The sequence below is a fragment of the Strigops habroptila genome, chromosome 15 (assembly GCF_004027225.2).
Source record: "Strigops habroptila isolate Jane chromosome 15, bStrHab1.2.pri, whole genome shotgun sequence".
NCBI lineage: Eukaryota > Metazoa > Chordata > Aves > Psittaciformes > Psittacidae > Strigops > Strigops habroptila.
In genome coordinates, this window is record NC_044291.2 from 5,163,883 (window position 1) to 5,271,367 (window position 107,485).

At 48.1% G+C, this 107,485-nt stretch overlaps 3 protein-coding genes across 5 annotated transcripts; 2 read left to right on the plus strand and 1 right to left on the minus strand.

The window, feature by feature from the left end:
• Positions 1 to 1,566: 1,566 nt before the first annotated feature.
• On the plus strand, positions 1,567 to 16,828 carry FIBCD1 (fibrinogen C domain containing 1). 2 transcript variants are annotated; one of them, XM_030506998.1, is made up of 7 exons: positions 1,567 to 1,784; positions 6,599 to 7,075; positions 7,930 to 8,089; positions 8,860 to 8,996; positions 13,439 to 13,535; positions 13,821 to 14,000; positions 14,252 to 16,828. In XM_030506998.1, exons 1-7 carry the CDS (start codon positions 1,713 to 1,715, stop codon positions 14,509 to 14,511), a joined length of 1,383 nt encoding a protein of 460 aa, XP_030362858.1. In that variant the 5' UTR covers positions 1,567 to 1,712; the 3' UTR covers positions 14,512 to 16,828. The 2 variants fall into 2 exon arrangements, with proteins under 2 accessions (XP_030362858.1, XP_030362859.1); XM_030506999.1 differs by lacking the exon at positions 1,567 to 1,784 and adding an exon at positions 3,153 to 3,207.
• A 2,140-nt stretch (positions 16,829 to 18,968) lies between these two features.
• On the plus strand, positions 18,969 to 19,349 carry QRFP (pyroglutamylated RFamide peptide). The gene has a single exon (XM_030507208.1). The coding sequence runs from the start codon at positions 18,969 to 18,971 to the stop codon at positions 19,347 to 19,349; it is 381 nt and encodes a 126-aa protein (XP_030363068.1).
• Positions 19,350 to 24,663: 5,314 nt separating this feature from the next.
• On the minus strand, positions 24,664 to 102,617 carry ABL1 (ABL proto-oncogene 1, non-receptor tyrosine kinase). Of its 2 annotated transcripts, none has more exons than XM_030507006.2 (11): positions 101,329 to 102,617; positions 46,890 to 47,063; positions 45,905 to 46,200; positions 40,793 to 41,065; positions 36,874 to 36,958; positions 36,332 to 36,509; positions 33,972 to 34,156; positions 31,710 to 31,862; positions 30,979 to 31,068; positions 30,495 to 30,659; positions 24,664 to 28,181 (listed from the first exon to the last, which is right to left on the minus strand). In XM_030507006.2, exons 1-11 carry the CDS (start codon positions 101,462 to 101,464, stop codon positions 26,482 to 26,484), a joined length of 3,435 nt encoding a protein of 1,144 aa, XP_030362866.1. In that variant the 5' UTR covers positions 101,465 to 102,617; the 3' UTR covers positions 24,664 to 26,481. The 2 variants fall into 2 exon arrangements, with proteins under 2 accessions (XP_030362866.1, XP_030362867.1); XM_030507007.1 differs by lacking the exon at positions 101,329 to 102,617 and adding an exon at positions 56,435 to 57,072.
• Between the last annotated feature and the right edge of the window lie 4,868 nt (positions 102,618 to 107,485).

Here is a 107,485-nt window from a genome sequence, read left to right on the forward strand (position 1 = left end):
GGGCTGACAAGCCACTGAATCACTCCTCCCCGCACTGCCAGGCCGCGCGGAGCCAAGATACATTTCTTTTTAATGATAAGTTTTTATTGTTTGGAGTTCAGCTAAAACAGCCTCCTGGGTGCCCGCGGCCTCCTGCTTCCAGAGCAGCCGAGTGCTGCGGGGATGGAGCCCGGCTGGCGCGGGCATGCCGAGCATCCCACCAGTGCAATGAGCTGGACGGTCTCAGCTGTAAAGGGAAGTCCTTGAAAAGCATCCGCAGGGAAGGAGCTGGGCTGCCAGCCATGAGCATTGCCCGGTAAATCCTCATAACATCACTGCAGCCAAAGGCAGGATTTGGACCTGGCTGGAAGACAACACACCCCAGAGAGCCTTATGGCACCGATTGCCAGCCTTGCACTCACCCAGCTCTTCCCAAAATGGGCTGTATGCTCCCGGGAGATGCTGCTCGGATCCCTGGCCTCCAGCACACACAACCTGCCACCTCTGTGTTACCTGCCACAGCAGGGAGAAGCCCCCACCTCAGTGAAGCCACATGGGAGCTGCTGGAGGGGTCCCAGTTGGTGTTGAGCTCCAGGGAATGAGACCCAGGGAGGTTCAGAGCATCCCCAAGCTCCATTATGCTGCCTGCCCAGAGAGCAGCCCCACACTGCAGGAGGGGGAGTGTGCAGGGGGGCTGCAGGAGGATTCCGAGGGGCTTCAAGAGAGAGCCCAGCCTCCCCCCATCCGGATTAGCCCAGGGCTGAGCCCGCACTGCTCTCAGGATGCTCCTCTGAACCACTTAGCAGCGCTCCTGCCCGCAGGTCAGACAAACGGCAAATAAAAGATTTAAGAGAGGAGCTGCAAAGGTACGGTAAAGAAAACCACATCCCGGAGAGGTGGTGGTAAATCAGGACGGGGGGGGGACACTGGCGTGTGGGAGCTGGTGGCACGCAGGGCCAGCACTGCTGTTTGGGGCTGGGAACACTGGGCTTTGGACAAGGGATGCTCCAGTGGGCATTGGTGTGACTCTGTGTGCTGGGGGGCCCGGCCGCTGCCTCCCCCCAGTCAGCACCAGCTTTCCACCATGCACTGGGTTTTGCTAAGAGACCCGAGCACTTTGGCTATCCTTGGACACACAGGTTTGGGGGGGGTGATGCCAACGCCCCCCGTCTCTCTGCCCATCCCTGCTCTGCTGGTGGGACTGAGCCCCATCACCATGGGGTGCTAAGCTGAGGACCAGAGCTTTAGAAAGGGGGTGAGCGGGTCCCCGGAACACCACACACTCCCCCCCGGCACTCCATAACACCCAGGACCCGCTGGCCCCAACCGCTGCCTTACCTGCTGCCGCTGCTCCAGCTGTGCGCCACATCTGGGCAGCTGCGGAGCCCCGAGGCAGGGCGAGGGGCTCGGATCCGGAATGACTCCGGAGCGATCGGGGAGGGGGGGGAACCGGGGGCAGCCCCCGGGGCATCTCCGGGCGGTGTCCCCGGAGCGGGGCCGGGGGAGCCCCGGGGGGAGCGGGGCGGGCGGGGAGGGAAGATCCACCCCCGTGTTCGTGCCCGTGTCCTCCCTCCCTCCTCTTCCTCCCTCCTCCTCCTCCTCCTCCGCCGCCGCCGCCGCCGCCGCCCGTCCTCCCGCCGCGGCCAGCCGGGCCGGGGGCTGCGCTGCCGGCGACGAGGGTCTGAAGGGGTCCGGGGGGGTTCTAAGCACTTGTGCTGGAAGTTGGCAACGCGATGGGGAACGAGCGCTGGAAAACCATGGGAGGAGCCTCGCAACTTGAGGATGGGCAGCAGGAGAAATCGCAGGTAACAGGGCGGGGGGCGGTGGGGGCAGCCCGGGGGTCCCACCGCATTTTATTCCCCCCCTTCCTCCGGTTCTCCCCAGCGAGCTCCTCTCCCGGTGCAGCCCGGTGCGGTACCCGCCGTGCGGAGCCCCCCGCGCTGCCTCCCCTCACCCCCATCCCCAATTACTGAGTTCATTTATCCGCACCCAGTGTCCCCCCCACTTCCAGCCCCTCAGCCGGGCAGCGGGTGACACTCCGGGGCAGTCACACACGCCTGTGATGAACCGCTGCACGCTTTAAACTGCTTAAATAACCCTGTAAAAGGGATTTGGCATCTCGGCTGCTTGCTGCAGCCAGAGGCATCCCTCTTGCTTCGGGGTATCTCAGCTGCTTGGGGCCTCGCCTTAACCTCCAGGACACCCCCCCCCCCCCCCCGGTTTTTGGGGGTGGCCGGTGTTGCGGTGGGGCGCAGTGAAGCGGTGGCAGAGCCTGCGGTGACACACACGTGCTGGAGCCTGTTCGCACAACCGGCCGCACGTGTCCGGTGCCTCCAGCCCAGCGTGCAGGTAGCGGCCATCTGCCCGGCCTCCAGCCGCCGAGGGGCAGCGAGCAGGTAGGGAAGCGGAGGCATAAAGCTGCGTGGTGGGAAAGAAAGGAGTGTGGAGTATGGGCAATAGTGCCTGGGAAGAGCTGGGGAAAGCAATAGAGCCTGTGGGGCAAGAGAAGGAGCCAAAGAGGGCAGTAGCTGCCCTTGCTCTGCACCCCGATGATGGGTGAGGATGGGGGGAACGGCCATAAGACACGCTCTTCCCCCAGCTCTGCCACTTCCCCGTCCTCCTTCCACCCGCAGCCATGCAGGGAAGGGACTTCTGCCTGACTTCTCCCTTCTGCACACCCTCCTATGAGCCCTCTTCTCCCCTGACAGCCCATCCATGGCAAAGGGCTCCCTTGCTTCACTGGAGAGGGGCTGCCCACCCTGAGAGGCACCAGAGGCACCAGATCCCAGAGAGGAACCTCGCTCTCCTCTCCCCTTCCTGGAACTCAGCCCCTCCGCACAGGGCTCCAAGCAGTGCCGTCTGGCTGGAGCTGCTATCTGCCCAGCGCTGTGTCCGCCCATGGCCCCAAGGATGAGCTGGGCAGGATAGATCCAGCCCCACCACCCATATGAGGCTGGACGACACAGCCCAGAGCAATGTTTTAGACAGAGGGTTGCAAAGGAGGGACAGAGTTTGCTGCACAGCCAGTCTCCCAGCTCCTGTAAGCTCCAGTGGAAACCCATCCCAACCCATCCCATTCCATCCCACCTGCGTGCTCACCCACGGAGCCAGCTTGGTGCGATCACCAGCCCTCTCCTCTTCTCTCCTCTTCTTCCTCTCCCCGAGCTGCAAGGCACGGCGTGCTGTAGGAGCGGTGGCAGGCAGGCTTTGGATGTCGGAGGAGAGCAGGTAACGGGAGCGGGATTCAGTTCGTCTGCTTCTGTGCCTGCAGGGAGACAGGGAAGTGCGGCGTTAGGCGCTGGGAGGATGCGGGGAGCAGCGGGCTGCAGGGGTGGATGAAGTACAGCGGGGTACAGGGGGTACAGCCCCCGGGTGAGCAGGCAGCGGGCTGCAGCCCTGTGCAAAGCTGAGCAGCAGCAGAGCTGGGCAGGCAGGAGGATGGAGAGGGACAGGGGCAGCGGAGCTGCGAGTGGCTGGGATGTGCAATGAGCTGCTGAAGCAGCCCTGGAGTGAGCAATGGGCTGGGGGTCCAGGGGCTGGCTCTTGCTGCCCTGGGGCTGCTTTGGAGCTGGGTGCACCCCAGCAGTGATGTGGGGGTACCTGGACTAAAGTTTGCTGCAGCAGCTGAGCCCAGGCAATGCAAACCTCAGTGTTCACCCACCCCAGAAGCACGGCTGAGGTCCTGGTTTATAATGTGGCTCGGGGGGAACAGCGCCAGGGCATGGCTCAGTGGCAGAGCACCCAGGGGTGCCTGTGATCACTGCCTACCACCCCACAGCACAGAGCTTGCCCAGTGAGCCGGCAAAGAGCAGCGCCTTTGGCAGGAGCAAAGGGCATCTCCTCCCCGAGGAGCATCTCCCACGGCAGAGCTCAGCCTCTCCTGCCACCTCTCTCCATCCAAGCTCCCCAGGGACCAGCCCATCTCCGGCTCTGCTCCGGCTGTCCTGGGAACATGCCATCTCCTTTCCTTCCCTCCCCACAGGCTGTGTGTGCTGGAGCTGCTGTCTCCCACACCCAGCATGGCCACTCACCTAAGGGACACTTGGAAGGGGGCATGATGAGCACCAGGGACCCACAGCCCCAGGATGCAGGGCAGGCACAGACTGCTCATGCAACATGACTGAGGCACCAAGGACCTGGTCCCATGGGTGGCCAAGCATTGAGCTACCATGTAAACCAGTGCAGGTCATGACTCAGCTTCACATCGGGGACACAGCAGTGCCTTGGTTCCTGCCCGGGGCTCCTTCCCAAGCTCCATCCCCAGCTCCAGAGCAGGTTTGTGAGTGAAGCTCTGCTCTTCCTGAGCACCTCCCAGTCTCACAGCTTCTGCTCTCCTTAGGAAGAGGTGACATGGACACATCGGGACCTCCAGCCCAATGGATGTCCCCAGGGGGACATCAATAACCAAGGGCAGGGGGATGCTCTGCAGCTGCCTGAAAGTCTTGCCAAGAAGATCCAGGAGCCCAAGGCCATGGCACGGGCAGCAGAAACCCCTGGAGTCACCAGGGCTGTGTCCATGGTGGGGCAGGAGCGTGTGGCAGAGGTGTCTGCAGAGCCCCAGGATTGGGGAGACCCACACCCCAGTTTGGAGCGTTGCTGGTGCCGCTGGTGGAGCATTTCCCTCCTCTCCCCACTGCAGGTTGCCAGGTAACGCAACCTGCCAGCAGGATGCTGTGGGACTCGTAAAGCTGCCGTCGCGTGGGATCTGGCGGTGGCAAGCAGAGAGGGTCACTTGCCAAGGGGATTGGTCCCCGCTTCCTTCCCCAGTTCCCGGTGCTGATGGGAGGGCAGCGATGCTGGGGCTTGAAGGCTGGAAAACAGCTGGATGCAGCTGCAGGATTTCGATGTATTAAAGCCCGTTTGGGATTTGTGTGGCTGCAGGAAATGAGCATCGGCCGTGCACAGCTCTGCTCCTGAAACCCTTGATGCTCAGATGGGTCCCTCGGTCATCGCAGCCCATCTGCGTGTCTCAGCAGGCACGTTTTGAGCTGAGAACATCAGTGTGGTGGGAAGTAGCAGAGTGAGGGATAGGAGGGTGCAGAGCTGTGGAGCTGAAGGTGCTGTGATAGCCAGGACAGCCACAGGGACATCTCACCCTCCATATTCCAAACCACTCAACGTTGGCCTCTGGTCAGCAGCCATCCCTCCTGCCACTTCTGTGCTTGCAGGGGCCAGACTGAGCCAGGTCCCTGCTGTCCATGTGAGATTGTCAGCAATGGGCATCTCCCACCTCTGTCTGGCACCATCCTGCTGCTCCTGGATGCTCCTCATGCCCCCAAGCCAGGGCTCTGAGTCTACAATCACAGGGCAAACTCCTTCACGTGCTGCTTGCCAAAAGCTCCCCTCATTGCCTTTGACATCTTTTAATGCACACCAAGGGGCTGAGCCTGGGGCTGCCTCATTACAATGTCCCTGCAGGGTGGCTTTGCATTCATTCCAGCGCCGTTTGCATCTTCAGCCTTACTCCATGGGCTAGAGGAGACACCCGGAGCATCCCCTGGGGCTGTGGGACATCCACGGACCCCAGGCCCTTGGCCAGACAGCCCCGCTGCAGCTGGGAGTCACCTTCATGCAAATGGTTGCGGGAGCGTGAATGAATTGAAGGGTGCTTGAAGGAAGGTGTCACTCCAGATAGATGTGCACAGGAGGGGACAGGGCCTGGGAAATCTTTGCAGATGCAGCAATTTTCCCTTCGTTTCTGGGGAAAGTAGTCTTTGTCTCTCCGAATCTGCAGTGTTCTGGAAGCCCTGCAATTCCTTGTGACAGCCGTGGCTGCGGTCCGGGGAAAATCACAGCCTCTGTCCTGCAAGTGTAATGAGAAGAGGAGCTGGCACGGGGGGACAGGGGCTGATGGGGTTAGGAGGCAGCTCGCTCCCTCTCGTTGATGGCAACACTGCACACTCTGCAAGGAGAAAAAGCTCTCGCTGTGCACGGAGCAGCTCCCATGGGCTGAGCCAACGGGTCCCTGCAGCAGCAGAGCTGCCGGACGGGCTTGGGGGGATCAGAGACCTTTCCTGTAGCAACTCCCCATCACCAGAGGCTCTGGAACAGGTCCGAGGGCTTTGTGAGCAGCTCTGCTCCCCTCCAGCAGGCAGTGAGGGCACAAGAGGGATGGGGATGTGCAGCCTTTTGCAGAGCAGGTCCCCACAATGCTCTGAGTGACATGTTCCCATCATCTACCCGCAGCCTCCCCTTGATTCAGCTCCTGCCTTCCCCCTCCTCATTGCTAACCCTGCGGTCCCTGCTCTGGGTGATACAGGGGGTATTTTCCCTTTTTCTCCTCATGTTTGTGCCCAGGGCAGCAGGGAGCCCTGTGCTGCACCTCCTGAGGAGCCAGGGCTGCTCCAGCAGAGCATCACCTCCTTAAATAAAACAAGCCAGTGGCCGCTCTTGTTATTATTTCATTCCTCTGGCTCCAGGCGGGTTTAGTTGCTTTGTTCACTGAGCACCGTGGTCTCCGTGCCCCCGGGGTCCCCACATCCCCTCCTCTACCATCACCTCATGTCCAACGTCACCTCCCTCACTGCCATATCCCCCAAAGCTTGTGAGGGTTTGAACCCACCTCTGGGATGAAGGAGAGCGGGATGGGTGCCGATGGTGTCCATGTCTCTGTCCGCAGAGGATGAGCTGCGGGTACATCCTGTGCACCGTCCTGCTCTCGGTGGCCGTCCTCCTGGCCGTGACGGTCACGGGGGCCATCCTCTTCATGAACCACTACCACACACCAGTCACCGAGTCACCCCCGGTCATCAGCACCAATCCTGAGGAAGCCAACGCGCTGGTCACCATCGAGAAAGCCGACAGCTCCCGCATCAACATCTTCATCGACCCCAACTGCCCTGACGGAGCGAGCACCTTCGGGCGCCTGGAGGGGCTGCAGACCTCCCTGCTGCGCGCCGTCACCGACCACGATGCCGAGGCCAAGGCCACCAAGAGCCAGCAGAAGGCTCTGCTGGTCACGGTGGCGGATGAGGTGGCCAAGCTGCTGACACACGCCGTGCAGCTGCGTGCTGACTGCGACGGCCTCAAGAAGGGGCACAGCGCCATGGGGCAGGAGCTCAGTGCCCTGCAGGGAGAGCAGGGCAGGCTCATCCAGGTGAGCTGGGGCTGGGGGTGACCCCCCTGTCCCAATGTCCCTGGGGATGTGGCTGCTTGCAGCCCTTGCCCATGGCTGGAACTAGATGATCTTAAGGTCCTTTCCAACCCGAACCAGTCTGTGATGTGTACCCAGGGGAGATGAGCTGAGGTTTAAGGTGGGTGCTTGGGAATTGCCCGGCTCTGAGTAGAGCTGGGCACAGCACAGGACCATCCCAAGGTTGGCACATGCAGCAATCAGCCCCTCTTATTGAGAATCCCTAACATTTCCCAGTCTATGAGCTGTGTTGAAACACTTACCTGGGTATGCCAGGGGCACAGCTGGATGCTCGGCTCCATGCCCATTCCTCCTGGTGCTCATCTCCCTGCATCCGGAGCTGCTCAATCCCGCTGCTTCACTTCTCTCTCCATCCTGCTGCGCTGCCACAGCCATCCCATGTCACTTGCCCAGCCCAGGTCACCTCAGGGGATGGGAGAGAGCTGGCGGCTGTCTCAGGACACAGCTATTCCTGCCATCTCCGTGATCCCATCCCTTGCCCAGAGATGCTCTTTATCCCACGGGGTGGCGGCACCAACGCATCCAAGTTTGGGTGGCAAATGGGAGCTCTCTGAACCCTGACCTCCAGCCAAAAAGCACCAGATATGCCATATGGGACCTGCTGTGGCTTTTATGTCCCCACTGGGTCCCCACCAGCCCATACCCAGGCAAAGAGCATTGCTGCCCTCAGGCTTTTGGGGAACCACGGATGCGGGCAGAGCATCCTCACTGCGGGTGGTGAAGGGGCTGGGATGTGGAAGGGGTTTAACCACATTTAACCACAATTCCTTGTCTCCCCATGTGTCCCATGCCCACAGCTGCTCTCGGAGAGCCAGACCAACATGGCTCGGCTGGTGAGCTCTGTCAGTGACGTCCTCGACACATTGCAGAAGGAACGTGGTGGAGCCCGGCCCCGGCTCAAGGCCGACCTGCAGCGAGCACCGGCCAGGGGAGCGCGGCCCCGGGGCTGCTCCAATGGTGAGATGGGTCCTCATCGGTCCCTCTTGCAGGTCTCTGCCTACGAAAGAGGGAGGGAGAAAACTGTGTGAGGTGGGGGAAACCAGCCCAGAGAAGGGATTGAATAGAGCAGAGGGGTTGCCAAGGTGAGGGGGGAGATGGAGCAGAAGGGAGATGCAAAGTTGTGTCCTAGAAGGGGTGTTTCTCACTATGCAGCTCGCAGTTGTCCATAAACCAGCCTGCCAAGCCAGTACAAAACCCACTTCACACCCTTGCAGATCCCCTTTTTCTCCACACAGACTCAGCTGTAAAAAAGCAGAGTAAAAGGGGTAAAAGCAGAGCAAGAAGCGACCATCCACCTTCATTTGGATGCAGAGGGCAGCGCTGCACGGGACTCAGAATAAACAGCCACATTTCTGATAATTTGGTTAAGATGAAGCTGAGTAAGACTGTCTGGGGCTGTGAGCACGTGCCCACACTCTGCCTGCAGCTACCTCCAGGCATCAGCTCCCTCATCCCCATCTGGGTTGCTGCCTGCCTTTGCCATCACACAGGGGCACGGGGTTGGTCCTTGCCGCCTGGAGGGGGGTCCTTGTGGTAGCTGCATCCCCCTGAGCACTGCTTGCCTTGACCATCAGAGGAGAAAGAAGGGAAAGAGCAAGGCAGCACCAAGCAGCCAACTAGAGCTGGCAGCAAGGTTGAGAGCCTGAAAGAAATGGCAAGACATCAAATTAGGTCACTAATTAACCAGCTTTCCTCTCGTCCCACCCCATCCCAATGCCACGCTGCAGGCTCCCGGCCCCGAGACTGCTTTGACATCTATGTGAGCGGACAGCAAGAGGATGGGATTTACTCCATCTTCCCCACGCACTATCCCTCCGGCTTCCAGGTCTACTGTGACATGACGACCGATGGGGGTGGCTGGACGGTGAGCTGCTGCCATGCCGGGGATGCCAGTGTGATGCCACTGCTGGCCATGGGATGCTGGGGGTGGGAGATATCACTTTTGGCACTTGAATGTGTCATTGGGATTGGGAGATAAATGTTAATGGGGTCTGGCTGTGCATGGGGTGCCAGGTCCCATGGGGAAGTGAGCAAATGGGTTTGTCCATGCTACCTGTGCCAGCAGCATTGGCAGCACTGCCCAGTGCTTCCAGCGGGAGCACAGTGGCTTTGCCCCAGGTCTGGGGAGCTTGGCTGGAGCTGGAGGGTGGTTTAAGGCAGGGAGCTGGATGCCATGGCTGGAGTTTACCCCTGGCGAGGCTGATGCCGTGGGGCATGTGGCTGTGCTTTGTCCTTGTGTCCTTGTGGTCCCGGTAAGCTGGGACCAGGATAGACCCCAAACCTGGCAGGTTTTGCCTCATCTAAAGCAGAGGTGCCTACGGTGCTTCCCACACCGTGCTCATTCGCTCACTCATTGTCCTGTCCAATTTGCTTTGCTGCAATGTCCCCATAACCACAGTAACAGGAGCAGGGGGTCCCGGGGAGGTGGCAGGAGCTCGGTGGGCAGGCAGCCTCTCCCCCGAGGCCAGGCTGGGTGAGCCCAGCAGCCAGCTCCCCTCCATCTGGGTGCTCTAGGAAACAAATCCCCACGATCTGATTCCCATAATGAGCTTTGAGCAGGGCCAGGACAGAGCTTACCCCCCCTGCCCTCGAGGGGCTGATGAGCCTCCAACCTCAGTGCCCAGAGCCCACCCCTGCAGGAGCAGCCTGTCGTGCACAGCTTGGTACCAGCGGGGAACTGAGGTACAGTGGAGACCCCAGCTCCCAAGGGGCTCATAGAAGGAAAAGGGGGACCCCCCCGGCTCCTCAGTGTTAGAAGGGTCCCTGTCAACCCCAAGCGCTGTCTGCACAGCCTCCGGCAGCTCCAGCCGAGCTCAAGCACTGCCTGAAGAGCAGCCCAAGGTGATTAGCGAGACACTTAGAGGCTTATTTAAAGCTGCTGCAAGCAGGAGGGCTCCGGCTGGGCTGGGAAGGGGGCGAAGGGAATGATTTTACACCCAGCAGCACCGTGGGTCTGTCAGCGGGGCGGGCACAGCGCTGCCAAGGAGCCAAACCAGGGGCCGAATCCCGGCATTCCGGAGATGGGCACATCCAGAGCAGCGCTGAGGACGCTCACCCCAAGCTCCCATTCCCATTCTCAGGGTTACTCTGCAGCACAGGGTCCCAAACGTACCTCCCGTCCCTTGGGGTGCAGGGGGTGTCTCAGCCATCTCCCATGGGGCTAGGGGTGCAGGCTGGTCCTTGGGGCTCACCAGGGCTCTAGGTAAGCCATGGCAGTGCAGAGCCTGGGAATTTTCCCTCCTCCTCCTCCTCTGGAGCGATTACTCCTGACATTTGGGCTTATTTGCATGTGGGTGGGTGGATGGAAGCGATGGCAGCAGCTGAATCAATTTTGACTCGGGAGCTTGCGAGCTGCTGAGCTCAGCTTCAGCCTGCATGGACAGCTTAAAGACCTCTTGGAGCAGGGCAGGAGCTGCCCTCATGGCCTGTTGGGAGAAACCTGCCCGGGGTTGCTGCTCAGCACTATCCTGTCCCCACGGCCTGATCTCCAGTGTCACCCCATCCCCTTGCCAGAGGTCCTTGGTTGTTCCCCATCCCCTTTGGCAGGAAGGTTGAGCAGGGCACAGCGCTCTCTGGACCATCGCTTCTGCTCCTCACCATGGCCACATCCAGCCTGGGACAGCCACAGTCCAGCTGGGGTGTGGGTCTGGTTCAGTGACAACAGGAGCATCCGCATCCTGTGCTCAGCACTGACTTTAATTGCAGCTGAGCCGAGTACGGCAGCAGCACAAGGATACAGCCATGTAATTGCTCTTCCTGACCCCGACTTCCCACTTTAACACTCACCTCTGGCTTGTTATTAAAGTAATAACGGGGTGATGGAGGGCAAGGGGAGGCTCAGCATCCTGGGAGGCCTGAAAAAGTCACCTCTTCACATGCTGTTGTCCTTGGAAGTCTTTGCAAACATTCCATGCTCCTCTTGCTGTTCCTGAGCCTCCATCACGGCCCTGCTGGGGCTGGGATCAGCATCTCAGCTTCATAAGTAATGATGCTGTGATGGCGACAGCCACCTCAGCATCATTGTCCACAGTGGAAAAGCTGAAGGATGCGTAAGAAAAGGCTGTGCCAGCAGGATGAGGGCCGTGGTAATGTTAAGTGACAGCTTCCAGCTCCATGGGCACCTACCATGCTGAGGATACTGGTGGGGATGGCTGCACCCATCCTGCTCATCACCCGCTGGAGGGTCCTGGAGCGGGCTGGGGATTTGAGCAGGCACTGATGCATTTACACTCAGGCTGGGCTGAGCCGAAGGCAGTGGGTGAGACAAGCCTGGAGTGATGTGTGGTGTTTCTAAAAGATAGGATTTATGCGTTGCCAAGAACAGGGACGAGACACTTCTGCCGGTGGGGACAGTGCTGCCGGTCACTGTGTTCACAGGCTGTGACATGAGGTTGGCACTTCCCAGGGTCTGGCTCCTGCGATGCTCCAAGGTTGTCTTCTCCATGGCTGAGTCCAAAGATGGTCTCTCCACCAGAATGGGGGCTGCAGGGAACCCCACAGGGCCGGGGCTGTGGGGTCCATGCCATGGCTGCTGCAAACCAGGAGCTCAAGCACTGCAGTGACAGAAAAGTGATGGTCGAGCATCTCCCCAGGCTGTGGCTGTGATTTGAGCCTGATGGGGTTTGGTGGGCACTGGCATCAGGAGGCTGCAGGGAGCAGGAGCAGAGCCTTCCCTCACCACCACCACCACGGCAGGCGCTTCCAATTTCCTCTGTTTTTAAGCCATTTTCTGGGTTGGCACCTTTGCAGCAGCCTGTCCCTGCCCTGTGAGCTCAGAGCAACCGGGGGAGGCAGAGAGCAGCGGAGATAAATATTTTAGCTTTGCCTTTAAAGAAGGGAAGGAAATCCTTTTTGCTTAAGAGGAGGGTGATGTATATTTGATGAGGAGGAACAGAGCAGCAAGGCAGGGTTGGGAGCCTGCGGTCACCGGTGCTCGCAGCATCCCGGTGTGGGGAGGCAGCTCCCACATCCCCAGTGGATGCGGGAGTAAAGGATGAGCAGGGGCTGTGCGCAAGAGATCATGAGGATGGAGCAGGAGACTCAGGGGGACACACAGGACCCCCAGCAACCTCCCAAGCTGGTTTCAAGCCCCTTGGGGCTGAGCTTAGTGGGCAGCGAGGCACCAAAGGGCTGCTCCAATGCCCCAGGGTGATTCCTGAGCGTGTCCCGCATGCTTCCCTGGGCACTGCTCAGGCAATTGGCCTATTTACAACCGCGGGTCAAAGCCGATTAGGAGGGAGCGTTGGTGCCGCTTCTGCCGCCTTCCCTTCATGGCAGCACCGGCGCCAAGGAAAATCAGCTTCGGGGCCCCGTCCAGCACCATCCCCCTTCCCAGCAAGCCTGAAGAAAGCCCCTTTAAATAGGCTTAACCACAGCTTCCCAAGTGCTCAACGCAGGGATAAAAATTAAGGCTCTAATTCTAGAAGGTAAGTACAGCAGGATCAGAGCCGTGCCGAGGAGCGTGCTGGAGCGGGCACCGGGCATCTGCGGCCCCCAAAATGCCCATCTGGTGAAGGGCAAACCAGCATAAAGCTCACAAGCTGAGTCTCCTCTGCATTCTGGGATGAAACCCTGCATGTGCAATAGGTAGGAGCAGCCAGGAGCATCCCTGTGGCACAGCAAAGCGTGGCACTTCCTGGCCAGCATAAGGACTCGGTGGCATTGCCTGAGCCTGGGATGCTGGAATTGGGGTGAATGGGCTCAGCAGCACATCCCAGCCTTAAAACCAAGATGCTCTGGCCCCTTGGCTGCCAGCGCATGGGATGGCTGTTCCCAAATCACTGCCACGGCCACGGGAGCACTCGGTGGCAACCAGGCAGGCTGGCTCAGCCAAGTTTAATGCAATTAATCCAGGGCTGGAGGCTTAATTAAGTTCGAATGGTTGGACACAGAACAGCATTTTCTGGATCAACATCAATAAATCAAACCCAAAACTATGGATAAAAGGGGATGAAACACACAAGGCATGACACGCCGATGAGCAGATGGGAGAGGGAAAAGGAAGGAGGAAAGATGCGCTGAGCCACAGGGATCTGCCCAGGGGCACCAGCCACCTTCCTGTGGGAGCACACTGTGGCTTTCCCAAGCTCTACTCCCATTTCCCGGCAGAGGATCCAGTGAAGGGCTTTGAATCAACTCACCCATCCCTGGGAGCTGGCACATAACGATCCAGCATCCCCTTGGGGACCTGCTCACCAGCATCCCTGAGTAACCACTGAGCTGAAAGGGTTTAATTTGCACCATGAGGAGCTCGGGGTGCACAGGCTCGGAGCAGCCCCACGACTGATGCCCTGCGTGTTTCCTCAGGTGTTCCAGCGGCGGGAGGACGGCTCCGTGAACTTCTTCCGTGGCTGGGAAGCCTACCGGGATGGCTTTGGGAAGCTGACGGGGGAGCACTGGTTAGGTGCGTGGGGCTGGTGGTGCTGCTGGAAAGCCTGGGGTCCTCTCTGCAAGGGAATGGACACTGAGTCCATCCTGGGAGTGATGCCTGGGCAGCAGGGAGGGGACCGGGTGGCTACACAGGGGCAGGGAAGTGATGGGGCTGTTGCCTCCAAGCTCGGCACATGCCCTTGGCAGCAATAACAGTGAGGGCTGGAGGGTGGGAATCGCTCCGTGTCCCACCCCACACCCTGTGTATGGGCTCCATCCCTAATGGGATCCCCACACTCACCCTGTCCCTCTGCCACAGGGCTGAAGCGCATCCACCTGCTGACGGTGCAGGGCACCTACGAGCTCCGCATCGACCTGGAGGACTTCGACAACGGCACCGCCTTCGCCCACTACGGCAGCTTCGGTGTGGGGCTCTTCTCTGTTGACCCCGAGGAGGACGGGTACCCTGTCTCCATCGCCGACTACTCGGGGACAGCAGGTAGGGACCCCATAGCCACTGCTCCCCGTGCTGGGGTGTCAGCATCCTCCTCCAGTGCTGCATCCCTGCAGTCACAGGGAGCTGGAGGCAGGAGAGGGGCTGCAGCTGGGTGTTTGCGGGGTGGGTGACCCCAAGTGCCTTGTACAGCACCAAAAGGAGCCCCATTGGGGTGCCCAGGGATGCTCCACAGGGCAAGGAGGCGAGGTGAGGGGTTGGAAGGGCCCATTACGGCTCCTTTTTCCTCTGGGCAGGTGACTCCTTCCTGAAGCACAATGGGATGAAGTTCACCACCAAGGACCTGGACAACGACCACTCGGAGAACAACTGCGCAGCTTTCTACCACGGCGCCTGGTGGTACCGCAACTGCCACACCTCCAACCTCAACGGGCAGTACCTCAAGGGCCACCACAGCTCCTACGCCGACGGCATCGAGTGGTCCTCCTGGACCGGCTGGCAGTACTCCCTCAAGTTCACGGAGATGAAGATCCGGCCTGTCCGGGAGGAGAATTAGCTGGATGGCATGAAACCCCCCGCCCCGTGCCCTTCCTCACCACCCCACAGCCCCATTCCCCCATCTCCCATCCTCCCCATACCCCCTAAGGGCTGACCCATCTTCAAGAGGCACCTGGGAGCACCAATGAGGGTGTCTTTAGCCCCCAGGCACTCATGGACATCACTGGACCTTCACTTCCTAATGCCATGGCTCCCCTGCAGCCAAAATGGGTGTCCTGGACAGAGTGTGACCCACGGCCAGTGCTCATGGCAGAGAGGGCTGTGGGATGCAGGGATCTGGGGAGTGGTACCCAGCGAGGTCCAGCAAGGAAGAGAAGGAGGGAGGGAACAGGGATGCAGCAGCCTGGGCAGATGGGATATCTCCGTTCACCTCTGCTTTGGGCACAGACACCCGGCAGTGGCCTCACTGAGCTGAACAGATACTGGAGGACACTCACCATGAGGAGCCCTGAGCCTCACAGAACCCACAGGACAAGGCTGCTGCTCCATGGTCCCAGCTCACCCCTTGGTGCTACTGGGATGGGAAGGGCTCGGCTGTGCTGCAGCCTGTGCAGGCACCAGACTGTGCCAGTGATTCCTTCTCTGGTCTGTAATACACTCGCCTCTCCCCCTGCAAGAGGATGCAACCACAAAGGGACAACCACAAACTCCTCAGTCCCCATTTCCCCTGGCGTGGTGCTGCAAGGACCCAGAACTGAGCATCATGGAGCTGTTTTAGCAGGGCTTGAAATGGGGAGCACAGCGAGGAGGAGGAGGAGAGGAAGGCTCCCAGCACGGCTCTGCTGCATTTTGCAGCTCTTCCCTCCCAACCAGACCCACTTGGGTTCACGTTGAACTTTCACCATCCAAAAGCTGTGACCTTTCCCAAAACCTTTGGCTTGGGACAGCACATCCCAAGCTCTGCTCGCTCCGAGCCTGGGGATCCGCATTGCTTTCCAGCCAGGATGAGCCGTGCTCTGGCTCAGCACCTGCAGATATTCAAAGCCTTTCATTTCTTCAAATCCCTTTAAGGTTTTGCGAAAAGAAGCCCCAAGTGGGGCTTAGCATCTGCAGGGCCCTGATAACCAGGCACAGGCGGAGGATGCTTCTCACCAGCCAACCCAAGGAGGAGCTGCTACAAGGTGTGGGGCTCAATTCTCCCTCCGGCTCCCTGCAAAGACTCAAATGGGGGATTTTGTCCAAAAAATAACCCCAAACAACCCAGCCTGAGTGGACTCTATGGGAACAGAGCGGGGAGAGGGACAGCCTACATGATTTTCTGCCTGTGCTACAGCAGTAACGGGGAGCAGAACCCCAAGAGACACCACCAGACAGACAGACTGCCTGAGGGTGGGAGGAAAGCTCCCACCATCCCTGTTTCCAGGGCGGCTTAAGGCATGGGGAGATCAAAGACTCATCTTCCCTGCGTGCTTCTCCTTTTAAGCCTTCCCCACCTCGGATCCTGTGCTGGACAAGCCCCTTTCCCCCACTGGGCGAGCCCCTTCTGTCTGTCCTGGCAGGAAAATGGGGACAAATGATGCATTTGGGATCACTGCAGCTTCCCCCTTTGCCAAAGATGCTCCTCTGAGCTTGTGGACAAGGACAAGCTCCGAGCACAGGCACCAGCTCTACCCGCTCCATCCCCGTCTGGAGCAGCCATCCAGGCTGGATGCTCAAACCGTAGGATCTGGGGATGCTCAGCAGTGGCATTTCCCAGCCAGCACAAGAGCAGTTTCCAAGGATCTCCCTGTGCCTCGATGGACCCCTTTGGAGTGGGCTGTGCACAGGCAGGGAGCAGAACGCCCATCTTTACTTTCTGTCCATTAATCTCCATGGATTAGCTGTAGCTGGGTTTTCTAGTGCTCGCCTTCAAGCCAAGGCAGCACACGGAGCCGTGTGTCCGGGTGGGAAGGCTCATCCCTTCCCTGGACCCCTCCACCAGTGGTTTTCAGTGCTGGGGAGGGGATGCTGTATGTGCAGCTCGTCGGTAGCACACCCTTGTGTACCTGCCCCTGTCACCCAGGACTCCCTAATGACTTTGTCTTGACTTGCACGAGAAGTATTTCATCCATGCCAAGATGTGGGATTTCCCAGGATTATTCCCGAGTGCTGCAGCCCTGGATTAGGCTAAACCATCCGTGGTGACACCTCCCTGGGGAGGGATGGCCGGGGGGGGGGGGTGGTGGGATCTGGGATCTGGCCACGTACCTTCTGATGGAGCCCTGGGCCAGGTCGTGGTGTGTAGCAGTGCTGTGAAGTCTAGGTCGTGTGTGAGTGGTGTCCAACGCTGTACATGTGGACTTTCTAAACTCCTTAATAAAAGGAACTCGTCGTTAGTTGGTGTGTTGGCAGCTGTGCCCATGGAGGAGCCTGTTCTGGTGATGGCAAAGGGAGCAGCACCGGGTTCCTGCAGCTCCCACCATGCTGTGGGTGACACTGGGTTCACGAATGGCATCACAGCGACCATCCCTTTGTGGGCTTGGCCTGCCAAAACCCCTCTGTGTGCTGCTGGGAAGCAATGGGGAGACCCTGCAGGGCAGGGATGGGGCAGCAGAGGCATCCTGGGGGCTGCTGGAGGGTACCAGCATTGGGGACCACACTTCAGCACCGGTGGCTGCACGCACTGGCCAAGGAGGGTGGGAGCACTGGGGCTTGTCCATATTGGGGCCAGACCCTGAGCAGGTTTGGGGGTTCAGGGTTCTCTGCTGATACCTGTGCACCCACCACACATGCCTGGGACCCCCAACACAGTATGCACCAGCCAAGGGGATGGAGGATGCTGGTACCCCCAGACAAAACCCTCCCTCCCACCAGCATCCCCATCAGTTACCGGTGCCTCCACTCCAGCCCCAGCACAGCACACGCGGCCTCTCCTCCAAATGAGACAGCAAATGAAGGAGGTGCCTTAATTGGTGGCGTTGCTGCGCTCCCATTGTGGTGGCTCGGCCAGCCCAGTCCCCCCTGTCCCCCTCCCCAGCGGGGCCACGCACCAAGGGGTGACATGGCCATTAGCACCGATGGGTATTTAATGGCCAGTGATATGGGCTGGGCAGCTCAGTGTGGGCACGGAGCTGGGCTGGTGCCAGCAGTGCTGGGGCATTGCTCGAGGAGCAGAGGTGAGTGTCTGTCTGTCTGTCTGTGCTTTGCACCCTTACCTCGATGGGCAGCGCAGGAGGCAAAGGCTGGTAGGAGGCAGCGAGGGGCGATGGTCTGGACACCCACTGGTACCCCTGATGGGATGGGACTCGGCAGCACTGATTGCTGGTACCGGCAAGGTGCTCCCAGCTCTGGTTGCACCCAGCGATTTGGGTCCATGATGGGCAAGCGGGTGTGAAAAGGGAGAGCACAGAAGGGCAGATAAATAGATCATGGGAATGTTTTTAACAGTACAGCAATTAAAATTAATGATTATTTGACTTTACTGGATCACCTTAATCATGTACTTCACGACTGGTGAAGTACACCAATCTGTGATATGGACGAATACCTAGTCATCCATAGACTAAACAAGGGATTCTAATGGGGAGCAGGCAGATGCCGCTTGGATCATTATGCTCCAGCTTGGAATTAGCTTTCAAACTTATGGCCTATACTTTTAAATTATGGACTTTCAAAGGCTAATTTAGAGGAAGACAATATAATTGTCACATGCAGGAGGTGTGAACAAGGCAGGGAGCCCCCCACAGGAAAACCCAGGGGCAGAGGGGTTGCTGGGGAGGAGGAACAGGGGCTTGGGCTCAGCTGGGTCCAGCGCAGAAGCGAGGATCACCCGTAGCATCCCCTTCAGCAAGCATAGGGCAGACACCCCATCACCTGCAGTGACTTTTAAGGCAACATCTCCAGCATAAAGTACTACTAATAATAATTAAACCCCCCATTTCCCCTCGCTGAGCCCTCCGGGAGGAGGAAGGGGTGGCAGAGCAGCCCTGCCTGTGCTCAAGGTCACCCCAGCGCAGCATCGCTCCATCCCGCGCTGCTCAGCACCTCCGAGCCCCATAAAGCAGAGGGATGTCGAGCACCTTCCTCCGCTCTCGCATTAGGTAGGCACTGCAGGTAGGACCTGCACACAGGGAGGATGAGGCCGGCTCAGGTGAATGCACTTAAGTCCTCCCTGCAGTGCTCTAAGAGGAACGAGCAGCTCCGAAGCCCATCAGCCTGCCTGGTAATAGCCGGGCTCAGCCATCCCCATCCTGGCTGTGAACCAGGGGAGTCGCTGGAAAGCTTTTAACTAGCGAGCACGGAGCTGCTAAGATGAATGGGAGCAGGTCTGAATGAGGCAGGGGGGAGGCAAAGGGGGCTCAGACCTTAACCTCAGCATCCCTGCTGCAACTGGATGCTGATGTAGAGGAGCAGCGGGTGCTGTGGGGATTTTCTTGCTGGGTTGTGGGATGGGCACACGTGCTAGCCAAGGCTTTAGCCACTGCCTGAGGATGCTCCAGTTACTGATGTGTCTTACCCTCCCTATCCATCCTCCAGATGAGAGCCCCCTACTCACTGTCCTGCCTCTTCCTCCTGAGCCTGGGGACCTGCTTCCCCCCCAGCCAGCCGCAGGAGCCGGGACACCCGGGGGAATGGACCCTGCTCGGTCCCAGCTGGCGAGCGGCTGCCGAGGACGCGGGGGCCGGCTGGAGGGCAGGAGCGAAGCGGCGGCGGAGCGAGGAGCTGGGCGCGCTGCTGAGCATCGCCCGGGAGCTGCGGAGCTATGGAGAGGAAGGGGCCGGGCAGCGGGCGGGCCGGCAGCGCGGCTCCGAGCTCCGGGCAGGGGAGAAGCGCAGCGGCACGCTGGGGAACCTGGCCGAGGAGCTCAACGGCTACAACAGGAGGAAAGGCGGCTTCACCTTCCGCTTCGGGAGATGAGCGCCTGGACTCGACCTCCCGTCTCCTGCGGGTCACCCCGTCCCGCCCTTCCCTTCCATCTCATCTAGGTTTGCTTGGACAAAACGGCGTTGCGGGGGGGGTTTGTTGCTTGGGGAAGGGGAACACGGTGTTTGCTCCGCTGGCAGCCCTGCTCCAGCTTTCATGTCCCCATCCCCAGCCAGTGCAATGGAAGAAGAGGAGAGCGCCTTAAGAAGAAGTCCCTGTCACATGTGGCCTTGCTGGGGCACAGGGATGGCACACCAGGACAGCAGAGCCGGCATGGCCGGGCTGGCTGAAGGGTTACGGCGGTCCTGGTGGTGCCAGTGCCCTGGGGTCTGTGTCTGCGGTGCAGGGCAGGGAGGAGCAGGATCCTCAGAGCTCTCCATGGAGTCACAGCGTTGCTGCTCTCCTGTCTCTTAAGGAAAAGTCCCTCCGGCAGCAAATTCTGCTTAGTGTCAAGATGCCACTTACAAGAGCTCCTGCCTGCGAACGAGCGGGCTGAGAAAATCCTGTCCTTAGAAACCCCTGGAGTGAGCACAGAAACCTGCCCTGGCACCACCAGTCCTGCTTCAGCCCCACTGCCTGGCCCTGAGATCCATCCCCATGTGCTGTCAGAGTGACCAAGGTGAGGTGGTGATGACCGACCTTCAGTGTCCTTGTCACATCACCCCAGCATTTGCCCTTCCTGGCCTCATCACCACCTATTCCCAACTATAACCCCTACAGTAACTTGGATGCAGAGGAGCTGAAACAAGGACCCCTGCACCTACCCCGGGCCACAAACGGGTGCTCGGTGTCTTCCTGCTCTCCAGTCCCCTCCGCTGCCAATGGTGCAGCCTGGGGAACTGCAAGTCCCAAAATCCAGCAGAGGACAAGCCTCATCTTCAGCCTTCTCCTTCTCTGGGCAGATTTAGCTCTGCCAATGCCTACGATGACATTTGCTTTTGTGCCTGCCACTGCAGGCAGAGATATTAGTAATCAGAGGTCTAACTACCTGGCTTGCAGGCACTAGCAGCAAGTTAGACACCGAACGACTGCTAATACTTCATTGCAGGCACAGAAATGAAGCAGGGGCGATGATTTGCAAGAGCTAAATTGCACCCTCAAAATCAAAGACTGTGGCAGGACTTGGTTGGGGGGGGCTGGGGAAATCAGGCTCCAAGACGTGCATTATAAAACCCATCAGCAGACAGACCACTTAATACAGTGCTGCCGGGCTGGGGTGAGCTGCTCTCGCAGCGGGAGCGGTGTGGGACTGAAGGGGGAATGGATGCGAGTTGGAACCAGCAAGAAAACACCAGGTCTAGGGAGGAGTGATGGAGGCACAGGGGCTGGTGAAGGGAACTACATGTGGGTCACAGCCCCACAGCTGCAGAAAAGGAGGGACTCCAGGGATAGAGGTGATCCAGAGATTGGCCTTTGCATGAGGATGGTGCTGGCGTTTCCCTTCCCCTGCATCTCTGCTGCATCTCACACCGCAGGGACCACAGCAGTGACCAACAAACCCGGTGGCGCTTGGGGGTGGGCTGAGCCCACCCTGGGCACCCCAACCCCACCTCTGATCCCTCTCAACTCCCACCAAAGGCTGCGGGTCCAGGGGACGCAGGCGCAGCGGAGACAGGAGCTTTATCGACGTTTCTATGGCAACATCTCTTTTTTTTTCCCCCCATTTCTTTTGAGCATTCAAACCATCAATAAACATGCACTGATCAATTTTACCCTGTGCTGGAGTCGGGGAGGGGAGGGATGGGAGGGAGGGATGGAGGGCAAAGAGTTCTGGAGCAACGCTGGGTTAGTGAAGGCCGGTAAATCCCTGGCTTTGCCGTGATGGATCGCTGCAGGGAAAAGTGGCACCATGTGCTGTGGGAAGGGAAAGGAAACCTGCTGGGTGATGGTGGGGCTGGGGGGGATGCCTGAGCTCCTGCTCTTTAGTCCAGGAGAGGAACAGGGTCAGAGCAGCGTGATAAAACCACATGTATAACGAGGCCTTGATTGAAGTGCAATAACCCTCTGTATAACTTATTTACAAGTAAAAGCCAGAGCTCCCCACAGCGCTTACCTGGCTCAGCCCAGGCACCGCAGGGCTCCTTGATGGGCACCTCCATGCCACAGGGATGATGCCATCACCCTTCTCATCCATAGGGAGGAAAGGGGTGCCCAAAGCACCCCTTGGGATGGCCGATGGGAACAGGCAGCACTCCAGGCTCTTCACTATTGCTCCTTGGTGATTGAAGCTTGGGGGAGGAGGAGGGAAAAGTGAATGGAAAATAACTGCCTGGAGCCTGTCTGGGATGAAGGAGAGGGGAACGCACCAGGACTGACCCCTGGGAGGCTGGAAAGCTCATCCCCACATGCTGGACATGGAGAGCTCCCATGGGAACATACACCCCTTCCCAATTCCTGCCCTCCCGGGTCCCTTTGTGGGGCAGCTCCCAAGCGGACACCCAGACCCCCCAATACCTTTGAGAGCTCAGAACTCACCTGTACGTTGAAGGAGCTGGATTCATTGTGGCACAGTCACACAGGCAGCAGTGTGGACAAGGCAGGACAATGCCACTGTCCGTGCAAACAGCCCACGAAGGGACAGCACCAGGCAGGCATTGGATGCTTCTACACATGGCCAGTGGGTCCAGCCAGCAAGGGCCGATGCAGATGCTTGGTGCCATCACCACCACTGCTGGGATCCTCTATAAAGCATCCCGTTATTCTTCCCTGACCAGAGTGCAACCCTAGTCCTTGCCCTGGCCCCATCTCCATTCATCTGCCCCATTCCCACAGGCTGCTCCCCATCTGTCCCCATCCCGAGCAGTCCTGCAGCACTACACATGCACATACAACAGGAGCAGCAAGTCTCAGAAACGCGAGTGGATCCCCTGTAGAGAAAGAGCCTGATTTAATCCTGTCCATGGGACTCATGAAGATGCTAATGCATCATAACTGGGTCATTCAGCACTGCAGCTTTGGGAACAGGGGTAGGACCTGTATGAGCAGACTGGATGTTAGGACAAACACAGCCTTCGACAGGGGGGTGATTGGTGGGGAAGCAGTACAGCGTAGCCTGGTTCACAGGTAAGCTTTCTGCTGAGCTGGATCTAGCGCTGATAAAACACCGAGCATCACTCCAAGGGCACAGGTTTGAGCCTTGCCTAAACAGGCAAATGACTTGCAGGGCAGGCCCTAACCCACAGCTTTAGGGCACCAACAGCACTACCAAGGCATCAGGACTGACCAGAAAAGAAGGTTGATCCAGGAGCACCATTCCCAGCAACACGCTCAGGCTTGGACCAGGAGCCATGTGCTTTGAGATGCCCGCGTGATGCCAGGAACCATCTCTCCAGGGGTGACACAGCCTTTAGGTCTATTTTCCTCTCTTTTCAATCGTAAAAGGATTAATGTCAAAGAAGGAAGAGGCTGCCAGTTGAGCCCCAATCATCTCTGGGGCAGGCAGCACGCTGGTCCAGCAGCATCCCCACGAGACAATGCTGCCACAGCAGCCCATCCTTAATAACTTTCTTCTTCTTTTGAGAGAAAGAGGGAGCATAAAACACTGACCACACTTTACATCTTGTGACAAGCAACTTCTCAACAAAAGGCAGGATGACATTAAAGGAAAACTTAAAAGAGTGAACATTGTAATTTCAAAGACACGAAAAACCCAAAACAAAAACACGACGACAGCTATTTCTCCTCTAGAGCACTCTCACTTTTAAGCTCAATAGCCTTGAAAATTGGAGCAATCAAACTGTTAAATGCATTGATCTGTTAAATCAACTCCTACTGTACTCAGCTAAATTTAGCCTTTAATCCCACTCCCAACACTGCAGATCCGGGGCTTTCCTCGACCACATCAACCGGCCTCTGCCTTCCCATGGCACCATGGACTGGTCCCTGAGCTGCCGAGATGGAGCTCACCAGGAGCAATTGTATTTAGGGGCAGGTTAAGCTTCTCCATCTTCCCTCAGCCCGCAACTATTCAAGCCTTTATGCTACGGATGCATACAAAGAGCAGCCTGGACATTGTTCTTTATCAGGGTCACTGTCACAAAGCCACCAGGAACCCCTTGTAGCTCTGCATGGACATCACCAGCCACCACCACCTTGCTGAGAGGTAGCCTGAGCCTTGCCAAGTGCAGGCCATTTGCTGCATTTATAATTGCCAACAGCATCCTCCGCTCCTCTTTCCATCTTCTTCAGGCTCATTTAGAAGTGGCCCAATGCAATTGCTGTCACAAGCAAGACCAGGTTTCCAATGAGCCTTGTTTCCATCGACGAGTGAGCAGTTCCCTGCGCCAGGACTGACTTACTGAGGGGATTAGAAATCAAACAAGCTGGGTTATAACCCTAAAACATCATGAGTAACTGCAGCACCTCGGGCACGCCACTCACCATCTGCCCTTGATTCCTTCTCACCCTTTTTTAATCTTTAGCATCTTTGTTAGTTCAGGCAGTACCTCATTTTAGAGGCTGCTCAGTACCTGGATATGTCTGTCCCTCCCTCAAGATTTGCTGGAAAGGCTGAAGGTGATCCGAAAACAGAAAATAAGGATGGACAACCAGAAATAAGGGAGGGAGCAGCCAGAACTGTCTGAGGAAAGAAACCCACAGGTCATTTTCTAGCAGAGGAGGAGGAAAATACAACAGCAGCTGAATTATGGAATACAAACAATTATTAGGAAGATAAACATCCCCATCCCTGGCAGCGTTCAAGGCCAAGCTGGACGGGGCTTGGAGCAACCTGCTCTAGTGGAAGGTGTCCCTGCCCGTGGCAGGGGGTTGGAACTAGATGAGCTTTAAGGTTCCTTCCAGCACAAACCAGTCTGTGATAATAATTTATGATGAAAAGTTTAAACTCAAATCTGATTTAAATCTCACTGAAGACAACAGCAAAGGCTTTGATACAAAAGACATGATGACACAGTCTTTATTCTGTGCATCTTTTCTTTCTCCTGATTTTTCAGAGCCAGACCAAAACGGACATGGAGAGATGCTGCTGCCTGGCTCTGAGCACCTACACAGGGAACCCGGTTTTGGACATGGAGTGTAAGGGGAGGAACCTGGGTTTGAAGAGCCTTCCAACAGACAAACACGGGTTTTCCTCAACATTGATTTATTTTTAAATATACTACGCAAGAGAGACTGGAATAAAAAATAAATCAGACAAAATGAAAGAGAGAGAGAAGAGGAAGAATTGAAAGTCGTGTACAGAAACAATCTGTACTGGACCAAATTCAAGGGGAAACAGCCCCCTTAGGTATCACAGAGACGAAGGACAGAGCTATTTACACACTGTAAAAAAGACAAGTCTACAAAAGTGTGTAATAACGAGATACAAATGTATAATATAGTGGCACAATATGTTATCAAAGTAAAAACAGTACCTCCAGGAAAGAGACAGTCCAAGGGTTGGGTTGGGGGTTTTTTTTCCTTACATTTCTCAAGGCAGCCTGTGGCAGAAGTGTGTATTTTCTTTTGAACATTCGTCATGTGTTAAGTCATGGCTGTTTGTGAGGGCGAGAAGTGGCGTGAACACACACGAGTGAACTACTAGAAATCATATACAAAAACAGTTCCAAAGAGAACAGCATAAAATACAATTGAAGGCAATTAGTGTTTAAGATACACAAGAGGGGTCACAAGAGTTACAGGGGAACAGGACATGGAAAACGCTTTTTTTCCCTCATGTTTGGAACGGTTAAGAGGAGTTAAATTGCACTGTTAATAGCCCTAAACCTTGTTCTTTCACTATTGTCCCAAGTCACAGTTAGTTCCCAGTCGTGTTGCATTAGTTGGGAAGGTCACAGGACCTCGGAAAGGAAGCCCAGGAGTCCTGCTGTCAGCGTTTTGTGGCAGTTTCCTTGGGAGATGCACCCAAGAGAAGCATCTGCAGTCTTCACAGATCCTTGTTTGATGCTGGATGGAGCCACGCCGGCATGAGGGTAGTGATGGTTTTAACCCCAAAGTACTGGCATCTTCATTGGCACAGGCAGGGAGGCACCACGGCCCCTCAAAGGACAGGTCTCTATGGGAGGGCAGCAGCCAGGTCCCACCTCCCCTTCGTAGAACAAAGAGCTGGAAATTCAACTAGAGAAGCAGCAGTTCTCCCCCACCTGCGATGTGCGAGCTCAGCTGAAACCAGTGCTGGAGGCACAGTGGTGTCTCTGAACTCATCCTGAGCCACCTCCCCTGCTGCAACCCTCCTGTCCTTCAGGGAGTGACGCCTTGCTCAGCACCATCCTTCTGCTCCCCGACCTCTGCAACCCTCCACCCCACACACCAGCCCGATTAATGCTGGTTAGCACAAGAGCGCGACAGCACATCCTTCTTCAGCCCTTCAGTGGTCCTTTTTCACCACCAAGGGAGATCCACAATCAGGCTCCTGTGCCACTACATTAGCGGGTGCTGTCTGCAGCATTTTGAACCCAAGCAATTCATCTGAGCTCAACAGCATTAAGAAATTACTGAAAACACAGAAATGAGGGGCAGCAGGTGGAATCGCAGGGAGAATCTGGGCAAACATCACTTGTAGCATTCTGTCATTAAAAACCCCCTTACATTAACAATCTCCCCCCCTTCCCTCCCAAGCACCAAATCTGCTGCATTAATGCCAGGTAAATGTCAGACTCTGGCCAGGCACACGTGCTGCAACTCTCTCAAGAAACACAGTGGGTATATTGCTATTCAAACACTCATCCTTGTGTACAGTGGGGCAGAGGGAGGGGATGAAAATGCAGTAGGAAGTCCCTCCTGAGGAGGATGGCATCTCAGTGTCCACCAGTCTGGCTTCAGTCTTAATGGTCTGTCCAGAACAATAAAATATTACTAAAAAGGCATGGTGTGACATCAGCATTTAGACTTGTAGTCCACAAGGCAAGAACTCCACAGATAAGACGATTACAAGTATATGAAACACAGGGAATCTGAGTTAAGAGGGTGGAAAGTGCCTCTTGAACACAGCCCTGCCCTTTGGAGCTGGGGCATCCATTCACAGTCTGTGTCTTTTGCACAGCCCTAACCTGAACGCCCCGGTCCTTTGTCAGTCCACATGTTGCTCTCTCCACAGTTGGCTTTGGCCCATTGTGATTTTATGTTATTATTATTATTATTCTTATTTTGGTTTTTAACCTGGTTTCTGCTACCTTTGAACAATGTCGCTGATTTCTTTCACTGAACTGAGAAGTTTGCTAAAGTCCTGGGTGGCTGCAGGCCCACTGCCAGCCGTGGCTGGGCAGATCTGAAGCTCCCGTAGGTTGTTCTCCAGCTTATTGATGGCCTCTCGAAAGGCAAATTTGTTCCTCATCTGCTGAATGGAGTCCACGTAGCTCACGCAGAAGGTGTAGAGGTTCTTGCCAGCCTCCAGGACAGCGCTGTGGCTTGCCATTTGCTCAGAGTTCTTGCTGATGGCGATCCGCAGGGCCTCAGTGCTTTCCAACACCACCCCTTTAGTGATGGTGCCACTGGCAATCCTCTCTGGGGGCTGCCGGGTCTTCCGCAGCGAGACCCTGGTGGATATGAGAGGGATGAAGGCTGTAGATGATGGCTGGTCCCCACCTGGGGCAGAGGGTACTGCTGAGGAAGAGGCAGCTGCGGTTGCTGTGCTCATCAGCAGCTTTGTAGAGGACTGTGGCTTTGGTACAGAAGGGATCCCCAGCTTTTTCACACCTTCCCCTGACTGGTTTGGCTTGACAGCATCACTGTTTGCAGCCTCTCCAACCTGAGTCAGCTGTTTGGATTTCGGCCCAGACACCACATCTGCTGCTGCTTCATGGCTGGGACTGTGAGAAACCTTCCCAGGCTTGCTGATGGAGGATGAAGAGAGCGGAAGCGGAGGGGCTGGTTTCAGCTTCGACAACTTCCCTTTGTCCTTCCCTGCTGACTCCGAGGTCTGCTTGAGCCTCCTCAGTCGTGGCTCCTCAGAGGAAGCCTTGCTGGCACCCCCGAACCCAGCAGGGTTGGGTTTGGCAGCAGAACCTTGGTCCATCGTCACAGTGGTACCTAAGGCACTGGATTTGACTCCATCGTCCTTGTGGAGCACGCTGGAGGAAGGAGGGGCAGCAGGCTGCCTACGGCCAAGTTTTGGCGTCAGGGTGGGAGGGCTGGAGCCAGGGCTCGACTCTGCATCTTTGAACACATCATCAGTGGTCTCTTCATTTTTCTTAAGCAGCCGTGGAGGAGGGGTCACTGTTCCCCTGATAGCAATGTCAGTCTTGGTCTCGTTTGCCCGCTTCCGAGGCAGCGCTGGCTTCTCACTTTTGTGTCCCCCAAAAGTGGAGGAATCAAACTGGCGGCCTGTGGACTGCAAATCCCGAGGCAGAGTCACAGATTTCCACTCTGTGTCCTTTGCTCCATGGGGCACACAGGAGGCCGAGCAGGACCTTAGGAAACGCTTGCTGGAGTTGGAACTACTCTCCTCTTCACCGGCCACCCCTCGGCTGCTGCTCATCGTGCTGGACTTCTTCCGTAAATGGGGAGATAGAAATCCAGAGTTCCCAGTGACAACCCCGTTGGTGACACCGGCCCCATTGCTTGGGCTCTGGAACTTGGAGGGGTCAGCTGGGTCTGCGGAGGGTGCAATGAAAGCTCCATTGCCAGGATCCCTGCATTCCTCCTCCCCACCCGCCCTGCGGTCCGAGTGGCCATCCATCTCTCTGAAGGAACTGCTCCGTTTCGGGGGGGTAGGGGCAGTCTTCTTCTTCTTCTTGATAAGGGCACTGAAGAGATTGTGCTTCTTGTCTTTTGGAAGCAGCCTCTCATCTTCATTCAAACTGCTCTCCAGGGCCACCCTCTCCTTCCGTGGGAGCAAGGGAGAAATAGCAGGTTCATGATCCAGAGGATCTGCAAGGGAAAGAAAAGAGTCTACTGAGTGTTGATTTAAGAGCCAGAACAATCAGTTTTCTTCCAGGATCAAACCACTGCAGCACCTCCAAAAGGTGCAGGCTCTGTAAAGAGAGACAACTTCAGACCATGAGTAAAGCAAGCACAGCCACACTCTAGCCTGGACTGAACATGGTCCCTAATCCTGCATACATTCACTTCTAAGGTGGCTTCTACAGGATTTGGCTGCCGAACTACTTTCCCTGTAGGCTTCTGATTTAAACAGCGACAGACAAACACGAAATGTTTATGTTCAGATTCCCACCCTCATATCTGGAGACTTGTCTAAACATCACACTGTGAAGAAGACAAATATTAAGAGACTTTCAGTCCCTGAGCTGTTGCTGTCTTTTGAACAGCTGACCATGTGAATTAATAAGACATCTCTGTAACCCACCTCCATCCCCAGCCTCCTTGGGCATTTAAATTCTAATACTCCTCACCTCCTTTCCTAATGCCATCCTTCCTGGGGAATGGAAATAACTTTTCCACACGCAGAAATCACGACACCCTTTGACAGCTGAACACTGCAGGTCGTACCACCATGTTTGTGCAATAATGGAGGGAAGTGGTAAATAGCAGCCTCCTCCAGCAGCACTGCTCCAGAAGGAAATGATGGGTGACCCTTTCTCCACTTACAAGAGGTATTTAAAAATGAATAATGGTTTATAATAAATTTATATGGAGTCCTGGAGGTCTCTGTATTTGACTGACAGGGGGTCTCATTCCCAGGCCAGGCACTCAGATGGCATTCTAATTCAGAGGAGGAATGCCTTCAGGGCACATAGACATTACAGCTCGACTAGGCAGCAAGAAGGGAGATGAAGCAGAGTCATAGGGGAAAAGGAGGATGCTTCTTAGTCACATATTGGTGATTATCATGCTCTGGGTAGGATTTTGGCTGAGGAAGGGATTCTGGTTGAGGAGAGAGAATGGAAGAAACACAGTTCTGTTGTACAGTACACACTACAAAGTTGTGTACTTTGAGAAGACAGCATGCTTCTACAGGACCTTACTGTGGAGATCCACAGAGAACAAGTAGCTTGCATAAAGGATCAGCTTCCAGGAGCTGGCCTTGCAATGGAAACACTGACAATTGAAGGGGGAGCTGCAATAGAACTTTAACGTGAAATATTTTCTTTCACAATAAAGAGTGAAATGATTCCCAGCATAATGTTAAAATCATATTATTCCTGCTGCACTTGAATCTCTCAAAGCCCTCAAGTATTTAAATGAAGTTATTTTACTTCAAAGCTTGTAATAGCAGGCAATTATGTTTCCTATATATGGTAAATAACCTTCTTAAGTCACTGATACTTCCTTTTTCCAACATTTTACATCCCCTCGTTTCTCCTCTCTTTGCCTAGATGTACATCTGCTACTGAAACATGTACTACTAGGCAAAACTGACATTACACAAAAAAGGTCAGTCACATAAATGGTCAGAGAAGGCAGCCTCAACAGGAGATGGAAAAAACACTGTATTTTGTTTTAGCTTATTATTTTCCAAATGAACTAGATACAAGTCTCCTGTATACATGCAGCATCTTATCACTGCTTTTATTACCTCAGAATGGAAGGTAAGTGCTTGAAGAAACTGACTGAAAGAGAGTTTAATTTCATAGAAGATTCTGTAAATACCTCTCTGTCCCTTGCTGAAATTATATTTGGTACCTGCCAAGAGTAATACTCCTCAGTGCTGCAAGCACAAATCTGGTAGGATGGAACAGTGAAGAAAAACCTCCCTTATGGGGCTTGCTAAACCCGAGCAATCGTCCTGCTCTAAATAACGCATTGTGGTAGTGTAAAGTGGCTTGAACACAGCAGATTACCCAACACTCAGATGCAGTGGGAGTCCCCACTGATAGCTCCTACCAGGGAATTGGAAGAGGATATGATCAGAGAGCTCTGTGCTCAGGCTCTGGTCTATAGGGAGCTGCAGGCAACAGCCATTAAGTTGAAAGAATTCCTAGGGCTTCTCTAAGCAACAGCAGGTATAGCGCTGATCCTGCTGCCAGTTAAGGACTCACACTCTCAGCTGCTGTGTGTATCTGGTCCCAAGATTAGCAACCTACCTCTGCAAAAGATAATAAAAGGAGTTCTGAACCCAGGGAAGCAAGCTCAGCAGCCTGTCAGCCAGAAGCACAATACTGTTACAGAGAGATGGCGCCTGTTATTAGACACAGCTCTGCCTAGGTGAAGACTTGGAGCGGGACACACGTTTTGTTTCCCTCTGTATTTCCTGAAGGAATAATGACTTTAATTAAAACCTACCACACTCCCCCTGGCCTCGAGCATGTGCAGTCTCCAAGCCCTCGTTGGCATCTTTGCTTTCAGCAGCTCTCCTCGATGTTCGTGTTTTGGTTGGTAACTCTGGGGCTTGCAGGAAATTGCTCACTACACTCCTCATGCCCTTCTTTCCCAGTTCCTTCTCCACCTCTGCAATACACAGAAGAAAAACAATCACTACAATCCAGAGAAGATAAAAAGCCCTATTGCGCTGCTCAGAGTTAATAGCACAAAAGACAAGCAAACACCACAAAGCAGAGGTTCCTTGAGGTTGTTCAGCCACTTTGCCCTTTAAAATCAACCCTGTGCCCAGAAACAAAGCCCTTATATAAAGGCACCTCTGCTTTCTACACTGCTTACGCCAGGCAGTATATAACCTAGCACTGAGTTTCACTGCAAAACAGCCTAGGAACAATGTGGCCCTTTTCCCATCCTTGGAACTGGTGATCCAAGAGAGACCCAGACCTACCATCCGATATGCTGGATTCCTGAAACATGGTTTCAAAGGCCTGATGGATCTCAGCAAAGGAAGGTCTATCGGAAGGGCTCCACTGCCAGCCTGAAAAAAGAACACCACCGCTCAGAACTTCCCACCAGCATTAGACATTCAGTGCACTGCACCACGAGGAGCTAGCTTTGCACTTCCCTTTTTATAAAATGAGTGAGAGAAAATACTGACATGGAAATCTGGTTTATATGGGTGTCTGCAACCACTTCAGCTCAGTGATGGTTGCAGACACCCGGCACCCTTTTTATCAGGTTTGCATGTCAGTATGGAACAGTAGGTGCTGAGCACTGCTGGAAGAAAATAAATGTATCGCACTAAGCCACGTACCAAAAGGCCACAGTGGAAGAATAACAGTCAGTCCTGCAAGAAGCCTAATAAAGCTCCTGCTTCATCCTTACAGCACAAGCTCTTCTTTAAGTTGTCAGGGAAAGCGAGACAAACAAAACAGTGAGATGAACAACAAATGTCTCCCCCAGGCCTGCGTGTTCCCAGTAGAGAAGAATGGTTGGTTTCATTGCGTGTTCATCTTCTGGGGAAAGAAGCTTTAACCAAACACTTCTACACAGCGTTGCACCTTCACTGCAACTGGCAGAGGGTTTCGCATGCCTTGATCTATGTGGCCAGATCCTGGCACTTTTACTGCGCTTCTGCAGAGCTAAAAAGCAGCATTTGCAGGGCTGAGGAACACTTACATGCTCTCATGAGCTCATAGACTTTCTCAGGACAGCCTTCGGGGCGCTCCATGCGGTAGTCTTTCTCCAACAGCTCATAGACTTGAGACAGGTCAATGCCAGGGTAAGGGGACATACCATAGGTTGCAATTTCCCACAGCAGAACGCCAAAGGCTGCATTGGAGAAAGAAAGAACAGAAGAGAAAGGGGGGGGGAAAAAAAAAATCAATAAGCTTTGTTTTCATCTCAAATGTGAGAGAATGTTTAGTGGGAGTAGTTACTAAACAGTGCTGCACACTTAAACCAGCTCTGGGTGGCTCAGATCCCATGCTCAGCAGCAGCTTAAACGTTAAAGAAGCGTAACAAGCCTCTTCGTCAGCTCAGACAAGTCTCCTGCGATATGACAGGGTAGAATTAGACTAATTTTCAATGTATCAGTTATCTCAAACCTGAATGCCTTGAGATCCTTCAAGTCCTATTAAAGGCACAATTAAGAGACTTCACAGTGGATTAGCTGAAAGGGTTTCACTGCTGCACTGCAGTCTCTCCCTCAGTTTGACAGCTCCTCTCATCTGCAACCTCTCCCTAAAGGACTGGCACACTTTAATAGCTCGATGGTTTTTGGGGTGCCTTTGTTTAGCTGGAGCATGATCTAGAGGGGAAACCTTGGAAACAGCATGAGAAGGAAGTTCCAGCAGTTGCTACCAACAAGACAGGGTGAGGGTGAGACATTTTGGTCACAGGGAAAGCTGAACAGGAAAAGGGAGAGCACAAAAAGGGTCTTGAAACAGGCATTCAAGTCCCCAAAGTCGATGAGGATGCAGGTCAGCACCAGGGCCAGGCAGCTAACCCAGGAGTCGAGCACACAGAATAAACTCAACAGCAGCTCAACAACCTGCATGTAATTAGTTCAGTCACCCTATTCTGTTCTTAACCTGAAGAGAAAGCGATTACAATTCTGCATAAGTAAGGAAATCGCATCGCATTACATGGTAACACCACCAAGGGCAATTTACATTAGACATTTCTGTGCACGATTTTCTTTGATTGCTGTCTGGAGGCAGTGAGGTGAAAGCATCTAAACCCTGGCGTGCCCAGCAGCAGCCACAGCCTCCGGGGACAGCTGGCTTGCTCTAATCAGATCCCAAAGTCCTCTGCCCCAGCTCTCACCATGCAAAGTTACGTTAACCCTAATTAAAGACATCCAATACTCCTTTTGGATCTTCCCTCCCCACATACTCTACTATTTAAATGCAACACGGATCCTGCAGCCACCACAGTGATACAGCAGCATCCTTGAGACTGTGGCAGATACCACCAGCAGCCAACACCATCACATGCAAGTGCAAAGCAGAAGAAACACCCTGGTCAACAACTGCATACTCCTTGGGAGGCTGTTTTGGGTTTCCTCTCCTGCCTATCAAACATTTTGCATCAGTTTCTTCAAAATAAAGCCTTTCTCTGCACAGTTTTCCCCAACCTCCAGAAAACTTCATGGCTGCTTCACCACTATCTGTGGTTTTATATATAGAAGATGCTCAGATAACATTTTCCAAGCGCCTTTGGGACCACGTCCCACAAACTTCTATCTCATGTCACTGGGCACTTTTGAGAATTTGACCAACAGCTATGGCAGAGATATAAAACCCAAAGAAAGGCTGATAAAAAGTACAATGAATTTTTCTGAGGTCAGATTTGATAGAATATTGCTCCATTTAGTTAAGCCGACTCTTATCACCAGCACCTTGGGGCTCTTCAATAACCATTTGTCATCAAATTTTCCCTCTGATGCTCCTCATCTCATTCCAAAGATTATTCTTTTAAAACGCAGAAAGACGAGCTTGGAGCTATCACCAGACAGATACACACATAGTTGTGGAGGTTTTTTTAATACAGAATGAACCAGATTCTCACTTTCCTCCTTGAAATAGTTAGAAAGTTCCTGGCTGTACAACAGCATAATGTTTCAAAGTGCCAGAACTCTATCAAGGCAGTAGTTTTGGTGCCCCCAGCCCCGTTTCATACATTTCTATGAGCACTACAGTATCCTTTCTTTTGGTATTTGCCAATGGTTCAAACATAAAAAGCCAGGTTGGCATCCTCAGAGCTCCACTCAAGGACTGACTTAGCAGAGATTAGTTCCTGCACCCTGACAGGCTCATGGAACAACATGGCTCAAAGCAGGGAACATGCTCCCTCCTGAAATGTTCCACAATGCCCTCAGTTCACAGCCCTGGACAAGATTACTATAATCTGCATTAATTCACACATGCAAAATCTTACCCCAGACGTCAGATTTAATGGAGAACTTGTTGTAGGCCAGGCTTTCTGGGGCAGTCCACTTGATGGGGAATTTTGCTCCGGCGTGGGCAGTGTACGTGTCTCCTGTCATTAGCCTGCTCAGGCCAAAATCTGCCACCTTCACCAAGTGGTTCTCCCCTACAAGGCAGTTTCTGGCAGCAAGATCCCTAAAAATAAGAACCAAACCAAGCAATGAGAAGTCTTTACCATCTCACTTCCAGCAATCGCAAGGAAACCTGCCGTTCCCAAAGAAACCTGGGCCTGGGTGCTTATTTTGATATACAGAAATTATGTAGTATATACACATACATGTAAGAGGGAAAGTTATTTTCCATTCCAGCTCTGTAATCTGTCATCCAAACTTTTTCTTTTTCCTTTTTAATTTTTTTTTTTTTATTTGAAGTGAAAGCTTCAAGAAGCCCCCTCACTTTCAATAAAAGCTGCCACCCTCAGGATAAAAATAATTTAAAGAAATGTCAGTGCTCAAGTTATCAATAGCTGAGGATGAGCACTGAATAAACCAAGTCTCACTGCCTCACTTCTTGCCCACCTCTCCAGCACTTCGGTCACCCCTGCCAACACCAGCCACTCTCCAGAACTCCTCTTCCAGGCCTTGCTCAAGCACCAGGTTTAGCTCCCAGCAATGCTCTTCTTCCTCCAAAGAATACCACATTTTACAGCACAACCTTTTCATAACTTGTTTTGGCCTTTTCAAACCTGTTGTAGCCCCTTCTATCAGTACTTACACCTTTAAAGAACTGAGCAAGAAGCAAATTGAGCTTTTCCTCCACATTTTTCCACCTGCCTCTACCTTGGCAGGTGAGGGATGTGCACGGTGCATTTGCTGCTTCCCTGGCTCGTAAACACTGTTAGAACCCTCGGAAATGCTTCACAAGTATAAAAACGTAAAGCACAAATACATTTCTCCTAATAGTAGGTTTTGTTAAGTATTCCAAATTATGTCACATTGAACTAAAAATTGATTCTACCAGCACGCTCGAGTGAGATCTTTAGATATGAGCCAGACACTGCTGTTTCTTTTGCTTGTTCTGCTCAATTGGAATAAATAAATAAATAATAGTACGTCTTACTACATACCCATTAATTTTTCACAGTGTTTTTGAATATACCTTCTTATCAATGCTGATTACTACAATGTGTGTCTAAATAAAAGCTCCTCTTCATAATCAAATTCCTCCTCCTTCCTGATTCATTAAATGAGGTCACAGCCCAGCATTTGAATCCATGGATGTGAATTGTGACAACACTCCTAAAATAATTGGGTAGGTGGGTATGGGGGTGGCTGATAAGGAAAATCGCTACTATTTATTTTAGATAGATGGGTCATCAGAAATAAGAGGAAATGAAATGAAAAGGAGAGCAGACAAATGGGATTCACACAAAGCGGTTTATAAAGTTTACTTCCTACAGGCTGAAGGGGTGAAATACTTTCAAATCAAAGGCTGGAAATTTTAATTGGCAGAATCACCGTTCGCCTTATTGACTGACAGAAGCATTTAAAGAGGCCTTTCAGGCAGCAAAGGCAATGCATGACTTGGAGGAGCACCTAGAACTTTACACACGATCTTCATATTTGTCTCTATGAAAAAACATGTGCTAATTTCATATTCCAGTTAATTGGGCAGGAAAGGTCACGCTGTGGCACAGGCAGCATCTTGTCTAAAGCTCAGCGCCTCTCAAACCTTCGCGCAGGATGTGTCATTATATTGCTAGGAGGCCATTTCTACAGATGAAGAATGCAAAGCTCCAGCCATAATTGCAGCACACTTAAAGGTCAGAGTCTCCGAGACTTTTACGACTGCAGAGATGCTTATTAAAGCGAATGTGCGATGTGGACAATAGAGGGAAACAATCCCTACAGAGGATGGAAAAAAAGTGAAAGAAATAAGAAAGAACATGGGATGAGAAGGCACTAAGAGGGTGGCTTTGCTGTGAGCACCTGCCACATCCAGCAACACTGACTGCAGCAGTTGTTAATGGTTGTTAGAATCAAGGAAGAGCAGTAGTTTATCTGGTCCACTAAGAGCCCGTTAACTTTGGGAAGCATTTACACTTAAGGCCCTTGCCCAAAATAAGAAAGTAGTGGTATGTCTTGCACCTGCATCTACTTCAAAGGTAAGAGAAAAACACTGAGAGAAAAACAATTAGAAGACCTTCCTATAGATAGGTTAATGTACTGTATCAGAACACAATGCATTTGTGTGTTAAATACAGGACACCAACTGTACCTAAAATCAATGCCGTGGTAATCTGAAAGGCAGGAAAATAAACCACGGGGCATTTTGTGCTTGAGATTCAGGGGTGCTCCCTGCCCTTCCTACCTGTGAATGAAGTTTTTCTTCTCCAGGTACTCCATGGCTGAGGAGATCTGAGTTGCCATGTACAGCAGCACCACAGCATTCACCTCCTGCCGGTTACACTCACGCAGATAATCCAACAGGTTCCCGTACGTCATGAACTCGGTGATGATGTAGAAAGGAGGTTCCCGTGTGCACACCCCTAAGGGACCAACATAAGGTTTACAATGAATGTTTGAGAGTATCAGTGAATCTTCAGGTTTTGTCCTCTAGGGCAATTCATACCTCCAGAAGGCGAAAATATGGGGCTCACAGAAAGAATGAGTTCTGCTTGGAACTGGTTAATAGAGAGGTTTAATTTCCTGCTTCAAGCTCTGGCAAGTTAAACATTAGGGAGACGAGGTCATTAAGAACCATGCATTAGTGGTACAAATTGTGAATTTTGCCAGACAATAAGTGTCTGTATTTAAAGCCTTGGTACAGTAAGCAGCTTATCTGCTCCTTAACATCCATATCACTGCACAAGGGTTTAGTTCAAATCCCTCTGCTTGGTATTTATCACTTACCTAATAACTGCACCAAGTTTGGATGCTTGATCTCCTTCATTACTGCAGCTTCTTTCAAGAACTCTTCCACCTCCATGGTATCCTCCTGCAGAACAACAGTAAAGCTTTGGCAAGGACAGCACGCACAAAGGAGGAACAGATTTTTGTATGAGGACACAAAAAGAACTACAAACTGACAACATAAGCCATAGTTCTTTCAAGGTAGTATTTTCCCTGTAGCTACATCACAATGCCAGGGAGTTAGGAACATTGGGGGGTTTTTTGCTGGATTTAGAAAAATATATATATTTTTATCATTCTTATTCTAATGGAGCTTTTTGGGGCAAGAAAATCCATATCCCTTTTGTGAAGGGCCTCTCACAGGACCACTCAGTAGTTGAAAAGGAAAAATGTGCTTGTTCTTAACAGGAAAGATAAAAAAAAAAAGACAAGAAACAGAAAAGAGAAGAAATAAGAATGAACATAAAAGTAAGGACATGGCACAATCAAATACTCCAGAAGCTGGGTCTCCAGATTCACTGGGTAGGAGCGAGAAATCCTCCCTTCCAGACAGGGAGGCCAATGACTCCGTAATTGAAAGCCCAAGGTTTCCCAGATTTCATTCCTGGCATTTAGAGCCTGACCCATGACGTAACTGTTCTGGGCAGACGTGTCACTACCTATTTGTTGAACGCCATAAAGTTACTTGGCACAACACAAAACCGAGGAAGATACAATCTTGCTCAAAAGATATATTTTCTGACTCAAATATGCCCCAAATGGCCGGAAGGTCATTTCAAAGAGGTGCAAAAATACAGATCTGTTCCTAAAGCAACATTTCTTTCTATATCCGTATTTTTTTTCACTGATGGATTAATGTTGACAGGCTACATGGACAAAGTGTTTTAAGGAAGGATTGGAAAGGATTTACTGCTGCTGGTGAGAATGATAACAGTGGGCTGCTGCTGTAAGATCCGGCCAGCTCTCTGCTTTGCAGTTAGCAACGGGAACATTTTTCCAACAGTTTCATTCAATCATTTACTATTCATTGCCAATTAGCTTGATTGGCAGCTGTGATTTGCTGAACACACTCTGTCAAAACTAATAGCCCAAAGGTCCTTGTGAGCAGAACCTTAAACTGTTCTCTTTGGCAAAGGAAACTGGGTTAATAATCCAGGTTGCAAAATTACCCTAAATACGCGTTTATCTTGTGCATGCTTTACAGGCTCTGAAAGGCTGCTCCTCTGCATAGCTGGTCCACTGTTTTAAATCTCCTACCTCACAGTGACCAAATTGATAGGAAGGACACCTACAGAGAACTACTGTAACAACAATCTCTCCGAAAACCTGATCTCATGCAAAGGACCAAGCTTCACCAGCCTCCATCTTCCACTGCACAAAACCATGGAAGAAATAAAAGAGTTCTGGCTACACAGTGTTTTCCTAGGAGAGCACAGGAGCCTGCCATGGCATTAAGGGACATCAGGGCTGCAAGTTGCCTCATTTAAAACACAAGCTTCTCTGCTGGGAAAAAGAGAAAAAGGGTGGGGAGAGGGGAAGGAAGAGGCACTCCTAATGGATACAGACTTGAGATGTGCAGTAAGAAACGTGCTGAGGTGACCAGCTCACAACAGTTCAGCCATTAAACAACCCTCATGCTTTGCCCACTGTCCCAGCAGGCTGCACTGGTCCAATGCCATGCAGGTCACAAAGCTCCACTGCTGCCCCTTGCCATCAACATCAAGTGTAAAAACCACAGATGCAGAGTGCGTCGTGTCATAACAATAGACCCTTAACAAATACTGCTGTGTCCTGTGCAACTCACTGAGCTTCCAATCATGTATTTTACTGGGAAACATCTAGGCACCAAAACATTGTCTAGCACTTCCCAGTCAAATACAAGTGAGGAACAGCGTGTGCTGCTTTGGTTGCTTTCTTGTGTGATCTAGAGTTCCGCGCCAACTATCAGCTACGTTTAGACACTTGATAGAAAACTGAACAACAAATGGGTGTTCATAAGCATTGCTATTAAAAAAGATGCTGGAAGGATTCTTCTTTTCCTCTTTTAGTTTTCCATCTCCTTTATCTTATAGAGGTATCTAGAACAGATGGGGAAGGAACAAGAAGAGTCATATAAAGTTTTGAAAGATATTATCTCCGAGGAAAACAGAGTGAGTCACTCGAATGCTTGTGCAGAAGCTGCACAGAGCTTGTTTTCCCCAGTAGAATTGGGATATAAATGTGATTTTAAAATGTTTCCCAAAACTTTGAAGAGAGCTACAATCCCACCTGTCAAGCAGCAGATTAATGGATTCAAGGAAGGTAGATTACAAATTTGCTTTTAAGGATGATTTTAGTATGCATAATTGCAGATTGAAGTGTTTTCGCAACTCTCTTCTTGGTTATTCTTACATTCCCCAGTGGAACGTGCTGCTCCATACTACATTATGAAGCACTTTTAAGTAATGTTGCATTAAATATTTATTTGATGTATTTGAAACAGTCATGGTCTGTATTAAGGTTTTTCCTTATGCACAACAACCTTTATGGGATAACATGCAATTTGCCTTTGTTGATGGGTTTTAGAGAGAAGAGAATGAAAGCAATGACTGATTTGAAGTGAGAAGTCTGAAGACATTGGGTATCCTCACACTGCAACCAGAAGCAGGAAAGGGGATGTTACAGCAAAAGATGTTCCAGGAAAGAACTGCTCTCTCCTTTCCACTGGCATTTTGTTCAACCTGGTCACATCCCAGCTCCTGCATTGCAATGCTCTCGAGTAAGCCCTGCAGTCCCCAGCGCTGGGTACAAGCAGGGATAACACTAGGTGTCACTCGCTCCCTGTGCAAGCAGGCACTTGGATTCTTCCTCCAGGCAGCAACAGGAATCTTGAGAGTACAAAAAAGGCCAAAATGAAAATACTTTCTGCAACCATAGCAACCCAGAAATACTGTGGTAGCCGCTGCTCAGAGAGTAAGGAAGAAATATTTTCCCCAAATCAAGGAAATGTTCTTCCCCTGACACTAAAGCATCCACACAGTTCCCTCCACTTCAAATTTTCCATTGCAAAAAAACAAGAAAGAAACAAACAAAAACCCCTGTTCTGTTTGTTTCTGCAAGACCAAACCACATCCCCATCGGAGGAGAGAGAACACGGTGTCAAGTTAATATAAACTCTTATTAAGCAATCAAATGCAATGTGTGTGGATGGTGCCAGAAGATCTCAAGACATTTCTATAAACATAAATGAATTAAGCAATGACCTCATGAACTCCCAAAGCATTATTTGCATTTCAAGAGGCAAGGAAACCAAGGCACACAAATCAGGGAGCAGAGCCAGAAACAGAGCTGATAATCCAGTTCTTCATTAAGGCTACTTATACATTTTAATATATTTTAGCTTGGATACACTTTTTCCTCCACTTCTATCTTTTGATAAGAAGCAGCTGTGAAGTTGAAGTATTGCTTAACTCTTCCAGGTACACGGGGAGCTTGTCTGTTGGGAAAGATGCCACATAAGAGAGAAAACCAAAACATCTAAAGCCTCCCTGAAGCACAGCCTTTGGATTTCACGTTGACTGACTCACAATCCACAATTTTCCTTAAGACATCAGCTTGTGTTATTGTGTTCACCCATGAACAGCTCACCTTTGCCACACCCTGAATGCAAGACATTAGGACTCTATTTATTTTGCTATGGTTTCATCCATCCTAAAGTCAAAATTATGCTGTTAACATCCTCCTTTGTTTAGATATGAGTGTTTCAGGTATCACATAAAACCATAATAGGATCAAGCTCTTCCAAAAATACTCTATGCCAAGCCTACAGCACACAAAGGAGGGGCAGTCACTGACCCAAACCAACCAGGGCAGCAGCCAGCCTGAACACTCTTCCTGCTGAATAGAGATGAACTGGAATGCTCTGAGATTTGAGTCCTACCTTTAAAGTCTTCACAGCCACTGTGAGGTTGTACTTCTTCCAGACTCCTTCATACACCTCTCCATACTGCCCTCCACCAAGCTTGTGTTTCATGGTGATGTCAGTTCGCTCTATCTCCCATTTGTCGTAGTTTGGAGACACACCATAAATAGTGGGCTTGTTGCGTTTGGGTGCTGGGTAGTGCAACGTGGTGATGAGCCCATCTGCGACAGTTGAATGATGATGGACCAGCTCTGCTAAGGTGTTGAAGCGGCTCTCTGAAGAGACATACAGCTAGGAACCAAAGAGAAAGAGAAAGCTCACATACATAATGCACGTTGGAGAATTCATATGTAGAAACTACATTACAAAACTGTGAAGGCAAAGTGTTGCATTGCTGCTACTCGAGCTGCAGCAGTATGAGCTCCACAAGCTCTGTAACTAGCTCTCAGAGCTGTGAACAATCAATGCTTACATGGGAAGCGCATGGATTCAGGAGAAAATACATGCACTTCGCTGAAACAATATGGGAGGAATGGCTGCAAATAGCATTAGACTGGCATGCTGTTGCTTGAAATGTCTTTTTTCAAAAGGCTGGTCAGTAAAGAGTGTGGGACACTTCCTGGAGAACAGGGAGTCATCAACCTCAATGCCTTGATTCCATTATTACCATTTGGGTTATGACATTTTCACCTGCCTAAATTCTTCTCGGAGCGTCACTAGCAAGCTGGTGGCTTCCCTGCTTTTGGCCCAAGCTTCTGCATAGCATTTTGCATGAAGTTAGACAAGTGGTCTGTCCCATTCTTGTGATGGCCACTGCTCAGTAACACAGAAGTAAAATCATCACCACTGAATGAAAATCTGCTGTAAGGCATGATAACCCGTATATATTACCATTTCAACATTTACATTAAGATCTATTTTAAGCCTAAAAGCTTTTCCTGGTCAAAGAGGTGAAATCACCTTAAAAACGGATGTTCTGAGAACAGAAAAGTGATAACACGAGAGGCTTTTACAGCTGCGTGGCTTGGATCACCAAGCATTATCCAGTACAACCACAATTTAAAACAAGCCATACCTGTTTGGGAACAACTTGTAGTACTGCAGTGGTACGAGCAGTTCACATGTTACACTGAGGACTAAAATACGTAAGTATAGAGGTAGAAAATTATGCTAAACTCCAGGATCACTTGGAAATATTAGAGAAGTATGGAGAAGGAAGCTGCCCATGCTTTTATGATGGCTTGTACCTGATGATCTCAAAATCTCATTGGAATTAGAGATATCTGTATTTTGTGTGACAGATTATATTATTTGTTACAGATGGAGAAAGAAGTTAAATAAACAGCTAAAGGTTTTACAGCAATCCTGTAGCAGGATGGGGAACGAAACAGGGTTACCCCATCCAGCCCACAAGACAACACTCCATGCCTTAAACACACATGAAGTTTTCCATTTACCTTAAAAAAAACCACATCCACCCACTAAATGTGCTCATTCTGTAGGCAGACTCTAACCTCTCACTGATTACATCTCAACACTGACTCCTGAAGGCCTGACTTCCCATCGGCACTCCTGGAAATCAGAGTTATGCAGTGTTTAAATCTTCATCTGGAATTTGAAGCACGTATCACAAGAAGATGAAGGAAGAAGCAGCTATGAAGGGCATGCTGCGATGCAGCCCAGCAAGTTCACTGCAACCTCCCTTCTCCGCTGACCCCATTACCAAGCCTTAACTCAAGCTGCTTGCAGGATAATTTCCCCCAAGAAAACCATCTGGTGCTGCTAACTGCACTCATACAGAGGTTATAGACTCAGTGTTTCTGCAGTGCCTGAGGTTATGTAGGGATTCACACAGTTTGCTTCCTGGAGATCTAAAACACAAGAAGTTTCACCTCAACATGAGGAAGGACTTCTTTACGTTGAGGGTGGCAGAGCACCGGAACAGGCTGCCTGGGGAGGTTGTGGGCTCTCCCTCTCTGGAGACATCCCAAACCCACCTGGACACGTTCCTGTGTAACCTGCTCTGGGTGGCCCTGCCTTAACATTGGGTTGGATTAAATGACTCCAAAGGTCCCTTCCAACCCCAATGATTCTGTGTGATTCTGTGATTATTTGGGTGATTTTTATATATCATCAGTCAACCAGTAACACCACTCCTGTTCCAAGGGACTCTGCTTGTACAAGTGGGCTGCCCATTGCAGCTTCTGCCACCAGACCACATCTCTCTTTCCTGGCTGGTGTATTTTATAAGGGTGGTTAAACTGGCCCATGCAAACCTCCAGTGCATCTTTACCATGATGGGATTCCCCTTCCCCAGTCAGCAGACAAAACTGAACAGCCACACCAAAAACATCCATGAAGGTCCATGACAAAGGAGCAAGTTCAGTGGCTGGAAGCTTCACGAGACTCAAGCAGGACATGTGTCCATCATCCCGAATGCTGAGGATAGCAGGATTGGAAGAACTGGCTGGACAACGCTGTTTATTCAGTTGGGTTACTCAATAGGAGCCTTTGCCTCAAGTATTATCAAGTCAGGGAAACCAAGCTCCCTGTACCATGGAAGTGGTTTACCAGATGACTAGCTGCACTGTGCCAGCCAAATCAAGAAAGGTCATTTTTAATGCCTTCCTTAAAAAACAACCAACAAAACCAACCAACACGTTAAAAGGTGATCCAGAAGAATACAATCCATTAACCTGGGAAATAAAGTTAAAATTCCCTGAGGAATTCTTTTTTTCAAAGTTGTTGAACCCCAATGCATTCAGTATGAACAATGCTAAATCTAAGATGTACACACTTCCAACTCTTCCTAATCCCTTCCATTTTCCTCCAGGAAAAAGCCTGGGTACCGCTGTGTGATGCATGGCACATCTCCATGCTGAGCAGCAGCTGCTCCACATATCCCTCTAACACCTCCTTCTCCCCTTAGTGTGATCTCTCAGCCACAGGATATGATCCCACCAAAGCCATTCATCCTTACTGCAGCACTTGCAGACACTAAATTCCCTGGACAGGCTGACTAATGATACAGCAGGCTGAGAAGGCCTCAGGTGCTTGGAGAGTTGAAGGTAAGAGCTTTCCTCCATCAGAGCCATGCTCTGCCGTGAAGTGGGTAATAGAGTGTGACACGAGCAGCTCAGAGCAAGGAACCTGCTCCAGCGGTCTCCATTTTGCAGATGGAAAAGCAGGGATATTAGCTGTTTCTCCTCCTAGATCCTCTGCTTCGACAGCCAGGGACATGGCAGCAGAAGCAGCAGAGCAGGCAGCACATCTGCCTCTAAGCTGTCGCAATTCACTGCCTGGCTCATTAACACAGATTGAAACCAATGTGGTTTAACACACCAGGCTGCAAACTGTAGCACCTTACACACAGATGTGGCAAACTGCCCCTTCTGCAGGGCCCTTGGGATGGCGACTGGGAGGACTGGGGCTACCTCTTTCCTTGCCCCTCAGGAAGAGCCAAAGCCCAGGAGCCACAGCTCTCAGTCACTGTCACTTCTTGAGTCTCTATTTCCAACCCCCGCGAGCTGCAGATCTGCTTTAGTGAATTGTACCGACCTGCACCTTTGCTCGAAAACACCAATTCAAGCAACATTGTGGAAAATGAAGAGTTAACCTGGCTAAGACAGACCTGAAGGGATTATTGTACCTCTGCAGAACTGTTTTTTTGGGGATGAAAACAGCTCTGCTGGGATGAAAGCCTTCATATGCCAAACCTTTTTACAGCTAAAACAGAGAACACGTGCTACCACCTCACAGACACATGCTTATTTACACCAGCTGAAGGAGGCCCAGGTTCAAAATGTTCACATGTGAACATTGCTCATCTGCCAGCATCCGTGTGAATAGAAGGGATATCAACTACAGAGACAGGAGGAGGAATAATACCCCAGATTGCCATGTAGCCCTTCAAGTATGCTGCACGTCAGCATTTCCCAGTGCAATTTTGACCACAAAGTGTGTCTACATGGGAAGGAAAAGGAAGAATCAAAGCACCGTAACTTGGAAATACTTTGCCTTAAATAACACGGCCAGAATTGTCTCACTCACAATCTGTTTGCCAAGGCAGATGAAAAGCATTTCACTACTGAATAATATCTGCTCATTTAATTAAAGGTGTTAGAGTGATGAGTCTGATAAATAGGAAACACTCTATACTGGTTCCCTACGTTTTCATATGAAAGATTCTGCTGTCGACATTGCTGTAAGAAGAATAAAGTTCTTGCAGGACAAAGGTAAATTGGCCATGGTGGGCCTCTGCTATACTTGATTCTTGATTCTTAAATATCCTTTTTTTTTTTTGGAAGTACTTTAATGGCACAGAATCTGTCATCTACGAGATGCTGGCAAGAAGAGCCTCAGCAGCCTTGCTCCAGACTCACACTTCAACTTCTGCACAGGATCTAAAGAGACACTGCTTAAAATAGATTTGTTTAAAAAAAGAAAAAGATTTTCCAATATCCGATGCCAGTAGAAATGTTTCTGTGAAATTCAAACAAAAATCTGTGGAAAACTACACTTTCATGCTAACAAGTCTCTGCAGCATCCACAAAGCGCGGCATTGCAACACTGCTACAGCACACAACTAGCTGGGGGGAAAAATGAAGAAACTAGAAACAGGGCCCATATAGAAGTGAAAGTGCCTACCCGTCTCCAATGATCACACTGAAATACTGTAGAGAAATCAAAACAGTAGTTAAAAACACTGCAGAATAGCTCAGAAAGCATTCTGTCTCTAATATTTACAGGATTATTAGCAACAGGCGCTGACTTTTCTGATTTGGCAGTCAAAGAGATTATCTTTCGAATGTGTGGGATACGAATTCATCCTTAGGGTCTCTCATTAATGTTACCTATTACATTCGGCTCTGATGTAACTCTAGCATCTCCTATCCTAAAGTGAATCACTACTGAGCTGTATCATACCTCACCAGATGTTTGCTAAAGGAGCACAACTGTTTTGTCACAGCCGTGTTGAAATCTCCCAGTCTATTGTAACTACAGATGCTGAACACTGAGATCAGGGTTCAGAAGTGATCGATTCAACTGCTACTACTTGACCTTGTGCAGTCAGTGGACAAATTACACAGGGAGGGTTTTCTTTCATGGTTTGGATAGCCTGCAGCCTACCTTTCCATCAGATGCAGTGTTTATTCTGTAGTGGTACACCCTTCCTTCGTATCGCAGTGAAATAGATCTCTGTCCTGGACTGCTCTCACTCTCTCGCACAAGAAAGCTGCCGTTGATACCACTGCTCAGCAGGTACTCCGCAGCGTTACGTGACACTGGTCCATGATACCAGGAATGCTTCTCCAAACTATTCACTGGGGTGATGTAATTGCTGGGTACCCAGCCTTGTCCGTTCTTCGTTTGGGCCTCGCACCACTCCCCATTATGATTGTAGCCCAGGACACGGAGCTTTTCACCTTGGTGCAAGAAGAAAATATATTTAGACATGGCAAAGCTGGAAGCTGAGCGCAAAGATTGGTTCTTTGTGGCTAACAGATCATTAAATAGTCTCCTATAAGAAGAGGTATCTGACTGAGCAGGGAGCATGTGTGTTCTTTTAAGCCTGAGCAGACCCCTCAAAGCCAAATAAAGTCATGCTTCAGGAGCTTGTTAAGCTCTCGAGCAGTTCTGCACCAGCTCTGACACTGCTTGAGCTTAAAAACTTAATCCAGCAAATTTTATTTGAGCTGAATTGGCTTGATGGGGCTGGGAGAGAACAGGAGTGGATAAACAGTGAAAAAAATCATTTCAATTAGCAAGGTAAGCAGATGTGACTTGGAGTACCCATGAGGAACAGAAGGACTAAGACGACGCTGTATCTGGACAGTCATTTTTCATATAGGGACTGAACTATGAAAACTATAGAGGCCAGCGTCTAAAATCAGCTTAGTTTAATATCTCAATCAGCTTCTTGCCTGATGCAAAAACTTCAGACAGTTTTAACCTTTCAAAAGGTTATGACTTTGTAAAATATTTGTATTTGTTTAAGAAGAATTCCCACAGTAAAACAAAAATTCCTGAGGCTTTAGTGTATAACTCATTTATTCCACAGTGACTTCTACGCCTTCTCACACCCTCCCAGTACCATTCTGCCCAGCTACCTTACCTTTAGTTATGCTGAGAGTGTTGTCCCCACTTGCCACAAAATCATACAGTGCAACAAAGAGATGGGGATCATTTTCACTAGGGCAGGACAGAAGGTTTTCCTTGGAGTTCCAGCGAGCTGCTTCGCTCAGACCCTGGGGCTCAAAGTCTGACACTACCGGTCTCTGAAGGGCTTCTGGAGGAGGAAGAGAGAAAGAGAGGAAAAAGCAGGTTCATTTTTTGCTGATAAAAGCCATCTGGTGAACCCACGCACTCTGATTTCCTAATTTGCATTATTTCTTGACACGTGTGCTCCTCATGCATCACAGGACAGATAGTTCTTCAGTGCAGATCTCCTGCCACATAGGCAGGACACTCTTGCTCCCAAGGCCTGTCACAAGCTCCCGCTCTTATGACAGAGAGGGAAAGCCCCTCTCCCTGGTCCCTCCAGTAAATGCTGTTCACGTAGGCTGTTTGCTGCTTGTAAATCCTCTGGCTCATGCCTAACTGCTGGCATGTTTCAATCTGAAAACAAACCCAAGACCTTTAAAAGGTAAATCCCTTAATTACGCTATAAATGAAATGGCCATAATGTGCAGCAGAGAGAGCCAGGCAGGGTGAGATACATGAGACATGGTATTTAAGAACGAAATGCTTCCATCTTCACAGTATTTCTAATCATTTCTCCTTTTATTCGAGCAGAAGGCTGTGCCTTTTTTGTTGCCCTCCCTCCTGCCTGCTGCACTTCAAACCGGAGAGCAGCAGTGAGCAGACTCACACAATGAGCTTTCTACATGTTTTAGGAACCCTGAGATGCTTCCAGGAAAAGAGATTCCTAAAAACTGAGCTTCACAGGTGAGTAAAAACTGACTGCTGAAGGGGTTTGTACACTGCAGCACATTAGGCATGTAATATTCAGTAGGCATCAGGCAAGTCCAGGTACATCAGGGAACTCTTCCCTCTGGGCCATGATTCAAGTTTTTGGGGCAGTGATGCTCCAGGCAGTTGTGCCCCTCACTCCAGTGTGCGACTCTGCCCATGGCAGCCCCATGGAGAGCTGTGAAGCACAAACCCAGGACAACAAGTTGTGAAAACCTTGGATTTTTGAGGGGTTATTTCCCATCTGGATGAGTTTGTTGAGTGAGGTCAAAGCACCTCACACAAAACCACTGCATCAGTGCGGCTTTCATAGAATCCCAGACTGGTTTGGGCTGGAAGGGACCTTAAAGCTCATCCAGTTCCAACCCCCTGCCATGGGCAGGGACACCTTCCACTAGAGCAGGTTGCTCCAAGCCCTGTCCAACCTGGCCTAGCTATGGGGACAGGAAACAGCCCTGCTGCACCCAGCCCCTTGCGCCACAAAATTGCTCCTCATTACTCAGCATCAGCCCCTGCCTGCTCCCTTCACCTACTGCTGAATCCCTCTTTGGGATTTGGAGGGAGAAATCCAAGGCCAAGTGTTTTCTACATTATCAGGTCACCCGGGAGCACAGTTTGTTCTTTATACTTGTAATACTGCCTAGCAAGGGGCTGCTATGTAGATGAAATCACAACAAAATATGTTTTTAACACTCATGCTTGTTTGGTCTGGAAATCCAGTATAAGCTGCACCAGTAAACCAGTGGAGAACTGACTGGATTGACACCATAAAATCATGTGTGCATTGGGACACGTCCAAAATACATTTCCCAATGGGAAAGTATTAATAAAACCAACCAACCGCCACCCAATACAAGCCCACAAACAAGAACAAATCCCATTATTTTCTAAGCTTTGGTGGTGGAAGTGCCAACCAGAAAATGACAACCTGGCATCCTCTCGATGCATTGGTCAGATCACCACTGGTGAAGGTTCTCTGCCCTAAGCTCTGAATGATTATTTATGAACACAAGTACTACTGTATTCTGTGGAAAAGGTAATATATCTGTGGGCAGAGCACAAAACAGCAGTATACACACTCCTGGTCTTGTTTTCCTACCCAAACTCTATCTGCAGGGACATATATTTTTACAGTGAATCAGAAAAGTCAAATAATTCTGCTTTCTAAATGATTCCGCAGTCAGAAAAGGTGATGGTGTGCTGGGTAGTTTTTTAAAGCACCTTGACATCCTTGCTTCCCTCTCCTGTTTCCTGCAGGAGAATGTGTTTTAATAGCCTGGGTTTGCTACAAGAGGGACAATAAGAAACAGAAAATCCACTTTCAGAAATTAAGCTATAATCATTTTACCATGAGAACGCTTTGATCCTGTCAAGCCCATTAAGCTCCCTTATCAAACACAGGGCGCTGCAGTGACTGAAGATACTCCAAGGAGTTACACCATCAGTAAACACCTGGAACAGACAGACAGCAGAGAGCCGCAAGGAGCAGATACACAACCTCAGCGAGGAGCCACGCTGTGATGCTCTCCCCCCAAACCAGCACATGTTGCACAGTGAGATGGACCATAACCTCCCTCCGTGAGGAAGGAAAATGCCTCCACCACAGGGGACTGATTCGACAGGAAGGCAGGAAATCCAAGCCAGGCTCCCCTCCAACTCCAGTGCGATCACAGCCCAGCAAAGGAAGGCTCACGCATGGACACGGATGGGGATGCGGGAGGAAAGCCAAGCGCTCCACAAGAATCCCTCCCTTCTGCTCAAGCCAGGGCGATGCTGCGCCTGACTCATTACACACGGATGCCAAGGTATGCGCTGGGATTCAGAGCATGAGATAACACAGTGTCAACCATCAAAAACACCCACAAGCTGCAGTGCAAGGCTGGTTCTGCTCGATGACATTCCTACTAACACTGACTCAGTGATAACTGTCTGCAAACCCAAGGATCGGCAAGAGCAACACGCAAGGGCTGTTAAATAAATGGATAAGAATTTGCTAAGCTGGAAAACCACACAAGTCCCTCAGTGAATACATAAGATGCTACACACAGATGGCCTCATATCCTCTGTATCCTTCCAGCCAACTCCACAGCTCTGCCACTGGTACCCCAAAGGAGGTGCATGCTGTGCAAGGGAGCACGATGGGGAGATGCAAGACCCAGCTCTTGGGTTGGGGCTGGTGTTTCCAGAAGGCAGGAACCCCAAGTTACGAACTGAGGTGGGGAAGGCGGTGACTGAATGAAGCTTGAAGGGCAGCCAGAAAGACAGGATGAGGCCCAGAGTCAACACGGAGAAGAGTGTAAAGGAAAGAGGGGAGCTGTGAGGACCTGAGCGTAGCAGAAGCTTGATAGAGCGTGACAAAACACACTTTTAAAGGTCTGGGCCCCAAGAGGAGGCTGTCAGCAGGCTCGGGACACAAACCCACGAAGCGAGAGCAGCAGACAGGACATGTCCATCTGGGAGCCACATACAGCGAGCTGTCAGCAGTATTTATTCCTCTGAGCTATTCGCTAGCAAATTTGCTGAGACATTACAGTCCTTCAGAGCAGGAATTAGACCTTGCTGTTCATCCGTATTGAGGGTCTTTTTCAACAAATTGCAGCTTTTTCACCTCCTGCTGCTGGTTTTAACCACAATTTTACAGCACTGCTGAGCTCTGCAATGGGCCAGGTTCCTCCTCATAAATCAGCCTGGCTGCTACACCTACAGGAGGGTATCCTGCCACGGCAGTGGGGCAGGAAGCAAGCATAATGCAATCTGTTATCTCTGCGCTGTGATTCCTTCCACACATCCACTTTGTCTTCTGCTGTGTCACAGCAAGACTGTAATTTATTACTTTGATCACACCATGCTCCGGATGGCACCTGGATTCCCGGGAGGAGCCCCAGTGCAGCGCTGTGATTCAGTTCTCCACTAACACCAACTAAATGACAACTCTTAATTACACTGGAGCAGACTTCGAAATAAGACAGCAGCAGCTTTTATGTTAAGGCATTAACCATAAGAACATCTTCATTTCCCCCCCTAAATTAAGTTTTTACTAAGAGATATTTATGTTTGCACACTAAAAGGTTTCATATTGTAACTGTCTCCTGCTAATTTCTGTTTATATGAAATCATGAATCACTGTTAGTGACTGTGTAAGAAGTTCTCAGGTATGAACAGCTCTGGTCCAGACCAACGCAAGCAAAATTTCCTTAGTAATTGAAGGAAAGGCTTGGAAAACAGGCAGAAACATGGAATTACATTCAGCTCCTCCACAGCTGACTGAAGGGCAGTCCCGAGGGAAGAAGAGACCTCCTGTCTCCCTACAGAACAAACATCCTGTGGTCTTACAAACTGTGCTGGCATCTTTTCCACGAGGTTTCTAGAGCAAGGGAATGCAGAATACATCTGGTAATGTCTTTGGAGGCACAGCACGTGCTGTCTAAAGCTTCTCCTTTCCCTACATTCTCCCTGATCTCCTTCTTCCTTGTAAGAAATGATGATAAATGTCAGAATAGCTGTGCAGATTTAATACATCCAAATGTTCTTGACCAAGCACATGCGATGGAGCAGCAGCCTCTCTGTGCTTGTGTTTCCTTAGTGGCCTTCACAGATTCTCTATGCCTGATGGAATAAGGATTTTAAAACAAAGGCAGGTTTCATGTTTTATTTCAGGCTCATCACTCACCCCTTCAGTGAGATCATGCTCAGCCTCTCCTGTCACTGCTCCATAGCATAGGCCATGTAACGTTCTGCAACACAGATGATCGCTGCCATTTCTGCTCTTGGCTGACGTTATAGAATCATCTAACGATTTGGGTTGGAAGGGACCTTAAAGATCATCCAGCTCCAACCCCCTGCCACGGGCAGGGACACCTTCCACTAGAGCAGGTTGCTCCAAGCCCCTGTGTCCAACCTGGCCTTGAACGCTGCCAGGGATGGGGCAGCCACAGCTTCTCTGGGCACCCTGTGCCAGCGCCTCAGCACCCTCACAGGGAAGAGCTTCTGCCTCAGAGCTCATCTCGATCTCCCCTCTGGCAGGTTAAAGCCATTCCCCTTGTCCTGTCCCTACAGGCCCTTGTCCAAAGCCCCTCTCCAGGTTTCCTGGAGCCCCTTTAGACACTGGAGCTGCTCTAAGGTCTCCCCTTCAGGAGCCTTCTCTTCTCCAGGCTGACCCAGCCCAGCTCTCTCAGCCTGGCTCCAGAGCAGAGCTGCTCCAGCCCTCGCAGCAGCTCCGTGTCCTCCTCTGGATTTGCTTCACCAGGTCCACATCCTTCTTCACTTGTTTAATGCTAAGAATCCCTGATGATGTGGCTTTTCTCAGTCCTCCAAGTGATGAATCTGTCATCTTGGGGTTTTGTTGTTGTTTTTTGGTTGGTTGTAGGTTTTTGGCTTGGTTTTGTTGTTCTGTTTCTGTCTTTTTCTGAAAGCCCGCCCTTACATCACCCTGCAGGTCCCACTTAAGGTCATCCACTGAGTTTACTCCATTTACAACCCCTTAGCGACATGGTAAACATCATCTTTCTCCAGCCAGCTACTCACAGTTGTAGACATATGGCGTTGGAATAGTGGGTATGGCAGAAATCTGGATTTTATTCCCAAATCTGCTACTAAGCTGCTGCCTGACCCTCATTATAACCTCTGGGAGAGGAAGGGGAAAGAATACCTAGATCCAAGTAAACCTCAATGACACGTGTGTATTTCTGAAAGCTTTACCTTTACAATTTGGGTTTGGTTTCCTTACAGAGGAAGCAGAAGTAGGGAAGTTTGCTTGGTTTTGAGCCCTGGGGAGGGAAAGCACCAAGCGAGAATCATCGAGATTCTTGTCATATTTCCCCGCTTCACTAAGCAGCCCCAGACTGCTCAGGAAAGGATTCATGTGTCTGTGGATGATCAATTTTCGGTCTGAAAACATTTACAGCTTTTGCTACGAAATGATAATCTTTTCCTCACCACGACCCATGGGAAATGGTAGCAAGCACCATTCAGCTAGGTTGTTTAATAAGGATGGGACAGGCGAGAACCGCTGGAACAAGCACGTAACCAGCAAACCATTACAAAGCCAGAAACACATTTAAAAGCAAGAACTCTACTGAGTGATGTTCGATGAGAGGCCAAGAGGTGAGAAGCAGAAAATAGCCAAGGAAGACAGGAAACAAACAGAAGGCTCTTCCCTGGGAAGCAGCAATGCTGCCTTAAAGCATTCACTCTTCCTAACTGATGAACCAAGGATCTGCCTGCTGATCCCAGTGACACCAGGGCAGGGCGAGCCGCTGGCATTGTAGGTTTGAGCCTGGCTCAATATGTGCCCCAATGCATACAGAGAAACTCTCCAGGAATGGGGCAATGGCTACAGGCTGCTGCTCCTCCCCAGGCTCGTCTGCTGGAGCTGTAACAAGACACACTAGGGAAAAAAAGAAGAAAAGAGAAAAGACACACAATCTGACAGCTGGCAAGGCAGAATCATTTCAGATAGAAAACAAAGGGCTGTTACTGGTGTCCCCAAAATGGGTTTTAAACTTTACAGAGAACACTGACAGGTTTTAAACAAGGCTTCTGCCTTTCGGTGGTAGAACAAGCCCAAAAAGGCAGCAAGACTATTTCAGCCCCTATTTGGGACATGGACACGTTCTGTTTTCCACATCAGATTGGCAGCAGTACTTGCTGTGCCTCTTCCCTTCTACTCTTTACCCTTTCTTGGTGTGAAGTGGGTGAGGAATTATTCAGTTTGGCAAAGGCAGAAAGGAGAAAGCAGATGACAGGAATTCAGATCTCTCACATTTTAAAATAGTATTTACTAGTGGGAATAGAAACGAGGGCAAAAATGGCCAGCTCAAACATCAATATGAAATCTCAGTTATCGTTAGAACCAGCTTAAACTTATTTCTGATCGAGTTAAGAAAAGGTCTCAACTTTTTTGGCAGGCAAACCTGCACAGCAAAGAGCACAGCAGTGGGATGCAGGACCTGCCATCCCTCCACACCACCACAGAGCACTCTCCAGTCCTTGTTCCAGCAAACTAACAGAGCGTAACAGCCTTTCAGAAGGGGACCACCACGAAAACAAAACATTCCTGATTACTTGGTCAGAAGAAACGTACACCTACACGTGCCTGGTGCTAAATCAGCCTGATATCAAAACCAACCTCAACGCAGTACTTTCAAGAAGTGTCATTAAAGATACAATAAACAGGTTTGATTTTGTTACAGCCCCATGCTATTCATCAACCAACCACTGTCATGTTTTTGTTAAATCATGAAAACCAAGAGAAGAAATTGAATTAGGTAAAATTTCATCTGTCCTCCTGGCTGCAACTGATTTTCCACACAACTAGTGGACCTTTAAGCAGCCAAGTCTAAAGTTTTATTATAGTCTACTAAAGACACTCTCATCTTTCCCCTCATGTCCTCAACAGCTTCCCATACAACGAAGATAACAGGAACAGAGTTAAATCCTCCAATGATACCACCATCATCTCCTTAATCCTTTCAGAAGCTTCAACGAGGCTGTGGGACGTGCACGGGGCATGGACCAGCCATCACATGCTGCTCACAGGGATCCAGAAACAATGGTTCCTAGTTTCTAACCCTTGACACAAACCTGCCCCCTTCTCACCTTCTGCCACACTGAAGTGGTTTCTATCAAAATTAACAAACCCATATGTAAAAACTCATCTTTCTTAAGTGCAAACAAGTGGTTTTCACTTGTGTCCTTGTAGTACAGGGATTTGGGGCAAGGCACTACCGCTCTTCTGAAGAGCCGTCAACAGAGCTTTCAACTTCACAATAATTGTAATAAGCACGCTGCCTATGAACACCGCATGGAGACCTTCAGCTTCAGAAAGGAGTAACAGAAAATCCTACGTTTGTTAAACTTGGGGGTTTTCCCCCCGTAAGTATAGACTCACTTCTCACCCTGCTCTCCAAGAGACCCACAGTCGATTGCGGTGTGTCCTGGGCTGCCTATGTCCTAACCAACCGTCACAGCATTAAGGTCGCAGTTGCCACCTTTGTTCACCTTTAATGCACCCTTGGGATGCTGGCTTCACTTTTGCCCCATGCTGAGCTGAGAAATGAGACTGAACTACTTTGATAGATCACTTAAAAGTTATTTCCATGCTCCTTTCCCATCCCACCATAAAAAACAAATACGCAACCACATTCTCAGGAAGCAGGAGGTGGAAATACTCTGCTATTTGTTGTGTCAATGACCGTGTTTTCAACTCGATCCCACCTATATGGCGCAAGTCAAGCCATGCTCTAATCCTATTATGCAACTGCATTGCAAATTGGGGAGGGGGGGGAGTGGTTGTAACACAAACAAAAGAGAAAAGTTGCAAAAACAGCCAGGGTAACACCCTTGTAACATCATCCCTTCGCATTCGTTTCTGCAGGGAAGAGAGGCCCCAGATGCTCTGCCTGTTCTCCCAGGGCTGTGTTGAAAGATCCAAGAGCACAGAAAGGAGGCCCAGCTCAGAGCTCCTCCTCAACGCACAGCCTGAGCAATACCAGGGGCAGGGGCCACAGCCAGAGGTTTTAGAGACCTAAAAAGTTCACAGAAGAGTTTAGTCACATAGGAAAGATCAGTTATTCACGTGCATCTGCCCATTATTGGGTTTCTGAAAGTTTAAAGAAGTAAAAGAAAGTTCTTTGGCAACTGTTCTTTGAGTTTAGAGAGTAGAAAATTCTTCAGAGCCACTAAATGCATCTGATAAATACAGCCCCTCGTTCCAAAGTTTCTCCAAGTGGGTTTGCCACGAGAAGCCATTTGTAGCTTTTGGATTCCTAACCCATGAATTTCCGAGGACCATTTCTCCACTGAATACTTGCGAGTTGAGCAACAGCGACTTGCGATAGGCCCCGGGAAATCAGCTGCTGCCTTTCGTGCCTCTGATTTGATGAGTTAGCACAGTCCTCCTGGCAGGAGGATTATTTTTACTGCAGCAACATCCAGCAACACAAAAGAAGTTGGAGAAGCGCTGGGATGGACACAGCCCCACCAGTGCAGCGAAGGGGCCAGGGTGAAGAACTTGCCTGAAGTCAGGCCAAGCAAGACCTCAGCCCCAAGTCCTCCAACCCAGCACAGTGCCTGTGTCACCCAGGCTTTCGAGCTGAACTAGACGGGTTCGTATGTTTAACATCTACAAATGACCACGGGTATGAATCAAAAATCACCTTTTAAAAGCAAAACACAAAAAAACTTCAGTTAAATGAGTGGAAAGCAAACTTAGAAGGGGATAACCAAAGCGAAATAACAGTTCATGTATTAACGCACGCTGAAAATATTTTACTGATGGACTCATCTAAACTTTCTTCCTGCGCCTGGAGTTGGTTTTACCATTTCACATCCAAAAACAAGGGAGAATCTTCCCTGGTGAAGCAAGTACGAAGCCGAGGCCTGAAGATCAGGCTTTGTTTATGGGCTCGGCGAGAAGATCACTTGACATTTTACAACCATAAATGGTAGAGCCGTGCTCCCTTTGTATACTGCAGCTAATGAAAGTCACCTGGGGTCCGGATGCCACGAACACCCCTCGGTCCCCTGCATGCCAAAGCCCAGCCAGCACCAAACGTCTCCCCAGGCCTGGCCCCAACCCACGAGCAAGGGATAAAACTCATGTCTGGGATGGTGGCAGCATCGGGCCGTACCCCTTGGGAGCACAGAAGCCCCCCAACTGATGGTCCCTTGGTCCCTTTGGGTACTCACCTTCCAGGTAGCAGCTGGAGGAGGAGGAAAGCCCCTTCTTTGATTTGCAACCCACCAATTTCAAGCAAATCTCCAACATTTTCATTTGTTAGAGTTTGGCTTCAGCTGTCTGGTTTCCCTTCCCCCCCCCTTCCCTTTCAGCTTCTTCTCGTGCTGTGGAATTATCCGGTAAAAGTCTTTAAAAAGTTTAAAAACAAAAATATATAATGTGGTAAGAGTCTAAAAAAATTCCAGGAAAAGTTTAAAACAAAATGTCCAGGAAAAGTTTAAAAGAAAATAATCCAGGAAAAGTTTAAATCAAAATGTCCAGGAAAAGTCTAAAACAAAACATCCAGGAAAAGTCTAAGAAATCCAGCGCTCTGAAAACCATTACAAGGGCGAGCCCGGGAGGCGGAAAATCCTGGGGCCCCGCATCTCCTCTCCCGGGGAGTTAACTCCAGCCATCTTCCCTCCTTCCCAACTCTTTTGGCGGGAGAAAGGGAGGGGAAAAAAAGAAAGGGGGGAGGAAAAAGAAAGGGAAATAGAAGAGAAGGCAAAAAGCCCAAGCAACCGAGTTGGGCAGAGCGGCTGCTGCCCGCAGTTGGCGGGAGCTGCCCGCATGCGGGGCGCTGGGTGCAGGCAGGGCTCTGGGGCTCTGCTGCCAACAAAGGGCCCCCTTCAGCCCTGCCTGCTCCATGACATCAGGGAGGCGAGCAACGCCCTCGCTCCTTAACCCTCCTCCTGCCTGCACCCTGCTGCCTCCTCTCCCAGTGGGGAGAGGGGGACAAGCAACAAGTTCCCCCAGCGTGGGGAAGGGGGAAAGGCAGGATTGAGGGGTAACAGCATTGCTGCTTTGGTGTTTGGGGTGTGTGGCTCTGTTAAACCAAGTGAATTGTAGGCAACAGTCAAAGTCTTCAAAGCGTGTCATTTCACAGTGTATTAAGGGAATTGTTTAAATACTGCGCCTTGCAACTGAGAGAAACAAACAGAGCTGTGCCCATCTGTAAGCCAGCACAAAAACTGCAGGGGAGCTGGAGGTCCTTCCCAAAGGATGCTGTCGGAGCAGCTCTGTGATGATTACAGGCAAACAGATTGAAATCTCAGCTGATGCAATGACACTCGCAGGATACAACTCCTCTTGCACAAGGGGTCAGAAGTTTTTACTCTCCCACTACCTACTATTCTTTCCCCCTGCAAACTGTGCCTTCTCCTTGTACGATTCTCAGGGCTACATGTCAATTACTGCTCTCCAGTTTTGCATTTTTATAGATTACTTTCTAGCATCATTGTGTGTCTCCTTTTTAAAACAACCAGCACTTTTGTTACACACATATTTATATTCTCTATGTGTGCATGCGTGAATATATAAATAGAAAGGATATATATGTATTTACATATAAAGAAGATCCCTGGCAGTGTTAAAGGCCAGGTTGGATGGGGCTTGGAGCAACATGGTCTAGTGGAAAGTGTCTGTGGCCATGGCAGTGGGTTGGAACTGGAGCACTTGGTGTGTCACACACAGGATTAACAAAGCAGCAAATCTTCCTTTTTGTCCCGGAAAACTTCCCTCCACAGCTAACAGCTTATTTTGGAAAGGTTACTGACTAGCTAGCGCTCTTTTGCCCTCAACGTTTTCAAACATTCAATACTTGAGGGGAAACTCTGCATGCTGCCAGCATCTGAGGACCATGCCTCTGGAACAGCAAACACTGCTCGGACTCTTTAAACACTGCTTTACAGCAATACTTTGCCTCAGTTCTTCTGATCCACGGGGTGAACACATGAAAGACAGCTTGGAAGAAAATCTGTGGTCTTTCAACCCGTGCTGAGCTGCAATAATAGCATTTGCATTTTTTAAACTACAAGTCACATCATTTCTCACAGAGAAATAATCACGACAAGGACAGCGCGATGTTCAAAGCGCTGTCACTCTTTTCCAAGGAGGAGATGGACGTGGATATCGCCATTTAATAAGCCAGGGAACAGCGAGAGAACGTCAACATTTCCTCAATTTAGAGAGTCCAGTGAAGAGGCCACAGACCCAATCCCCTGCCTCTGGCAGCCTCCATGTGCATCAGAAAGACAACGATGCGGTTCTCCCCACGTCCTCCTTCCACTTCTGGAGGAGGATTTCTATTTTATGGAAGCACAAGAGTTTCAAGAGACTCCAGCACTGAACTACTTTTTTCCCTGCCTGCCTGCCTTCAGATGGGATGTAACAGTGCAGAACTGCACTGGGGAGAGGGGAAAAAAAAGAGAAGAGGAGTTAAAAGCAGATTTGGAGGAGAAAGGTTACAGAAATCACAGGAGGAGCTCAGCCATCACGTGTTTAGGCCCAGTGCTGTGTTTAGGGAACTAGGGATGAAGTAACGTTGCAAGAGCAGACCAGGCATCTTTCACACAACTTCTTTTCCATATGAGGAGCATCCTTATCCCGCTTCTCCTTCTGCTGCAGCTGCAGGAATGCGGAGTCCCCATAGCATTCCCCCGCAGTACAAGGGCTGCCCCCCCTGAACACAACCCAGCCGTTACAATTAAGGTTAATACAATGAGCACCACTAGAATTAATGTGGGTTACATTCCTGATGAACTCCTGGGGTGCTTATTCCTGAAGAAGAATGCCTCATCTGAAACTAAATTAACCCGCCTGCAGAAGAACCTCAGTGTAGGAGAAACACATCCACTTGGGGAGTTACATACAAAGAGCTATCAATTAATTCCCTTTATGTTTCCATGTAGACAAGCTTGTGTGGTCCCTCTGCTACAAACATCATCCTTCAACGTTTCCTCTTTTGTATCATGGCAAACCAGGCTGTAAATACTTTGAGCAAACACCCTCTGCCTTTCCTGAGTGCCATGAAATTAACTGGTGATACAGAATAAAAGCCATACTGGTAGTGTCACAGGAACTGTGCTGCTCTTATGGCTGACATCTATTAATCCCTTTCATGTTTGCCTGTCATATAGACATCTTCAAATAAAATCAGTTATGAAAAGCGTGCAGACTTTTGGACTACAGAGCCCAAAAGACTGACGCAGCCTTCAACTGAGGCTCTGCTGCTGAATGGCAAAGCAATTTTGGTTGGGAGCAGACTCAGAGGCCTCCAGTTCCACCTCCTGCTCAGAGGGTCTGTGTATCTAGATCAGGCTTTTTGCACCTAAACTTTAACCAAGGGTCCTGGGCAGCATGAAGCACTTTTCATCCTCTTCTATCGCACCAGCTTTGCCTTGCTGCAAGCGTTGCTTCTCCTCCTTTCACTGTGCACCCCTAAGATCCCCTCCAGGCCCCAGTTGGGCGGTTATGAGATCCCAGGGACCCCTTCGGTCCCCTCACCCCCTGCTCCAGCATCAGCCTCTGCTGCAGGGGAAGGAGGGAGCTGGGCTCCGTGCTCCAGATGTGGCTTCACAAGCGCCAAAAAGAGGGAAATAATCACTTCCTTCGACCTGCTGGCTCTGCTCTTGTTAATGCAATCCAGTATCCATTAGCCTTTATTGGCTGGGCTCATACAAGAGCATAAACCTATTTAGCCAATTGCCTTCATGTTCGAGCTGCTTCTAGCAGAAAACTATTTATTCTTTACTTTCTTAAAGCTATCCAAAACTCGAGGAATGATTTTTCCAAAAGGGAACGATCACACACACACACCAGCAGCAGTGAAAGGACTGGGCTCCATGAACAGAAAGTGAGTTTTGGCACAATCCCATGCCGTTTGCAGCTGGAGTGAATTTTACTGCGACACCATTAAAAACAGCTTGAGTGCTCGTCACCCATTGAAAAGCAGAGCTTCCTTTTATTTTAGAATCCTTTTTGGAAACCCAGCAAGAGAACAGAGTTTGCAGCCCCAAAAGCTGGGTGCTTTTTGATAGGCACGTTCAGCCGTTGTGCGATGGAAAAAGTCACATGAAACAGAAGCAGCACAAACTAGTGGTTAAAGCAAAGGAGTACAGGAGGCCGCCAGGAAAAAAGCAGATTCTTGCTACAGTTATACCTGTGCTTTATTTTGCTGTTCTCTAAATGCAGCTGGGAATATCCCCACAGGTGTTAAAGACTAACTCGGTGCCAGTTATAAAGCACTTTGTTACCTGAAGCAATGAAATGTAGCATCACTTCATTTCTAAGATGCATTTTGCTTAGTAAGTGATAGGTTTCCACATGATTTGGGGCATTCACAGGTCACTGTCTTTAAGATTAAGAACAGGTCTATGCCGCAGAGCACTGCATTACCACACAGCTCTCTTCTGATGGCATCTTTCACACAGTAGAATAACACATTCTAACACCATTACCTGATTACAAATATATGTGTATATGAAAATGATCAAAGCAGCCCATGTCAAAATCCATGAATGACCACAGGACGTGCTATAGACACAGCTGTAACAAAGCTGGGCTTTGATGTAACAACAGATCATCAAATCCCAGACTGGTTTGGGGTGGAAGGGACCTTAAAGCTCATCCAGTTCCAACCCCTGCCACGGGCAGGGACACCTTCCACCAGAGCAGGTTGCTCCAAGCCCCTGTGTCCAACCTGGCCTTGAACACTGCCAGGGATGGGGCAGCTTCTCTGGGCACCCTGTGCCGGTGTCTCCGCAGACAGATCTGGCTTTGTCTGACAGATTCAAGTTTTCCTTTGTGTTTTCACATCCTCCACCATTAAACACCTCCATCACCTCTTACATACAATGTGCCAAACATTTGGGAAGATCCTGGTGCGTAGTCGATTGAGAGGACTAGCAGCTTTAAAATCCTGCCTACTGAGCTCTACCTTCTTGGCACATGCAGCACAAAAACACTGCGTGGTGGAGTCTTTTAAAACTGTTTGCAGTGAGTAGAGCTTCAGTGGGTCATGCACGTTAGGTCATGAGAGCTCTCCTATGGTATGCCAAAGAAAGCACAGCACTACATGAGTCCAAGACTGGCAAGGTTCCTGTGAGCGCACATCCCACACCCAGCCATTTAGGACACCTCGGATTTAAACAACTGTCTCTTGAATCAATCACCTCTTAGTCTCCATAATTGTTCATTGACACCTTGTAACTCCTCCAAACCACAAGTGAAGACAAATCTGCCAGGATACTCCGACATTCCCCACTGACTTGGCAGTGACAGCACTCCACAAAAAGGCAGTTACGTTTGTGATGTATTTGTAATACCTGCCACGTAACAGGTACAGGGTGAGAAAAGCCCTTGCTGGTGTCTGCACAGAGAATGACTACGTCGGCCCAGTCAAACTTTCCACGTTTGCTCACGCACTTTAGGAGAAAGCCCAAGCGACCAAGGCACTGAAGGATCTCCGACTACCACTTATTTGGTGATCATTGGGAATGAGCAATGCGCCTGGGATTAGTAATGCCAGACACAGACAAAGAGGGCTCAAGTGGTTTTACAGCTCTACCTTGCTCAGATGAAGCTTGATGCCTTCAGTGATCTGTGTAATGCCACCCCAAGTTTCTCCAGCGCTGCCCTACCACAAAACCACTCCACCAGTGATGCTACTGACTGTTTTCTTTCAGCTTTTTATGTAGACATCCCTGCCTTTTGTTTTCCAGTTCATGTACAAAGCATTTTTATAGAGACCATTATTCTCCCTTGCCATTAAAGCTCTTCCCAAAACTCGGCCGGGTTAGTTAAAATAGCACATTAAAAACAAAAGCCTCTTGCTACTATTCTGACCATTCTACAAGGGACATTACTGTAAATTAAAACCCAACCCACCCATGAATTTGAACAAAGGCTACTTAACACCTGAGGGCAGAGAGTGTTTTCCTTCCTTCAGAAACCATCTAGCACAGCATGAAAGGCCCTGCACGAGCCCAGAGAAGTATCTGAACATACAATGAAATATTAACACTTCTTGCACTTCACAAGTCCCGCTCGCACAGGAAGAAACTTCAAAAGAGAAAAGAAAGAAGCAACAAACCCAGGTTACAGAAAGTCCACTGTACACATCAACAGAAAACCAGGAGATTTTGCAACAAAGCGTGTGCATTTGTTGGTTTTAATCCTTGATTTAACAGATGTTTGTTATTTGCACTTTTCATGAGCGAAGGAGGCGGCTGGAAGCGGTGGGAGTTCAGAGATGGGATGTTCAACTATTTGAATCTCCTTTCAAGCAGCAGGGCAGAAGGCAGAGGGTACAACTGAATTCCTGCAATGGCGCTCTGTCCTCACCATACTTATGTAAAGGAGCAAGATGGGATGTGAGCTCCACAGGGAATTGCCTGCGGTGTTAGCATTTGAAGCCTACAAGGTTAAATTCAAGCCTAAAGAGGCTCTTCACAAATCACTGAAAAAGTTTTGGGCCTCTTCCATTAAATGCTTTGTGAAACATCTGCAGGCAAAGAAAAAAAAAGGAAAGAAGCATCTTTGCACTTTTCAGATCTGGAAAGATAAAAATGGCAGCGTCCCTAAAACCCACAGATATCACACAAACTTCTACTTACTATAACTACCCAACTTCCACTGCCTGGGCAGGTTGTTAAAGGGAGCAGAGACTGAGAGTTTCTGTACAATAGGTAGAGTCACATCAGTTTAGGGATCCTACTGAAGCTCAGTATTTCCTGCCAGACCAGAGAAGAGAGGGCTAACAGAGAGCCAGGACACAACCAGAAAAGATACATACTTGGAAAGCATCAGAAAATAAATTTTAGAGAAGTTACTTTGCCAAATACTGACTCAGATGTGGAGTGGGAGCGTTTCCGTATTTCTTTTAAATGAAAAGGCAAGGAAATGCAGATGAAAAAGTGAAGTTAAAACAAGAGGTTAAAAGGGGGAGCTCCAAGCTGATGAGTTCAGGGGCTATCTTGTGTAATTCTGACCGCGCCGGGCGGGAAGAGCCAGGAGGACCAGTAAAACATGTTTTAGTCCTGACAGCAAGGAAGTGGTTAATTTCTTCCATTCAAGAGCTGCAAAATCTGCCAAAGCAGAAGAGCAGGCCTAAGAGCTCAGATTACACATGAGGAGGGGGTGGAAGGGGAGAAGAAGAAAAGAAAACAAGTATTACTGAGCCACTGCTGCATTAGACCCAGCAGGGATTGGGAGGCGCATGGAGGAGGCGAGGTCTGCCCAGCATCACCGCATGAGGTGCCTGCAGCCTGGTTGTTACCCACATCTGCTCATCCACACTTGGGGAACATCATCCCACACTGAGCACCTTACCCCTGGCCAATGTGAAAAACCCTTCTGTGCATTAGCTATTGAATTAATACGATTGGAACAGTTGGAACTCCTGTACTTCCACGTGCTCTCTCCACCCAAGTTGGGCTGCATTTTCCCTCCTAAGAGGAGAATTTAACTTGGGGCACAGCAATATGAACATGGCTAGCACGCTTATGCTGCTATGGGTTTAGGAGTCACCAAAGCACTTGAAAAGCAAAGGATAAAAGCCCCTCGTGCATAGCAGACACAAAGAATAAACAATAACCCATCAATAAACAAATAATCCATCAAACCCAGCAGCAATTCAGCTCCTTTGCCTTGAAGCTGACCACACAAAGGAGGTCTCGCTGCAGTATTGACACTTTCACAGCTATTTCGGGGTGAGTGAGGGCTCCCTGACCAGCCAGACACCCTCCTCGAGTCCCTGCTCACCTAAGCTGCTTCAGCATTCAATTCAGCAAAGCTTACACTCATTTTCTGAAATACAGAACATTGAGTAACACACACAGCACCAGAAGACCAGGATGAATTCAATCGCAGAGATCATTTGTCTCTAGGGATCTAATCCTAAGAAGAGTTATGCTTTTGAACTGCATCAGTACTGATGGACAGAAACCTTTACAGGATCACAGCATAAACCTTTCCTGACACTGCAATGAGTGTACTTTTTAATAAAAAAACCCCAAACCAACCAAAACCAAACCCAAATGAACAACAAAACCCAACAGTGCCTCCAGTCAAATTCAAGACTTCACTATAATTCATCCACAGGGGAGTACATACTATTCTGAGAAAGTAGAAGCCCTTTGTAACTATATCACTAAAAAAGCATCCACAGAAGTCTAAAGAATGCTATATAAAACCATCTACAATCACTTGATTTGAATTACAGTATTTATCCACCCTCCTTACCTACTCTCAGCCTCTGACAGATATGCAGGTGAGATGCCTGGTATTCCATAGCATTAATTGCTTATAACTCCCAGTGTAATAAATTAAATATACACTCCCAGAAAGGAGCAGTTCCAGTGAATTTGAACTGCCCGCAGCAATGGTTCCCTCCAAACAGTTCAGCATTTATTTTGTTGTCAGGACACAATATAGGAAGTTTTAATAGTCCTGCTGGGACTATGACATAAAGGCAGGACTAGTAATTTCTCTTGTGAAGAATGAGGCCAACAGGCAGAAACTTCAGATGGAAATAAGCACTGTGAAGAAAGGCAAACACAAAAATGTTATATATACACCTTTGTCCTGGTCCAACTGGAGCAAGGATGCAGAGAGAGGTACCCGTTCTATTCATGCACTGCTGGGCATAGGCAGATGCAACCCAAGTGCCAGACCTAGCACTAAGCTTTCGCAAGGGTTTAAAACACTGTATTCCTAAACAGAAAAACCACACTGAAAAGCAGCATTTTAATTTGAACTTTTGGGGAAGAGCCAGGGAATATTCCCTCCAGGTTGCACCATTAAGACAAAGCAAAAGTCTGATGCTGAATTCATCAGGGGCAAAGTTCCTAAATTAAACCCTTTCAGGATAAGATTCTTTGGTATGCTTAGAGTATAATGCTTGTCATATCTGCATTTAGATTTAGAAAACGGCATGAGACTGTGGAATACCTCCATGTTTTCTGCCTTTCCAGGCAAAAGAGGCAAGATAAAGAAGGAAGGTATAAAAAAGAAATCAGTGCTACGGGTCTCCAGTAACCCCAAACTCTGCCTCTCAGTGTATTTTGAGAAATCCAAAGTTCCTTTCTATTCATTCCCTCTCTACCCTACCTGTCCATCATTAATCAGAGCCATTCACAGAGCAGATACATTACATGTGGTCTGAGGTTTACAGTTGTTGGCGTGAATAAAGGCCGTAGATTCTGTCTGTCCGCATACCAGACAGAAAATAAAGAGAAGTGCGGAACTATAACTGAATAGCAACAGTCAGCACCCCATAAGCCATCCCACCCTGCTCCACACCAGCCCTGGAGCTGCCCCAGCTCTCATTTCAGGCTCAGCTGTGTCACTTCGCTGTTCACAGGGAGAGAATTGGATTTTGAGGATCTGCACAAATGGTTAAACAAACAAGCGAAATACCTGCCACAGCTCTGAAAAGATGCACAATGGAGCACGGAGGCAGGAAACAGAAAGGGTGCTACAGGCAAACATGGAGATTAGTTGGGAAAAGATCATGCTGACATGGAATGAGGGTCCTCAGAGAGTTAACCCCATCTAAATCCAGACTGCCTCGATCCAACCTTTCCCATCTTCTCCCTCTTGTTGGCACCAGTGCTCATGCAACCATGTGGTGACCCAGTTCAAGAATGCGAGGACTTTCCTCACTACATGTTCATACAAATAACAGTGCTGGCATCACAAAGAGGAGCTATTTCTTAATTCAAAATACTGAGAATATCATCTGCACTCAGTTGTAAGCACAGCTTAATCCTACCGACCCTTCCCACATCTACAAACAAATCCAAATGAAATAGATGTGAATGTAGGAGTGGACCAGATATAGATGCATTTCTTTCATCATTCAGAGAGCATCAAACAGACCACAGAGTCATTCAGCGCTGTGAGACCTGCTTCCACCCGACATGGAAGCACTTCAGCCAGCCTCGAGTAACTGGCCACGCTCCAGCCTGGATCTAGGAAAGGCAATGCCTCAAATTCCTGGAGAGCTGACAGGTACCCAGACACAGCTTTGTGAGAAACCCTTTCTGGAGTAATAAGTTCCTCTGTAGCTCTTCTGTGAGCCTCTCCTGATTCTAGGGGTGCTCCATGAACTTCCAGGCAGAAGATAAACCACCACCCTGTAATTCAATTCACAGCTTTTCCTGTTTCTGATTGACCTCTAGTCCATACTGAGGTCTCATGTCAGTGATATTTTAAGTCAGGTATGCTCCATGTTATTTCTTCACATTGTGAGCCTCTAGTGCAAGCTCTTACCTTGTTCTGGCTTGCTCCATGACGGAAAAGTCATGCAACACTCCCAGTAAACATAAATATCCAACACTTCCTGAAACTGCATCTCTCTCCCAACAAGTTGCAAGAGGAAGGGATACTACCATGTATTATCTAGGTAGAATTTGACTTTGACTCTCTCATTTGACTTTACCGGATGGTATCTGATGTAAAAATTCAGGGTTACCTGGGTGATACCTGAAGTGTAGTGCAGGAAGCCTTAACTTCACTAGTCCACAGCGTATTCAAGACTCCTGTGCAAGTTCTTCTGCCTGCCCAGCCAAGTTTGGTGTGTTATACCAAGTTATTACAAGAAAGACTACAGCCTATGAAGTGAACTAACAAAAGCAGTCTAGAACATGTATCACTAAAGGAGAAGGAAAGCTCCGGCTTGAACCAAGAAGTGGGAAAACCCAGAGCAAAAACCAACTGTTTTTTGTTAGGCCACACGTCCCAGTTTCCTCCCCTCTCCTGGTTCAGCTCAGAGTTTGTAAGTCTTACTCCTGGAATGTGGCCAGAGGATTTTCGGAGGGTGAAAGAGCTGCTGTGTTCCCCTAAGCCCTCCCTCAACACACGCTGCAGTTCAAGTGCCAGGAGAACCTATTTTAAAACTAATCTCAAAGCAGAGGAAAGTCTGGGGAAAGGAAGAGGACTAGAAATCTCCACCAGCTCTGGAGGCAAGGGGGAACAAAGCCAGCGCATCACTTGCATTGGGTAATAGAAGATGCTGAAGAGGTAATACAAAAGGATTTTGAGCTGTGTAACACACCATTTGTAAGACCAAGAACAAGCACAGAGGAAGAACCCCACAAACTATGTGATCTCTCATTTTTCAATTGTACCTGAAGCGTTATATGAAGCATGTCACAGTGTCATTGGGAAGATTAGCAGGTTCTTGTTTTGGGCAGAGCTGATAATAGCTTGGTTCACTTTTGCTTAACATTGTCAAGCCCTGGGTCTGTATTTTAAGATGAAATGATTTTAGGAATAAAACAAGGGGAAATTAACCTTTCAGCTTAATCATATGCTCTAGGAATAGACAAGCCACAGTCTTATTTCCAACTCTTCTTTAGATTTCTCCTGGAATTGTAAATAAACTAATTACCCGACTTGTGCCTCTTGTTTTCCAAACATGAAAGATTCTCATGGCACCTGGCTTCTGGACAAGCCAACCACAAACCAGGTCCCAGCCTTGAGATCCACTGCTAGAAGGTGCCATATGCATGTGAAACGTTCCGTAACACACCCCATTCACCAGCTTCCAGTTTATAGAACACATTTCCCCAAGTACTTCGAGGGCACTCGCATTCTTCCCATCAAGTGGAGCTGCCTGGCAGCAGCATGGCTATGGCACAGGGCAGCGTGTAAAGACTCCTGAGGCTGAACTTGATGCAGGCTTTTCACAGCTCGCCCAGGGTGCATTCAGCATCAACAACACATCCTGCACAACCTGTGAAAAGCCTGCACATGCAGAGATTAGAATAGACATGAAAAGGAGATAGTTCCAAGAATAACAGACCATTTTTTTTCCCCACCTCGCACAGAAACGCTTCACTTGTATCCAAGAGAAAGGGGAGGTTTTCGTGTGATGGAGCACCAGAAAGCTTGTCCCATGGGGGAACACTAGGGAAAAACAGGTATTTCAGATGACAAACTGTTCCACATGAACGTGCTGGGACTCCCTGAGGTCTACAACATAGTCAGAGGAGTAATACAAATGCAGTGAGCTCTACAGGCTAACAAAAGTGCTCTAAACCACTTCAGTCCCGAAAGCTGTGAGGAGTCAACAAAGCTGCAGTACTGTAATTGGAAAATACAAAGGCTTCCACAACTGCCTGTTAAGGCTGATTACTGCCCTTGCCTGAATCTGCTCTCTTCAAGCTTCTTCTAATATCATAAGAAAAAGCAAACACAAAGAGCAATGAGGAACAGCCTATTCTGAAACCACTTCCAGGAACAGGGATTGTTTAAACAAAATACATTAAGTGAAACCATCTGTATTAAGGGTCAAACACCATCTGAGGCTGAACGTGCAAAAATAGCCATTTTACAAAATCTGGGCAATTACCCCTTTGTTGTTGTGGGTTTTAAGATGAATAATCAGAGGCATGGAGGTGTTACCAAGGGGGTGAGCTCGAGCAAGGAATTTAACTCTGCAGGATCTGAGCCTGCGGTGCCAAGAACATATTCCTATGGATCTTGGTGCTACCCATTCCAGTGTGGGTAGAGGAAGGTTTTCTCAATCCCATTCACCCAGCATCCTACTGCTGAGCAATGCGCATCCCAGCACAGGGGGTTAGGCAATGGTCCCTGGCTGGGTCCTGCAGGAGGGGTCCTCCCTAGCACTGCTTCAGTCCCCGTGCCAGAGAGTCAGTTGATCTGAATCACAAGGGATGCTGCTTTCACAAGACTTGCTGGCAAAAGATGGGTGACAGAAAAGGTTCAAGGGAGGAACAAAAAGGCAATTTAAAGTTACAGAGTGACCAAAGATGTGTTTTAGCCAGTTCAACAGGAGAAGCTAGTGCTGAAATTCAGTGGGATTCAAAAATTGTTGGCCATAACTAATGATAATAAATATGAAGCTAAAATATTCAACATTTATATTAAGCCTGCAAACACTCACCTTGTAAGAGTCCGACACATCATTCTGTTTCAACTGTATGTTGATCCATTCCCATCCCAAAGGATTCACACAAGTCTCATCCAGCTTACCTGAAATCTCACTTTAATGGGAGCAGCACGGAAACCACAGTGCCTCAAAGCACAGTGAATGGCAGCAGATCCTAGACACTAAGCTCCTCAGTTACTCAAAACAATGTAAATTGTGAACTGGTATCACTATACAAAGGGGGAAAGCGCCACGGAGGGGAACCTGCACTCAGAGATCCTGCTCATTGCAGTGGAGGGAGAACAGCTACATCAGAGTATGGTCTTAGTCACCTGCTGTGGATTTGGTAACATCTGATTAACTGCAGAAATACTGCTGTGTGTATCAGTAGTGAAGCCAGTCTGCAACCAAATATTGCAGCTGCAAAGGCAAAGAAGTCATTAATCTTTTTTTCTGGAGCCCAAGCAGAGGGTGATGATGGAAAGGAAAACTATGATTCCTTTGTTTTCGACAGAACCGCAAGCAAGAAGGCCAAAAGAATACCACTTTAAGTTATTTTTTTAAGTACCATTTACATGCTAACATGTAAACCTCTGGCAGCTTATTAAGCAGACAAATATTTAATGGATCCAACACAAATGCAAATGTCAGCTATCAAAAGTCAAATTGCACAGCTGTGATGTAATGACATAGCTTTGCTTTATAGGAATGAGGTCACAGGTTTGAAACATGGCTTTGGGTGTAAAAAAGAAACCCCTCTTTCGCAGAAGTTGCAAAACTATAATGCAATTACTTGCCTGAGTCTAAAATTTTATAGATATTTAAATTCAACTCTGAAGAGAGAGATGAATCATCCATTTGCATAAGCATTGCTGGGGCCATATCGCTCTTCAAACAAAATGAACTAATGGAACTTTCATGGTCTCAATATAATGGCTACAGCAAGAGAGTTAAAGCTGAACGGTAACAGGGATGTGCATGCACGTTACAGCCACAAAATGTTTTTGTATTACTGATAATGAAGTGGCAGGAGAGCTACACACATAGAAGAATACACAGGTCAGTATATAACCCAGTGGAAGTAAACTCAAGGAATGGGTACATGCAGGGAACTGAAGGCCTGGCACGGAATCCTGCTGTGCTCAGTTTTCCAGTACCTAAAAGAGCCGACAGGAAAGCTGCAGAGGGACTTTGGCCAAGGGCCTGTAGGGACAGGTCAAGGGGAATGGCTTTAACCTGCCAGAGGGGAGATTGAGATGAGCTCTGAGGCAGAAGCTCTTCCCTGTGAGGGTGCTGAGGCGCTGGCACAGGGTGCCCAGAGAAGCTGTGGCTGCCCCATCCCTGGCAGTGTTCAAGGCCAGGTTGGACACAGGGGCTTGGAGCAACCTGCTCTAGTGGAAGGTGTCCCTGCCCGTGGCAGGGGGTTGGAACTGGATGAGCTTTAAGGTCCCTTCCAACACAAACCAGTCTGTGATTCTGTGATTCATTCAAACAATCTAACCATAGAGAGACAGCACCAAACCCTGGGAGCTGGGAGATTTGTGATGTAGCTTTGCAGAGCAGGATGAGGCCAGGCTGGTGGGACAGACAGGAATGTTCATTCAGACCGCTTCAGTACCCTGTTCAGTCATGCAGCTACCAAGACACCGCAGGAAGACTCCCGAGGGAGCCCAGAGCCTGAGCTGCCTGCTCAAAACCCCCCAAACAAGCAGGAAAAGCCAGGTTTTCTCATTTCACTTCATTCTTGGCTCTCCAGAAACTGGTTCTTTTAATTTCAGAACATTCACTCTGGAGGATTGCCTTACCTGCAAGGGACAGCCAGCTTTGATGCATCATGCTCAGATAAAATCAGCCAAGTTCAGCACCTGAAGCTGAGTTACAAGTGCTCTGTCCCAGCAAGGGAAAAGCCTACCCAGAGGGGAGATTCATCAGGGCTTTTTGCTGTGTTTTATTACCTCTGCTGGGAGGAACAGCCTCAGTCTGTTGGCCTTGTAAATGTGGAAAACAGGCATTGAATTCTGAAGCAAAACCAACAGGGATTCAACAGGGAATATATAAAGCACAAGACATTATCTTTTACTTCCCTGTTATGCCACTGTATGGATGCTTTTTCCCCTCCAGAAATATAAAGATGAATTCAGCTGTGGTTTTGAGGTGCCCAAATACTAGAGTGGTTAGCATTACAAAGGTCTCAAACAAAACAACCAATGCACCAAAAGTATCACACAGACCCTGGCTATTTCACTTGTGATAGGAACTAGAAGAGCACACCTAAAATGACCTCCTGGGAATCAACATTTGGTTTGAAGGAAGGATGTATCCCACATCCCTTTTATCTAGCTGTGAGTGGACATGAAAAGAGCAGTGCCCATTAACAGCAAACCTCTCCGTGGTGATGGCACCAGCTTCTAACACCCACTATGACCCAGCCAGGAGCTGGGCATGTCTTTACAAACCCCACAGAGGGTCCTTAACAGGACCTTGCCTTCCCAGGGCAGATGAAATGGCCCAAGATCCATCCCAACACAGCTGCATTGCAGAAATAGCACAGCTTATAACGCTGTAGAAACCACCCCAAATCTGAAGGCGGTTGAAAACGTTGAGGAGAAGGATGAGCGGGGTCCAAACCGAGAGGCTGCCCCCCGCCTTCCTTCCTGTCCCTCCCAATAAGTTATTCATTAACATACCAAAACACACATATCAATGAGGAATTCATGGAGATTCCCTGAATACCAAAATCCTGAGCATAATGGCAAGCTGAACTAGCTTAACACCCTCTTCCAGCTCCACACCCTGCCCCGGGTGGATCGTTCTTATAAAGCCCCACTTGTATTTACAGCAGTAAAGCCCTCAGTGAACCCCTTCACCACCAATGCCTTGGTCGAATGCAGACCATCCCCGAAGAGAGCAGCGGCCGCAAATGCTGTGTCTTTAAATCCATCCCCATTTCGGTTTCCAAGTTTCTGTTTGAGCCGTTACAGCTCCCTCAGGACTCCACTGACTCACTGCATTTTCTGGATGACGCAAGCACGCTCTTCTGCACAGCTTCAAAACAGGCTCCAAACGTTTCCAGTCAGAAACTGGCCACCAAAGAACCCAATAAATCAGGTGTTCTTCCTGAGCAGGCATCACCCCCGTGAAGCAGGGAGCAAGCTGCAGTTCCTATCCCTATCGGAAAGGCATTAATCACTGGCAGTTCTGCTCCTCCAGAATACTTCTAGGAAAGCTTAAGTTTCCACTCTGAAATCCTATGGAAAATAGTTTGCTTCTGACTGAACACCTATGAGAGCTGGCCCACCACTTCCTCCGACCCATCCAGCTCAGCCCCTTCTCCCTGTTGGTTCATAGTTCCAGTTCTGGCACTGAGTGATCCTGCAAAGCTCTGCTCTCAAGCAGCATCCTTTCAAAGCACCCCACAAGTTTAAAATCCCTCCCAAATCTCCACATTGGTGCCCAGTTTCTCAGTTCTACCTGACAGCAAGGGCAGGCAGGTAAAGAAAGAGACTCTCTGTTCTGGGATGGAACACTGAACAACCTGATCTACTGGAAGGTGTCCCTGTCCATGGCAGAGGGTTGGAACTGGATGAGCTTTAAGGTCCCTTCCAACCCAAACCAGTCTGCGGTTCTGTGGTTTAGGGAACACTGGGGAAAGCATCTTCCATGACTCAAGGCTGAACTCTGTATCTCTTCCTTCTGAATCCATTCACTCAGCTCCTCATGCTCCCCCATCACTGCAAGTCAGCAAACAGCCCTTTTATGTACATTTTTTCATACAGGAATGGTAACAAAGGCAAAATAAACACAGGGCTTGTGACTTGTGTTTGCTGCTCGATAGGAAAGGAAGCTGAAAAATTCTGGGTCCTGCTTGTTAGATTTCAGCTTTCAGCACAGTGAAATCTTTCAGAGTGAAGAGGAGAACTGAAGTGACATAAACATGTAAAATGGAATAATGAAGTGGAGAAGAAATTCTGAGAGAAAGATGAGAATGTCTTGTTTTATCACCTATACTAACACTGATAACACACATCTTAGTAAAAAGGCATCCTTGCTACAGACCCTCCTTATTCGCTTTAAGCCAAGTTAAACAAGATAAATGTCTAGGATAAACCAAACTTCACACCACACAGGCAAAATCCTTTTGCTAGCAGAGGGTTCCTCCATGGCTCAATGCAGCAGGGACACCAAAGGCAGCATCTCCAGACCTACACCAAACATTCATGTGTCATAGACATCACAGCATCTGTGACCAAGGATATGGAGCAGGCAGGTAGCTCGGAGCCACCAGGCAGAGGCATTGGTGCATGTACCTGCTAAGAAGTGCAGGATGGCTTCACAGTTAACCCAGAGTTCAGCCACCAGTGCCCTGGCTCCATTCCTACTGTGAAATGATGTAAAATTCGTTTTAATCCTTATTTTCAGTCATTCACAAAAAGCACACACAGTTTCGCATTCCCTGTATAGACATTGGGAGTTTTATATTGAACCATATGCGGAAGAAGGTATTTAGAGTGTTAAGTATGCTCAAACAACTTTATTTAGAGTTTTTTTTATTGGTAGTTGCAGCATCTCGGAATGGCAGAGAATTGAGGATCTGCCAAATCATGACAAAAAGAGCAGGTTTTCTAAACAAATATATACACTCAGTTTTAAACTGTGAACTGAAAAGCATATCCATGGTATGCTTTTTCTCACAGGCAAATTACGGGATATTTACCACATTTCTACAGCTAACTAAATGGCTTTTGTTAAATTTTTGTGTCTCCTCGTGCACTCTTAAAGCAACTGCGAAAAGAAACGAGCCACAGAGACAGAACTCTGATGCAGGATTAATGTATTGGTGTAGGAAATTGGCCAGCATTTAAACTGCTTGAGAGCTTGTTTCTTCCAATCCGACTGGATTTGCAGCCCGTGAAGCAAGGACGCACTAAGGACAGCGCTTAGAAAAGCTGTCAGGAATTGTGATTCAGAGAGGTGAATCACCACCAGCTCCCCTGAGGGGTGGGATTTGGGATAAGCATACCCAACTGCAGCCCAACGCAAGATTACACAACCCCGGACGGTGAGCACAGCCATCCGGATCATTTACTTGGATCAGAACTCGGGTCCTCGTTCCCAATCCTCTCTTCATAGCACAGCACAAGGCGTCTGCAGCTCTCGCTGGGTCGTTTCCACTAGCAGCTTGAGGTTTCCATTGCCCAGAAGCCCACACACCAGCACGGCCCTGCTGCCAAGCATGTGATAGAGGCCTGGCATGGAAGTCATACTTGATCTTCTCAAAAGCTGTTTGTTATTCAACGGCCACAGATTAACCAACTTTACTCTTAACTTCACACTGGAAGAGTGGTGGTGCTGTGCTTTACTCCACTCTTTTCATCTCAGACATTACCTTTATACAGCACAGACTTTATGCTTGCCCAATAGTTTTATTTCTAGCAAAAGCACATCCCGAGCCCAGACATCACTTGGCCAAGTATCCATAATGCTTTCACAAAGTGCCTTTTGATCCATGGGGAAACTCAAATGAGACGTGTTTTTACTGGGGTCCTTTGAATCATTGAAGTTCTTCCCTGTAAGGGTAGTGAGCCCTGGCACAGGATGCCCAAAGAAGTGGTAAAAGCCCCATCCCTGCCAGTGTTCAAGGCCAGGTTGGACAGAGCCTTGGGCGACACGGTCTAGGGTGAGGTGTCCCTGTCCGTGGCAGGGGGTTGGAACTAGATGATCTTAAGGTCCTTTGCAACCCAAACTGTTCTATGATTCTATGTGCAAACAGAGAGAGAAATTCTGCAGCCCCTATTTGAAGGGAGCCGATGGCTTTTTGCTCAAACAGAAACCGTGGAATTTGGCCTGCGGTGCTTTACCCGAGAAGCCATCTGATCTCATGACTAAGTGCACGCGAAGCAATGGCGGTGGAGGGGAGGCAGAGACACGCAGGAAGATGGAGCTCTCATAGTAAACATCTGAGCTGTCTGGAGGAAAGGCTGTGCTATTAAAATGAAGCCGCTGCTGGTTTTCCAGTATCTTTTCCTCTGTTTATCTCAGTTGCCATGGCTCTCACTTGAATCATCTGAACAAATTACATACACATGTCCCAGGCCACATTATTTCCACTCACTCCACAACTCCAGATCGACTTTCACTCACCTGGCAGCCGCTTGTGCCAAACAATGTCATCGCGGCCAGCGCCGGAGCGCAGCCTCATGGGCACCGCTGATGAGAAACCGATGGCAGTTACTTCAAAACAGCTTATTAATATTGCAGGAAATGCAGAAAAGAGGAAAAGCACAGAAAAAAACCCCAGCATTCACGACCATGGTTCCAAGAGGGTTGAGTCTTCAGTGTTGACACAACCGAGGGCTCTTTCAGGTCAGCTGGAGCAGACCAGCTTTAAGCTGCAGAAGCTGCTCCCTTGCTCCTTCAGTGTATAAGCGAGATGGAAAGGAATGGAGTTCAAAATTCATCTCCCTGGCACATCAAGCCATCTAAATAATCCAATATATTGTCCCCTGGCTGTGGTCACGCGCCAGACGTCCCAAACTAATTACTTACACAACCTAAAGTTAGGTACCAACCTATTGAAAGGGAGCCAAGACTGTGCCCTTGGTGCTGCTAATCCACAGCTCTCAGGAATACACTTTATTGTGTTGGAAATTCAGAGCTCAACAAGATAATCCAAAAGCATCCTGCACATAATGAAGATCTGTTTTATGAATATTACTCTCTGCATCGGAAGATTTACAGAAGGGAACTATGCCCTGCCTTAAACATAGAGCATGAGAACTAACCCATACCACTGGTGCCATGTCAAAATTGAGAATACGGAGGATTTCTGCCCTTCCTCCCCCTTCTGTCCTCTCCAAACCATTAAGAATCACAGAAGCTGGGAGCTGACTCTGAAAGCAGCAGCTGAAGCAGCACTGCAGACAGTATCCTTTACCCAGACAGAGGAGGTACTGCTGCTAGAGACATAGAGACTCAGAGAGACTGCTGTCCTGCGGTGTCAGAGACCAGCAGACACACACAGTGCCAGGAGAGGCTGGTGCATCTCAGGTTGCAAAAAACCAGGAATCCCTCGGAGTTTGTGTTGGGAATGACTTTTTGTCTGGAACTGAGCAGGATGGAAGCATTAGGGGACTGCTCCTGTGGCTTGCAGAAGCCTGTATGTCTCCTGCTCACCTACCATCCAGCCTGCAGCTAAGCGAGACCTGCTCAAGCAGCCAGCGGTGTGCAGGCACCAGCTCTCCCTGGTCACACAGCTCAGAAACAGGGGTCTCAGTGCTGAAAAGGGAGAATCATTTTCTCTAATAGCAATGTCCCTACCTTGTGAATTTAAGAAAAATCCAACATGGGAGCTGCCACTGTAATATTTAGGTTTTAAATCAAATGCTTGATTAGGTGAGCAGAAGGCCCTGCATCAGAATCTCTCTGTTGCCTTCAGCAGCCCCATTAAGCTGGTTTATTCTAGAAGATTAACCAGGTATTCAGGTATTCTTTCTGCTTTATAATCCTGGGATATAGCTGCAAATAGAACCACAGACTGATTTGGGTTGGAAGGGACCTTAAACCATCCAGTTCCAACCCACTGCCATGGGCAGGAACACCTTCCACTACACCAAGTTGCTCAGATGAGTTTTCCATACTTCTCCCGCTACTCGGGGTTAAATTTGGCTATAAGATACTAGGTATGGACCAGCTACCACACATACAGAAAGATACCACCCAGGAAACCTGCCTAAAGCATATTTTCTTCACTTGAAAACTTAGCAAAAACCCCTCACCTGCATCTAGATTGTGCTTTTTTACGCATCTATGGAGGAGCAACATGGCCTGAGCAGCCTTAAGAGGCTGCTAATGAGGTGTGAACCTGTGGGTATGTGTCACCCCAGGTGACAGCCCGTCCCATCAAGATCCAGCGATGCAGACCTGTCATTTACTCCTTTGATTGTTCCACAAATCCTACCAGCACAGGATGTTCCAGCGAGTGATTTAATGGGAACTGATAACCGATAGCAGTTAGAGCAAACTGGCAGCAGAAAGCTGGGTATCCACACCTCTGCTTCATGCACAGATAAATTCTCATACACCAGTACTTATTTATGCCATGATTCGCTGCGGAGAGGGACGCAGGAGTCAGTAAAGTTCAAACCTTCGTTTCACTGGTGATGGTTTTGTTTTAGAAGACTGTCACCAAGTGGCAGAGCTACGAATGGCTGTGCTGGGGTCAGTGGACCAGCAGAAAAGCAGAGCCACAAAGACACCATCAGCTGAAAGGACACGACCACAGAATTCACCGTCCTAAGACACGCTGTGTATTGAAGCACACTGATGGGAACGTGGGGATAGATCACACCACAAAACCAAAATGAGCCATGAAAAAAAAAAAACCAACCCAACAAATAATCTCAGAAAGAAACTTCAAATAGTGCGAGGTTTGCTCTTTCAGTCTAAAATCTGATACATTCCGTTTCTGATCCTTTCCTTTGAAGCACAAAAATCGTTGACAACAAAGTCTACCGATACCGTTTCATATGAAACAGCCGCCTTGGGGCCTCGAGGCACGCAGGAGCGGCAAATAAAGGATGCAGCTTGTTTAAAACAAAAAGAAGGAAAGACACAGCCTCCTGCTTTAATCTGCAGCTTGAGTCAAAAGGCAATGTTTTATACCTGACATGAAGTGATACGAGTTATTTTTTAACTATTATAGTGTTTTCCCAAAGCACTCAAAAAGGCAATTTTTAAGCATACATGCACCGAAGGCAAACAGGCATTTGAGGATTCATCTATTAATCAAGCTGGAGCCTGGCTGGCAAAGCAGTTAGCAAATGGCACTAACATCGTGCCCACAGGGACAGGAGGCTCCTGGGCTGCATCAGGCACATCACGATCCACGTAGGAAGTACAGGATCCATCCTTCCATCCCACACCTGTAAAGCACCATCTCCAATACAACAGCAGCCAGGCTGTGCTGCTTGTTATTCCTCCAAAGCCAGAGTTTCTCTTTTACATTGCTTATAATCTTAATTCATGCGAAGCTGTTGATTTCCCCACACGTAACTGAAGGGGATAAGGAGAGACAAGGGTACTCAAGGACAAGCTTTCAGGAATCACTAAGATTTCCATCAGCAACCACTGATCTTTGGGGGGTCACTGCTGGGTACAGACCAGCAGAGCACACTGACGGGGCACGTGATACCCAAGTAGTCTCTGGACGACTGGCTGTCAATGCTTCAGAAAGAGCTTTGATGTACCACAGCTAAAGCTAAAGCAGCTCTCTGGGCCTAAGCTTTCAGCAAATGAAGCTTGTGCAGATAATTTCGGCTGCCTCTGCCTGCTTTCCTGTTAGATACCGGCCTTCTAATTTGTTTGGGGAGTGCACCAAAGGAGTTTACATGGAACTTTCTTTGCACTCATTACCCAGAAATCCATACCAGCGTTAAAGATCTGGGAAGAATTTCAAGAGTCAATTGGAAATAGTGACTTTCTTGCAAGCCTCCCAGTGCACTGCTAATGTTTATTTGGGTTTTCCCTTCCATCAGCAAAGTTTCTGGTCTCTGGGAAGATACAGCAATTTGATTTCAGTCTTGTGTGCAGGCTGGAAGACCCAGCTGCAGTTGGTCTGGATGGCTGAGGATGAGTGTTCACCAGCTGCCTGGAGGAGAGTGAAACCAGGCAGCCCACGAGGGATTTGCACTGAACAGTACAAAGGGAAGACGGTGCCACATTTCTTCTGCAACTGACAGTCCAGTTAGAAATGGCATCACTTGAGACAGGGGAAAACGCATCAAATATGTAAACTGGACTCTACGTATGCTGAAGCATGTTACCTGTTACAGCAGCAGCGTGGTTGCAGGAGGTTGCGTGCACCCAGACGTTTGACTCATTCCACACAAGCCATGGCACAATGAGATACCAATAATTTCACTTACTAATTGCTCTACTCTAGATTAAAATAATGATGCCGCCAGCCACCCCCTGAAATAACCCATCATTTCCACTATCCTTCTTGTCTGTCTCAAAATAAAGAATCTCTTTGCCATAGCAAACTGAGCTGGAAGCTTTACAGCTCCTGGAGGAAATCTTGCATCATGCCTAGAGAGAGACCTTTAGAAAAACACTGGCAGCAAAATAAATTATTTACAGCACTATTTCTGACAATACAATCTCCATAAATGATACAAGATTGAAGGGTTTAAAAATGAGTGCTTGTGGCATGGGGCCCAAGCATGTGTCTAATAGAAATATTAACTCGATTTCTACAGACTCTGTAAACAGACTGATGAAAACTGCACGTATCTATTGTGTCCCCCCCTTTGCTGTGAAGTAGGACAGAGCCATCACTTCACCCATTCAAACTCAGCCAAATTAAAGCGGTTTTGGGTATTTACAGAACGATTTTCTCTTTAAAACAATCCGATCTCCACGTTGTTTACCTGATTCTAATTCATGACTTCTTTCATTTCCCCAGAATAACTCATGCAGTCGAGGCTTCTGGCTTCCAGCAAGGTTCCTGCTGTTTACTTAGGTTTTCCAGCTGGGTTGAATGATACGCAAAGAGGTCTGAGGACTTGCTGGAGGTCACACAAAGAGGAAAGTCACTTGGCTCCGTGAGCATAATAGCCCTGCACTTTTATAGCTCGCAGGCCTTTGCTCTAAGCTCCAGGCGAACCTTCTCATCAAAAGATACTAAATCTGTCCTCAACATTTCAAGCATCCCCGGATTCTTAGCAAAAAGGCACTTCCTTCCATAAAGAGTCCGAAGTGACTCTGCTAAAGGGCGTGATGAAAACCTGAAGGCACTAAACGCACATGCTCGCAATTAGAAAATTCAATGGAAAGCGCTAACGTGCACTTTTCCACTTTCAGCAGCAGAACTTTCGAACGCGTTCTGGCACGCAACTGAAACGAAAGGAAACTCCAGGGGATGTTTAAAGAGAGCCTGACTAAATATTTTATTTAAGGGAACTATTTTCATTTTGGCTAGATTGTATAGGGCAAAACGTCCTAGGCAATGCGCAACAGCCTCTGCGCTACACCTGCATGGCCAAGGACAACCCATTGAGCTTCTCGATGCCTTGGTTTCTGCAGAGCTACAGGGAAGAGCAGGAACGTTCACTCCGGTTTTTCCCACCCATAGAATGCCTCCAGGATCTGCTGCAGGGCTTTTGATTTGTGGGGTTGTGTTTTATCTTCCCAGAGCAGCACCACGGACACTTGAAGAGCAATTTACCTCCCTTGTGCCACTGTAAATAGGCTTGACAGCAATCAAGGCCCTTGAAACTCTGACATGACAAAAGCAAGGGCTGTGAACTTCTATTTAAACATAGCACTGACACTGCAAGAGATTAACAATGATATTTTGGAGAAAAGGCATTTCTGCTAGTAATTCAACACCCACTCCCATTGATCGGGGCATGAGCATTACCACACATCCTCCAAGAACTGCAGGGCCCTCCAGCAAACCATTTTCCACTTGTCACTTCACCCCAACAGGCCTCCTGCCCTTCTCCATTTATACTTCTGTCATCCAAAACCCACCCCTTTTCACTTCCAAGCTCTTCGAACTCACGCCCTGATGTTCCTCACCCCCTTTTCTCTTCCCTCCCAGAATAACTGAGGCAGCTGTACTTCTGAGATCGGCCAGCTCAGCTCTTCTAATGCCCTTTGGCTCCAGCACGGTTCCTCAACCCTTTCTTGCTCTTCCACTGCACCAACATTGCATCAGGTTCCATTTCTCGGTTTATCCTTCTTTAAACTTTCTTCTTTTAAGCCTTCACAGTTTATTCTCTTTACTTTCTCCCAGTGTTCCTCTCTCTGTCCTCCTAATGGACATCTCCAGTTAAACCTTAATTATGTCTCATATCAACAGCCCCTCTCAGGCTCACGAGCACACCCTGGAAGAACACCCAAGGCAAAAGGTCTTCCCTGTTAAGACATTTTGTTATAATCCAAAGGTCACACGTAAAGACTCATAATCCATTATCTGACACTCACTCCAGCATTATGGATTTCTTTTTCTGTTTAAATTGCTGCAGAAAAGGTTACCCAACCCCTAACAAGGATAACGTTCTTCCCATGGTGAGGTTGCACAGATCTAAAGCTTGGCAAGCCAAGAAATGTACAGTTGGCTATTTTCTTCCACATGAATAAAATTCAACATCAGCCATTGCCTAAACCAGGCCATTTTCAGGTGTTCTCCACCTCTCATGTTGCTGGGACAGTAATGTGGATGTCTGCTTTAGCACACATGGTACACACCAGTGAGGGGATGAGAGCCTTTTTCCTATGTGCCAGCCCCTCCTGTCCCAGTATTCCTGTTGTGCCGTGGTGGGCTCAGACCCTGACTTGATCTCTTGCCTCCAAGCAAACAGCTAAATGTGCTTCAGATCTGGCTCTACTGTGAAGCAGTCACGCTGCTGGGGTTACCACGGTTCTCCAGCCTGGCCGTGAACCAGCCAGGACAGGGGGTGGGGATGGAGAGGCCAAGTTATGCCAGGAATGAGCCTGGGGAATGCAGCAGAGGTCACATTGCAGAGCGGGTACCGACACATGCCGCTCGTTCCAGGCTTGTGGCTTGCTCAAACTCCTGGATGGAGGGCTCTCCCAAAGCCTGGGAAACGGGCAGTGGGCGATGACCTGCACCCACTGTATCTTCATCCTGCTTAGCATATGCCAAATACAATAAGATACATTAAGTCAAGTCTTAATGCATCTTATTGCTCTACCCAGCGCATGATGTGATTGGCAGAACTTTTCCAACCCCCCTCTAATTCTGCTGATAGTACGTAATTCTGTTCATCCCTTCAGCCTTAGCCAAATATTTATGTCAAGCTGGGGAAAAAAAAATGCCAGGCACAGAGCAGGGGGTGGAGGAAAGGCTAAAAACCCAATTTCAGCACACAAAGTACTTCTTACTTGTGCCTGGTCATACTCAGATTAACAATAAGGCCACTATGCTAGCTATTCCTTTCTTTAATTACCCTTCAACAGGTTAAACAGCATGCTATTAGATAACCAACAAACCCAGGCACTAATTCCATAACACAAATGTTTTACTGGGTTAGCATAAAACCTCCAATTGCTTGTTACACGCAGCAACTACCTGCTAGTGGGGGACAGACAAACCCTAAAGTACTAATGGTGTCACGTACTTGCAAATATTCGTGCACATCAGCCAGCAAGCCTGAAGTGCAGTTGATTTTCCAGTCGCATTGCTGCTCCCAGGCAGGGATCTAGCATGTACATCCCTTCTACCACTTACCCAGTTCTGGCTGAATGGGAAAATTCATTATTCATTTAAGTAACAGCCAAAGGGCCCAATCAGCAGCAGAGTGCCCCAGTGCTGCGCTAAGGCAGATGAGAAACAGCTTCTCGCCGAGGCAGAGAACTCTGTGCCGTGGTTCTTGGGTTAAGAATATGTCATCATTTTCTTAAGGGATTTGCAAACAGAAACAAAGCCATAAATTATTATCTAATTGCTTAGCAATGAACAAAGGCAGAAAATGACCTGCTGCATCCCAGCCCTTCCAGAGGCACACATGAATAAGCGGGACTGCTGGAAACCTAACAAAGTGACAAGCCATCCCAGGGAACACAAACTGGAATGTGTGCCTGAACACTGCCTTTCAGCAAGACTGTAATCACAGGCAAAAAAAAGCCATGTTTGATAAGAAAGAGTCCTGGTGGTTCTGGCACAGGGATTATTTCCTACGTCATCGGGAAAGTTGGGAAACATTTGACCATGGCAGTTCGCTGGCACCCTTTCTAAGAAAGGACAAACCCAAACAGCAAACAAGGCCCCAAACCAGTCACTAAACCGAAGCATTATGGATCCACAAGAGAAAAGCACGTTTCTGCACTATGAATGAAGAGATAATGGAAGCCCGTACAGATATCTGGTCCATGGGGCAGGGGTATAACTATTACAAGTTAATAAAATCAACTTGCTTTTATGGAGGAGTCAAACAAAAGAGCAGAGAGGGGAGCTCCAGCTGCAGGTCTCAGCAGGGACGGGACAGGACAGGGCAATGGGACACCATCAGGTATTATGCCCTGAACATAAGCCCTCCTGTGATGAGCGCTCAGTAGGTCTGTACGGGATGACCTTGAAACTGATCCATGTTTGCAGGGAATCGTGCCAGCTCTGCATTCTCTGAAGTGACTAGAGATAAACAAAGAGGCAGAAAGATGATGAAAATAGGAAAAATGGGAATAACCAGTCAAAACAAGTGAGTAATAGCAAGAGAGGAAGATAAATCTGGCCTTCTACCTTCTAGAGAAGCATGAAGATCTTGCTTGAAAGCTTCTTACAACTAAGGGAGTTTCATTTCAAAATCCTACCAAAAGACAGCATGTGCTGAGCAACCTTTACTCTCCTCACAAGAAAGATTAGTCCAATAAATATTGGTCCCGAAAAGCCACCAAGCACAGGATGTTCCTGTATTGTACATCAGCTCTCCCTAGAGGCAACTGCCTGCATGGAAAGGACTTACCCTTGGTACAACTTCCCTGTGCAAGGGAAAGGCAGCACAGTCCAACGTGCAGGGTTTGGGGTTTAATACAAGTTAATGCTGTTTATCTGAACTAGGCCAACAGAGGTAGCTGTGGAACATAAGAAGATTGTGATGGAAAGAAATGCACAGCCTGAACCTTTAAGCCACAAAACAGCGCTAAGCCAGCAATTCATTAGTTCTTTTTTCTAAAAGTGGGGGGCAGAGAAGAAGATCCATCTACAGAAATCCCAGCTAAATCACTCAGCAGGTACTTCTCAGATGCCTGGGAACAAAACGAATTGCGAGGCATTATTGATGTTTATAATGCGGGTGTGTTACAGCACAGTTTATCACCAGCTATCTTCAACAAGCTCAAAACCCATGCCTAAATTAGCCTGGTTTGTAAAGAAAACAAAACACAGCCTGAAGGGGATCTCACTGGGCTAAGCTGTGCCATCACTCCAGCGATCCAAGTCCACAGGCTGGCACACCGCTGATTTACTCCCACCAAGTGCCCAAAATGCCTCCACGTGCAGGCAGGAGCATAGCAGTGAAAGGAGCTGTAATGCACAACCCCTTTCATTAGTCATGTTGACAAATCAGAAACAACTCAAGATATCTTAATTACAAAGCCCGAAATCCACTTTCACACCTCACCGGGAGTAGCGGGAAGGGAATCAATCCTTCAAGGGAAAGAAATGAGCTGGTTCAAGTTGTTAGGGATGGTAAAGGGCCTGCCAATGCTCAGTTTAAGTTGATAAAAACATTCTAATGAATCATTCCTGAGATTAAGGGGGTTTTCCACAGTGTTATTTTATTTTCAAGATGCTTGTTATCCTCTAAAATCCTCGATTTCCCCACTAGCATCCACAAGTCCTACAGTAGGCATCCCAAACTCATATGAACCTGTGTTATTAAACCAACAGCAGCACATTTCCAAGCTTGGTGCACAATAGCCCTGTTAAAGGCGGGTCTGCAGGGGGACCCTCCCGTGTTGACCCTGGGTAGAGGTGGCTACATTCTCCTGAAATGTAGAGATGTGGCATAAAAAGGTGTTTTGTCCAGGAGGCAAACACCCCCCCAACACACACCTCTCCACATAAAGCCCCATCAGTCAGCTACGTAACATCAGTGCTTTAAGGCAGTCACAAAAACAGTGATAGGAAAGCCTGCTCAAGCATTTCCAGAGCAAGCAGGGATTCACCAGCCACCCAGGAAAGACCTAATACAAGCTGTAAAACTAATTTCAGCTTCAACAGGGAGGCTGCTCCTCGATGTGTCTCTCTAATTGGGCAGGAGAGCAAGCCATTGGGACAGCAGAGGAAATCTGCTCTTCTCCTCCCTCTGAGAAATGTAATGACATGATGGCAAAGTGTTTTTATCAGTTCCCCAGACTGCAAGAGCCGACTGCACCATTCATCAGGAGGAGAATGGACCAGGAGGACAATCAGAAATCCATTAGCAAGCTGCCGCTCGCCTCTGCGGCTGCCGGAGCTCCCGATCAAATGTCAGAGCACTGAATGGCTTCTATTACTTTGAGAGGAGGAAAAGATCAGGGAATTGTTTCAAGCTGATAAAGGTATTATTACAATTTTTTAGCTTTTATTAGCATGAGGGCAAGCATTTGCAATTTACATTGCCCCTTGAACCAAGTTTCTCCAATCTGGGACAAAAGCTTCCAGCGTAATTAGAACGGAGAGAGATGTGCTCCAATATCACCAGCTCGCACCACAAGGAAAGCGGTAGGGGGAGAAGGAAGAACTGGAGATGGAGGTAGGGCTGCTCGTTGGTTGTGGTTAATGCTTTGACAACCTGCATTCGGAAGGCAGGGCTCAACTGTGAAATACTGCAAACTTGAAAGAAAATAGCAAGAATTACCAACGCTGCTATTTACTAGCAGGGGAGTGACCCTGTAAGAATATGTTAGCTCACCATCAGCATTTCACCCTGCTCTTCTGCTAAGCTGCACACTCATTTCTGCTGTCAGTAACACTTTGTTGTCCACGTATCAAACCACAAGACAGATCCAAAACCAATCTGCTCCAAGTCTTCCCCTCTCGCTGTTACTTCTTGCCTTAGATGAAAGGTGATGAGGCCATTTAAAAAGCAAATAACCAGGTTCACATACACATTTCTACATTAAAAACGAATGTCTGTACCGTCTCGCTCCAGTGTTATTTACAACGTGTCTGAAATCCATTATCTGAGCTATTATCTGGCACAGAGACTAAAATAAGTTATTGAGTGTATTAGCAACATATTGCATATTGAAGTGATTTGTGCGGATTCACTCCATTCATATGCTGTTGATGCTTAAAATATAATGAAGAATTTAAAAGAGGAAATGTGCATATGGGCTAGGAAGTAGGGAAAAAAATAACAATTAAAAAAAATTAGGAATTCTCCAGTACAAGCACATCCAACTGAGCTGATTCTCATTATCTTTCATCTGCCAAAAAAGCAAATTAAAATATCAATCAAATCTAGTGATCCAGGTAAAAAGTCTTAAGCTGCATCTTTGGTTCAATAACAGCAATTATTGTGTCATTGTTCTCAACTCGTTGAGCTCCTCAAATGAGATCCGGAATGACTACAGCAAAACACACACCCCCCAAAATAAATTTCAACAAAATCTGCCATCTACAACACCTGAATTACATTTGAATAGTCTTTACCTCTAAAACAGGTAACAGTGAAACGAAATGAAGGTTTTCAGCATTTCCATGACTAAATGCCAGCCATAAACCCACTACTGTAAAGCCTTCATCTTTTTTATTTATTAGAATATTTCTATTTTTTCAAGTAAAAGCTAGTCTGAAGCCTTGAAGTGTGCTAGAGCAGCATGGCAACCTTAGATCCTGGAAGAGTAAAGGCTAAGATACACTTCCTCACCACTGGAAGTCCAGCACATGTGCACTGTTTTAAGCCGGTGCGCACAGCTATCACGATTTACACACAGGAGTACACACCAGACTGGTGAACCAGTAGCTGGTGTCACCTTAAAGCTCTGTTTTATCTTCCTCCAAGACAAGAAGAAACACATATTCATAAGCATCTTCCCAAACTACTAAAAGAACACTTCGCACAAGTCCCAGCAACTGTCCTTCATCTGCATGGATCAGAGCATACACAGACATTAAAATACTGACAAACAGGGGAAGGGATTAGATCTAGTGCATCTTCTTTAAACCAGAAGTTCGAACTGATGGAGGAGGAATGATTTGCCCACTGGTGACAGGTCTTGGTTTTTCACATAGCCCAGCCTAGCAAGGATCAGCCACCACCAGCATCTGAAGACCGTGGTATGGTTGATACCAGATGAGATGAGCTATTAGTTATGGCCCATTTCCTACAAGACAGATGTCCTTACTGCAGTCCATAAGCACAGCCATCAGCCTTGCTGACAGCATCAGCAACTGGGCAGGACATACTAAAACACCCTTTCTCTCCCTAAAAAGCCCATAACCCTTCCACCAGGCATTACCAAGTGCTCACCACCTATGGACCTTCCACACTGGGTACTCCTGCCAGGGGTCTCAAACCAGCACCTTTCCAAGTGCTGTGTTCATGTAAATAAGTTGGGGTTTAAAGAACTTTGAGCATATTCTCTGATGTTATTTTATTTGGTTTTGCTCCCATTCATTTATTCCAATCTGCTGCACCTTCCCTTGGAGAGGTTATTAAACGCTCTGCTAATGGCCGCCAGCACTCGTTTAATTCTTCTTAATGAATGTGTGAGTGAGTAGCGGAAGCTATTATGTAGGACTTAATAAAGGGCGGGAAGGAATCTCCTAAAATTCACTGCCACAGGCTGCTGCTTGAAGATAAAATAAACGGTAATTGCTTGGAACAGGAAAGAGGAGGATGATAAAATGTCCCTAGACATGAGGTAAAAAAAATACCAAGTGCTATGAACCCAAATCTCAAAGCTCCAAGGATGGCAAAAGCAAGATGGTCTCCTCCTGGCTTTAGCTGTTTGTAATCTTTGAGACATGGATGCTGAATGAGGAACTCGATCTCAGCTGGAATGATTATTGTACAACAGGAGGAAGACAACCATTCATACAAAAAAAAACCCCAAATGGCATTAATTCAGGCAGCATCTTACGAAAATATTATTTGCAGGAAAGGGACAACATGATATAGATGGAAGGACAATGTTTCTGGACTGTTGAGCCCAGCAATACAATCTTTCCTACAATAGAGGGTTTATGGTATGAAGAAGACATAAAACATTTTACTACGATTATGTTTCTTCTTTCCCATCGCTGTTCTGGTCAGGGCTGGTGGAAGAAGGGGATTGCTGGAGGTGGACCTGGTTTCTTCAGTTGCTGCTACTGTTTGTTCAAATACATACAAACCAGCAGGCTGGAGGAGAAAAAGCATCTGAACTAGAAGCTGTAAGTGCCTGTCCCACACTGAAGCACTGCAATCACACCACCAGCCTCCCAGCAAGCTCCAGGTCAGGCCTCAAGAACTGGTGAGAACAAAGTGGAAATCAAAGACCCACCCTGTGTAATCGCAATCTAAGAGCAAAACACAGGTTTCCAAAACAAAGCTTTTTATTATAACACACAACAGCTTTCTGTCCACATAATCCTTCACTCAGACAGTATGATCCAGTCATACAGATGAGTTTGGGCAAAACTTTGATCAGCGGCATCAAGAAAGCTGAAAAGCAAGTTTCCCAAGAACAGGTCTGATTTTCGTTCCCACTAAGCAGTCTGAGGTAATATTTTGCACATTAGAGACTGCCAAAGTATTCACTATATCAGACTGTTCACAGATTACATGAACTTGTACATTTAATTACAGAAGCAGCAATCCGAGATTACAACACACTTGTGATTAGAGCAACAGCTCATGAGTTACAGGCTGTGGTGGGAGCGCAGAGCAGGGATGTCTGCACGTCGGCTTAGCCAAGTGCTACCAGCATCTCACACACACCTCATGTCCAAAAAGGACACCGCCAATCTCTAAGCACCATCCTCCCAAAATGCAGCAGGAAGGAACAACTACGCAGATCTATAGAAAGAAGATGTCAAAATAGCAAATTGAGTGGGCAAGGCTCCATTTCCCTTTTCATAAAGGGGCAGAGAGGAAAAAAGTAGTATTTTCAATAGCAAGCTAATATATCCGAGAGCTTAAAAGTCAACTCAAGAAGAAAAACAAGATTAAGTTCGCTCTTTTTTGCTGCTTAGAGCAGACAAAGCCCCTCTCAGAACACCACCATTTTTCACGCCAGCTTTGACCATCTTAAAACCAGGGGGAAAAAAAAAAAAGAGGATAAAATCCAATTTTTCTTTGTTAAATCCTTGGCAGGTCACCTGCAAGCACAGGCCAGCAGCTTTTCTAGCAGGCAGTAAGAAATGATGGTTTTCTTTTCTAAAGAAGGATTTCAGTTTCTCCAGCTCAACAGCAGGATTTTCACAGTCCGATGCAATCCAAAGCGATCAGCCAACCTGCAAGAGCATCCAATTTGAGGATGGACAGTTGTTTCTCCAAGGGGAAAAGTGACAATGTGGTAGAGATAAAAACACTTATAAAACAACGACGACAAAAAAATCAGCTTTAGCAAACTGGTAGACAAAAGATGAGCAGCTACAAGATGAGTGTGAAACATCAGGGGGTACACTGCACATCTGCAAAGGGCAGCTGGCTATGGGATAGGCACCTACTAGAGACCCTTATACAATAACAGTTTAAATCTTCTCCTACCCTAATGAAAAATCAAAGCAGAATGAATGTGCACAGCACTCAATATCAGCGCTATTACCTGTACAAAAGGCAGCACTTTAATTTAAACCAGCAAATACAAATTACCCCATCCCCGAGTACCTTCAAGCACTTCCACCTCTACTTAACCCTCTTCCACTCCTACGGAGAAGTCTTATTACCTATTTATATGGGCTTATAGAGCAAGAAGTTGCAGCTTTATGATGATAAAGAACATGAAGACAAATGATGTTTTTTCACTTAGGAGCAAGCCAAGCGGGTACTTGTTAACTACTCATGATGTGCACTGCTGTTTCCTGCTGCAAGGAAGAATGCAGCACATCCCTGGCATCACTACCTCTGTAAACCTCAATTACCCAGCCTGAAAATATACATCCAGCTTATCCAAGGACAATCCCTGCACTGAGGGGAAACAACTGAAAGAAATTCAATTATACTTTCAAACTGATGTCAAGTATAGAGGAAAGCTGCTGCTTTTTCTTCTGGTTTTATTTGGTTTGGTAGCAAGAGTTTTCGTTGCTACTGTCTGCAAGAGCCAGATGTGGGAGGAAGAGCAGAGGTGGCATAAGGGAAAGCAGGAACGAAGGTCCTTGTGGCGGTTTATCTGTGGTACACTACGTTTCCAAATAACAGGAGCTCTGTCATCCCGGCTGGCTCATAACCACCCCCGCAGCAGGAAGCAGCGGAAGAGCCCCGGAGAAGCCGTGCACATTTCCATCCTCCTCCCCCATCCCTGTTATCTGCTTTTACTTGTGTGTCTCCTAAAACACCCCCAGGCCAAGCCCTGGCGAGGCCAGCTCCTCAAGCCAAACCTTCCATAAGAACTTCCAGGCACGATCCCAATTCTCTCCCCGCTCAGATTGAGGTGTTAGCCTCCGAAATCAAGACTCAGGACAGGTTGTTCTCAAGAGGAGCTGGAGGTGCTGCATGGTGTGAGGAGATGAATACAAGCAGCTCCTGGCACCAATGTCCCCAGCTCTGGTGAGGCTTCGTTCAGGCAGGACCTGCATTCACACAGCTTCGTTTGACCCACAGCGATACAGCATCAGGGTGTAGGCGCACTGACAGAGCTTCTTAGCAAAAGCTCATCCACAGATTTCCTTTGCCCCCCTCATCCCTTTTTTGATAGCACTTTGCTTAAAGCATTACACTCCGAGATACTTTCTTTTAAACACTTTTTGGATGGGGAGAGAGGAGCAAGAGAAAGCATCCAACCTCCTCTCTCCCAATTTGTCTAAAGAAATCCATCCATTCAGCTTTGTATTCAGCATCATTGTGATCATTTTTCATTGAACTGCATATTTGTGTCCATTTTAGATAAATCAGAAATTCATTACAAGTCAGGAAACACCCTCCAATTACCTTTTCAATGCATCTCCCCTTAAGTAAGACCTTATTCTCCAAGGGAGGCTGCAGAGCTCTCATGGACTCATCCCTTATGTACACTGCATGACTGGGTACGTCCATGGTGGCCCAATACACACAGAAGCAAGGACAAAGAGCCCTCAAATCCAAGTGTAATTGTGTAAGAGTGTGGTAAAGAGGTCTCTGAGGTAGAAGAGAGCACCTTTACATGCACGGGGTTAGCGTAACTTCTAAAAATTTTAGAAGCAGTGCATTTTTAAAATTCAGCTGCCAGCAATTCCAATTTGAGACTCATAAAAAGTACTACATTAATAATTGAAACGCAAAATGCCTGCCTGATTCACTCCAGTCCTCCATCCCCCTCCCCAAAGGGCTTGATTTGCCTTAGGGGAGCATTTCACAAGCAGCTCATCAACTTTCTGAGATACAACTTCAGCAGATGAAAGCCTCATAACTCCAGAAGAGCTGCTGCCCTTCTATGTCTGGGATTTAAAAACAGTGACATCTACAGAGCTATTCAAACTAATTTAAAGGTAGAACAGCCAAAATGCTGTAGCCCAATCAAGCACTTCGGATACCACACACTATAGTTATTTCAGATGCAGGTCACCAGCAACCTCCCCATCTCAGCCACAACATCCACCCTGTATCAACCAGCAGACAGTGTTCCACCACTGCGCTGTGACTCACGGAGACCAGGGCGATGAGGCACCCGCAACACCGGGTGATTCAAGACTTTTTGGTGGCCATGAAACGTGTCTCATTCCAGGGGCTCCAGATCATCGTGTTCTGAAGGCCATCTGAAGCCCACCGCTTCCTAATTTGGAGACCTTGCAGAGGACAGAGATGCCTGAGCTGGAAAGCATCTCCTCTGTTGGTGTCTGCATCTTTCACATTGATGTTTTTGGTGCCTCTGTAGTTATGTAGGATTAAATGATGTGAGTGTGGCCAATACACTGCAACGTTCACTCTTCTGGGGAAAAGTAACCCTAGTTATCAAATTAGAACAAAAAAACCTCACTGGATTTGTGCTACTTATTCCAAAGAGTGGCATGCAAATATTTCATGTTAACATTTCACAGTTCCTTGAATCCTTGACTGATAACAAACGCAGCACTACTTTCATTTAATGCTCTTCAAATCCTGTGTTTTTAACTACAGTTACAAAGCCACGCTACCGCTCAGTGAAGTTCACAATTGCTCTCAGGAGAAGTCCGCTTATCAACATTGTGGCAGATCTTCAATGAAATGTCGTGCAGTACCTTTGCTTTGCAGAGGCAAAACTGCAGTAATCAAGATGGTTATGTTAGCATTTAAAGCTAGTAGTTGCCTCTGAACATCCAACTTTTTATTAGTCTAATTCAGCCTTTTGCTTGGCTCAAAATATTACACATTTGTTTAAGAGGTGTTACTAGCTCTTTCCATTTTGCTAAACAGTAACAGCCTTTAAGATTTGAAAATGAGAATCATAGAATCCCAGACTGGTTTGGGTTGAAGGGAGCTTAAAGCTCATCCAGCTCCAACCCCTGCCACGGGCAGGGACACCTTCCACTAGAGCAGGTTGCTCCAAGCCCCTGTGTCCAACCTGGCCTTGAACACTGCCAGGGATGGGGCAGCCACAGCTTCTCTGGGCACCCTGTGCCAGCGCCTCAGCACCCTCACAGGGAACAACTTCTGCCTAAGATCTAACCTGAATCTTTCAGTTTAAAGCCATTTAGAACATGTCTGCAAGCTGTACTTAGTGAGCAATGCAAAACACACAGCACACCTGGTGGTCACACAAAGCCTCAGTGTATACCCACGCTCTAACAAGAGCGAGGTAAAACGCATCAGTAATTCTTTCAGTGAGGTCTAATTAGACTGAAGTTTCCCCAACACATTTTTTCTCCTCGTGACACGGAATGTGAAAGGTTGAGCAACACTTTCACTGTCTTATGTGATCACCTCATCACAATAATTACTACTTAACACCTGAAACGTGATAGCACCTTAACATCCAAATCTCTGCGTGGGAGGCTCTATTTAGACATAACAGACAACCCACAGAACCCAAAGAAATTGCAGCTTCTTTATGAACATCAACAGTATCAAGTGATGGGAATAGCTTCGTCTTCCCTCCAGCTAATTTCCTTCCAGTAAAGAACATCTATTTTGTATTAAATAGCTACACATTTGGGGAAAAAAAATGAGTGTATACAGCAAGCACACTTAGTGCAATCCATCAATAGTGTTAAAAGAAGTAAAGGTTTGATTGAAGAGAATTTTAAATGCATCTTCTTACCCATCAAGGTAAATACATTAAAGACAAAATAACAGCTTGGCATTAATTCAAAATCTTTCATTTGAGCTTTCCCAAGTTATTTGCAAAGCTGAGGTGTAGCCAGACAACAATAGCTCTAATGGCTGTTCCTGTAATTCTGGCTAAACTAGAATGTACCTTTTAAATGAACATTATGTGTTGTCAGATTTAGAGAATATATGAAGGGAACTTGGAGCTAATAGAAATAAAAACCCCTTCAAGCATACGTATTTATAGCTTACACTATTTTGCTAGATGCACTAAATCTTCTTCATTATTATAGAATTCTCCCACCCAAAAGAGATTTGAGCAAAATAGAGTATTACTAGATTACAGCTTTGCTTTTGCAAGCATTGTTATGAGTTCCTAACAGTTTAACTCCACAATTAGCTCTGCAATAGCAATTCTGACATTCAAACAAACACCGACTGTAGAAATAGCTGTAACAGGCTGAATTTGGTTTCAGTTATTCCCTGAGCATCCTCGCCAGGAAAAGCTCACACGTTTAGAAATGCCAGACACAATGCTACAAGAGGATTTACAGAACCAATTTCTGTACCGAGAGGACCACAGAATTTAATAAAAAAGAAATTAAAAACATGTATATAATCCTAAAAAGTCAGTGTGGCATAACAAAAGAGACAGGGGAATGAGATTAAACGCAGAAGACAGCAATGAGGGAAAAGGAATACAGCACTGAAAACTATTTCTGTTTGATTGGGGGGTTTTTAAATGAAGAATAGGCTGAAATGGAGCTTGAGGAGGCAAGGGAGCAAGATTTTCCCATTACAGCAAAAGCAAACATCACCTACCAACCTCTTTTTCCATCTGCAAGCAAGCTCAGGAAGATTATAGGCTCTAAAAGTAACTAAAGGGACTTGACAGCCACTATTCCTGAAATTCACGGTTGACACTTCTGACCCTGGTTCTTGCCGTTAGCTTTTGCTCATCTCCAAGACACTCCTTACTGCAGGGAGTTTGCTTTAACCAAAGCACGTTTTGAGCAAGATTCAAAGAAGACACCTGGTGGCCAGTGCATCAAATGACAGTTCAGTTTTCTCCAGGTGTATTATAAAGGCATCACAAAAACCCAAGCAAAACCAGTGGAGTTTACTGCAGAACAGCCCTGTTAACAACCCACTGTGGTCATGCCAGAAACCAGCACCTCAGGAACAGTCCTTCACCAGTTACAACACATCACACAGCACCTAAAAAGCAGCCTTGGATATTGGGCAACTTGAAAACAAATGAAACAGCAAACATTTCCTGAAAGCCCAAACGATTTCCTATTTAAAGTTTCCATGTCTTTATCCCACTGCCATTCGCACATTCAGCCTCTGGGAAAACAACATTGTTTGTTCTGGGAACACACACCCCAATAAAAAAGGCCATGAAAAAGCCATCAGTGACACCAGGTGTGGATTGGAGCTGATCAGCTCATTGGGGTCACTGCAAAAACCTGATAGAGCTCAGGTGTGTGTGTTGGTAGGTTCTGGATGCATAAAGTAAGTGAAATTTCCTCCTCTATGGCATCAGTGTGATGACAAACACAAGGAACATGCCCAGGTCAAATTGTACTTCCAATGGTGATGGATATTGGACAGGGAACACACAGCAGGTCAGCAAAGGGGGGAATCCTGTACTTCAGCAAGCTTTGCCATCCCAAAACCCAGGAATTTAACAGGCAGCAGAACACATAATTCAATATGGTCTTCATCACACATTAACCCCGCTTCTGAGGCCACCATTCTCTCTTTGATGTACACGTGGAGTGCAAACAAGGTTCAGGGGGTTACTATTTCATGAGCTCTGAGGAGAGACAGGACCAAACAGAATTTGCTACTGATCAGAGAGCACTCAGAGGATGAGCATAGAGCGAGGCAGACTGGCCACAACGCAGGCCCTGGAAAGGCACAGAAGTACTGAGATGGTATGGTAGGAAGAAGGTAGGAATGAAGTCAGTCTAGAAGATAAACGCACCAAAATGCCTTAGAAAAGCGGCACTAATGGGTAAGAAGCTTCTCGAGGAAGGTAACGTCTACCCGTATTGATTCTTTGATACACACAATGAAACTGAAGTCTTAATGATTAATAATCCATTGTGAAATTCTATTCATTAGGTAAAAACAGCGCACAGAGATGACACAACATAAATCAGACAGTCTTCTCACTCATGAAAGAATGATGATCTTGCTCGCGTCCATGTAAATTAGCACCAATCGCTTTGCGGAAAAGCAAACTCATGCTTTTCACAACCTAACCAGTAACAGCAAGGAAGAAATGCTGGGAAAGAACAAAAAACACTAAAACTAATTTCAACACCAACTTCAGAAAGTACTTTAAGCGAAAACTAAAGCAAGCTGGTATTCAGGACACACTTGCTCCATCCACATGCTCGCAGAGAGCACCAGGGACGAAACTCGGGATTCCCAACTCTCAAAGAGCATCAACTCCCCACTTTCAAGCTTAAGATTTCAACTCTTCAATTTAATATGCTGAAAGTTGCTGGTTAATGTTGAAGTGTGCTGAATGAGATGATCGCTTACAAGCAATGATTTCTATTCTAATACCCTGCAGCTTTCTCTTGCCTCCCTCTCCTGATCTTCTCACACAGTCTTCCTATTAAAATCTGTAAGTAAGAATGCAGAGCCAGCACAATCCATTAATGGAAGTCTCGTATATGAGCAACCACTACCTATTTGTCATGAACGAGATAAACTGCTTAAACATGGCAAATTATCAAAGATTAGTCAGTGCACAAAACAGAAGTGCTTTTGCCCAGGAAAAGGATTAGCCTTTCCTCATCATTGTCATCTTCCACCTCAGCGTGTGGAAAAGCAGTTTAGCAAGTCTTAGGTCTCTTTCCTAACATGCCAACCATAGATCAAGTTTTGTGGAGGATCTTCTTAGCAAAATCTACTGGTATTGGATAACTGAAGTAGGAAAAAATATAGTAAGAGCTTCATATGATGAAAAGGGATATAGTCAGAGGCAGCAAACAAATCTGCATTCAGTGAGCAACATTAACCAGACTAATATCAAAGCACATCGAAGTTCGATACATAAGCAATGATCTCAAAAGCTGGGGATAAATCTCTCCTAATAGAGATGGAAATTAAAGTTTGGGAGCTGCCAAATCTCCAACCTAACAACGAGGGAAGTTTGTCAGTTTAGAATGCAGACCTGAGGTACTGAAGCCAGGCTCTAAATAACAGACTCCTATTAGGCCAATGTGAATGATAGAGTTTCAGGTGAATGGTCTAAAGTGAAATCGGGTGTAATAAAGCAGTTTCTTTCAAGCCTCAGGTTTTGGAGTTGGTGAAGCAGAGATGGGGTATAAAAACACCCTGAGGAATAATGCAAAGAGATAAATGCAGGGTCTGTAACTACAGGGGTTTAAAGAAACAGAATTCTAGTATGGAAGGAATCTCATTGAAATCACTTCCATGTATGAGCAATTGACTATCTAATAAATGTATATTACATATAAAGAAGATCTATTGAGCTCATCTGTTGGATAAAGGATAATGAGTACAAAATCATATAGTACTGCTTGATCACAATGTGCCCTGGCCAGCCCAGTTGATAAAAGTACATCCAAAGCCATACAGTTATTAGTAACATTTTACAGCAAAAAAATAAAACAAAACATGGTATAAAACAATTGGCATCTCATAAAAACAATAAACACCAATGTAACTATAACAGCATATATCGTAGTATATACCTGTATATGCTGGTCAATCACTAAGTCCTGATGAAGGAACCAATTATAAAGTAATTTAGTCATTTTCACAATCCAAGCAGTTGAAACATGAAATTTAACAGCGTAAAGCGAGATAGCTTATTAAACTTGAAAACTCTTAAAAATAAATTTACCAATAATATAGGAAAAGATACTTTTAATTGGGTTTTTGTCTAGTAGTGAACATCATGGGGCATGTCTGCAACTGCCAGTTGTGGCAGGCTCATGCTATACATCTGATTTGGACAATTACTTCCTAATTAAAACATTCAGCACCCTTGTAAGGAAAGAGTTCAGACCCAATATGAAAGAGACTGTAGTAGGCTGACTTCAGCTATAAAGGTGTAAGGTACACATTCAGCACTAAAGGAATAAGAAAAATTGATCCACTTCCTGGAGTTTGTCTCCATGGCAAGGTAAACAGTTCGTTTATGTTTCCCTATCACTTATCTGCTGGAAGAGAAACTATCACAAAGATCACATTTTATCACTGCAAGAGACTAAGAAAAGAACATTCCTGGGTGAGTGCTTTATCAAGTGTATTTTAAAAGGTACTTAAAATAAAGCTGAAAGCTGAACAACTGTCACTTCCTGGTAGTGTGAAGGTGTAACACATTCAAAAGGGAAGTTCCTCCTCTTTCTACCAGCTTTACAGTTAGCCATAGCTGTAATTACTTTGCAGAATGACTCAAACACCACAAAACTATGAAAAAGTTGTAAGACCAGGTTGCTATCTATCAGTGATCCATTATATATAACAAGAAGCAGCATATAAGAACGTCTCACAATGAAAACCTCTTTAGAAGGTTTCTTCTTCCTCTCACATCAATTATTTCTCTCAATGCCACAACAAAACCAGCACTAATAACAGCAAATATGTACCTCTGTAGCATCATTTTAAAGACTTACATATCAAGATATTTACCATAATTTTGCATTGTTAAAGCCAAAAAAACCCACACTTAAGTTCCCACCAACGTGCCCATGGAAAGATGGTCCCATTCCTGGTCACTGTCATGATTTACAAAGCAAGGAATACTTGTCAACCCTCCCAGCTTGACAAGTGGAGACACTGCTCAGGATTTCACCTCTCAGAACATAGCTCTGCTGCTGACCAAAGCAGCATCGGGACAGTAAATGGAATTCAAAGCTGTGGACCAAACCCACCACCTCACTGAAGAGTTATCCCAGCATCTTTTCTTCACCTCAGCATCTCAGGTCTAATGATTCAAATTCATTTTATAAGCCTTCGGGTGCTGCTTTTACTTGGAGATACTGTTCCATCAAGATGCTTCAGGGAATCTGCTTATCATTCAGCACAGCTACGCCTACCCAAGACAGTTAGAGAAGGCATAGTGTTTGCCAATCACTCCAGTCAAACACTGCAAACTCCAGGATCTGAGTTGAGCCCTGTGGGAATACACCTTTCTTTTCAGAAGTTTGAGTTTTGCTGAGGTTCATGCTCTGGAAAGGCACAAGATACTTTAGCATGCAAACTCTGAAACACATTGACAAAGTCTTTCCCATTAACTGTCTACTGACCACAGCTTTTCTCTCAGTTGGATGTTCCCAAAAAGCAGTGACCACAGACTCATTTCTCAGCTGAGAAAAGCACAGGGGAGGACACAAACATTGCCTTTGTACTTGCTCTCAATTTCAAGCTTACAAGCAATCTAAGAGATGGAAGTAATGTGTGTCAAGACAAAATCTGTAAAATCCCATCAGGGCCTGCTCTGCTGCCCAGGGTAACCACACCAGCATGAACTCCAGCCTGTAAAACACCCTTCATTGAGAAAGCAGCAACACAAAGAAAGAAGAACCAAACTTGCCCATAGATTATTTTTTTCCCCCGTTAACGCACTCTTCAGTTGTCAACTCAGGACACAATTTAGAGCCTTTCTTCATTATTCTCACAGCACATTTGACCACCAGCAGAGCCGATTCCTGGCCAGTTGCCTCCTTGCTTTTCAGAAGGCTCTCGATGCATTGCTTTGAGTGCCACGGAGAGCGCGATGACCGAGAAGCAGAATTACTTGCCTGAAAGTTATTCTGCCTTACACTGGTAGTATCTGTTAATGCTAACCCTTTCAGCTAAGATTCAATACCACTCAGTATTGCCCCAGAAGAACTTAGCAGGTAGTGGTGCCACTGAAACGGGGTCATGAAACAGCTTTACCAGAACACAACCATAACAGGAGAGCCACGCTACCACCAACTCTGCTTTTTGTTTGTTTGTTTAATCATGATTTTTAATATACAAGAAATACAAATGAGTACCTTTAAGAGTTCGATTATCCCTAGGGGATTACTTTAAGCAGCCCACCCTGGAATTTCTCCTTAAGCATTTCTTAATTATGAAAAGCAAGAAACATTATTTTCCTGGGACAAAAAGGTTCCCACAGTTTGACAGAGAAACCAGATACAGTGTTTGGCATTTAAAAGAAACTGTGTAATGAAAATACTGAAAGACAAACACGCAAAAATTCAAGCCCTAAAAAAACACCAAGCTATTTTTATGAACTACAGCCCATGGCACCAGACCTGAATAGGACTGAAAACATTAAATACTATTCTGTCCATCAATTATAAAGTATGTCAGACTGTATATTTCAAAGAAATCATCAATTAAGAGAGAAACAAAGAACTTTCTAAAATGAACTTTGTTCCCTCTGTATTTTTCCAGATTATTTTAAAACAGCACTTTTCAGGAGAGGAGCAGCCCAAACTCAGAACAGAGCAGAACACCAAACAACAGTGGTACAGATTCTACTGTCTGTGCTTCGAAGAACCATTTCATACACTCAGAGGAAGAAACTTTTCCTCATGTGGATAAGCGAGGCTGATCTTTTGCAGTTCTCTTAACAGATGTCCTAGCCTTGCTGTCCCCTTTCAAGATGATTCTTTTCTAAACCAAGACACTGAGGTCTCTTGTGGACATATGGTGTATGGACATGATAGACGCTATTTCTCTTTGCAAGTGTGCTCGGATCTTCTGACCTCAGGTCATACTAGCAAGAAGTTACCATCTGCCTATTGCTGTTAGGTGATCAAAAAGGAGCATTTCTGGCTCTTCTGCTACATCGAAACACCAAAGGTAGTTAGAATATTGTACTGCTCGCAGTTAGTGCTCTCGCTGTATCTCATCTGACCTTGAAACTCTGTCCATAGTGAAAGCAGCAACCAAACTGGGGGTGGAGGAGCGGGTGTATTCCAGGATTGAAAGCATGGCTTGGAAAAATCCAGCAGTGGGTTCATGATCAGAGGGCCAAATTAGCTACAGTCATCACAAGTTAGTTATGTTCTTTAACCTCCCTTTTATCACCGTCAATTTCCTCAGCGCACAAACATTGTAAGGGAAATGAAAAGAAACAGCACTGACATAACTCAAACCAGTATTTCAATGCAGAAGTACATATGCAGGATCTGTCTTTGCTGAACGCTGCAGGGGATTTCTTGGGCCCTTCTAGAAACACAGAATGAGAGAAAGTTCGAAAGCAAAGCCCAGCTGAAACGCAACTAAATCAGAACTTTGCCACTAACTCCACTGTGTTCTCAGACAGTGCAAATACTTCCGGTTTTAGCTGAGATTACAGATGTTTTGTTCACAGATAAACTTCCTCAAGAGGACAAAAACCTATTGAAAAAGCTTTGTGTCTTCTCAAGGAATATTAGAATTTAAAAAGCATTGTGCAAAAGCAAGGATTGCTCCAAGAAGTTTCAGCAAAACAATGCATTCTTGTGCCATGCTTTTGCAGAGATGCCTTTAGTTTACGACTTCTTTAGTAATTTTTCTTTTTAAGAAAAATAAAGCAACATTTGAAACAATCACTAAACCTACCTCTGTGTCCTTCTGAGCTTTTCATCTGGCTTCTTTCCTGAGATTCTCAGTCACCTTTTAATTTGCACAAGACCAGCAAGTGACAGGGGTTGCTGCACTCCTAACTCGGCCACTTTTATCCTCTAGCACTTAAATCCATCACAAGACAAAATGAAGGTTTAACCCACTCTGAGAAACCACTAACCAAAAGTGCTGTAGCCGCATGAAGCAAATTAACAGGAAACTTCTATTCCAGTCAGTTTTCAAACAGCAGGATCCACAAACTTTACAAAAGCCTTTTCCTTTCCCCCAAGTTGCAGAGTCCCTTTTGTAAAGATAATTAAAGGCCACTTGTCACCGATCACAGCATCGCCATCAACTGTGGTTGGTCTATACCTACAAAACAGACAACTCTAAAAGGATGAAACTCTTTCCCACACTGTAAACCAGAACACAGCTAAGGCAGAAATGAGAAACTTGGACAATGTTAGAAGTTAAAAAGTTACTTCCTTGTACTTCACATTTAGCTGTACGATAACCTCTCCCCAGGTTTCAAGCAATCTGCCCCAAGTGTTTTCTTAATAAACAGTCACAGAAGATTTGCATTAAGAGAGAGAAAACAAAAGACTTCCATAAAGTACAGTATCTCTGTATCTGTATCGTGCCCTTGAACAGATCTATATCACATCTAGCTCAGCAAATCAAAGTTAAACCAAAAGAAATATCCATAGAAACCTCTTACCATGTTCGACGAAGACGTTACAGTGTGGGCCCCCATGCCTCGATGACTCCTTCTTCCCTGCTCCCTTGATAAAGTGCAGGGCAGGCAGACTCGGCCTCCTTTGGTCCCCAAGAACTTTTCCAGGCTGCTGCCCCATAAAGTAACTATGGGCAGCCTTTCCCAGGACGAGAAGTTTCTGAAGAAGTCTGTGATCCCTGATCTTCCAGGTTGGGAAGGAGCTTTGAAGAACAACGTATTTCAGGTGGGTGCGCTGGGTGCACACACAGTGTGATAAAGTCACTTGAGGTGAAGAATTAAGACAAGCGCAGGTTCCTCCAATGCTTCTGAAGACAGCAACAAGGCTCCTTTAGGTGGCTTTATGCAAAGAAAACGAGTAAAAGTTCCAACTGCTTAATAACGACCAAGCGTTACCAAAGGTTCAGGTCGCCATATGTAGTGTGTCTTCCACCAGGTAAAGGAGAATTAGTAGTTCATCTCACAAGCAAGAAACCACATGTAGGCTCACCCAGGGCAGGAAACAGCCATTCCCACTGCAATCAGTGTCAAGGTTTCTTTTTTTTTTCTCCTCCTTTTCTTTTGCATAGCATTGAGTTAGCAAAGGCCAAAGAGCCACGTATTTGGCTTCAAGTATCGTAGAAGTCTAGCAGGATCAAGTACACCGAGACCATGTCCACCAGCAAGGCGAAGCTTTGGGCCTGGCTCCTCAGGGCGAGGGGCTCCTCACAACGCCTCGCCTCCTTCCATCGCGGCCGCCCTCACCGCCGCTACCTCCTCTCCCGCACCCCGACGGAGGCCAAGCGGGCCCGGGGGGCCATGGCGGCGTCGAAACAACGCTGGGGCCCGGCGCAGGTGGCCTGCTGCCCGCCTCAGACCGAGCCCGGAGCCGCGGAGCGAGGCCGGGGACGCGCTCCAGGAGGCCGGTTCCTGCACAGCAGCCAGAAGAGGTCAAGAAGGGGTGAGCGGGCCGGCTGCATCCCCGCGGGGGACGCCGGCGGAGGGTGAGGCCCGGGCGGGCAGCGGGAGCGGGGCCGAACCCGGCCCGGCCACGGCGGGACGCGCGGAGGGGGCCGGGCGGGGGGCGGTGGGGCCAAGCGGCCGCAGGCTCAGGGGGGAGCCCTCCAGGCCTGGCAGGAGGATAAGGGCGAAGGGACCGGGGGTGCCCCGGGGGCTGCCACCGGGAAGGGCAGCGAGACTGGCGGGGGGCGGCTGCAGGCGGCGAGGGAGATCCCGGAACCCCCGGCGCGGCGCAGCCCCGTCCCCGGCCGGCGGGGCGGGCGGTCACATCCCCTTCCGGCCCCTCCTCCTCCGCCACCGCCCCCGCCTCCCGCCCGGCCCGGCCGCTGCCCGCTCCCGGCCTCGGCCCGGCCCCGCGCCCGCCGCCATGACGGAGCGGGCCCGGCGGGGAGGGGGCGCGGTGAGGGGCAGAGAGGGGGAAGCCCCTGAGGAGATGGGGGGGGGACGTGTGAGGGCAGTGAGGGACCGAGCAGGGTTGGGGGGACCGTGAGGAGAATGGGGGTGAAGGAGAGGGTGAGGTGAGCCATGGGGCTGGGGGATGTGAAGGTGTATTCAGGGTGAAGCCGTGAGGGAAGTGGGGTGGCCATGAAGGGGTCTGAGTGGAAGAAGAGGTGGATGGAAAGGGCACGAAAGGGAAGATGTGGATAATTGAAGGGGAAAACATGAGGAAAGTGGGATGAAGGGGAAGATGGTGGAAATGACAAGTGGGAGAGAGGTTTGGTGGTGTAACATCACTAGCAAATGCTAGCCCAGGGCACAGAAAGCTCACATCAAATCCCTAATCCATTTGCATGGGCTACCCAAGTTGTTTTCCCATAGATAGGAAAACAAGAGCTCAGTGGCCCTCAAGCCAGCTCCAGAATTCCTCCTGCACGGAGGCTGGAGGCCCCTGGCCAGCTCTGGACCCTGGCTTTCTTGCTGAGATGGACAGGGAAGAAGAGATCCTCAATGCATCAGCTGTGCACACAACCATCAGCTTTGCCACTACCAGGGATCCGTCACCCTGCTTGCACAAAGAACTTCACTTCTGTATTGATGCTTTCAAAGCACATTGATACCAAATCCAGCCATAAAGGCCAATGAATATGGCATTAAGTATCTTATTAATCTACTTTCATGTGCCATTTGGTACAAAGGTGAAGTAAAAACCCCAAATTCTTCAGCCTGCCCTGTGATGCCCTTGTGTGCAACGCAAGCGTTCCCTGAGCTAAAAAGCGCAGACTGTGACACTGAAGATATTAAGCTTCTCGTATGTTCTCCGGTTCACCTTGGGAATAGAAGAGGGTTGAGGCAGCAGCTTGAGGTCAGGGTGTTTTGGTCAAAGGTCTGTGGTTGCTCCCACTTGACAACAGGCGAACACACAAATGCAATTTTGTGCCTGCTCAGGGTAACCATCTGGACACGGAGCAGCTTGTTTATACTGACTCCTCCCTTGTGACAAATCCAAACATACTCCGTGTCTCCTACGCCATATTCAAGGTCCCCAGCAGACGTGTATTCTTCGTCTTCCAACAATAGCATCTGAAATGTAGAGCTTCATACGGCCCTATGGGATTCTCCACCTCTGATCCGCCAGTCTGCTCCTACGTCACTCATTTTTAGCCTTGAGACCTATCCCAAACCATTTCTACTGCATTTCTCCATCAGTGACTCAAACTGCAGGTGCTGAGGCTCTTTGTGTTATACACATGCAGGAAAGAGAAATTCTGGTGCATTATACTGAGACAAATCCAGGGTCCTATCTCTTAAACTCAGGAGAATTTCTCCAGGTTTAAATCATTAATGGAGATCAGCTGCTCACTGTGGTGATCTAACCACCACTCAGCTCCTGTGGATTGAAGGAAACTGAGGGAACAAAGCTGTCTGTCAACACAGAGACCGAGCAGCCTCGCAGAAATCTGTTACAGAAACCAATACCAAAGCAGAGTGCACTCCAGAAGGTCTGTGTACTCCGGAGACCTTGACCAAAATACGCTAAAGGTAATTGCAAATAAGCAGGACTTATGTTCTGGACAACACAGGCTGCATATACGCTTCTCCCTCCCTCCCTGAGATCTATGCAGATGAATATACTATTTATTTAATAGACGAGGTGCTTGCCAGTTCTGTGAACATGATTGTCTCACGTTAACGAAGTTGAAGTTGCCTGGTGGATTTAGAAATTGTTAAAGATAGAAGATTGTGTGAATGCAGAATACATTAAAAAGCCTACAGAGTGTTTCTTTCAGTCGAGCCCTACCTGTGCCCTGTGTACATCCCACAGATTTCATAAAGGAAATGTCAGTGCTTTTTGTTTAAGTTGTTACACCCAACAGCTCCAGTGAGGTTTCCTCCGTTTCCTCCAGAACAGTATCTTTAAGCTTCAACCCTTTCATCAAATAATAAACCTTAGCATATTAATTAACAGTCCTCAGGAACCTGAGACAACCATTTCAAGACTGATAATCTCAGTGGGGTTTCAGTATCTTCTAAGGTCTGCTCAAAGCTTTGTATTTATACCATTCTCTTCAACTGAACAACAAAACTGCATGCGGATGATACAGAAGTAACATAATAAGCAGCAGTAATTGGATTAATAACCCATTAGCACAAATTTAAAGTCCCAGTGGTTATTACTGGGAGTAAAGGGAGGGGTTGCCATTCTTCACATTAGAAAATGAATCAAACACTGGCACCAAGAAACAGGAAAATTATTCCTGCAGATGAGTGATTTTGTGTTCTCGTTTCTGCAGGCAGCACGCACCAGTGAGGAACTATTTATTACCTCCACTTTCAAGCACGTCTGTGCCCTGTATTAACTCTGGAGTAAGCAGCACAGGCAGGTGCTACAGCCTGTTTACAAACAGGCTTCACACCATCACACACTGGTGACCAAAGAAATCAGACTGGTCTAAGCTGCTTTAATGCCTGGCATTTAGATTCTCACATAAAAACTAAAGACTTACTAGGTTTTTTCCACCCCACTTTCGACTCTGGTTTTGTTCTCAAACCAGAAAAGCCTTGGTTTCTTCCTTTTCACCCTTCCTGCTTCGAAGTTGCCTAGCAAAATCCCACAGACTATTTCAGGAGTTAAAGAGGGCACTGCTTTTGCTGGAGGAGTCCTTTACATCTCAAGCACTTCCCATTTCAAAGGCTTTTTTTTACACAGCCTGCCCATCTTCTCGTGTGGACCTGCCTACGGAAAAAGGGGCCCCAGCTCCCCCACCTACCTGAAATACAGGAGCTGACACTGTTTGCCAAGCCTCCCCCAGATCCCATCTGACAACCCACTCATATCTGCTGGGCGTTAGGGAAAAGTCATTTGCCATATTGTGGATCTTGACTGAACATGAAGCCTCTCCGTATGGAAACCAGAAGCTCCAGCAGCACATCCAGTTGCTTTAAAGATGGATGAGCACTGGTGGCCCTTGACGTTTGTCAAGAGAAGGAAAAGTCGTGGGAATTCAGCCAAACCAACAGTAAATGGCAGCTGTCCTGGTACCTTTCTCAGACACCTTTGAAACTGCTCAGGAAGTTTCTCCCTCCCCACGCAGTTTTGTCACTGTCATCTCTTGTTACCTGCTGGCTTGCAAAGCTGTGCGTGATGGGGCTGCAGGAACTGCCAGCAATGACCTCACTGAAGGCTTGTTACAGGATTGAGGTCTGGGCTTGGCACAGCACTGGCTGAATTTGCAAAGAACAGCAATTACCCCCCTCATGGACGAGGAGCGAAATACTGGTACCTTCAGTTCTCTGCCCACATCAGGAAAGATCCATAATCAAACCTTACCAGCTGGTGCTCTTGTTCTTAGGCTTAAAAACGAAAGTATTCAGGAGCACAGGAACTGGATGAGTCACACAGTCTCCCCCATTTAACACATCCCTAAGGCCAAAATATCAGGAATGCAGCAAGCAGGAGGAATTGGAAAGCTCGGAGTTGAAGCAGTCCAGATCTTGAGCTCATTGGTTTGCAGGCTGTATACTCATTTATTGATAATAACTAACCAAAAAAGGTTCACAATGTGGAGAGAGGGCTGGCATAAGAAGCCTGGAGACAGACCACAGTTTTAAAGACTGCTCTGTAGAGAGGAAAAAAAATAGAGGAAAAAGGAAAAAAACATACCTCTAAGAACTCAGCTGTGCAGCCCACACAGCCTGCTGCAGACACCAGCACCCATTTACCAAGATCTCTGTTATGAGAACCTGGTGCTGTTTTACCTTGCAGGTCTGACAGCTCATGCTTCATACCCATGAGCATGATCCAACTCTAAATTAACCCCCAGAGCACACTTCCTCAGCATGTTTCCACCACATCACCAACAGCACTTCACACCTCCTACCACCCCCCAAACCCCTTCTGACCTGTTAGGTGCCTGCAAAGAGGTTGCCTGAGGACAGAGAAGCATTTTGCATTCCTGTACCAGCTCAGCAGAACCATTTCCAGGTATCAAATCTCTCCAGGTGGTACCAAAGTACAGTCTCTTCACCCCTTTGCTCTTTAACTAACACAGAGTTGTTTAAATTTAAGTGGCAGAGATGCAAAGAGATCTACTGGATTAACTACAGAGCTCTCCACCAGCCTTCGAAAATGCTTTAAAAGAAGTGAATACTTTATCTCATTGCTTACATATTCCCAATCTGCTTAGAGCTAGAAGCCTCACAGCAGAAATCCCTGACTCTCCCCATGTGGTAGCAAGATAAACAGCTGCTAAACTACACCAACTGGATGGGGAAAAAAGAGGTACTTTTCTAATTAAAAGATGCAGATGCTGCTAAACCTTTCAGCCTTTTTGCACTGTTCCTGTCCACACAGATGTGGATAATGCTGCCACCAGCCTCCTGCACAGACCTGGAAGTGTCACCATCCAGCTTTAGTTTTCAGACGTCCCAAGTCATCCTGAGGATGCGATTGTTGCAATACTTATTAGGGAATCCTCATAAAACTCAAAATTAACAATTCCCAGGTCTTGTGTCCAGCATTCCACCAATATCCCCAAGAAGATAAGTATTATTTGACAGAGGCAGCACGGGCAGAAGTTCGAGCTGTGCAGCAGCAGAACGGATTAGCCATGTCCTTGCTTGTCCTTAGCCACTGAGCTCCATAATGCTCTAGTAGTTAGGTAGCAGCGCTGGTGGCAGACATCCAGCCCTCACTATTTGGCAG

Bases quoted from the DNA above. Each gene is read 5' to 3' on its own strand.
- FIBCD1 (XM_030506998.1), top strand. From the start codon at position 1,713: ATGGGGAACGAGCGCTGGAAAACCATGGGAGGAGCCTCGCAACTTGAG. The intron at 13,536-13,820 runs GTGCGTGGGGCT...CCTCTGCCACAG, and splicing joins GACGGGGGAGCACTGGTTAG to GGCTGAAGCGCATCCACCTG. The intron at 14,001-14,251 runs GTAGGGACCCCA...TCCTCTGGGCAG, and splicing joins CGACTACTCGGGGACAGCAG to GTGACTCCTTCCTGAAGCAC.
- QRFP (XM_030507208.1), top strand. From the start codon at position 18,969: ATGAGAGCCCCCTACTCACTGTCCTGCCTCTTCCTCCTGAGCCTGGGG.
- ABL1 (XM_030507006.2), bottom strand. From the start codon at position 101,464: ATGGGGCAGCAGCCTGGAAAAGTTCTTGGGGACCAAAGGAGGCCGAGT. The intron at 41,066-45,904 runs GTAGGCTGCAGG...TTTGGTTCCTAG, and splicing joins ACACTGCATCTGATGGAAAG to CTGTATGTCTCTTCAGAGAG. The intron at 28,182-30,494 runs GTAGGTTTTAAT...TTTCCCTTGCAG, and splicing joins TCGAGGCCAGGGGGAGTGTG to ATCCTCTGGATCATGAACCT.